The 132743-nt window shown below is 38.2% G+C and overlaps 6 protein-coding genes across 8 annotated transcripts; 2 read left to right on the top strand and 4 right to left on the bottom strand.

Moving 5' to 3' along the window:
- Nucleotides 1–76482: 76482 nt before the first annotated feature.
- LOC122034350 (uncharacterized WD repeat-containing protein C2A9.03-like) lies at nt 76483–85925 on the bottom strand. Of its 3 annotated transcripts, none has more exons than XM_042593560.1 (10): nt 85730–85925; nt 84679–84827; nt 84316–84483; nt 84128–84214; nt 83290–83424; nt 83028–83138; nt 77973–78064; nt 77797–77902; nt 77491–77577; nt 76483–77240 (listed from the first exon to the last, which is right to left on the bottom strand). In XM_042593560.1, the coding sequence occupies exons 2-10, from the start codon at nt 84817–84819 to the stop codon at nt 76785–76787; spliced, it is 1383 nt and encodes a 460-aa protein (XP_042449494.1). In that variant the 5' UTR covers nt 84820–84827; nt 85730–85925; the 3' UTR covers nt 76483–76784. The 3 variants fall into 3 exon arrangements, with proteins under 3 accessions (XP_042449494.1, XP_042449493.1, XP_042449495.1); XM_042593559.1 differs by having other exon boundaries at nt 85744–85925; XM_042593561.1 differs by lacking the exon at nt 85730–85925 and adding an exon at nt 85573–85689.
- Nucleotides 85926–86718: 793 nt separating this feature from the next.
- On the bottom strand, nt 86719–88760 carry LOC122034564 (GPI-anchored protein LLG1-like). Its single transcript, XM_042593866.1, has 3 exons — nt 88467–88760; nt 88290–88346; nt 86719–87228 (listed from the first exon to the last, which is right to left on the bottom strand). Exons 1-3 carry the CDS (start codon nt 88549–88551, stop codon nt 86867–86869), a joined length of 504 nt encoding a protein of 167 aa, XP_042449800.1. The 5' UTR covers nt 88552–88760; the 3' UTR covers nt 86719–86866.
- Nucleotides 88761–90269: 1509 nt separating this feature from the next.
- LOC122034991 (probable ribose-5-phosphate isomerase 1) lies at nt 90270–91179 on the top strand. The gene has a single exon (XM_042594351.1). The coding sequence runs from the start codon at nt 90296–90298 to the stop codon at nt 91079–91081; it is 786 nt and encodes a 261-aa protein (XP_042450285.1). The 5' UTR covers nt 90270–90295; the 3' UTR covers nt 91082–91179.
- Nucleotides 91180–92461: 1282 nt separating this feature from the next.
- On the bottom strand, nt 92462–104365 carry LOC122034574 (probable ADP-ribosylation factor GTPase-activating protein AGD13). Its single transcript, XM_042593878.1, has 9 exons — nt 104213–104365; nt 103617–103705; nt 95387–95471; nt 95010–95085; nt 94204–94367; nt 94006–94135; nt 93733–93849; nt 93540–93635; nt 92462–92984 (listed from the first exon to the last, which is right to left on the bottom strand). The coding sequence occupies exons 2-9, from the start codon at nt 103654–103656 to the stop codon at nt 92703–92705; spliced, it is 990 nt and encodes a 329-aa protein (XP_042449812.1). The 5' UTR covers nt 103657–103705; nt 104213–104365; the 3' UTR covers nt 92462–92702.
- Nucleotides 104366–115553: 11188 nt separating this feature from the next.
- LOC122034597 (NDR1/HIN1-like protein 13) lies at nt 115554–116779 on the top strand. Its single transcript, XM_042593912.1, has one exon. The coding sequence runs from the start codon at nt 115777–115779 to the stop codon at nt 116506–116508; it is 732 nt and encodes a 243-aa protein (XP_042449846.1). The 5' UTR covers nt 115554–115776; the 3' UTR covers nt 116509–116779.
- A 194-nt stretch (nt 116780–116973) lies between these two features.
- On the bottom strand, nt 116974–120588 carry LOC122034596 (LRR receptor-like serine/threonine-protein kinase RGI3). The gene is made up of 2 exons (XM_042593911.1): nt 117762–120588; nt 116974–117696 (listed from the first exon to the last, which is right to left on the bottom strand). Exons 1-2 carry the CDS (start codon nt 120565–120567, stop codon nt 117254–117256), a joined length of 3249 nt encoding a protein of 1082 aa, XP_042449845.1. The 5' UTR covers nt 120568–120588; the 3' UTR covers nt 116974–117253.
- Nucleotides 120589–132743: the final 12155 nt, after the last annotated feature.

Raw genomic sequence — 132743 nt, 5'->3', positions numbered from 1 at the left:
TTTTTTAGATGGAGTAAATCCTTCTATTTTTTATTTTTTATGTATATTTTTCAAAATCAAATTAGATGTTTAAAAAGCCTAACATACTACTTTGTATCGAATGCAAAACTCTTACTTGTTGCTCTTATCCTAAAGAGGAAGAAAAAAGAAAAGAGATCATCAGTAGGAGAGAAAAAGAATATCTTTTGAGAGTATCATCGATGAATAAAGATAAGCGCATTGAATTATCGAGTGAGAGAGAAAGAAGATATAAGAACATCGATGAGAGATGATAATAGTACAAGATCTTCAATAATTGTAAGAGGTTTTTAAGAGATCAATGCATAAAAAAAGAATCTATTAAATTTTAAAAATAAGATATATAATTAAAAAAATTAATAATAAATAAAATTAGAATAATTTAAAATTTAAAATTGATGTTTTTCAAATTAATCTAAAATTAAGAGTGAATATTTCCTTTTTTTAAAAAAATATAAATAATACTAAAACATAAAACCACTTTTATTAGCCATAGGCCGTAATAGCCTTAACAAATTATTTTGCAAGGCATAGGTCTTAGACAGACCATAAGTTGTTAAAGGTATTTTTTTAAAAATGATTACAATAAATATTTTGTAAATAAATAAATTACAATATGGATAAATTATCTTAAAATCTTCCATCATAATTTAAATTTTACATGAAATCTCTAAGTAAAAAAAAATTCTTTCTATTCACGGCATGCAAAGATCGTTACCTAGTTGTCCTTTATTTTTTAATACAAAAAGTCTAAAATGAGGTATAATTCTTGTAAGTATCCTGTGGTGATTTTGATATGGTCAACTAAATTAAATTAAGTCCTGTTTGTCTTTAATCCTTGTGTCTAAGTGTGCAAGAGCTTAGGAACACAAGAAGTCGAGTGAAAGATGTAGCTAGCGAGAAGGATGACACAGAAAAAGGAATCAATGGGCTCGGTGTATCTAAGGAACGAGATATTGTTGAAGAATACATCGGTAGATAAGAAGGACATGTGTGTCATTCGAGGGATGAAAAGTCGGGGAAGAAGCCTACTCTAAGAGAAGGCTGGAGTTGGGTTCAGGTGAGCTCAATTCTGGTTAGCCGGAGAGTCACCCATGCGAAGAGATCAGCTAAAGAGTTGATCTGCCTTATGGAAGGCACCTTCCATGGCTTGGAAGGTACCTACAACAAACAGTGCGAAGGCGCCTTCTACCTCATAAAAGGTGCCTTTCAGTGATGGTTAGCTAAGATAGAGTTTTATCTTTGACAGATAAAACTTATCTAATGGAAGGCGCTTTGGACCATCTTGGAGGCACCTTCCAACCTCAGATAGAGTTTTCTAGGGGCTATAAAAAGACCCCTAGAGTTAGGAAATAATTATAACTTGAACAACAAATTCTGTACTATTTCCTAGTCTTTCTTTTGAGCTGTCAATTTCTTTAAGAGACTTCTCTGCCTGCAACAAAGGAGAATTCTAGTGGAGCACTTTCAGAGTCTTGAATTAACAACTACCTAGGTTATAACCAAGTTAATTTTTAACCTTTTTATTTCTTTCTTTTAGTTGAAAAATTAATTGTGCTATCTAACTAAGTTGAAAAATTGAGAAAGGGGTGATTTTATTTTGCAAGCAATTCACCCTTCCTCTTATCGGCCCCGATGCTCTAACAAATGGTATTAGAGTCAAACCACTTCAGAAAGACTAGCTGCCAACTGAAGCACTGAGATGATGGCTGACCTAGCATCTATCCACCGAACTTCAAGGGAGAATTCGCCTTATCGAAAAAATGCATGGAGATATTTTTTAAAATCAATTTTGAAGTTTTATTAATAATTAAATATGATTTTATATCTCCAAAAGATCAAAAATGATGAACAAAAAGAAGAGTATATTTGGATATATAAAGAAAGAGCAAGCGGACTTTAGAGATATGGACAAGCCAAATTCTATCAACTAAGCATGCTGCCACCTCAAGAAATCAGCAGAATCGGCGCCTACGAATTAGCAAAGGAACTTTAGAAAAAGTTCCTAGAGTTACATGAAGGAACTTCTGAAGAAAAGCTCGCTAGATGAGACCTTCTCCATGTTAGAGTGTATACTGAAAGTCTAAGCTTTTGTAAACATTTATTTTGAATAAAGAATCACATTTGGTCAAATTATCTACATTTATTTGTAGTTGTTCAATTAATTTATATTGTAGATAACATAGTATGTGGTGTCCACATACAGAAGAAAATGTTATCAGTACCTTATAAATTATAAACAGTAGCTCACGACCAAGATGGAAAGGAACAAACCATTGGAAGGTCGTAGTGTAATTAGGTATTAGTTTATCTTAACTATATAATTACACTAGTACACTTAGAGTGTATTGAGTAGGACCATTAGAGGACGTTTCTTTTATACTGACTTTATAAAGGAAAAAAGACCTCAGTTATTATGGAAGTGTGTGCTCTTAATCCTAATATAATAACAAGCACATGTATTTGATATTTATTTTTTTAATTTATTAATGGGTGAGATTTAGTTTGATAAATCAATAAGCCCGATAAGTTGGGAAATGATATCACTTATAGTGTGTGTTGTTGATCATAAAAGGAAACTGTGTCTTAAAAATCTAGGTTGAGAATGTCCTCAAGAGGAGCTCATAAGGATTGTCATGTTAAACCCTACAGGTGGACTTAGTCCGACATGATGATAAGGTTGAGTGGTACTACTCTTGGACTAAGATATTAATTAAGTGAGTTGTCAGTAACTCATTTAATTAGTGGACATTCATTATCTTAAACACAGGGAGACTAACACACTCATAATAAGAAGGAGCCCAAAAATGTAATTTGGGATTGGTGTGGTAGTTCAATAATAGTTCTCTAGTGGAATGAATTATTATTGATAAAATTAAGTTGTGTGTTCGGGGTGAACACGGGATGCTTAATTTTATTAGGAGACCAAAACCAATTCCTTCTCTCGGTCCCTATCGTAGCCTCTTAATTATAGAGTACTATACCCACCTATACCCAACTTCGTACCCATCTAAAAGGGGCCGGCCAAGCCTTGCTTGGAGCCCAAGCAAGGGGCCGGCCAAACCATGTTTAGATGGGAATGATTGTGGCCGGCCCAAGCATGGGTTCAATCTATGTGTGGCCGGCCATTAAAAATAGAAAAGGAATTTTAATTTTAAATTTTTTATTATGTGGAATACATGATTTAAAAGAGAGTTTAAAAATTAAAATATTTTCTTTTATAAGATTCTACAAAAGATTAAGAGAAGAGTTAAATCTCTTTCCTTATTTGTAGATTAAAAGGTTGATTTTAATTTTGATAAAAACTTTCCTTATTTATAAATCATCCACATGTTGAAAAGATAAATTTTAAAATTATAGAAATTTCCTTTTATAACATCAACCATGAAGGGATTATTAAAGAGAAATTTTATTTTAAATTTTTTCCGGAAACAAATTAGGAAGCTTTAATTTTTCTAGCGAAAAAATTTCCTTATTTGCTTGTTTTGATGTGACCGGCCATATGCATTAAGAAAAGGATTTTAATTTTAATTAATTAAAATTTTCCTTTTTAATGGAAAAAGAATTAAGGAAGGTTTTATTAAATTTTCCTTATTTGCCAAGGCTAAGGATTATAAAAGAGGGGGTTTGGGTGCCTTCATGATACACAACCTCTATTCTATTTCTCCCTCTTTTCTTCCTTGGTGTGGCCGGCCCCTTCCTTTTCTCTTCTCTCCATCTTTGTGGCCAAACCCCCTCTTCCTCTTGGAGATCAAGTGGTGGCCGGATCCTAGCTTGGAGAAGAAGAAGAGGAAGCTTGCATCCCTTGGAGCTTGGTTGGCGGAAAAGGTTCTTCATCCTTAGGAGGTTTTGTGCTTGGCCGAAACTTGAAGGAAGAAGAAGAAGGTGCTAGGTGGTTCTCATCTCGGAAGATCGTTGCCCACACAATGTCCGAGATTAGAAGAGGAATACGGTAGAAGATCAAGAGGTCATTATCTACAAAGAAAAGTATAACTATAATAATTGTTTTCCGCATCATGTTAGTTTTGTTTCTTTGTAAAAATACCAAATACAAGAGGCATGCGATTCTAGTTTTTCGAATTAGTCTTCGATGTTGTGTTCTTTTATTTTTCTTTTCCTTGTGATTCAATTATTCTTAGTGGTTAACCTAGGGTTACTATGGGAAGGTTAAATATTTAATTTCCTTAAAAGGCTTTGTCTAGTCGGTGGTGATTGCTCCCATATCCAAGAAGGTCAAGTGCCTCGCCATGCAGTACTGGAAGCCGATTTTGGAAATAGATATTTAATTGTTTTCGCGACCTAGGTGATTTGGATCGAACGTGTTAAGTTCTGCAGGAGATCCAAGTCTAAACCTAAAAGAACAAATAAGTTAAACTTAGGATCAAACGTGTTAAGTTCCGTAGGCGATCCAAGTTTAATTTAAAAGAACACATGGTAGCTAGGAAAAAGTTCAGATCTTTGTACAAAATTTTTGTACAGTGGAACCGTTAGGCTTTTCGAGTAGCAACCAACACTCCAGAACCAACTTACGAACCTCCGGCTAAAAGAAGAAGAGTCAGTAGCACAACTGCACACCAAACTGAAGGAGCTGATCACCAAACTCACAAATCTCGAAGAAAAGGTAACAAGCCGTAATTCTCTAAGGTACACATTAAATGCTTTTCCAAGGACACCCGAATGGTCCTCTATAGTCAACTCCATTTATATTTCTAAAGATCTAGAGGTTAGTACATTAGAAAGTTTATTTTTTTACTTTAGAACTTCATGAATCTAGATGTGAAGAAGTAAAGGAACCAAGTCAGACGATTGACCTAAAGGCAAGAACAGATAATCCAAACTTTGAACTATCCATCGACGAAGAGGAAACATCATTATTAGTAAGAAAATTTAATAAGTTTATTAAATCTAATAAATTTAAGTCGCAGATGAAAAAGTACTTTCGGAATAAAAGGAATGTTTGATACTACAACTGTCAAGAATAAGGGCACATCAAGGATGACTACCTTAAACTGAAAAATAAGGAGAAAGACAAGAGCAAAAGACCAACAAGATCGAAGCACAAGAATTTGAAGGCAACGTGGGATAAATCTTCGTCCTCTAAGTCTGTGATCGAGGCCTATGCCGGACTAGTCCTGCTGGCAAACCGCTAGAGGAACGCTGAAAGTTCCTCAGAGATGAGTATCGACTAAGGGGGAGGATCCTCAGAGGAAAGCAGCGATAAAAGGGGAGGAATAAACCACGAGGTAAGTGAGGTATACACACTTTCTCCCAACTAATCTTTCAAATTTATTAAAATACTTTAAAAAAAATATAGTACAATTAGAAAAAGATAATGTTAGGTTAAAATTAAACTTAGCAAATTCATGTCCATTAGATATGTTTGATAAGTTAAAAATAAAAAATAAAAAATAAAAAAATTAAAAGTATAAATAGAAAAATTGAAAAATAACCATACATGCTCAAACAACTTTCAAAAATCAAAATTTAGAAAGTATGGTACAATTAATTAGTATAGTAGAAATTGTTGGATCGTGAGAGGGGGTGAATCACGATTTTTAAAATAGAGGGATTTTAAAAATAAAATTGCAGTAGAAAGATTAAAGCAAGTAACACACACGGAAAACTCAGTCGGTTTTACTTGGTTCGGAGCCTTCAGCGACTGTTACTCCAAGACCTAGGTCCCGCGAACCTATCAATGAGTAATCCACTAAATGTCTCTTTTAGAACTACTGAAAGAGGTAATCGAATACAAGATAGGGATAGTGTAACAACCTATACTTCAAAGCAACAGTAAAAAAGTTTGTAACATAATTAAAGTTACCAATAATTTGGACATACTCGTGTGTTGCTGTCGGTCTACCGGAGATAATTGGATGACTCTAAAAAGTAACTTGGTGACAGAATGACTTCTTTGAAGTAGTAGTAGGACGTTGAAGCAATCATAATGCCAATCAAATGTATAGAAGCTTGTAAACTAAGTTATGTTGAAGCCTTGGTCGAGATGCCCTTATTAAGGGTGTGGAAGGCGCCTTTCATAGCTTTAAAGGCGCCTCCAACCTGAGAAATCTGATCCTAAATAGTTCGATCCTTATCTATGACGAAGTCTAATTTTATCCTACTGAAGGCGTCTTCCATAGCACCGAAAACTCCTTCCATGAACAGTGCGAAGGCGCCCTCCACTGCTTGAAGGCACCTCAGGCATTGTTCACCTGAGGCCTTTTATGCTTCTTTTGCCTTGTAAAAAGTATTAGTCCAATAACTTGCAAGATAAGTGTTAGTATAATAATAATAATGAGTAGTAATTAGACCCTATCTTCTCGAGACCAAATCTAGTCAAAGTCTCAATTTAGGGATCTAAAATGGACCTAAATTGGACCAACACCTACTGTCCCTCAACTGGGACGCATTCTCACCGAATCACTCTCCTTCAGTGACTTACCTTTATTGATGCAGTTTGCACTAACAGTCTAACTCGAGTTTTGATAAATGACAAGTAAGTTAAGTTAGATATTGTTGTGATCTAACCATCTTACCAAGTGTGCAGGAGATTAACCAGATAGGTCAACAGGCTGACCGGATATCTGGTACGAGATCCAGATAGGTCAATGGGCTAACCAGATATCTGGCAAGAAGTTCAGCTAGGTTAACTGGCCGACCGGATAGCTGGTGTAAAGTTCATCTAGGTCGACAGACCAACCGGATAACTAGTGCAAAGTTCAGCTAGGTCGACAGGCCGACCAGATAGCTGGTGCGAGATCCAGATAGGTTGATGGACTGATTGGATATCTCGCAAGGAAGTCTAGTTGGGTCTGCGGACTGGACAACTGGCAAGTTGGTAAGTTAAGGTAAGTCACTAGAGGAGAGTGACCTTGTGAAGACACATCCCGATTGAGGGACAGTAGGCATCGATCTAGGTTAGGTCCATTTCAGATTCCTAATCTGAGACCTTGACTAGCTCCTGGTCTTGGGAGAACAGGAATTAATTCACACTTCTCATTATTATTGTGCTAACATTTGTCTTTCAGGTTATTATTTTGTTTATTGGACTAACGTGGTTTTGTAGGACAAGGGAGCAAAATCGCCTTCGGATGAACAGTATCCGAAGGCACCTTCAAGATTGATGGAAGGCGTCTTCGTAATATTCATAGAAGGCGCCTTCCATAGCTATGGAAGGCACCTTCCGCGGGATGAAATTTGGACTTTGTCGTGGATAAGTGCTAGGTTGTTTGGGATCGAGTTTTTTAGGTTGGAGGCGCCTTCAATGACTATGGAAGGCGCCTTCCATGCTCTTTATAAGCCTGCTCACTCAAAGCTTCAACACAGAACACACATACGAACTACTACGCATTCAATTGAGCATCTAACTGCTTCTGCTCCCTGTTGTTACTCTAGAAAGTCTGTTTGCCTTCGAGCTATGCTTCCGGGATGTCCAAATCATCTCCGGTAGACCGATAGCAACACATTGAGCTCTCCATTTTGTTGGTAACCTTTTTATTAGTGTTGCATTCTTAATTCTACTGCTTTAAAAGGAAAGTATAGAATGCTACACTGTCCCTATTCTTGTCTCGATTCCCTCTTCTGGAGGTACTGGAAGAGGCCTTTAGTGGATTACTCATCGATAGGTCCGCGGGACTTGGGTCTTGGAATAAGAATCGTCGAAGACTCTGAACTAAGTAAACCGCTTGTGTTCTCTCTGTTTCGCTTTTTGTTCGTCCATTTTCTTTTTCCACTGTGCGTACTCATGATTTTAAAACAAAGAAAATAAGTTTTTGAAAAACACATGATTCACTCCCTCTCACATGTGTCTCGATCCAACAACCTCCACTTACTAACTTGCAGTCGATTGACTAGCTTCTTAACCCACCAAGTTTTCATGCTAGTTGTCAGGCCCGCAAACTAGATTTCGGCCAGATGTAAGGCCCCACGGGCCCAGCTGGACTTCCTATCAGATATCAAGTTGGCCCTTTGACCTATCTAGTCTTCGTATCAACTATCGTGTCCTACTGACCTAGCTGGATTCATCCTGGTGTTGTTAGTATTAGCCCTGGTACCAATTATGAGATGATTGTAAAAGACTCATTTTATATCATATATCAGTATTAATAAAAGGTAAAGTTGGTTATTATATTTATTTCAGTTCAGTGACAATTGAATAAGTATAATAAGGTCCTTGGGTAGTAGATTCTTATCTACAACATATCAATTGGTTGAATTGATAGTGAGATATTGTAGATATACATGGAACACTACTCTTAACTATTCATAGTCAAGCATTAATATGTAAGGACAATGTTAATGCATTGAGACTAACATGTAGGTCAACAGATGACTTAATCTCACAAGTCATGGATATGAGATATCAGGTTGACACATGAGTATATATTAGAGAATATATACTGAATGACCCACCATGAGAATGTTTCATGGATCGTTATATGAGTATCATAAATATTTTCATATGACTATTGGTATGAATAGTCCTTAGACCTGAAGTCACTACAGTTCCCTACATAAGGAGTTGTGTACTTTGGTATCGGCAAACGTCACCTGTAACAAGGTGGACAATAAAGTCGATCACTGGGTATGCAATGAATTATGCGAAGGGATGTGAGTGATGTAGATGGGATCTATCCCTTCCATATAACGGAAGCGATATCTGTAGGCCCCTTGATTAGTAGGACACAAGAATGCATGACCATGCTCAAATGAGTCAATATGTGATATTGAGCTTATTTGATTGAGTGTGTCTACTTAGAGATCAAGAAATACAAAGATTGGTAAAAGGATGACACGTTCTATCCCTCATTGATCAATCTAGATATCAAGGATAGAAGCATTGAGTTATAAAAGATAATAGACATGGAAAGGTTAGGTCGGATTTCGACATTCTCATCACTTGGGTAGCAATGATGCATTGCTAGATGCCACTCATTGCTTATGTTTTTAAAATAATTTTTAGATACATTGCCAACATTATGAGAGCCTATTGGGTCACACACAAAAAACATGTTGATTTGGAGATGGATTATGGGGTTAAGTTTAATTCGAATTATACACATTGAGTTAGACTCGAATGAATTCGGATTAGACTTATTGAGTAATGGGTTAGACTCATTGGTTTATTGGGTTAATGACGTATTGGGTTAATGGTTCATCTAATATTCTAAATCCAACCCATTAAGATTAATGAATATTAATATAGATTAATAGATTATTAATCAAAAGGAAGATCAAGAGATAAAAATATTTTGTATTCATTGGATGAATATAAAAGCCATTTGTAAAAGTAACCTTTAGGTGAAGTAACCTTTTTGGTAAAGTAACCTTTTTGGTGAAGTAACATATTTGGTAAAGTAACCCTTTTGTGAAGTCACCTTATATAGATGAAGTGACCTTTTGGGTGGGTGTGCTCTTCTTGGGTTTTTGCTCTTCTTCCTTCTTCCACTCTTGGCCAAAACTTCCACAAGAGGTTGTTAGCACAACCTTTGGTTGTTTCTTTCTCCATTTCGTGAGTTCGTGAGACGGACGGAGAACGTATTCGTGTGGATACCATAGAGGTGTGGACGTGTTGATCGTGTTGAGATCTACATCCTAATGAAACGTGGCTGACAGGATTGCGAAGGGCACGCAACAAAGGTATAACTTTCTCATGTAGAATATTAGTACTTAGTATACAATTTTCTTTTGCATGGATCTTCTGGATATGAGCTTATTTTTCTGCTGCGCTTTTTGGCGTGTTTAGCACTATAATTCCTTACAGTAGTATCAGAGCCACTTGCAAAGGCATATACTAAGTCGTAGTAGATTTTATGTTATAAAATATTGTGAATGTTATGTGACATGGTGCATGGTTATGACCCTTTACCCCGATGTGATTGTATGTGTGTTGTAATTCATAATACAGCCTGCGTGTCGTGCCTCTCCTCTTTCACTCCTGTTGTAAATTTAGACTACCCTCGAATGTAACTCGAGGTTTCTTTAGGTTTTGTAATGTACAAATTAGAGAAGAACAAGTCTACTGGACGACGATGAAAAGGGAGAAGGACAACAACACATGACGACCGAGGAAGCATTTGAAGAGGATGCTTTGACCTAGGTTGACCTTACAATCTTCTCATTGGTTTGAGAAGATCATAGAAAATGGGGCCATAACCATGTCACATTTATTTTGTGCATATATGTGATGTATGTCATGATATGCTAATTTTGTATGCGATGCATGTGTAGTTTAATCATGATTAGGTCTTTTTAAATATGTCCACCAAAGTTTGATACTCATTACTACCTCGATCATTTGTAGTCAGGTTTGCTAAAGCAAAGTGACGACTCATTTTATCTTGGTAGAGTGCGATAGGACAATAATGATGTCCGACTATTGAACTTTGGGTGTGACTTAACTAAGTTGAGAACTTAGAGACATATCCCATACAATGTAATTCAATTATACTAGTCTTGGGCGATTAGCCAAAGCTAACTCAAGATGTGTTATAATATGGATTTCATAAGATGGGCAAATGAACAAATAGTCTTGTTCACCTAATGATACAAGAGTTATATAGGATGTAATTGGTAAACGTTGTCTACCTAAGTTATACAAATCTTGGGCGATTAGCCAAAGTTAGCTCAAGAAAAGGTATAATATGGATCTTGTCCAATTGGTACACGTTGTCTACCTAAGTTATACTAAGTCTTGGGTGATTAGCCAAAGCTAACTCAAGATGATGTATAATATGGATCTTGTCCCACATGAATGTTATTGCAATTAGATTTGAAGCTGGCAGTGTGGGTAAAACCACATCCATGACTTGCTTCTACCAAAGCTTTACAATTTAGTGGGTGAATCATTTAATTAAAGTCCTAGTTAAATGATCAAAATATGATACTTATTTCTGCATTTTATTGTTGTAGATCACTATATCATCAAATACGTCAAATACTCTCTCTCTGCAATCTGTCTTTGATAAGGACAAGCTCAATGAAGCTAACTTTCTGGACTGGTATAGAAACCTTAGAATAGTTCTCAAATAAGAAAGAAAACTGTACATCCTAGAGCAGCTTATTCCTGAAGCACCCCCCATGACTGCTACTAGATCTGATAAGGATACTTATAAGAAGCATCATGATGATGCATTAGATGTATCATGTCTTATGCTCGCCACCACGAACTCTAAGCTTCAGAAGCAACATGAGAACATGGATGCTTATGATATGGTTGAACATCTTAGACAACTATATCAAGGACAAGCAAGACATGAGAGATTTGAGATCTCTAAGGCTTTATTTCAATGCAAAATGCAAGAAGGAAGTCCCGAGGGCCTTATGTGCTCAAAATGATCGGGTATGTGGAGAACCTACAACGATTGGGATTTCCACTAGGCCAAGAATTGACCACTAACCTTATTTTTCAATCATTGCCTGAAAGCTATAGTCAATTTGTCATGAATTATAACATGAATGAAATTGACAAGCCATTGCCTGAGATGTTGAACATGTTGAGAACTGTTGAACTCAACCTTAAGAAGGTAAAGCCTAGTATCATTTTGATGGTGCCAAAGGGAAAAGGCAAGTGGAAGCCTAAAGGTAAGGGTAAGACCCAAGCCAAAGGCAAAGGTAAGACTCATGCACTGAAACCTAAAGGCGGGGTAGCTAAGGAAGGAACCTGCTTCCACTATGGTGAAAAAGGACACTGGAAGCGGAACTGCAAGTTGTACCTAGAGGAAGTGAAACGGAAGAAAAGTGAGACTTTTGCCTCAGATATAAATGTTATAGAAGTCAATCTATCTATTTCTTCTTCATGGGTATTAGATACCGGGTGTGCATCTCACATTTGTACTAATATACAGGGGCTGAGAAATAGTAGATCTTTGACAAAGGGTGAAGTGGACCTACGAGTAGGTAATGGTGCAAGAGTTGCTGCTATAGCTGTAAGAACATATTCCTTATCTTTGCCCACTGGGCTTGTTTTAGAACTTGAAGAGTGCTATTATATGCCTGCCTTAACTAAGACCATCATCTTTGTTTCTTGTTTAGACAAAAAAGGATTCTCATTTGTAATAAAGGACAAATCTTGTTCCGTTTATTTCAATGAAATGTTCTATTGTAGTACACATCTCGTGAATGGACTCTATGTTCTAGACTTTGACAACCCTATCTATAACATAAATACCAAACAGTTCAAGTCTAATGATTTGAACCAAACATATCTTTGGCATTGTCGCTTAGGTCACATAAATGAGAACTACATATCCCAACTCCATAAGGATGGACTTTTGGACTCATTTGATTTTGAATCATATGAAGTATACGAGTCTTGCCTTCAAGGCAAGATGACAAAAACTCCATTTAGTGGACATAGTGAAAGAGCTAATGACTTGTTAGGACTTATACATACTGATGTATGCGGCCCTTTCAGGATAGCAACTAGAGGAGGCTATCATTACTTTATTACTTTCATTGATGATATTAGTAGATATGGCTACGTGTATCTGATGAGACACAAGTCAGAATCCTTTGAAAAGTTCAAAGAATTTAAGAATGAAGTACAAAACTAACTTGGTAAGCGTATTAAGATACTTCGATTAGATCGAGGTGGGGAATACCTTAGCCAAGAATTTTATGACCATCTCGTTGAGTGTGGGATCATATCTCAACTTACTACACCTGACACACCACAATCGAATGGTGTATCAGAAATGAGAAATCGTACTTTATTAGATATGGTACGTTCGATGATGAGTCAAACAGAACTTCCTACTTCCTTTTGGGGATATGCTCTAGAGACAGCCGCTTTCACACTTAACCGCGTTCCATCTAAGGCTGTCATAAAGACACCATATACAATATGGACTGGGAAGAGTCCCAAGATGTCTTTCATGAAGATTTGGGGTTGTGAGGCTTACGTTCGACGGTAAGTCTCAGATAAACTAGGACCCAAATTAGAAAAGTGCTACTTTGTAGGATATTCCAAGGAAACAAAAGGATATTACTTCTATAATCCCACACAAGGCAAAGTGTTTATTACCAGAACTGGTGTCTTTTTAGAAAAGGAATTCATTTCTAGAAAAACTAGTGGGAGTCAAGTCGATCTTGAAGAAATTCAAGATACACAAACTAGCACCGTAGACTTAATGGAAACTGAACAGGTACCACAAGATATTGTGGATCATGATTTGATACACTATAAGAAATTATGGAGCAATAACCTGTTCAAGTAGTACAAGCTCTACGCAGATCTGATAGGGCCTGTCGTCAACCTGAGAGATATTTTTTTCTCTTGTCTGACAACGGTGATATAGTGCTAGTTGGTCTCAACGAGCCTACGTCTTATCAGGAAGCTGTACAGGGCCCAGATTCTGAGAAGTGGCTAAAGGCCATGAGATCTAAAATGGAATCCATGTACACTAACCAAGTATGGACTTTGGTTGATCCACCTGAAGGGATCAAACCCATTGGGTGTAAGTGGGTCTTCAAAGTGAAGACTGACATGGATGGACATATGCATACCTATAAAAGTAGATTGGTAGCTAAAGATTTCAAGCAAATTCATGGTATAGACTATGATGAAACTTTTTCACTAGTTGTGATGCTCAAGTCTATTCAGATTTTACTTGCTATTGCAGCTTACTATGATTACGAGATCTGGCAGATGGATGTCAAAACCGTATTTCTTAACGGAAATCTACTCGAGGATGTGTACATGACACAACCTAAGGGGTTTGTAGATCCAAAGAATGCTAGAAAGGTTTGTAAGCTGCAAAGATCCATTTATGGATTAAAGCAAACTTCTAGAAGCTGGAATCTTCAATTTGATGATGCAATCAAAACGTTTGGTTTCATTAAGAATGAAAATGAACCTTGTGTCTACAATAAGGTTAGTGGAAGCATAGTCATCTTTCTCATATTGTATGTAGATGACATACTTCTCACTAGAAATGATATCCCTACTCTTAAGTCAGTGAAGACTTGGCTTGGGAATTATTTTTCAATGAAAAACTTAGGCGAAGCAGCCTACATTTTAGGCCTTAAGATCTATAGAAATAGATCTAAAAGATTGCTTGGCATAAGCCAGAGTACATACATTGACAAGGTACTTAAACGTTTTGCCATGGAGAATTCCAAGAAGGGATTCTTGCCGATGTCACATAGTATGAGTCTTTCGAAGACTCAATGCCCCTATTCTAAGAAAGAAAGGGACCGTATGGATCAGATTTCTTATGCATCTACTATAGGGTCTATCATGTATGTCATGCTTTGTACTCGCCCAGATGTCTCGTATGCTTTAAGCATGATGAGCAGATACCAGTCAGATTCAGGTGAAGGTCACTAGACAACAGTCAAAAATATTCTTAAGTACTTGAGAAGGACTCAAAATTATTTCTTGATCTTTGGAGGTGATGAAGAGCTTGTTGTAAAGGGTTACACCGATGCTAGCTTCCAAACTGACAAGGATGATTACAGATCGCAGTCAGGGTATGTGTTTTGCTTAAATGGTGGTGTTGTGAGCTGGAAGAGTTCAAAGCAGGACACAATAACTGATTCTACAAAAGAGCCCGAGTACATTGTTGCTTCAGCTGCAGCAAAGGAGGTTGTTTGGATCAGGAAGTTCATCACAGAGCTTGGTATTGTTCCTAGTATAGCGAACCAAATTTACCTCTATTGTGATAACACTGGGGCTATTGCTCTCATCAGAGATCCAAACACAAACTACGACCATTCCATCTCATTCGAGAGATCATTGAAAGAGGAGATGTGAGGATATGCAGAGTCCCAACCGATGCTAACATTGCAGATCCTTTGACCAAGGCTTTGACACAGAGGAAGCATGATGGTCACACTAGGTTAATGGGTATTCGATATCTTAGTGATTGACACTAGTGCTAGTGGGAGATTGTTAGTATTAGCCCTAGTACCAATTATGAGATGATTGTAAAAGGCTCATTTTATATCATATATCATTATTAATAAAAGGTAAAGTTGGTTATTATATTTATTTCAGTTCAGTGCCAATTGAATAAGTATAATAATGTCCTTGGGTAGTAGGTTCTTATCTACAACATATCAATTGGTTGAATTGATAGTGAGATATTGTAGATATACATGGAATATTACTCTTAACTATTCCTAGTCAAGCATTAATATGCAAGGACAATATTAATGCGTTGATACTAGAATGTAGGTCAACAGATGACTTAATCTCACAAGTCATGGATATGAGATATCAGGTTGACACATGGGTATATATTAGAGAATATATACTGAATGACCCGCCATGAGAATGTTTCATGGATCGTTATATGAGTGTCATAAACATTCTCATGTGACTATTGGTATGAATAGTCCTTAGACCTGAAGTCATTACAGTTCCCTACATAAGGAGTTGTATAATTTGGTATCGGCAAACGTCACTTGTAACAAGGTAGACAATAAAGTCGATCACTGGGTATGCAATGAATTATGCGGAGGGATGTGAGTGATGTAGATGGGATCTATCCCTTCCATATGACGAAAGCGATATCTGTAGGCCCCTTGATTAGTAGGACACAAGAATGCATGACCATGCTCAAATGAGTCAATATGCGATATTGAGCTTATTTGATTGAGTGTGTCTACTTAGAGATCAAGAAACACAAAGATTGATAAGAAGATGACACGTTCTATGTCTCATTGATCAATCTAGATATCAAGGATAGAAGGATTGAGTTATAAAAGATAATAGACACAGAAAGATTAGGTTGGATCTTGACATTCTCATCATTTGGGTAGCAATGATGCATTGTTAGATGCCACTCATTGCTTATGTTTCTAAAATGATTTTTTGATACATTGCCAACGTTACGAGAGCCTATTGGGCCACACACAAAGAACATGTTGATTTGGAGATGGATTATGGGGTTAAGTTTAATTCGAATTATACACATTGAGTTAGACTCGAATGAATTCAGATTAGACTTATTGAGTAATGGGTTAGACTCATTGGTTTATTGGGTTAATGACTTATTGGGTTAATGGTTAATCCAATATTCTAAATCCAACCCATTAAGATTAATGAATATTAATAGAGATTAATATATTATTAATCAAAAGGAAGATCAAGAGATAAAAATATTTTGTATTCATTGGATGAATACAAAAGCCATTTGTAAAAGTAGCCTTTAGGTGAAGTAACCTTTTTGGTAAAGTAACTTTTTTGGTGAAGTAACCTATTTGGTAAAGTAACCTATTTGGTAAAGTAACCCTTTTGTGAAGTCACCTTATATAGATGAAGTGACCTTTTGGGTGCGTGTGCTCTTCTTGGTTTTTTGCTCTTCTTCCTTCTACTCTTGGCCAAAACTTCCACAAGAGGTTGCTAGCACAACCTTTGGTTGTTTCTTTCTCCATTTCGTGAGTTCGTGAGACGGACGGAGAACGTATTCGTGTGCATACCATAGAGGCGCGGACGTGTTGATCGCGCTGAGATCTACATCCTAAAGAAATGTTGCTGTCGGGATTGCGAAGGGCACACAACAAAGGTATAACTTTCTCATGTAGAAAATTAGTACTTAATATATAGTTTCCTTTTGCATAGATCTTCAAGATAGGAACTTATTTTTCCGCTGCACTTTTCGGCGTGTTTAGCACTATAGTTCCTTACAGGTGTTAGATTCTCCAGACCCATCCGTTATCTCCTGCACACTTAGTAAAGTAATTAAATCACAAAACACCTAACTTAACTCACTTATCATTCATCAAAATCTAAGTTAGACCGTTAGTGCAAATTGCACCAACAGAAATCACCGGGGATAGATTAAGAAAATTCCTAGGAATTATATACCACTAAAATTTTTAGTGAATGCAATAGGAAGAAACTTATATTGGATTCCAAAATTTGTTTTTGTAGGATCGAAAAGAATTTAGATATCTCCACAATAGCATGATATTGTCCACTTTGGGCCTAGACCCTCATGGCTTTGCTCTTGGGCTCTCCCCAAAAGGTCTCATGCCAATGAAGATATCTTTTCTCTTATAAACCCATGATCTTTCCCATGTGTTTCCAATATGGGACTATGTTTGCAACCTTGCAACCCCAACAATCCCCCCCTCAAACAAAGGACCATAGGCTTCTCACGTCCGATCCTCGACCCACCAGGTCTTCCTGCCCCTCGGTCCACCCGACCTACTAGGACTTCCTTGCCCAGTCGTAATTAGGACTTCCTGCCTGGTGTCTGGCCCTCTTGATCCGAACATAGGAGCCCCCACTTTCTTTGTTCGAGGTCAATATTGTACCCACATGGCTCAATCAGACCATAGTTCTTGTGCACAGTCGGCGGTTAAACCTTCTGGCAGTCCGGACTCTAATACAAATTGTAGGATCGAAAAGAATTTAGATATCTCCACAATAGCATGATATTGTCCACTTTGGGCCTAGACCCTCATGGCTTTGCTCTTGGACTCTCCCCAAAAGGCCTCATGTCAATGAAGATATCTTTTCTCTTATAAACCCATGATCTTTCCCATGTGTTTCCAATATGGGACTATGTTTGCAACCTTGCAACCCCAACAGTTTTAGATTAATATTTTTCGATAAAATAGAAAAATACTTGGGCTGATACATATCAAAAAGTGAGAGATTGTAAGTACCCCGTGGTGGTTTTGATATAGTCAACCAAGTTAAGTTAGGTCCTGATTATCTTTGATCTTTATATCTAAGTGTGCAGGAGATTAGAAATACAAGAAGTTGAGTGAAAGACATAGCTAGCGAGAATGATGATACGGAAAAAGGAGTTGACGAGCTCGGTGCATCCGAGGGACGAGATGTTGCGGAAGAGTACACCGGTGGACGAGAAGGATATGTGTGGCGTTCGAGGGATGAGAAGTCGGGGAGGAAACCTGCTCGAGGAAAAGGTCGAAGTTGGGTTCGGGTGAGTTCTTCTCTGGTTAGACGGAGCGTCACCCACGTGAAGAGATCAACTAAGGAGTTGATCTGGCTTATGGAAGGCGCCTTTCATGACTTGGAAGGTGCCTTTGATGAACAGTGTGAAGGCGCCTTTAACTCATAGAAGGCGTCTTCCAGTAACCGTTAGCGAAGATAGAGTTTTATCTTCGACGGATAAAACATAGTTGATAAAAGGCGCCTTGGACTATTTTGGAGACACCATCCAACCTCAGATAGAGTTTTCCAAGGACTATAAAAAGACCACTCGAGGTAGAAAACAATCATAACTTGAGCAACAAGTCCTGTACTATATTCTAGTCTTTTTTTTGAGCTATCAACTTCTATAAGAGGTTTCTCTACCTGCAACGAAAAAGAATTCTAGTGGAGCACTTTCAGAGTATTAGATTAATAACCACCTAGATTGTAACCAAATTATTTTTTGGCATTCTTAATTCTTTCTTTATGTTGTTCAATTTTTGTTATACATTCTTATTTTGTTTAAATTAACTGTGCTATCTAACCAAGTTGAAAGATTGAGAAAGGGGTGATTTTACTCTGCAGATAATTTAACCTCCTCTTGCCGATCCTGCTGCTCCAACAATTCCTTCTAAATTTAGCACATTTAAACTTGAATTAAGTATATTTTCTATCAAATTGAGCATGACTTTTTTTTCACTTAATATAATTCCTCCTAAATTTGTATCATTTAAAAAGAATTTGATATATTTTCCATCCAATTAAGTATCATTTAAAGAGAATCTAGTATATTTTTTTATCCAATTAAACATGACTCTTTTTCCGCCGACCAACCAATCGATTGGCTTAGGCTTAATTGATTTATGCTAAGTCAATCGATTGGTATGAGCTCTCAAGTTATTGAAAAAAGAATTATGCCTAATTTGATAGAAAATATACTAGATTTTAGTTTAATGTGTTGAATTTACGAGGAATTATACTTCATTTTAGATTTTTTGTACCTTAAAAAATAAGAAACAATTAGGTAAATTAATATCTATTATATTTTATTATATTTGATTAGAGAGTGAAAATATTTTTTTTAAGAGGATTACATATAAAATTTAAATTGTAATTGAAGAATTTAAGACTATTATACATGATTATTACAGTCATTCTTAATTGAAATATGAAAATTTTAAAATCATCCTTTTTTGGCACATATAATTATAATATTTGTTAATATATCATCTATTTGCTATATATGGCATGCATTCTCTTTTCATCTACTACAATTTTTTTTTAAAAAAAATACAATTTTACTGTGTTCTGTACAAGTTAATATTTTCTATATATATGCATTATTTGCACAAATTTATCTAACTAATTAAGTGATTAAATGTTTAAGAAATAACCGACAATATAAATTAGTTACAAGTATTAAATCCTTATATTATTTAAGAAATAAAAGACTATTAAATTTTATGAAATAAAATTTCTAATGATTTATTGCATATAAGCATTTAATTTAAAGAAAATTAGTTTGGTATCCACATTGTAAATTATTAGGGATGATTCGGGATTCGGTTTGGTATATCGATATTAAAATCATATACTATATACCATATTAAAAGAAAATTTATCCACATTGTAAATATTAAATTTTTAATATATCGAAATTTCAATATGATGTAACTTTCGAACCATTTATCTTAAAATCTCAGTATCGGTATAATATAAATACTCAATTCTATATAAATATTAATATAAAAAATTTAATACAGAATAATACTATATTAAAATTTTTAGTATATCGATAATATTAATATATTTTAGTATAATAATTATAATATACCAAAAATTTAATAATTTCTTTAACCCAGACCAACTGGCGGAGACACTGCCCCTCACAAAAGTAAGTTATTTAAAATATATAATATATATTTTAAAAAAAATAAATTTTGATTGAGTTTGACTGAAATATTTAACTAGGACAATTTTCTGAAGAAATATCTCTTAAATGAGTTTCTTGTATTTATTGTGGTAAAAAGACGCTTGCTCCCAACACCCCGCAACTGCGGGTCCCTTGTATTTATGAGGTATGCTTGGATAACAATGAGGAGTGATATTTGATGGATAGGCATGACAACAGCCACTGAACTTAGGAAAGTTACTTGTCTCTAACTTCCATTGTTATTCTTGTCAGCAATTTCATGGTTGGCTCTTAGTTTTATGATTATTTAGAAGTTCTCAATTATGACATGAATCTGGACATAACTCTAATTTATTTCAAATAAATAAATGTCCTATTTGATAGTTTTTTTTAATATCATAAAAAAAGAAAGTCATATTTATATTTTACTGCTTGATTACTTCACACTCTAGTAATTGAAATTGCATTTCTCAATCACATTTAAATATTTTTCCATTTCTCAATGACATTTTAATATTTTTTTCTATATGCGGAGAGCCGGAGAGAGGTACACTACTAGAAAATTAATCTTTTGAAATAAAATTTTTAAGACTGATAAAATTTGTTTTAAATATTAAATAATTAAGATAGTAATAATAGATATTTTAAAAGTTTACATGGAGATATTAAATTTAAGACATTATTAAATAAGATAAATAATAAAAATAATTAAAAATATAATTATATAAGACATTCAAATAAGACATTAAAAAAATAATTATCTTAAATATGGTTCATTTAAATGGTCACGGTAACCATCATAAACTCTACCGTTCTAATTCCAATATCATTTCACGGAACGGTCGCAATGCTAATAATAATAATAATAATAATAATAATAATAATAATAATAATAATAATAATATAGAAAAATATATTTACAAATTTAACTTAATGAAATTTATAATTTGTGTTTAGACTATTGATAATTTAAGAATTATAGAAATAAAATTTATAAATATTTAATGATGTAATGAGGATAGGCCTAAAACACTAAATAACATAATAATAATAATAAATAATAAATAATAAATTTATTATATATATATATATATATATATATATTAATTAAAACAAATTAAACTTTAATATAATTAAATTTATTTAGAAAAATAATAATAATATAATTAATATTTAATAAGAAAATAAATCTATATGATTATATAGAGTTTTTTTTAGATTTTTAAAAAATTTAAAATGAATTTATATTATATTATATTTAAAAATGATTATATTTTAGAAAATAAATTTTATTTATCAAAACTAAATTATAAATTTCTATTAACATCGTTTTCTCGTCTATCCATCTTCTCACGGGCCTAAATCCTAAACCATCGTCGTTATCATTGCCGTTGCCGTTGCCGTTGCCGTTGCCGTTGCCGCTACATGATATGCATAGAATATATGTATATATTTTGATACATGTTTAACACGTATTCACTTATTTTCTTTGCATATGTTCTATGAATTTTCACCTCTCTTTGTCATATTTTTAATACAATTATTCTCTTTGTCGGAGATCTACTTTTATATTATTTTCTACGGCAATTTACCAAATGACACATCTAGAAATCTTAATTGACCAAAAGACGTATGTTACTTTGGTATTTACCAAATGACACACTTTTTCAAGTGCACTTTCCTTTTTATCCTTATGACAAATTTAATTTTTTTTTGTCGTTTTTCTTTTCTCACTCTTCTCTTTCCTATCTCCTCTCTCATCTCTCCAATGCATGTTACTTCTTTTATTTTTTTTTTCTTTCCTTTTTTCCCTCTTTTTTATTTGCATGCATGCACAACATAGGTCTGATATACAAATCATATCAGTCCAATGACATTTAAGATTTAGTTAATTTTTTATAATATTTTAATACATTTAGAGAAGCTAAAATAAACCATGAATAACAAATTTGAACTCCTTGTAATATTATAAATCCACATGAATTGAAATAAGTGCAATTAGAGCTCTCTAGGTCCATCAGTGGGTTTCGATCAAAATTCACTAACGGACCTAGAGAGCTCCGATTGCACTTATTTCAGTTCCTATGGATTCCTGATATTGCAAAGAGTTCAAATATACTATCCATTATTTATTTTGACTTTTATAAGGTATTAAAATATAAAAAAAAAAAGAATCAGCAAAAAACCTCCACGTTAGGCATGATATGAATCATATCAGACCCATGTTAGGCCTGATATGGAACCATATTAGGCCTAACGTGGGCTTGATATGATTCTATATTAGGCCCAACGTGAGCCTGATATGATTTCATATCGGGTCCAATGTGGGTCTCACTCTATTAGGAATGTTCAACTGTTTTAGGAACTCTTCATTTCATAATGGATGTGTCTATGATTGTGCTAACACTATGTGGACAGAAAAAATTAGAGAACAAGAAACAAAATATGCTGAGAAAATGGAAAACAAATTTCTATGATTCACAAAGAAGCCAAAAAGAAGAGAGCAATGACTGAGGCTATGTGTCGTGAAGAGCTATTGAAGTCAGAAGAAAGTGCAGCCAAATATCACAACACAGGGCAGATGCCAAAGCAAGGTTGTAGCTGCTTCAGTTCATGAAAAATGGAGATAGTAACAAGATGTTATCTCATGCATGCTTTCTAGCTTATGGTGTGTTACTGAGGACTTCAACTTGTATCATTGTAAGAAAATAAGAGGTATTTAATTTACAAGTCCAATTCTTCTTGTCTTGTAATTCTTCATAAATACTGTATTTTGTCTCTGTAATTCATTATAATTTTTATGTTTGGGTCAGTAGTACATTCTTTCACTTGTACAATTACTACAAGCTAAACATAAGAATGCACGACAAAAAAATCATATCAGGCCTAACATGAGCCTGATATGATTCATATCAGGCTTAACGTGAATGTTTTTTGCTGATTATTTTTTCTTATATTTTAACACCTTCTAAAAGTCAAAATAAATAATGGATAGTATATTTGAACTCTTTGTAATATCAAGAATCCATAGGAACTGAAATAAGTGCAATCGGAGCTCTCTAGGTCCACCAATGGATTTTGACCGAAATCCACTAATGGACCTAGAGAGCTCTAATTACACTTATTTCAATTCCTGTGGATTTCTAAGATTATAAGGAGTTCAAAATGTTTTAAAAAATTAACTAAATCTTAAATGTCGTTGGACTGATATGATTTGTATATCAGGCCTATGCTATGCATGCATGCAAATAAAAAAGAGGAAAAAAAGGAAAGAAAAAAATAAAAGAAAAATGACAAAAAAAATTAGATATTGCAGAAGGATAAAAAGGGAAGTGTACTTGAAAAAGTGTGTCCTTTGGTAAATACCAAAGTAACATACACCTTTTGATCAATTAAGATTTCTAGATGCGTCATTTGGTAAATTACCATTTTTTCTATTGACAAGATACATTTTCGGAATGAAAAAGTGTTGAAATGTGCTTCAAAGAGACAAAAGAAGAAGAGCATAGCTCTGGTCGTGTGGTTTCATATGGTCATGATCCTTCACCCGTGAGCAAAGCAGCACACGGTCGTGCCACTCATCCAGAGAAGGGTAAAGCTTTGGCCGTGTGGTTTCACATGACCGTGCCACCTCACCAGAACCAGATCAAGCTTCGGTCATGCCAAAAGGCACGACCGTGCTATTTCCAGCCAAGCGGAGTCACAAGTAAGGTCATGTCACTCAAGCCAAGCAACTTCAACCTTAGGCCATGCTAAAGGGCATGGCTGTGACATGGGTTGTGCCCTAGGGCCGTGCCCTGCTCTATAAAGGGGAGTTCTCCACCTTTTCAAAGAGAGGAAAGTTCTCCCCTTTGGGAGATCCATCTTGGTCTAGATCTACACCCTCTCTATACTTCAATTGAAGATCCAAAGTTATTTTCATCATCTTCTTCGACTCTGGAAGTATAGGATTCGTTATAAAGATCACTCAACATCTTGGATAAGCTTCTTTCCCCATCTCTCTTTAGATTGGGTTTTAAGCTTATGATTTCAATGCCTTTGGATTCATTTCTTCTTATTATGGAGTAGATCTTATTGTTCTAGGATTAAGGGAGTAATTGTGATGTGTGATTGATGTATACTCATGAATTTGACAATTTTCTTTTTATATGACATTGCTTATGCTTTGTATTCATTTGATCTTATGTGTGTATGATGTGTTTGTACTTAAATCTCTTGTATGATTGAATGATTGTATGGTTTTGTTCATCCTATAGAGGGGATGCCCTAGATCGTATGACCGAGGGCTCTACCGACAAGGGTAACTCTTTAACTGGACATTTAGAGCATTACCTAAAAAGGGGGAGTAATTCTCTACAAGGAAGTGTAGAATTAGGCTTATTAGGTTATTTTTATATTCATGTTATCAAGTGTTTTGTGCATTCTTATGGATGTATGATCGCGGGCTCTAGTGACAAGAATATTCCTTGAACCGGACTTAATAGGAATCACTTCCATTATGTAGCATTGGATGTTAATAGAGATGACATTCTAGCATGACCACCGCAGGATAGTGTCGGTAATGAATTGATCTTCCTACACGTATATAGGGATAGAGGATGGTAATAGGTGATCCTTAGTACTGATTAACATCACAATGAAATCGAACTCTTAGAACGCTTCCTTCAACCAAGTTCCTCAACTAATCCTCAACTCTCTCTCTCTCCTCCCAATCTTACTTCTATCTATTTTAGTGCATAGATTCTTAATCATCGATCATTTATCTAATTTGCTGTGATTGATCTCTAGTGCCTATATCCAGTCCTTATAAATTCAATATCTTTTATTACTTAATGATAGCCGTGCACTTGATGACAACCACCGCCACTGCCGCCATTGTCATTGCTTCCGCCGTCGCCGTCACCTTCTTCTTCTTCTTCTCCTCGCCCTATCGTGCCTGCCCCGTGAGCTGCCCAATTAGGCCACATTAGAGCACCTCTGACGATGTTGTCTGATTCATCCATAGGTAATAATGGCTATGTTTATATAGGATATATGCCTCCAACCTCGAATTATGCCTCCAACGTCTTGTTTTTTTGGATTTTGATATAGGAAATTGGAGTAAAACTTGGAACAATGTTGGGAGATGAACCAACAAATCAATTTATATGGTATATCTCTTATTATCTTGGATTTGATTTTAGTATTTTGACTGAATGTGAGGGAGAGATAAGAAATTTGATTCCCCATCCTATTAAAATTCAGATGTTTGATAAAAGGTCAATATAGAAGAATTGAATTAAAATTAATTAATTTAATGGAAAGACGCGTGGCTAATTGTTAACTCATGTTCCTAATCATGTTGAACTTGATCAATGGAGGATTCTCATTGAGTACTGGAGTACATATAAATTTCAAGTAATTTCTTATCTCAAATAACATTGTTTATGATTTTTTTTATTATTATCATTATAACCTATTCAAAAAATCTCTATTTTTCTATCTTTAAGGAAATTGTAAAGAAAATTGCACTCAATATAGGACTTGTAGGGCCAATACATAGGACTGGAAGGACTTTGACGCCTAACTTCAAAATAAAAGTATGTATAATTATAATATACTATGTTTTTTTTTGAAACAAATGTATAAGGATTTGTCATTTTTATATAGTTGGCAGTTGATGGAAAGTCAACCGATCCATTAACAATGTACATTAAGGTTTGTTGCAAAAATGGAGTTCTAGCTAATGCTGAGGCTACAAATTTAATAGTAAGCACATTCATTTATAATTCTTATATTGTTAAGACATTATCATTCTATTTACTTGTGAAGGATCTATATTTTTTGATGTTAATAAACATCTAGGGTCAAATGCAAGAAAAGTTATCAGTGGTACTTGTTGAGGATCAAACACCTGAGTTGAGACAAAAGATTTTCAATAGCTTCATGGGAAATGGAAGTCATGGTTATGTTCGCACTATGGGTTTAGGTCTTAGTCCTTCATTGGATAACAAGAGGTGAATATGCATGTCAAAAGGATAATGAGAAAGTTAATTAAAATGGCTACGGAGAAAGTTATAGCAGAGTATATGAAAGTAGTGACTCCTATTCTAAATCAAATGAAATCTCAAATAAATGCACTTCAATCAAAGTTAGAGAATCATGAATCCCTATTGACTCATCTTCGCATGGAATCCAGTGAATTTATTAATCAAAAAGTATCTTAATTTTATTTAAATAACTGACTTTTATGATGAATTTTGATAATTTTGTGATACATAAATTATTTTTATTTAGATTGCAGATAATACTATTTCACATGTACAAGGATTGGGTAACCAACAGGTATATTGGTAGTTGTTTTCACAAGCATTTTTTTTTAGTTTTATTAATAATTTTGGTGATGTAGTGTATAATTTTTTTATGTTGTAGATAAATTTATTTTACAGGGCAACAATTTGAAAGGCACAAAGATATTGACAAACACATGAACCATCATTTTTTATTATGAGATGAAGAGGTTTATTTAACATGGGACTGTTTGTGTTGTTTATATATATAGTTGCAAAAAAGAGTGTTATGTATTAGATGATGAGATTTCTTATTGAAAAGTTCTGTTTAATAATTTTTCTGAACAGTATATATGTTTAGTCATGTAATCTCAACTTGGAGCTATTTATAGTGTTTAAAAATTAATTTAACTTGGGGCTCTTTGTGTTGTTTATATACATAGTTGCAAGAAAAAGAATTATATGTTAGATGATGAGATTTTTTTATTGAAAAATTCTATTTATTGATTTTTCTGAGCAATATATATTATAAATCATCTTTACCTCTAATAAGAGTTTTTTTTAATGTTCAGGATTCTGATGAAGAACGATTATAGAAGTTATCTCCAAATCATTAGAAGTTGTTTTTTAGGCTTTCTCTTGTGTACCTTTCATGGGAATAGTAGTTTTTTTCTTATCAAATTAATGATGGATATATAAATATTTCTATTATTGGATGAATATTGTCATGAAAACTACGTACTGACTTATAAGTTAAAAAATATTAGAATTTTATATTATGTATATCATTTTTAATTTATAAAGAGACTTTTTTCCTTTTGTTTTGAAATAGCAATTCAATAAATCTCATCAAGATTAATTTGTATAATAAATGTTCTTTTAATATTATTAATTTTTATCACAAATGATGCATCTAACATATTAAAACATTAGGGACAGTAATTTATTGTCTTTACTTCTATTTGAGATGACACATTACTATCTCAATTTAGTGTCTCTAGTTTTTTCACAGGATAAGATGTAACATTTTGAGAAAAAAATTGTCTTAAATACTTTTGAGACAATTAAACAACCATCTCATCACTGTCTTAGATAGCATTTGAGACAGTACAACTGTCTTAATATTTTTTTTGAGACGCCTATATTGGGAACAACTACATTACTATCTCATCACCGCCTCAAAAATATTTTGAGACACCAAATTTATAATTTAAGATATTTTTTTGTATCTGAAAAAGTATTTTTTCTAGTAGTGGTAGGAGTAGGATTAAGTCCACATGAGTGGACTAAATCTAATTAAGTTCACATGGATGGACTTAATTTATAAGGTAGACTTACACTTGATTAACATACACACGACTGATTATCATTAAGGAAACTAAATTCTAATTAAGTGATCTATTATTTTAATTTCATATAAAGGGGGATTTTGATTAAATCGATGTGGATTAAATGTGTAGATCTAATAACCCGGTTCATAACATTGATGGGTTGTTAATGAGGGATGAACTTTATGATTGATAGTCCACATAGGTTGGGCCCGGTATATAAAGGAAGATATTGGTTCAATTATGGTATGTTGAATTATGCTCTCTTCCTTTTGCTTCTTCTTCACCATTGAGAAGGACCTCTGGCTTGTCGGCTCAATTCCATGGAAGACTCCTGCTGCGCTTACAGGATCTCCGGTGACAAGTAAGAAACAATAGCCTTGCGATGGATTAAGGTTAGCTCTTTGTTAACTATTGTTTCAGTTTTAATATTGCTTTAGAGACTAATGATAGTCAGATCCTGATTTAGATGCATCGTTTAGTTCATTATTGATGTTTCACAATTCTAATAATTGGTATCAGAGCTTATGATTAGCTTATTATCAATTAAGGTGTAAGGATTATTTTTCAATAATTTGGCACATATACATCATTTTTTATATTTGATTCTATATGGATGAGCGAAATTGATATATATCCGTTGAATGTAGCATGGATAGGTTAGGATTTAACCTATGAATTGAGGTTTTCATATTATCCATGAAGAGCAAGATTGGCAATGCGGTTTTAAGGTTGTTTGGGTTGAAAAATCATGATAAAAAATCAGATTTTTCAGTTACCAATCGATTAGGTAATCGATTACCATAGGGGTTTAATCGATTAAGATACCTAAAATCATGAACAGAGAGTTCCCAAATCGATTGAGCTAATCAATTGATGTTTACCAATTGATTAGAATGAGGTCCAATCTATAAGTACCCTGTGTTGATTTTAATGTGATAAGCTAAGTCAAGTTAAGCTCTGCGTTATTTGATGCTTTGCATCTGAGTGTGCAGAGACTTAGGAAGGTAAGAAATTGAGCGAAAGATGCGACAGATGAGAAGGATGGCATGAGAATCGAGTCGATAGGCTTGGTGTATCCGAGGCACGAGAAGCTACGGAAGAGTACGCTTGTGGAGTGAGAAGGGCGTGCACGACGCTTCCTAGGGATGAGACGCCGGAGCGGAAGCTTGCTCCCGAAGTTGGATTCTGGAGAGCTCAACTCTGGAAGGCCAAAGTATCACCCAAGCGACTAGAGAAGAAGGCAGCGATCGAAAGAGGCGTCGGACGATCAGCATGAAACTAATTGATCCGGGCGCTCGGACCATCCGGGTGCCCAGACAAGATGGTTCAGGCGCTTGGACCACTTTGGTGCAAACCAGGGTGCTTCGTCGAGTGAATCATCACTGGGTCCATGTTAGCAGCTGTCCGGGCACCTGGACTCGCTCCAGGCGCCTAGGAGTGGATAAAAAGTTAACTTCTTACCGTTGCGACGTCATTGTATGGAGATAGAGTTTGCTACGCTTGGGGCTCCCGGATAGGGTTTAGGAGCCCGAATCGCGCCACGTCAGCAAATGGTCAGATTTGACCAGGGGCTATAAATAGAACCTTGGTCTTCTTTATTTGTACAACATCTTCTATATTCGAGTTATTTCACTTTGTTCTTCAAAGACTGAGTTGTCAATGTCCTGTACAAGGCTTCTCCGCCTCCAACTTGCATCGAACAAGGAGTTGTTTAATTGATCTTCATTTGCCTTGGATTAGCAATCTCCCCAGTTGCAAATCAAGTCAATCATTTGTGTCTTGTACTTATTTTATGCATTTCAGTTTCGTTTCTTAAAGTGTTTTTCTAATCTTAAGTCAAAAGTTTCAGAAAGGGTATATTCATTTTTTTTCAGGGCAATTCACTCTCCTCTTGTCAGTTGCATGAGACCAACACAATTGATTGGGTAGCCAAATCACAAAGAAGGTTCCCAAATCGATTGGGCTAATTGATTGGTGTTTACCAATCGATTGGGCTAATTGATTGGTGTTTACCAATCGATTAGCATGAGGGCCAATTGATTAGGATTACCAAATCGCGATAGGGTTCCAAATCAATTGGGTTGATCGATTAGTGTTCACCAATCGATTGAGCCAATCGATTACTTGAACTTGATTTATGAACAGAGAGTTTCCAAATAGATTGGGTGATCAATTGACATTCATCAATCGATTACCATGATAAACCAATCGATTACAAAATTTGAGGACACCCATAGAGAGTTTCTGAATCGATCGGCTGATCGATTAATTTTCACCAATCGATGGGACAACCGATTATGGTTATTTGGGTTGTCTACAGAGAGTAGGGATGACAATAGGGCGGGTTCGAGTCAAGTTTGACCAATCCCAAAACCCGCCCCGCCATCAAAAATGAACCCAAACCCAGACTTGCCCTGCCTAGTTTTTCAACTCGTCCCGCCCAAACCCTGCTTAAAACCTAGCAGGTCCAAAGAGGATTGGATCCGCCAACCCACTAAGCTTAAAGAAAAATTACAATTCAACAATAATTTATTATTATTGTATATTTTATATTATATAATATAAATATAAAACATTATATATATATATATATATATATATATATGCGGGGTGAGTTCATTAAACTCGTAACCCACCCTGAAACTATTTCTAAACCCGGTTAACGGGTTCAGACCCTCCCTGTATCCCGTTTGACCGGGTTTAAACTCACCCTGAATGGGGAGGGTTTAATACAGAGCTGGATTTAAAGCCGCCCCATTGTCATTCTTAACAGAGAGTTTTCGAATTGATCGGTTGATCAATTGATTTTCACCAATTGATTAGGCAATCGATTATGGTCATTTGGGTTGTCCACAGGCTGATCGATTAGTTTTCACCAATCGATTGGGAAATCAATTACAGTTCATTAAGTTATCCACAAAGGATTTCTGAATCGATTAGTGAATCGATTGGTGTTTGACAATCGATTAAGTCAATCAATTAGAGTGGATGAACTACAAATAGTGACCTTCAGAATCGATTAGGGGATATATTGCTGCGTAGGAATCGATTACCAATGTTGGGCAATTGATTAACACGCATTGATTCCCATCTATTCTAAATCAATTAAGAAGGATGTCAATCGATTGGTATCTAACACCAATTGATTGATAATTATATTTAGCTTAGCTTTCAATAATTTTTCCTGGATTATTCTTCGCTCTAGCTACTTAGTCAAATCTATACTATCGCCAAAGCGAGAGCTATCGGGGAAGCTAGGAGTATTAGTGTAGTGGGATGTATATCCATGCTAAGGGTGATTGACCCAAAGGAAAGTCATTCTTATGTCGGATATATGTTTAAGGAAGCTCACAAACTAAGTTTAACTTTTAAGTTATGTGCATAGTGTGTCGATCCAAAGGAAGGGACACTATGTGGCTGATTAGAAGTATTGTGAGTGTTAGTTGAAAACATAAGCTAACTAAGAAAGCTAATAAATAAAGTCGATGCGGGAAGCATTCGACGATCGAATCTGGGTTTTGATTATATCAAAGGGTCCAAAGTTAAGTTATCTTGTTATCTAACAAGGTTGATTGAGCATGCAGGAAAAGTCCTAAGTATTCTTAGGTAAAAGTCCTAGTGGATTCTAGGTAAGTGAAAAACCTTAGGGAGTGGTAATCCTAGGTCCTAGGGTGCGGTAACCTTAGGTGAGGAAAAGTCCTAGCTGCGATTAGGTAGGTGGAAAACCCTAGAGGGTGGTAACCCTAGGTAGAAAGTCTTGGCGGGTCGAGTGCTTCGGGCAAAATCCTAGAGTCGGGGACTTTAGGTTGAAATCATGGTGGTTGCATACTGGGTGGAAGTCTGGGCGGGTCATGGAGCGGACGTCTAGCATGAAGATCGGAAGCATCGGTCACTGAGCAAAAGTCTAGTGAATCTAGAGAATCGATTTGGCAATAAGTAACTTCTCCTGAGAGGAGTAGGTGAGGATGCGTTCCCTATTGAGGGAACAATAGGCGTCGGTTCGACCTAGAGTTTTCAGAGGAAATCTAAAGTCAGAACTGGATAGTCCAAAGACTGTCAAGTTAAATGATTTATATATTATCTACTATGTGCTAATTTTGTTTTGCAGGAAGATTAATGATTTTGCAGGTTGATGTTCGGCTTAGATTGGTCGACCGAATCTGGGGATCGGTCTACCGAACCTCCAAGCAAACATAGAAGAGTTCCAGCGAGTGGACCGGGTTCGATCGAGGGCTCAACCGACCGAACCTCGGGATCTGTCGATCGAACCTCGGGATTGGCCGACCGAACCATGGATAAGCGGTGACGTGGCCGAGCCGAGTTGATTAGACAAAATGTGCTGGGATCAGTCGACCGATCAACGACGAGTCAAACCTAATCCTGAGATCAGAGGATTTGGATCAGATCAAGCTCAGCTATAAAAGGAGGGCTCAACTAGGTGCTTCAACAATAATTCTTGAAGAATAACTTGAGCTCTTGTGCGCACTCCGAAAATGTCTAAACACTACTCCAAGGACGATCAAGCTAGAAGTTCTACTCCAAGTCGTTGGTAACAAGTTTAATTTTGAGCAATACTTGTAAGCTACATATTTGTACTTGTACTCAATTTTCGAATCTACAGTGATTGCCCAACAAAAGTGATCAACGATCGTGGGCCTTGGAGTAGGAGTCACCATAGACTCCGAACCAAGTAAAAGAAAGCGTGTTAGCATTGTTTGTCTTTTCATTCTTTTTTTCGCTGCGTATTCTGTGTATTTTCCGAAATGAGTGAAAAAGCAACGTGTGCTATTCACCCCCCTCTAGCACGTCTACGATCCTACAATTGGTATCAGAGTTAGGTACCTCTGATTTTGTGAAACCACCAATCGAGCACAGGGGGCTCTTTTTGAAAAACAAACTATATACCATTTTTTTTAAAAAAATTCTTACATCTTTCATTGTTTTCCCTCCAAAATTATTTTGAAAAAGTTATTCTCATCTTTTCACCATTAGTTAATATTAGAAAAATATTAAAGTTACCAAAATTTGTAATATTTTTATTAATATTTTATTATTTTTTCTCAAAATTAGTAAATTACTATTTTTTTCTTTCGCACTACTAATCCAAGACCAAGTCTTGGAATATTTATTATTATTTTTGTTGTGTGCGAGATTCTTGTTTTAATGGCCCACCAAGAAGGCTACAGCACAGCTCGTCTACCTCTTTATCCGGTGAAGACTTTGGCTATTGGAAGGGCATAATGGAGTACTATCTGAAGACAGAGGTAGAGATGTGGATCATCATTCAAACGGGCTTCTCCCTACCAGTTGATAGCACCGGAGCACTTGTCTCATGCGACAAATGGGACGCACCAACTCGCAAGAAGATTGAAGCCGATACAAGAGCAACACAAACTCTTCAATGCGACCTAACCAAAGAAGAGCTGATTCGGAAGGAATGAGAATCAGATGTATAACAGCGTTTATGACAATATAGTCTTTTAGTATAAGTGGAAGATTGTTAGAGTGTATACTAAAAGCCTAGCTTTTGTAAATATTTATTTTGAAATAAAGAATCACATTGGTCAAATGTCTACATTTATATGCTAAGTGTAGTTGTTCAATTAATTTATATTGTAGATAATATGGTGTGCGGTGTCACACACAGAAAATCATGTTATCAATTCCTTATAAATTATAAACAGTAGCTCACGACTAAGATGGATAGGAACAAACCATTGGAATAGTCGTAGTGTAATTTGGTATTAGTTTATCTTGACTATAAAATTACACTAGTGTACTCTGAGTGTGTTGAGCAAGACCATTTAAGGTAGTTTCTTTTTATACTGACTATATAAAAGAACAAGACCTTTGTTATTATGGAAGAGTGTGCTCTTAATCATGATATAATAACAAACACGTATACTTAATATTTATTTCTTTGATTTATCAAAGGGTGTGATTTAGTTCGATAAATCAATAGGCCTGATAAGTTGAGAAATTATATTATTTATATGGTGTCTTGTTGATTATAGAATAAACTGTGTCCTAGTAATCTAGGTTGATGATGTCCCCAAGAGGAGCTCATAAGGATTGTCATGTAAACCTTGCATGTGGACTTAGTCTGACATGACAATAAGGTTGAGTGGTACTACTCTTGGAGTTAGATATTAATTAAGTGAGTTGTCAGTAACTCATTTAATTAGTGGACATTTGATATCTTAAACATAGGGAGATTAACACACTCATGATAAGAAGGAGCCCATATAGTAATATGGGATTGATGCGGTAGTTCAATAATAACTCTTTGGTGGTATGAGTTATTATTAATGAACTTGAGTTGGGTGCTCAGGGTGAACACGGGATGCTCAAGTTCATCAGAAGACCAAAACCAATTCCTCCTCTCGGTCCCTGTCATAGCCTCTTATTTATAAAGTCTTATACCCACCTATACCCACATTCTTACCCATCCTTAGGTGGCCGGCCAAGCCAAGCTTGGAGCCCAAGCAAGGGCCGGCCAAACCAAGCCTTGGATGGGATTAAGATGTGGCCGGCCTAGCTTGGAGGCCAAGCTTAGGTGGCCGGCCACAATAAAAATAAAAGGATTTTATTTTTAAAAATCTTTTCTTATGTAGAAACCATGATTTTAAAAGAGAGTTTAAAATTTAAATCTTTCCTTTTATAGCTTTCTACAAAAAATTAAGAAAAGGTTTCATATCTTTCCTTATTTGTAGTTAAAAGGAAGATTTTAATTTTTGATAAAACTTTCCTTTTTTGTAACCATGCTTATGATTTAAAAGAGAGTTTTAAAAATTATAAATCTTTCCTTTTATAGTTTTCTACAAAAGATTAAAAGAAAGATTTGATATCTTTCCTTATTTGTAAATGAAAAGGAAGATTTTAATTTTGGAAAAAACTTTCCTTTTTGTAATCATCCACATATTTTAATAGAGAGATTTTAAAAATTTCCTTTTATAACCAACCATGAAGGGAATTTTTTAAAGAGAAATTTATTTTAAAATTTCTGAAAATAAATTAGGAAGTTTTAATTTTGTGTTTTAAACTTTCCTAATTTGGAGAACGTGTAGGGGCCAGCAATTAAAAGGTTAAGAGGAAATTTTAATTAAATTTTCCTTTCATTGGCAAGGAAAATAAGGAAGTTTTTATTAAAACTTTCCTTATTTGCCAAGACCAAGGAATATAAAAAAGAGGGTAGAGGTGCCTCACCTCACAACAACAACACATCTATTATTTCCTCTCCTCTCTTCCTTGGTGGTGGCCGGCCTTCATCCTTCCTCTCCTCCTTTTCTTCTTCTTTGGTGGCCGGTGGCATCAACTCTTGGGGAGTCATTAGTGGCCGGATTTTGCTTGGAGAAGAAGTAGAGAAAGGAGGCTTTGTTTCTTAGCATCCCTTGGAGCTTAGTTGGTGGCCGAAGTTCTTCATCTCTAGGAGATTGTTGGTGGTCGAAACTTGCAAGGAGAAGAAGCAGGCTTAGGTGGATTCTCGTCTTGGTAGATCGTCACCCACACGACGTCCGAGATAAGAAGAGGAATACGACAGAAGATCATGAGGTCTATAAGCTACGAAAGGTATAACTAGTTATTAGTTTCCGCATCATAACTAGTTCATCCTTTTGTTTAGATCTTAAAATACCAAACACAAGAGACTAATGATTATAGGCTATCGAATTTATGTTTCAATTTAGTGTTTCTTTTGTTTTTCGATCTTGTGATTTGATTGTTCTTATTGGTTAAACCTTGGGTTACTATAAGGAGATTAAATATTGAATTTCTTTGAAAGGCTTTGTCTAGGCAGTAGTGGATGATCTCATACCTAAGAAGGCCTAGCGTCTCGCCATGTTTGACCTGGAAGTCGATCTTTGAAATAAATATTTAATCAACTTTGTAGCGTGGGTAGATTTGGATTAATAATGTTAAGCATTGTTTGCGATCCAAGTCTGAACCTCTAAGAACAGATAAATTGAATTTGGAATCAATAATGTTAAGTTCTGTTTACAATTCCAAATTTAATTTCTAAAGAACACAATAGGTTATTAGGAAAGGTTCAGGACTTGTACAAAATTTTTGTACAGGGGAACCAGTACGATATTTCGAGTAGCAACCAATAATTCACCCCCCTCTAGCACATCTACGATCCTACATATTCTTCGCTCTAGCTACTTAGTCAAATCTATACTATCACCAAAGTGAGAGCTATCTAGGAAGCTAGGAGTATTAGTATAGTGGGATGCATATCCATACTAAGGGTAATTTACCCAAAGGAAAGTCATTCTTATGTCAGATATATGTTTAAGGAAGCTTGCAAATTAAGTTTAACTTTTAAGTCATGCGCATAGTGTCTCGACCCAAAGGAAGGGGCACTATGTGGACGATTAGAAGTATTGTGCGTGTTAGTTGAAAACATAAGCTAACTAAGAAAGCTAATAAATAAAGTATCATGCACATAATGCATTGATCCAAAGAAAGGCGAGTTATGTGACAGATAAAGGTAATTATGAGTTATTTGGCGAGTACCAATAGTAAGTTATAATTTAGTCCAAAGACTTAATATAATATTGCACTAGGTATCTCTATTAATGCCCATATAGTTGCATGTTTTTTGTTGCATTTTGTTATTGTACAACTATAAAGATACATGTCATGTTTGTTAAATTGAGTTATATTCTTTGCTTTTGTTTATGTAGTACTCTCAATGTCTACTAATTTGAACAACATCCCCATGCTTACTGGCATAAACTTTAGACAATGGAAAGAGAATATTACAGTTTTATTGGGCTATATGGATCTAGACTTTGCATTTAGGCATGATCGCTCTGCACCTTTAATTGATGATTCTACTATGGATCAAATGGTAAACTTTGACAAGTGGGAGTGATCAAATCGTATGAGTCTAATGATCATGAGGATGTCTATTTCGGAATCACTTAGGGGGTTCAATAACTGAGAATGAGGGTGCCAAAACCTTCCTTAAGGAATTAACGTACCAATTGACCTCAAACGGAAAGGTCTAGACTACTACACTTCTCTCAAAGTTAGTGTTTTTGCGATACAATGGAAAGGGTAACATTAGGGAATATATCATAGAGATGTCCAATTTGGTTACAAGGCTTAAGATACTAAATCTAGACATGTCTGAAAGTGTCCTTGTGAACCTTATCATAATCTCTCTGCCTAAACAGTTCACTCATTTTAAGATTAGCTATAATACTCAAAAAGAGAAATAATGGGCACTAAATGAGTTCATAACTCAGTGTGTATAGGAAAAAGAGAAATTGAGGGGTGACACATATCATAATGTTCACTATGCATCCTCATCTCAGTATTCGAACAAGAAGAAGAAAAAGAGTAAGGGTAAGAGTAAGGGTAAACAACTTGCAGTTACTGGGGATTCAATACATAAAGTGAAAAAGCAATAAAATTTGGACCCAACTTATTTTTTTGTAAAAAGAAAGGTTATATGAAGAAAGATTGCCCCAGATACATCAATTGGCATATCAAGAAAGGTATACTTCTCAACTTTATTAATTCAGAAGTCAACCTAGTTACTGTACCTAATAACACTTGGTAGATAGATACTAGTATAACTACTCACATAAGTGTAACTATAAATGGTTGCCTTAGGAGTCGAATGTCAATTAATGCTAAACGATTTATCTATATCGGAACTGGCAAGAAGGTAAAAATAGAGGCAATAAGTGTCTTTAGAGTTTGTTTGGAGAATAATGTAATTTTAAATTTAGAAAATACATTTGTAGTGCCATTTTTTAGGTGGAACTTAATTTCTATTTCATATTTGGACAAATCCGGATATATTTGTTAATTTGGAAATGAAAAATTTAGTATTTTTCAAAATTCTATCTTGTGTGATACGAGTTCCTTAATTGACAAACTATACAAATTAGACACTATAACCTATACAGATAATATTGTGATGCATAGTATAGGTGTCAAGCATGGTGTGACAAATGAAAATTCATCCATGTTGTGGCATATGCATTTAGGGCACATATCTAAACAATGCCTAGAAATCTTAATGTCACTAGGAATTCTCAATTCCCTCAATATGTCAGATTTTGGAATCTGCATTAGGTGTATCAATGGGAAATGACTAACTAAAGTAATAAGAGTTTAAGGCAAAGTAATGATTTATTAGAGCTTATATATACGAATATACGTGGATCATTCCCTAAGGCTTCTTGGAACAGTCAAACATACTTTAGCTTTATAGATAACTATTCCCGATACGGATACTTGTATCTTATTCATGAGAAGTCCAATCCTTGGACATGTTAAAAACCTTCAAAATCAATGTTAAAAATCAACTCGATAAGAAGATTAAGGTCGTGAGATCATACCGTGGTGGTGAATACTATGGTAGATTTGACAGATCAGGTGACCTATGCCATTTGTGGATTACCTTACTGAGTGCGATATCATGACATGATACACCATGCCTGGGACACCTCAGATGAATAGTATATCAGATGAATGGTATAGTAGATTGATAAAATTAGACCCTTAAGGACATGGTGAGAAGTGCAATTGCATTTTCTTCTCTACCGGAATCCTTGTGGGGTGAGACACTCAGAACTGTGATTTACCTACTCAACAAAGTTCCTAGTAAGGCAGTAACAAAAATCTCATACAAGTTATGGACAGGTAAAGTGCCTAGTCTTAGGCATCTATATGTCTGGGATTGTCCAACTGAAGTTAGGCCCTATATGTAGTATCCAAAACTAATTATTTTACTTAAGAACAGTTATGCAATTAATTCAGATTTAATTAGAAATTAATTAATTTAAATAAATATATTTAGTTATATTTAATTAATTTATCTTATATCTATGGAATTCAAATTTATTAATTTTATAAGTAAATTGTTAGATATAAAATTTACTAAAAATATAGGAAATCTAAATTATGTATAAAAATTTATATGACTTAACATGTATAAAAATTTATATAACTTAGCATGTATAAAAATTTAGTAATTACGGATGAAACATTCAAAGTATAGGTTAGACATGGCAAAACCTATATAATATATACCTTAGATTTTCACCGCCTCACAAAGCCTAATCCCTACCTTGAAACCCTAGACGACCCTAAGGTTCTTCCCCACCTTGGATTTTTCCATTGGCTCAAGCTCTAAGAGGAGGAGAAGAAGGAGAGGGTTGGTAGCAAGGAAATCAAAGGCATGTTCTATATCTCATATAATGTATTAATTAGTTCATATAAACTATGGATGTTTAGATACCATGGTAGATTAGATAAAATTCAGATTAGGACTAGTATGCTTATGCTTCTTCTTACTTCTTGTCATGATAACCTTACATGTTATAGGTTAAATTTGGACTTTATTGTAACATGTGTTCTTTATCTATTTGTGCACCTTAATGTCATTAGAAGACAACTACCATGTTTCTTTAATTTTTGGTTTCGGTTTGGACACCTATGACTTTCGGATTTTTGGTGTAACATATATAATACATCCATTTATGCACTTAAATGTATTTAGAAGATAACTACCATGTTCTTTTATATATGTTTCAGTGTGGACTCATAGGAAACCTTCAGATTTTTGGTGTAATATATGTGATACATCCATTTATGCACTTAAATGTATTTAGAAGTTAACTAGCATGTTCTTTAATGTAGGTTTCTGTTTAGACACCTATGGCTTTCGGATTTTTGGTGTAGCATAGATGATACATCCATTTATGCACTTAAATGTATTTAGAAGATAACTACCATGTTCTTTAATATAGGTTTATGTGCGGACTCATAGGGGACCTTCGGATTTTTGGTGCACCATATGTGATAAATCCATTTATGTACTTAAATGTATTTAGAAGATAACTACCATGTTCTTTAATGTAGGTTTAAGTTTGGATTCATAGGGGAGCTTAACAAGTTATGATCTAGGCAACTCCGGGGAGCTTAACAAGTTATGATCCAAGCAAGACCGGGGAGCTTACCAAGCTATGATCCGGGCAAGTCCGGGGAGCTTAACAAGTTATGATCCAGGTAAGTCCATGTAGGAACCCCAAGGTTATTTTGATGTGATCAAACAAGTTAAGTTAGGTCCTGTTGTGTTTAACCTATGTCTAAGTGTGCAGGAGCTTAGGAGCACAAGAAGTCGAGCGAAAGACGTAGCTAGTAAGAAGGACGTCACGGGAGAGAGCCGACGGGCTAGGTGCATCTAAGGGACAAGGTGCTGCGGAAGAGTACATTGGCAGACGAGAAGGGAGCATGCAATGTTTTCGAGGGACGAACGAGAAGCCGGAGCGGAAGATTGCTCGAGGAGCAAGAGACGCAGCTAGCGAGAAGGTCGACATGGGAGAGAGCCAACGAGCTTGGTGCGTCTGAGGGACGAAGAGCAGTGGATGAGTACACTGGCGGACGAGAAGGAAGCACGCGACGATTCTGAGGGACGAGAAGCCGGAGCGGAAGCCTGCTCGAGAAGGCCGGAAGTTGGATTCGGGTGAGCCCTATTTCGGATGGCTAAAATCACCCATGCGAGCGGAGTCAGAGCGGAAGATCTTGACCGAGGCGAGCAGAATTAGAGCAGAGGGTCCGGACTAGAAAAAGTCAACATTGTTGACTTTAAGGGTCAAGGTGCCCAGAATCAGTCCTGGCATCTGGAATGCGATATTATCCAGATCACATTTGACCATGATATATTGTGAAGGGGATAAAGTTTTATCCCCTTCCAGGTGCCTAGAACCCTTCCAGGTGCCCTGACCAAGGCTATAAATATAGCATTGGTCCAAGAAGCTAGATAGAACAAGCAATTACATATACAATACTTGTGTGCTTCTCTTTGTTAGTTTAACTTCTCATTTTCTATGCTTGAATGATGTAAGAGGATTCTCCATCTGAAGGAGATTTTTATTGTGCTTCAACTTTCTTGTATTAACAACCTCTCCGGTTGTAACCAAGTAAAACTTCGATGCCTCTGTATTTCAGTTTATTTCTTTTATTATTATTATGCAAATGTTTGTTTAAGTTATAAGTTCGAGAAAGGTTTGTTTCTTTTTAATTTTTGCAGGGCTATTCAACTCCCCTTCTAGCCGGCCAATGAGTACCAACAAGTGGTATCAGAGTCAGGATGCTTCAGGAGGACTAACTGTTGATCGAAGCAAAAACAAGATGGCCGAAGCTAACATCTATCCACCAACGTTCAAGAGGGAGTTCGCGTTTTGGAAGCAACGAATGGAGGTATTTCTTAAAACAAATTTCAGTATTTTACTAATAATGAAATATGGTTATGAAGCACCAAAGAATGCGAACGGAGAAGAAATTGAAAAATGCCTCTGGACCAAAAAGCAACGTGACGATTTTACGTCAAACGGTAAGGCTGAATATCATCTAGTAAGCGTACTACCGGTGGAGGATCTCAACAGAGTCATCAACTACCAAAGTGCGAAAGAACATTTGGAAAAGTTTTTGAAGCTCTATGAAGAACCAATTGAAGTTGAAATCAAGTCCTCAATGGACATCGAGTCGTCGTCAGAAGAATTCGAGATCGAGGAAATTATCGAGACAACTCTTATAGCCGAATTCTTTCCTGAGGACACAGACAACTCATCCCAGATGAGCATCGATGAAGGCAGAGAGTCTTTGGAAGGAAACAGCAGTTCAAGGGGAGCTACGGATAACGAGATCGACCAGGTAAGTCAGGTATGATCTCTTCCACCTGATCAGATGTTCAAATTTGTTAAATTATTATCAACAACCTATTGCATGCTAGAAAAAGAAAACAATGAATTGAAATTAATTTTAGATAAATCTTGTTTGTTAGAAGATTTTAAAAGATTAGAATTAGAAAATGATAAATTAAAATTAGAAAATGATAATTTGAAAATACAAGTAGATATTTTAAAAATCCATGCATGCTCAGATAATCAACATATTAGAATATTCTATGGATTAAATTGATACCTTAGATACCATAAGTGACAAATAAGAAGAATTCAAAGAAATATATTGCTAAGAAATTATTGGTTAATCCAGTATGAAGGAATCTATTTTGGATCCCAAAATCATGCATAACTTAATTTTTCTTTAACAAAATTTTAGACTTAGGGTTTTCCGAAAGAAAATTAAATATTTAATTTCTCTAAAAGGCTTTGTCTAGAAAATGGTTGTTGCTCTAATAACCAAGAAGGCCTAGTGCCTCGCCATAGCCTGGAAGCTGATTATTGAAAAGAATATTTAATTGACTAATTGATAAAGTATTAAATTGAAATTGGATAATGTTTTAAAAGGGTTACTAATTTTTTTGAAAATTCTCAAAAATATTTTTACTTGCAAATTACTTTTACTAGTAAAACTTAAACTCAAAAATATTTTTGCCATAAATAATTATTCAAACTTAGAAAACTTTTCTGCTTGAAATTTTTTCCTTAGAAATAATTTTTGTAAAACCTAAAGTTTCTAAACTTTTTACAAATTTTTCAGTAATATCAAAATAATTTTCAAACTTATTTTTAAAGTTTTCAAAAATTGATAAGTTTTTTCACAAAAATTTTACCCTTAGACTTGTTGTGATATCCCATTTTTTATGTGATCAAAGGGGGAGAAGGAAATATTAAGTCTAGGAGGAGGTAATTAAAATTTTAAATTTAAATCTTTTTACACTTTATTGCAGAATTTATTGTTTTAACTTTATATGTGTTTACCCTAACTTAACTTGGGTTGCTCACATCAAAAAAGGGGAGATTGTTGGAACTCCAAAGTTATTTTAATGTGATCAAACAAGTTAAGTTTGGTCCTGTTGTGTTTAATCCTGTGTCTAAGTATGCAGGAGCTTAGGAGCACAGGAAGTCAAGCGAAAGCCACATCTAGTGAGAAGGATGTCACGGGAGAGAGGTGAAGGGCTCGGTGCATCTGAGAGACGAGGCACTGCGGAAGAGTACATCGGTGGACGAGAAGGGAGCATTCGGTGTTTCCGAGGGACGAGAAGCCGGAGTGGAAGATTGCTCAAGGAGTAAGAGACGTAGTTAGCGAGAAGGTCGGCAGAGAGAGCCAATGGACTTGGTGCATCTAAGGGACGAAGAGTTGCGGATGAGTACGCTGGCGGACGAGAAGGAAGCATGCGACAATTCTGAGGGACGGGAAGCCAGAGCAGAAGCCTGCTCGAAAAGGCCGAAAGTTGGGTTCGGATGAGCCCTATTCCAGATGGCTAAAAATCACCCATGCGAGCATAGCCGGAGCGGAAGATCTGGACCGAGGAAAGCAAAACCGGAGCAGAGGGCTCAGACCGAAAAAATTCAACATTTTTTACTTTAAGGGTCTGGGCGCTCGGAATCAGTCCGAGCGCCCAAAATGTGATATTATCCAGATCACATTTGACCATGATCTATTGCGAAGGGGATAAAGTTTTATCCCCTACCAAGCACCTGGAACCCTTCCAGGCGCCCTGACCAAGGCTATAAATATAGCCTTGGTCCAAGAAGCTAGATAGAACAAGCAATTACATATACAACACTTGTGTGCTTCTCTTTGTTAGTTTAGCTTCTCATTTTCTGTGCTTGAATGTTGTAAGAGGCTTCTCTATCTAAAGGAGATTTTTATTGTGCTTCAACTTTCTTGGATTAACAACCTCCCTTGTTGTAACCAAGTAAAACTTCGGTGTCTCTGTCTTTCAGTTTATTTATTTTATTATTATTATACAAGTGTTTGTTTAAGTTATAAGTCTGAATGATTCATTTCTTTTTAATTTGTGCAGGACTATTTAGCCCCCCTTCTAGCCAGCCAACGAGTACCAACAGTCCAAGGAGCTTATCAAGTTATGATCCAGGGACCTAAGCCTGGGGAGCTCATCAAGTTGTGATCTGGGCAAGCCCAGGGAACTCACCAAGTTATGATCCGGTGACCTACACCCTGGGAGTTTACCAAGCTGCGATCTGGGTGCCCTTACCCGGGAAGCTTACAAGCCTCAATATGGGGACTCACGCCTAGGGAGCTTACATTATGGGTAAGACATGTCCCGGGGACCTACGCCAGGAAGCTTGCCAAAGATATTAGTATGTATGGGTAGGAGTCTCTACTTCAAGGTTCAGATTCCTACCAACTACGTTAAAAGACAATTACATGAAACTAAGCCCTAGGGTAGTTATGTTCATGTATATGTTCTGCAAGTAGTATGTTCATAATTATGCTTTGTGTGTACTATGCCCATGATTATGCCTTAGCCATGTGCATGTTCATGCTTTAGTTATGCTCATGAGGAATGCATTAGTTATGCTTCTATTTATGCTCTAGTTAGGTTTGAGAATAATGCTTTAGTCATGCTTATGATTATACTCTGGTATGCTCATATTATGCATTAATTATGAAATCATTTATGCTCTGTGAAATGTATGTTTACGTTTATGCTCTAGTTATGATATGCAATGTAAGAAGCTAAGGGTAAAATTAGTTAGTGTAGGTTTCCCCATCAGAACACATGGTTATAAAAATTAATTAATGTATATTATAATTTGAATATACTGAGTCTTTAGACTTATAATGCTGATTGTTGTAAGAGATGAGACACATGAGATAGGAGACTTTGATCAGTGAGCAGGCTCGAGACAAAAGCAATACAACCTGAAGATCTTCTAGCTCATGTTCCGCATTATTTAGATGTTTTCTTTAGGAAGTATAAATTATGGAACTTGGTGACCCGTACTTAATGTTTACAAGCAGATATAATTTTTTAGAACTATTTGAGTACTTTTAATAAATTCAAAATTTATGTATGGATTCAAGTGTTTCTATGTTTGGGTAAAAAAAAACATGACTCATTTAAGATAGTTTAGGGGACATTTCACTATAGGTCTAACGAAAGGAAATTAGACTCAAGAACCATTAGTTGCCATTTTATAGGATACTCTGAAAACTCAAGAGGTTTCATGTTTTCAACCCCTTGAGTAAATCCTTTTTCAGGACGGGAAATGCTAAATTTATTGAGGATGGTGGGAGTGATAAAGTTAGGAAAATATTATTTGAGAAGAACATTGATGATCTTAATATGGCAACTATCGATGCAGCTAATAGTGAAATGATTACCATTCCACATATATTTAAAGCTGTACAACTGGAAGGGGTAATTGTATTCCCATATCACCTCCAATTAAATTAGAAGGGACATCACCTTAAATTGAGGTATTCCCTCCAATGGTTGAGAATGACTCTCAACCACCTCAAGATCAAGTGCCACTAAGGAGATTCATTAGAGGAAGGAGATCCACGATATTTCATGATTTGTATATCTCCGAGAGCATGAGTTTGACATTGGGTTGGAAGATGATCTCACATCCTTCCAAGAAGTCAAACAATGCCCTCATCAAGAAAAATATATTAAAGTAATGAAGGAAGAGATGAAGTCTATGGCAGACAACAATGTTTGAGAACTTATTGAATTATCTAAAGGTGTGAAACATATTGGTTGTAAATGGATATTTAAAATCAAACAGGATTCACATGACAATGTCAAAAAGTATAAGACACACTTGTTGATACAAGAAACACTAGACGATCGAATCTGTGTTTTGATAATGGAAAAGGGTTTAAAAGTTAAGTTATCTTGTTATCTAACAAGTGTGAATAAGCTTGCAGGAAAGTCCTAAGTACTCTTAGGTAAAAGTCCTAGTGGATTCTAGGCAGGTGAAAAATCCTAGGGAGGTAACCCTTGTTGGTGCAGCAGAGACCGACAAGAGGGGGGTGAATTGCTTGCAAATAAAAACTTTACCCTCCTCAACCAGTTTAAACTCAAATAAATGCAATAGTTATAAATTTAATCAAAAACCAAAATATGAACAGAAACAGGGAACTCAGCTATTTACTTGGTTACAACCAAGAAAGTTGTTAATCCAAGGTAGTAAGAAAGTGCTATGAACGATCTCCTTCTCTAAAGGCAGAGAAGCCTTTTACACACTTGGAAGCACATAACTATCGCTAGAATGAAAGTACAGGAGTTGTAGTTCGATTCTTTTCGTTGTATCAAATAGCTACTCGAGACCCCCTTTATATAGGGGTTCTAAAGCTTATCAGCTAACCTGATCTTCGGGATCAGGTTTTGACTCGAGAGGGATCGGTCGACCGATCCCCAGGTTCGGTCGACTGAACCTGCTGAACATGCCCAGTCTTTCCATCCAGGTGCAGTCTCGCTAGATTGAGCTTAGGTTCGGTCGACCGATCCTTGCGTTCGATCGACCGATTGGCCAACGGTCTCTAGCTGAGTTGGCCCGATCAAAATGCTCGATTGAGTCTGTGGATTATCTTCGGTTCGGTCGACCGATCAGAGGGTTCGATCGACCGATCAGAGGGTTCGGTCGACCGATCAGCCATTGGTTGCTGACATGGCTGTTGATGTGTCTCCAACGGCTGGCTGCTGATGAAAAGGGGTTCGGTCGACCGAACACTTGTCAAGTCAACATCCCGGTTGACTTGCTCTGGTTCGGCTTGCTTGGATGATTTCGGCCATCCGGAATAGGGCTCACCCGAATCCAGTTCCCGGCCTTTTCCTCGAGCAGTCTTCCTACCCGACTTTACGTCCCTCGAACACCGCGCATGTTCTTCACGCCCACCGGGTGTACTCTTCCACAGCTCTCTCGTCCTTCGGATGCACTGAGCCCGTCGGCTCCCTTCCCGTGCTGTCCTTCTAGCTAGCTGCATCTTCCGCTCAACTTCCTGTGCTCCTAAGTTCCTGCACACTTAGACACATGGATTAAACAAACAGGACCTAACCTAAACTTGGTTGATCACATCAAAATAACCACGGGGTCCAACAATCTCCCCCTTTTTGATGTGCATCAACCCAAGTTTAAGTTAGGGTAAAAACAAACAAATAGTAATTTTAAGAAAATTACTAAACTAACATTTTAAACACAACAGAATAAAAATTTGCAACATTAGTTAGAAGGGAAAAATATTTTAAAATATAACTTTTTTTAACTCCCCTAACTCCCCCTAAACTTGTTACTAAACTTTCTATTAGAGTGTATAGTAAAAGCCTAATTTTTTGTAAACATTTATTTTTGAAATAAAGGAATCACATTTGGTCAATATCTACATTTATTTATTAAATGTAATTGTTTAATTAATTTATATAGTAGATAACATGGTGTGTGGTGTCACACACAGAAGATCATGTTGTCGGTTCTTTATAAATTATAAACAGTTGCTCACGACTAAGATGGTAAGGAACAAACCATCGGAACAGTCATAGTGTAATTAAGTATTAGTTTATCTTGATTAATAAATTATACCGGTACACTCTAAGTGTATTGAGTAGGACCATTTTAGGCAAGTTCTTTTTGTACTGACTAAATAAAAGAACTAGACCTTAGTTATTATGGAAGTGTGTGCTCTTAATCCTAATATAATAACAAGCACATATATTTAGTATTTATTTCTTTAACTTATCAAAGGGTGAGATTTAGCTCGATAAATCAATAGGCCCGATAAGTTGGGAAATGATACTACTTATAGTGTGTGTTGTTGATTATAGAAGGAATCTGTATCCTAGTTATCTAGGTTGAGAATGTCCCCAAGAGGAGCTCATAAGGATTGTCATGTTAAACCCTACAGGTGGACTTAGTCCGACATGACGATGAAGTTGAATGGTACTACTCTCGGATATAGATACTAATTAAGTGAGTTTTAAGTAACTTACTCAATTAGTGGACATTCGTAATCTTAAACACAGGGAGACTAACACACTCATAATAAGAAGGAGCCCATAATGTAATTTGGGATTGGTGCGGTAGTGCGATAATAACTCTCCAGTGGAATGAGTTATTATCGATGAACTTGAGTTGTGTGTTCGGGGCGAACATGGGATACTCAAGCTCATCGGAAGGTCAAAACCAATTTCTCCTCTAGGTCCCTGTCGTAGCCTCATTATAGCCTCAAGTCCATCCAAATGTAAGGCTCTTCTTGGTGACCAAGAAGTGGGCCGGTCCAATGCTTGGTGACCAAGCAAAGGCCGGCCACATCATCTTCTATAGGGGTCGGCCCTTTGCTTGGTGACCAAGCATGAAGGGGCCGACCACAATAATTCAAAAGGGGAGGGTTGTTTTGAATTTTTAAAATCTTCTCTTTGTAGAAAACTATAAGTTTTAAAAGAGAGATTTTAATTTTTAAAACTTTCCTTATTTGAATTAGGTCACATGCTTTAATAGAGAGTTTTAAAAGTTTTAAAACTTTCCTTTTTTAACCATCCTCATGGTTTAAGAAAAAAAAAGGAAGATAAGTTTTAAAATTAAAATTTTCTATCATCATGTTAAAAAAGGAAATTTTATAAGAGAAGTTTTAAATTTTAAAACATGGTTTTAATTTTTAAAACTTTCCTTTTTTAACTCCTACTTTAGGAAAGAGAGCTTATAGATTTTACAAGAGGATTTCTTCTTGTAAATTTTTTTAAAAATATATATATATTTCCTTTTCTCTTAATGAGGTGGCCGGCCACCTTGCTTGGTGCCCAAGCAAGGGGCCGACCATAATTAAAATAAAAAATCATCACAAAATTAATGTTGGTGATTGATTCAATCAAGAGGAAAGAAAAAGAAATATTAAAAGGGAAAAGGAAAAACCTTGAGAAAGATTTTAACTTTTGTAAAAAGTTTTTCCTTATTTGCCTTGGACAAGTAATATAAAAGAAGGGGTGAGGAGGCCTCATGAGACACAATTCTTATTCTCTTGCTTGGAGATCTCTTGGTGGTCGGCCCTCTCCTTTCTCCCTTTCCCTTTGCTCTCTTCTCCTTGGTGGTAGTGGTGGCCGGATTTTAGAAGAAGAGGAAGAAGCTTTTGGGTGGTATTCGTCTTGGAAGATCGTCGCCCACACGACGTTCAAGGCAAGGCGAGGAATACGGCAGAAGATCTCGAGGTCATTAGCTTACAAAGAGAAGGTATAGCTAGTAATTTTCTTCCGCATCATACTAGTTATTTTCTTTGTAAGAATTCTAAATACAAGAGGCAATTAGATCTAGTTTTTCGAATTAGTTTTTTCGAGTTTGTGTTTCTTCTTTTTCAAATTTGTGATTCGATTGTTCTTTTTGGTTAACCTAGAGTTATTTAAGGAAATTAAATATTAGCTTTCCTTAAAAGACTTTGTCTAGACGATGGTGGTTGCTCCCATATCTAAGAAGGTTATGTGCCTCACCCTACAGTCCTGGAAGCCAATTTTAGAAATTAATATTTAATGGAATTAATAACATAGGTGGATTTGAATCAATAGTGTTAAGTTTCGCTTGCGATTCAAATCTAAACCATTAAGAATAGATAAGTTAAATTTGGAATCAATGATGTTAAGTTCCGTCTGCGATTCCTAATTTAATTTCTAAAGAATACAAATAGGTTATTTAAGAAAAGGTTCGACACTTGTACAAAAATTTTTGTACAGTGGAACCAGTACGGTTTCCTAGGACTAACCAACACTCTCCCCCTTTGATCACAGCAAAAACGGGGTTTAAAACTAATTTTATTTTCTAAGTCATTTTGAAAATTTGCTAAGTAAACATTTAATATTATAAAAAAACTTTAGCTTAGATAATTTTAAGAGATCTAATTTCAAAGAAAAAATGAGAGTTTTTCTAAGTAAAAGATTAAAAAAAATTATTTTTGAAGAATTTCTAAGGAAATATTTAAAAACTTTTCAAAGCATTATTTAATTCTAATTTTAATATTTTTATCAGAAGGTTAATTAAACTCTTTATTTCTATATTTCGATTTCCAGGTCGTGGCGAGGCACTAGGCCTTCTTGGTTATTGGAGCAACAACCACTTCCTTAGACAAATCTTCCATAAAGAAACTCATTGTTTAATTTTCTCACTGTAAACTTTTAACTAAAAGGAAAATTTTTAAACTAGCAGAGATTTTGGAACCCAGTGAAGGTTCCTTTCTACAGGGTTAGTCAAAAACTTAGGGGGTACATATCCTTTAGGTATTCTTCTAAGTTGACCCTGATGTTTTCTTATATACCAATTTAATTTTCCATAAACATTAATTTTTGATTTTTGAAAAGCAGTAGTTTTTAAACATGCATTTTCAATTTTCAGTTTTTCAATTTCCAAATTTAATTTCTCATTTTCTAAATTCAAATTTTCTAACATTGTTTTTAAATTGACAATTTCTTTTTCTGATTTGACTAAGTCTTTAGTAAGCACTTTGATAAATTTAAAAGACTGAGAAGGAGTGAGATCACATACCTTACTTACCTCACTTGGTGATGCTCCCCCTTCATCGTAGCTTTCTTCTTCTGATTCTCCCCCTTGATCAATGCTCATCTCTGAGTCCGAGTCGCCTTCGAAGAGATGGTTGGCCACCAGTGCTAGTCCCGAGAAAGCTTCGGCTTTTGACTCGGAGGATGAAGAATCATCTCAAGTTGCCTTCAGGCTCTTACGTGCAGAGGACGTCGATTTTTGAGGCTTTTCTTTGTTCTTTTTCTTCAGTTTGGGGCAGTCATCCTTGATGTGCCCTTCCTCGTTGCAGTTGTAGCATCGTACCGTCCTTCTGTTGCGTTGAAGCTTCCTCGACTGCGATTTAAATTTGTTAGATTTAAGAAATTTATTAAAATGTCTTACCAGTAGTGTCGCTTCAGTATCGTCGATCGATGCTTCAGAGTCGAGATCGTCCTTTTCGGCTTGTAGGATAATGTTGAGGTTTGACTTCTCTACTGGTTTCTCTACAAGTCGAGACTCGTGAAGTTCAAAGGTAGAGAATAAGTTTTCTAAACTACTTGCCTCAAAGTCTTTAGAGATGTAGTATGCATCTACTAGGACGCCCAATCTGGTGTTCTGGGGAAGGCGTTGAGTGCATATCGGATGGAATCCCGATCCGTTACTTCTTCTCCAAGGTTGCTTAGTTGAGTTATTAGCTCCTTAATCCTTGCTTGGAGTTGCGCTACCTTCTCGTCATTGTTCATCCGGAGGTTCGTTAGTTGTGTCCGAAGGATGTCGCGCTTCGCTAGCTTTGCTTCCGAGGTACCTTCGTGGAGCTCTAGGAATTTCTCCCAGAGGTCTTTTGCGGAGTCGTAGTTTCCAATCCGATTTACCTCCTGGGGCGGAAGAACGCTGAGCAAGTGAAACTCAGCCTTTCCGTTAGCGACGAAATCAGCCTGCTCCTTCTTCGTCCATTGATTTTCTTCTTTATCTTTTGGAGCTGCAAAACCAGATTTCATTGTAATAAGAATGTCAAAATCCGTTTTAAAGAATACCTCCATTTTTCGCTTCCATGTAGCGAAGTCTCCGTCGAACTTCGGGAGATGAATGTTCGCACTGGCCATTGTTCAGATCTTTGTGCTTCAGATGGCGGATAGTCCTTCTGAGGCTATTGGGCTCTGATACCACTTGTTGGTGCAGCGGAGACCGGCAAGAGGGGGGGTGAATTGCCTGTAAATAAAAACTTTACCCTCCTCAACCAATTTAAACTCAAATAAATGCAATAGTTATAAATTTAAGCAAAAACCAAAATATGAACAGAAACAGGGAACTCAGCTATTTACTTGGTTACAACCAAGAACGTTGTTAATCCAAGGCAATAAGAAAACGCTATGAACGATCTCCTTCTCTGAAGGCGGAGAAGCCTTTTACACACTTGGAAGCACAGAACTATCGCTAGAATGAAAGTACAGGAGTTGTAGTTCGATTTTTTTTTGTTGTATCAAATAGCTACTCGAGACCCCCTCTATATAGGGGTTCTAAAGCTTATCAGCTAACCTGATCTTCGGGAGCAGGTTTTGACTCGAGAGGGATCGGTCGACCGATCCCCAGGTTCGGTCGACCGAACCTGCTGAACATGCCCAGTCTTTCCGTCCAGGTGTAGTTTCGCTGGATTGAGCTTAGGTTCGGTCGACCGATCCTTGCATTTGGTCGACCGATCGGCCAACGGTCTCCAGCTGAGTTGGCCCGATCAAAATGCTCAATTGAGACTGTGGATTATCTTCGGTTCGATCGACCGATCAGAGGATTTGGTCGACCGATCAACCATTGGTTGCTGACGTGGTTGTTGATGTGTCTCCAACGGCTGGCTGCTGATGAAAAGGGGTTCGATCGACCGATCAGAGGGTTCGGTCGACCGAACACTTGTCAAGTCAACATCCCGGTTGACTTGCTCTGGTTCAGCTTGCTTGGGTGATTTCGACCATCCGGAATAGGGCTCACCCGAACCCAGTTCCCGGCCTTCTCCTTGAGCAGTCTTCCTACCTGGCTTTACGTCCCTCGAACACCGTGCATGTTCTTCACGCCCACCGGGTGTACTCTTCCGCAGCTCTCTCGTCCTTCGGGCGCACCGAGCCCGTCGGCTCCCTTCCCGTGCCGTCCTTCTCGCTAGCTGTGTCTTCCGCTCGACTTCTTGTGCTCCTAAGTTCCTGCACACTTAGACACAGGGATTAAACAAACATGACCTAACCTAAACTTGGTTGATCATATCAAAACAACCACGGGTCCAACAACCCTAAGTCCTAGGGGGTGGTTGATTACGGCCCAATTTTGTCGCGAATTGGGCATCAAATGATGAAATACCAAACCCCTCCTACGCTAATGTAGCATAGGAATGACTCGGGTCGTCCGCCAACGAAAGCAACGATAGGATGGTAAACTTAGGATCGTATGTTATTTCTAGTTTTTTTTTGGGTTTTCAATATGGAAATGGGGTTTGGGTTTTAATTCTAAATTTAACAAATTAAAAGCAAGACAAGTAAGAAATTATGCTAATGCGGAACGAAATCTAACTAGGTGCAAATAATTAATCCATAACGCATTGTCACTCTACGCTATGAGTTAATTATCAACACGATTAATCTAGGGAATGAAATAGCAAAACATCAAATAAAATCTAACCTAAATAATGAAAGACAATACAAGTAATGAAACTAACCCTAATGAATAAAATACATTGCAAGTAAAGAAATCCCTATCTAACCATTGACGATTTTCTTACATCGCATTGTCACACTACGATACAAGATTATCTATCAATGGGCATAACATGAAGTAAAGCATTAATGAAACTAAGAATGCAATGAAACCTAAAGCATGTAATGAAAGTCTAAACTAATCTAACCTAATTGCATTAAATCAAAGCTAAAACCTAACAAAATTGAAAGTACAAGACAAAGCAAGAATTCAATAAACTAAAATGTATTAAATTGAACCTAACTATTGGTTGAAGCATTTCATCGAACACGTTGTGTGCGTGAAACTAATCAAGCATAGTAAGTGCAATTTAAACATGGAAATCTAGTTCAATACAAATATTCAATGAAACAAACTTCAACACAAGTAAATTAACACAATGCAGAATTAAACTAAGAAAACTAAACTAATCCAACCACAATTCACACTTCGCTTCCGATTACCAATGACTACCCTTGCCGTCACACAAGGACCCGGCTCCGGAACCCCCAAAAACCAGTGGACAGAAGCAATCTGCCGGTTGCTGCTAGCTTCAACGACGACGTAGATGAATGCAATCTTCACCGAGGAACCCCCTCGCTGGAAGTTGCTGGAAAATCTGGACTGCCGGACCTCCCTATGCTCTGCCGCCTTCTTCTTCCTCTGCCCGTCCGAACCCCAGAAAGCCAGAGAAGTCGGAAGGTGAAGGATCTCACCGGAGAACCCCTCCGATGAGGTGGATGGCCGGAATCGTCGCCGAAGTTCACTGCTCCCTGCTCAGAATGTTGCTGCAGCTTGCTGCTGGAATCGAGAAGCTGAGTGGACTGTAGTTGGCCGGCCGGCGGCGGGGAAGAGTGGAAGAGAGGAAGAGAGGCCGCCGGCCGGAGAAAAGGAAGAAGGAAGGAATGCGGTGTGGGAGGAGTCCGCGTGCCCTAGCTCGTGGGGAAGAAAACGCGAACTGGATGGGATCGGCACTGTGCATCCGCGTGAGAAGAAAAGGAAGAGGTAAGTTTCTTAATGGGTCGGGTTTGGGTTAAGGAAAAGGTATCCATTAGAGCTTAGATCCGAATCCAATAAGAAATTGAAATTGAGTTTTTGAAATTGGGCTTGAAGAGTGAGCTTTAAGAGTTGGGTTTGAAGAGTAGACTTTTGGATCAAATTTAAATTGGAGCTCCACTTTTTTAGATGAACCCTTGGATGCCTTAAGCTCTAGATCAACGGTCCAGATCGCTTTAAATCATGATGAAGGGCTGGATCATTTGATCTGACTGAAGGGGCAGGATTTCACTAGATCTTGATCAACGGTCCACATTAATTCAGCTTGATCTCCTCCGTTTGACCTCCAAATCAAGCCAAATTTGATCCGCCTCGACCCTAATCAATGACTCTTTATATTTCCTACAAAATCACATAAAAACATGAGATTAAATTCCATAATTGTAGGAAATTTACATTTAAGTCCAAAATGAATTCCTACTCACAAAATATAATATAAACACCAAATTAAGCATGTGAGAAGGTAAAAATGCTAAGTCTAAGAGCCAAAATAACCAATAAAAATGCTCATTATCAGTGGTAACCCTAGGTTATGGAAAACCCTAGGGGGAGGTAACCCTAGTCCTAAGAGCTGGTAACCCTAGGTCATCGAAGTCTTGGCAGATCATGCACTTTAGGCAAAATCCTAGAGTCGGGAACTCTAGATGAAAATCCTAGTGGTCGCAGACCAGGTGAAAGTCTGGACGGGTCGTAGAGCGGACGTTCAGTATGAAGACCTAAAGTCTCGAGCGCTAAGCAAAGGTCCAGTCAGTCTGGAGGACCAGTCCAGCAAAGGTAACTCTCCTAAGAGGAGTAGGTGAGGACGCATTCTCCGTTGAGGGAACAATAGGTGTCGGTTCGACCTAGGGTTTCAGAGGAAATTCAAAAGTCAGAACCGAACAGTCTGAAGGTTGCCAAAAGTTATATATTGCTTATTATTATTTGCTATTTGTCTAACTCTATTTTGTAGGGAAACTAACATTTTACAGGTTGAAGTTTTGGTCTTGATTGGTCGACCGAACCGGGAATCGGTCAACCAAACATCTAAGCAAGCATAGTAGATTTCCAGTCAGCTATTCCGGTTCGACCGAAGGATAGGTAGACTGAACCTGGGGTAGCAAGGTGACCGAGATTAGACCCTAGATAAGCTAGCAAGGATAGCGAGATCGGTCCATCGAATGGTGGGATCGGTCGACCGAATGAAGACTCATCCGAAGCTGAATCTGGACGGGAAGATAGACTGATTCAAGCAGGATCAGTCGAACAAATGGTGGGATCGGTCGACCGATTAACGACGAGTCAAACCTGATCCTGAGATTAGTGGATCTGGATCAAGTCTGGGTTAACTATTTAAGGAGGGCTCAATTAGTTGCTTCAACAACAATTTCAAGTTCAAGAACAAACAACTGCTGCTCTCTCCTATGCTACTCCAACAATCGACGAACGACTTTTATTTCTAGTATTGTCACTAACTTTATTATATTGCAATTGTACTTAATATATGTACTTATTTCTGAATGTATAGTGATTACCCAACGAAAGCGATCAACGATCGCAGGCCTTGGAGTAGGAGTCGTCACAGGCTCCAAACCAAATAAAACCAAAGTGTTAGCGCTTGCTTTTCATTTCTATCTTGTTTCTTTATTTCCGCTGCATATATCTCTAATCGAGTTTTCCGAAATAAGTGAAAAAGTCATCAGTGCTATTCACCCCCCCCCCCTCTAGCACCCATCGATCCTACAACACTTAGCCACCAAAGGATTCACTTAAAGGGAGGACATTGATTACAAGGAGACTTTTTTATCGGTTTCGACAAAAGAATCACTTAGGATAATTATGGCACTTGTAGCTCATTATGACCCAAAGCTACACTAAATGGATGTTAAGGCCGCTTTTCTTAATAGAAACATTGAAAAAACTAGATACATGGTGCAACCAAAATATTTTAAGTCGAGATATTCAAAGCACCTAATATGTAAACTAAGGAAGTCCATTTGTAATTTAAAATAGGCATCTCGTCAATGGTACCAGAAGTTTGATTAAGTGGATTCTTCATACAATTTTAAAGAGAATAAGTTGATCAATGTTTGTATATCATGTTTAGTGGGAACAAGTTTATCATACTTGTTCTCTATGTGGATGATATATTGCTTGCAAACAATGATGAGTATGCTGCTAGAAACCAAGTCATTTCTGTTGGTGCAATATCCCCTGGGTCAAGGTTGACCAGACTGACTAAGCTTGAGTTGGCTCAAGCTTGAGTCTTGATTTGTTTTTAATGTTTGACAATATATGGAGATTGCAAGAGCAATTGTCTGATTGGGTATATTGTTGGTGAAATTCCCCTTTGGTCAAGATTTAACTAGTTTGATATGAAGAAGAGTTAAGTAGGTCAAAGTTGACCGGATACTTGACTAGGAAAGTCCTAACTGGAAGTTAGGCAAGGGGAAGTCCTGGTGAGTAAAGTCAGGCAGTTGGAAATCTTGATGATTGAAGCCAGGTGAAAGACCTAATGAGTGAAGCTAGGAAGTTGGGAAATTCTGGTGAGTGAAGTCAGGTGAAAGACCTAGTGGGTGAAGCTAGGCAGGTGAAAGTCTTGATGAGTGAAGCCAGGCAGTGTAAAAATCCTAGTGAGTGAAGTTAGGTGAAAGTCCTGGTGAGTGAAGGAAGGTAGGTGAAAGTCCTGGTGAGTGAAGCCAAGCAGATGAAAAATCCTAGCGAGTGAAGCTAGGTGAAAGTCTTGGTGAGTGAAGCCAAGTAGATGGAAAGTCCTAGTGAGTGAAGCCAACCAGATGGAAAGTCCTAGTGAGTGAAGCTAGGCAGATGGAAATACCTGGTGAGTGAAGTCAGGCACGTGGAAATTCAGGTGGGTCAAAGTTGTCCGGACACCTGGTGTTGGAAAGTCCAAGTAGGTCAAAGGAGTGACCGGATACTTGGCACAAGAAAATCTGGATGGGTTAAGGGTGACCAGACATCTGGTGGAGAAAAGTTCAAGTGGGTCATGGAGGACCGAACACTTGGCACGAGACGGTAAGTCCAAGTGGGTCAAGGTTGACTGGTCACTTGGCACGAGGAGAAAAGTCCAAGTGAGTCAAAGGATTGACCGAATACTTGGTGAAGAAGTCCCAACAGGTCAAGGTTGACCAGATGCTAGGCATGAGAAGTTCTAACAGGTCACGGTTGATTGGATGTTGGATTTAGAAAAGTTAAGCAAGTCAAGGGTGGTCAATTGATCAGCCGATCGATTGAACCGAAGCCCAATCAATCAGCCGATGGATTGGGAGAGTGTTGCGATAAACAACAGCCCAATCGATCGACCGATCGATTGGGAGCCTGAATCACAAGCACAGAAGCATCCCCAATCGATCAACCAATCGATTGGGCACCGCCAATAGATCGGTCGATCGATTAGGGTTGGAATTCTCACGCAACGCGAGGAAGGATGAATCAATCAAGCGATCAATTCAGGCCTTTTCCAGCGAGAGCACAAAGGCACTCTGAATCGATCGCTCGATCATGACCGTTATGCAAGTAGCGAGCGATGGACGGCTGGAATGATGCTGATCTGACATGGCAATCGATTGGGAGTAAGCCCAATTTATTGGGAGCCCTAGAAGTGTCGAGTATAAAGTCGTGGCAAGCTATTTGCTAGTGCATGACCTTCTCCGCCTACTCTTCGTCGGTTCTTGAAAGCTCTTGGGGACAAGTGTTGTTGCACTTCCAAGGTTCAAGAGGCGACCTACATCGACAAGGTCAAGCAAGAAGAGGTTTTTTACTTTTGTATTATTGTATTTTCTTCTTGCGTGTGTTGTATCTTGTTGTGTGAGTTTGTACGAGGTTTCTCCACCTCTAATAGTTACCGAGGAGTATTTTTCATAGTTGAGAGTGTGTCGTGTGTGGATCCTTGGATTAATCACCTCTTCTTGAGGTGGATACTAAGTAAATCCTAGTGTTAGCGTTTGCTTGAGTGTCTTCCGCTGCAACAACATCATCATCAAGCGAATGGAGCTATTCACCCCCCTCTAACTACAAATCGACCATAACAAGTGGTATCAGAGTGAAGTTGCTCTTCACCAGAATCATCGCCGGAAAGGGCAATGAGCTAGAGGGAGAAAAAGTTGAAGCAAGTTCAACAAAGTCAAAGACTTCATCAAAGGCTCAACTTCAAATAGAATTCCAAGATGGAATTGGATACGACACAAGGGTGCCTCTGCCATTCACAATGACAAGCGTCGGTTCTTGGAAGCTCTTGGGGACAAGTGTTGTTGCACTTCCATGGTTCAAGAGGCGACCTACATCAACAAGGTCAAGCAAGAAGACGTTTTTTACTTTTGTATTATTGTATTTTCTTCTTGGGTGTGTTGTATCTTGTTGTGTGAGTTTGTACGAGGTTTCTCCACCTCTGGTAGTTACCGAGGAGTATTTTTCATAGTGGAGAGTGTGTCGTGTGTGGATCCTTGGATTAATCACCTCTTCTTGAGGTGGATACTAAGTAAATCCTGGTGTTAGCGTTTGCTTGAGTGTCTTCCGCTGCAACAACATCATCATCAAGTGAATGGAGCTATTCACCCCCCCCTAACTATAAATCGACCCTAACAAGTGGTATCAGAGCGAAGTTGCTCTTCACCAGAATCATCTCCGGAAAGGGCAACGAGCTAGAGGGAGAAAAAGTTGAAGCAAGTTCAACAAAGTCAAAGACTTCATCAAAGGCTCAACTTCAAATAGAATTCCAAGATGGAATTGGATACGACACAAGGGTGCCTCTGCCATTCACAATGACAAGCTTCGATTCTTGAAAATTAAGAATCAAAAATTTCTTTATGATGAAGATAGAGCAATGATTTGCTCTAATGGAAGGCTTTGAAGCTCCAAGAGATTCAAAAGGCAAAATTCTCAAGAAAAGCAAATGGAACAAGGAGAAAATTCAAAGATGCAAGGCGAATGACAAGATAACCAAATTATTGGTTAGTCTATTGCCAAGCACAATCATTTGCAAAATTGAAGAATACAAGGATGCAAATGAACTATGGAGCAAATTGGTCAAGTTTCATGAAGAACCCTCCACTGCACCAAATCAAGAGAAATCCAAAGAGGACGAGTCATTGGAGAAAGACCAAGAGGAAGAGGACTCCGAAGTTGAGAGATGCTCAACTCAAGAAGAGGAAGTCCAAGAAGTTTCATCCTCAATAAAGTACAACGAAAAGGGAAAAGATATTGGATCGAGACGCGCTAGAGGGGGGGTGAATAGCGCTCGTGGCTATTTTGTACGTATCAGAATCGAAAACAACGTTAGAGTAATTAAAGATGTAAAGCCCGAAAAATTCCCAAATTTATTTTAGAATTATTCTATGATTTTTCTGGAATTATTAGATATTTTTCCGGAATTTTCCGAATAGCGGAAGTAGCAAAAACAAATAGGTCGCAAACTAGCTTAGGCGGGAATCGAACCCGAGACCTATGGTGTAAGGGATAATGTTAGTAACCAGTTGAACCCAGCAGGGCCGTGCTGAAAGGAAGGAGAACCAAATATATTTATATTAGAGTTGGGTTCATTAAACCACTTAATATAAATAATAAACTTAAGTGGGGTTTGGTTTATTTTGGTTCGGCACCTCTTCACCTCACGCCACTTTCTCTTCCAAAACCTCACCGCCGCCTCTCCCTTCTTCTCCTCTTCCTCACGCACGGCACACCAAGGCAAGGGTCCATAGGATCATCTTCCGGCGACGACTCCAACACGAAAGGGGTTCTTCTCCGCGAGAACGCGAAGACGGAAGCGGTTCGTCGAGCGGACAGTTTTTCGGAAACACCTAGCGAATAGAATCGTAAGAAAACCTTACGATTGAGGTAAGAAACCCCTCACCTGCAGTATAATTGCTCTCGCTTGTTAGTTTTGGCGTTAGTTCAGTAATTTTATAGTTTTCAGTTTTAGGGCATGCTTTTAGTGCACACCAAGCATTCGGTAGAATGCCCAGTTCAGAAGGATGTACCAATAGGCGTCCTAACAGCATATAAAATGTAATAGAAACATTTTATTCAGTTATTATTAGTTATTACAGCTATATGGATCAGATATCCATTGGGTGGGCTCCCACAGTAGCCTCTAGGTTCAGATAACCTAGCTCTAGGTTTAGATAACCTAGAACAGCAAGATAAAATAAATCAGTTACTTTTATTCAGTTGGCATCGTGCTTGGATCAGATATCCATGGTCTGGACTCCCAGCTCTAGGTTCAGATAACCTAGTAACCCGCTAGATTGAATCGCAATCCGGTCTCGTAGGGATCTTGCGGCAGTTGGGCGGGCCCCAGCAGCATGTTTAGTATTTTCATCTATTATATGTATAGTTTTCAAATTTGAAACCAGTGATGAGAACACTAATTTAGCTTTTAGTTCAGTTCAGGTTCAGTTTACATGATTAGAGTTCTTGTACAGATTTAGACATATGCATGACTAGTTCAGTTTCATGCTCAGTTTATATGTTATGCCATGTTTCAGTTCCAGTTTATGCTTGGTTTGATATGCCATGCCATGCTTGCATGTTCAGTATGTTTTTCAAACAACATGATTTAAAATCATATTCGCATCGTATGCATGATTTAGTGAGGTAGATGGTTTCTTACTAAGCTTTAAGCTTACAGGTACTACTTTTCTTATACTGCAGATACAGGTAAAAGAAAAGTGGACTAGCGGAGGCTGGAGGGCGATGCTACGATGATGTGTGTGTGCAAGGGGTCTGGAATAAAGATCCTTGGGATCTACACGCTTTTATTTCAGTTTTAGTACTTAACATGTCTAGTTTTATGAATTAGTCTTGTTACAGCTTAGTAAACTATATCTTGTTTAGTCATCATGTTTAGAATATTAGTACTTACATGCTGGAATGTATTTCCATTGTTTTAGAACTGTTGTGTAATGTTTTGGCACGCCAAAGTGCTGAAATCAGAACTCTCGAGTGAAATCAGACACTGATCGGTCTCCAGACCGATCAGGGTCTGAGCTGCCCCACTGGATCGGTCGGCTGACCGATCCAGCGAGATACAGTATGCGGTCAGCCGACCGATCTAGTTCGATACAGTAGCCTCGGAGGAGATTTGCAGGTTCCTGGATCGGTCAGCCGACCGACCCAGGCACGAACAGAGAGTTGGCAAGGGTTATGGATCGGTCAGCCGACCGATCCAGAGGCGAACAGAAGCATAGAAAGTGTACTGATCGGTCTACTGACCGATCAGGGTACTCCTGGATCGGTCTGTAGACCGATCCAGCTGCGTACAGAACGCAGCAGAAGCACAGAGGCTCACCGATCGGTCTCCCGATCGATCAGGGTGTTCCTGGATCGGTCGGTAGACCGATCCAGTTGCGTACAGAAGCGAGGTAAGCTTGTGGATCGGTCAGCCGACCGATCCAGAAGGTGCCACCGTGCCAGTATCAGCTGGAACGATCTGTGAATCGTTCCGACGCCTCAATCGACTCACGGATCGGTTGAAATGTCCGATTACAGCTAGCAGGACATCCAAGAGGTATAGATTGTCTCTCCTAGCATGTGTACAACACTCAGGTACTCTTAGAATGTCAGGTTAAGACTTTACAGAATCAGTTAGTGAAATTTCAAATTTGCTCAGTTTTCCGCACAGTAGTTTCAGTAGTTAATGTAGCGATCTGGCTCACAGCCTAGTACCCAGGAGTTGGGTCGTTACAGAGTGGTATCAGAGCAGGGTTCCATACTTCCTACACACACATCAGCATTGTACCTGCAGCTTCCAAGTAAGAACATCTCTCACTCAGTTTTGTTTTCAGCTTTCATATCAGTTATATGTGCTTTCATGTTTGCTCGCATGTTGGTAGTTAATTAATTCATGTTTACAGTGATAGTATTTAACATGTTACCAGTAGTTAACTATAACATGATAGCCTAGTTATATATATATGTTCTTTGCTATTTAGAAAATGATACGAGGACGTCCGGCTAAGAAAGCGTGGTGAGCCATGAGGCGATTCGGTGCCTCCCGGACCTACAGATTAGTGGCTCACTACAATTAGTGAGCAATGAGCAGGAGATAGCCTCCTTAAAGGCTAACCGGCAGACTACTCCAGTCACTCCAAGACCGAACCTCACGACTCCGGTAATCACGAGGTAGTACCAACTCGGCTGCGATACGGTCCAGTAGCCCGAGTGGCGGGGGCTGAGAGAAGCTTACCTTATCGGTGGCGGAGAATTAAGCGAGAACTTCTCGGCACCGGTGAACCATGGGATGCTCGGCATGGTTTAAAACACTGGAGAGCACGATGGAGCTTCTAGATTGGCGAGCACGAAAAGGTGAAGTGTGCCTCATTCGTTTAACAGGAGACGCACGCATGTGGTGGGAGCGGATTAAACCGATGGCGATAAACCGGATGACATGGGCCAACTTTGAGAAAGAATTCTTGAGGAATTCTTTCACATGCAAGTCACGAACCGACACTATGACGAGTTTGAGTTTCGTCGGGCAACCTATCGATTCGGAGGCCGTGAAGAAATTCAACAGGTTGGCCGTCGTGTCCGAGAACTAGTCACCGGAGAAGGAACGAGCACGCTGATGTCGAAGATGCTCGGATCGAGATCGCAATGAATGTGGTGGTGGTGTTCATAGGCCACAAACCACGGAGGAGGTGAGTAGTGCTCGATCACCGAGCACTATCGACGACATCACCCAGACGGTTTCCACGAATCCAAGGGACAAGTGGCTCGGTACTCGTGAAACAACAAGGGCATAGCTCCAACTGGAAGGGGAAACCAAGGCAAGCGGTGACCCAAAAGGAGGACCACCGGAAAACATTCCAGACATCCCAAGTGTGCTACTTGTGGGAAACATCATCCAGGAGTTTAAGGGTACGCGAGGTTGTTTCGAATGTGGATGGGAAGGGCACATGGCTAGCGGTGCGAATAAAACGATCTTCCTCGGCCGATACAATATGGAGCTCAACCAGCCCAGCTACACCGATGTATGTTGTCTTAGATGGTCCACAGATCGATCGAGGCATTAGAAGCCCCACGCCTACCACGAATGCGAGGATTTTCTCACGACCGGAGAGGACGTAGCAAATGCCTCGGCAGTTGTCACAGTCGATCAGTATTTTTCAAAGATAATGCAACCTGTTGTCTTATTACATCGGGCAACCCACTCTTATGTATCCGGGCATTTGCCGAGAAACTAGCAACACCTCGAAGTACTTAATAGTCGGGTTCGACAACGCTACCCTCGGGAGACATTATGGCGTCTACGCCTGGCTCGAGCGCATCATTATAGTAGAGCGGGAGCTTTTGGTGATCCGATAGTGCTAGAAATGATCGACTACGATGTCATCTTTGGAATGGATTTTACGATCGATCTGGCGCTTCTATAGAGTCTAAAAAAGTCATATTCAACAAGAGTCAGTTTGAGTACGGGAAGCCAAAGAGGAAAGCGAAAGTTTCTCTCAAGATTGAAAGCACAACTATTGGATTCGGGATGCATGGGATTTTTAGCAAATGTAGTCAACACCGGCCAGGACAAGAACCAACGACTATCTGAGGTTCGAGTCGTTTCGACTACCCAAGTCTTCCACGAAGAGCTACCGGCTTAGCACCGGGGAGATCGAATTTGAGATAGAGCTCATTCCGGCACAAATCCAATTTCCAAGGCACCGTCGCATGGCTCCAGCAGAACTAAAGGAACTTCAGGAGCAATACAGGAGCTTCTTGACAAGGGTTTCATCGCCTAGTCACTCACCATGGGGAGCACTGTGTTGTTCGTGAAGAAGAAGGATGGAAGCATGCGCTTATGCATAGACTACCGTGCTTGAACCAGGTCACAATTAAAAACAGGTACCCTCTTCCCAGGATATCACCAGGTTAAAGTCAAGGAAGGTGATATACCTAAAACAGCCTTCAGGACTAGATACGGACATTATGAGTTCGTAGTCATGCCTTTCGGCGTGACAAATGCCCCAGCTACATTCATGGGACCTCATGAATAGAGTATTCAGAGAATACTTAGACAAGTTTGTCATCGTGTTCATCGATGACATTCTTATCTATTCGAGCACTCAGGAGGACCATGCAGAGCATCTGAAGACAGTTTTGCAGATCCTTCAGCTGTACGCCAAATTCACGAAATGTGAATTTTGGCTGGACAGTAGCCTTTCTAGGTCACATCATCTCCAAGGATGGTGTTATGGTAGATCCCAAGATAGAAGCGGTAAGTAGCTGGAAGAGACCCAGGCGTCGGTGAAATCGAAGCTCGGGATTGGCGGGCTACTGAGAAATTCGTGAGGACTTCTCCAGGATAGCCTCCCAGACTCTTACCAGGAAGAACAAGAAATTTCAAAGGAGAGGACTACAAATTGAACTAAAACGGAGATTGACGGTGCTCTATTTTAGCTATACGAAAACACATAACTTCGACATCTACAATGACGCCTCTAAATTGGGATTAGGAGCGATACTGATGCAGCAAGGCAAGGTGATCGCCTATGCCTCCAGACAACTCAAGGATTATGAGAGGAACTATCCTACTCACGACCTTGAGCTTACAGCAGTGGTGTTCGCTCTCAAGATTTGGAGACATTATCTGTACGGAGCTCAGTGTATACAGATCATCAAAGTCTGAAGTATTTCTTTACTCGAAGGATCCGAATATGCGACAGCGCGGATGGTTAGAACTGGTCAAAGATTATGACATAGATATCCTCTACCATCCAGGGAAAGCTAATAAGGTAGCAGACGCACTCAGCAGGAAGTCTAGTGCTACCTTATTATCTTTAGCAGCTATGTCACCACCCCTGAGGAAGGAGATTACAACTTTTAGTCTCGAAATTATAGTCGGGCAGCTTTCCACAATGTCCTTAGCATCTACCTTGCTTGATGATATCCAGACCGCAACAGGATCCCGAAATCCGGAAAATCAAGCAAGGGTTAGCGAGAATCGAGAAAGTGGAGAGTTGAGTGTCCGGTGGGGTAGTGTCTTGTGGTGAGACTTTGTGTTCCGGATCGGGAGGAACTACGGATTCTAGACGAGGCTCACAGGACTCTATGCGATGCATCTCGGTTCCACCAAATGTATCGGGATCTAAAGAAACGATTTTGGTGGCACGGGATGAAGCGAGATATCGCCAGATACGTCTGTCTAACCTATCAAAGGGTTAAGGCGGAACATCAGCGACAGGAGGAGTTCTGCAACCGATCCAGATTCCAGAATGGAAGTGGGAGGATATCTCTATGGACTTCATAGTGGGGTTACCCAGAACCACGAATGGTTTTGATGCCATTTGGGTAATAGTCGACAGGTTGACTAAATCAGCCCACTTCTTAGCTATCAGAATATCCTATTCCATGGAGCAACTAGCTCAGTTGTATCTCAAGGAGATAGTCAGGCTGCATGGAGTCCCACGAACCATTATATCAGACAGAGACAGCAGATTTACATCACACTTCTGGAAGTGTGTGCAGTCAGCTATGGGCACCCAGTTAAAATTCAGCACAGCCTTCCATCCTCAGACAGATGGCCAGACGGAGCGAGTGAATCAGGTACTCGAAGATATGCTCCGAGCTTGTGCCCTAGATTTTAAAGGAAGTTGGTGCAAATATCTGAGTCTAGCAGAATTTGCATACAACAACAGTTATCAGGCCACTATCGGCATGGCACCTTATGAGGCACTCTATGGGCGGAGGTGCAGATCACCAATCTGCTGGTATGAGAGTGGTGAACAGAAGGAGCTAGAGCTTCAGACAGATCTAGTAGTAGATACCACAGCCGCCATACAGCAGATTCGCCAGAGGATAGAGACAGCACAGAGCCGTCAGAAGAGCTATGCTGATACACGACGCAGACCCCTAGAGTTTTCAGTTGGGGATACAGTTTTCCTCAGAGTAGCTCCCATGAAGGGAGTCATGCGTTTCGGAAAGAAGGGCAAACTAGCTCCCAGATATGTGGGACCATACCTTATCACGAAGAGAGTGGGCAAGGTAGCATATGAGCTAGAGCTACCTCAGGAGATGTCAGCAGTCCACAACGTATTTCATGTTTCCATGCTGAAGAAGCATATTCCAGACGCCACCCAGGTGATTGAGCCCCAGTTGGTACAGGTCCGTGATGATCTCAGCTATGACATAATAGACCGAGCAGCAAAGAAATTACGGAACAAGGAAGTACCATTAGTTAAAGTCAGCTGGCAAAATCACACAGCAGCAGAGGCGACTTGGGAGACAGAGGCCAGCATGAGACAGAAGTACCCAGAATTGTTTTAAGTTCGGGGACGAACTTTTTATAAGGTATGGGGGATTGTAAAGCCCGAAAAATTCCCAAATTTATTTTAGAATTATTCTATGATTTTTCTGGAATTATTAGATATTTTTCCGGAATTTTCCGAGTAGCGGAAGTAGCAAAAACAAATAGGTCGCAAACTAGCTTAGGCGGGAATCGAACCCGAGACCTATGGTGTAAGGGATAATGTTAGTAACCAGTTGAACCCAGCAGGGCCGTGCTGAAAGGAAGGAGAACCAAATATATTTATATTAGAGTTGGGTTCATTAAACCACTTAATATAAATAATAAACTTAAGTGGGGTTTGGTTTATTTTGGTTCGGCACCTCTTCACCTCACGCCACTTTCTCTTCCAAAACCTCACCGCCGCCTCTCCCTTCTTCTCCTCTTCCTCACGCACGGCACACCAAGGCAAGGGTCCATAGGATCATCTTCCGGCGACGACTCCAACACGAAGGGAGAGGAACGCGAAGACGTAAGCAGTTCGTCGAGCGGACAGTTTTCCGGAAACACCTAGCGAATAGAATCGTAAGAAAACCTTACGATTGAGGTAAGAAACCCCTCACCTGCAGTATAATTGCTCTCGCTTGTTAGTTTTGGCGTTAGTTCAGTAATTTTATAGTTTTCAGTTTTAGGGCATGCTTTTAGTGCACGCCAAGCATTCGGTAGAATACCCAGTTCAGAAGGATGTACCAATAGGCGTCCTAACAGCATATAAAATGTAATAGAAACATTTTATTCAGTTATTATTAGTTATTACAGCTATATGGATCAGATATCCATTGGGTGGGCTCCCACAGTAGCCTCTAGGTTCAGATAACCTAGCTCTAGGTTCGATAACCTAGAAACGACAAAGTAAAATAAAAGCGATTATTGATTATTTTACTTTTATTCGGTTAACCTTGGGATCAGATATCCATGGTGGACTCCCATCGTCCCTAGGTTCGAGATAACCTAGTAACCCCTTGGATTCGGAACTTGCAATCCCGGGTCTCGTAGGGATGCGCGCACAGTAAGTACAGTTGTCAGGGCCCCAGCAGCATGTTTAGTATTTTCATCTATTATATGTATAGTTTTCAAATTTGAAACCAGTGATGAGAACACTAATTTAGCTTTCAGTTCAGTTCAGGTTCAGTTTACATGATTAGAGTTCTTGTACAGATTTAGACATATGCATGACTAGTTCAGTTTCATGCTCAGTTTATATGTTATGCCATGTTTCAGTTCCAGTTTATGCTTGGTTTGATATGCCATGCCATGCTTGCATGTGTTGATACAGTCTGACCTGGATGTTGTTTTGCTGTTGACACTGATTTAAGTTTGTATCAGATATTTAACTCAGATTAATTACTAATCTAGGTTGAACTAGGTTGACCTGATTGAGAAAGTCCTAACTGGGATGTTAGGCAGTTGGAAAGTCCTGGTGAGTGAAGCCAGGCAGATTGGAAATCCTGGTGAGTGAAGCCAGGTAAAAACCCTAGTGAGTGAAGCTAGGTGCAAGTCCTGGTGAGTGAAGCCAGGCAAGGGAAAATCCAGATGGATCAAGGGTGATCGGACATCTGGTGTTGAAAAGTCCAAGAAGGAAGCTTGGCATGCGAAGTCGGAGAGAGCTAGGGAGCTCGTTCCTCCGGACTAGGTCAGAGAGGGCACCGAATCGAGTCAAGAAGATGGATCGGTCGGCGAGACCGATCCAGGAAACTGCTGGACACCGGATCGGTGCGACCGATCCGGTGGCTACCTGATCGGTGCCGACCGATCAGAATGTCGATGGCTCGAGCGTTTGCGATCGATGCGGACCGATCGAAATCGATCGATAGCCCATCAGTTTCGATCGGTCGCGGACCGATCGAAATCAATCGCAGTCTCGAGATTTCACCGATCGGCCGGAGACCGATCAGAGGCTTTAAGCACCGACGGCGACATCTGATCGGTGCGGGACCGATCAGATTAGTTCTCGATCGGTCCGCGACCGATCGAATCTGCGCACTTGGAAGAAGCGGCTTCGATCGGTCCGGGACCGATCAGATTAGTTCTGATCGGTCCGCACCGATCGAGATGATCCAGAAACATGGATCGGTGCGCACCGATCCACAGTATGGCTTGTTTTGCATGCGCTTTCTCTTATTGTTTCTGATTCGCAATTGCTTTTACCTATTTCGTTTCTAACCATCTGCTGCAAGTTTTCTCAAAGTTTCAGGTTACAGATTACGATGTTGGGTGAATTCAAATTAAGGATCATTAGTAGAAGGCAACAAAAGGCTTTTGCTGTGTCTCGCTGCGGACAAACCAGTTTTGGTAGCAACGTCTCGTTTGCGATCTGCTGGCAGCCGTTTGGTCGAAATCAGCTTGACTTGTGCTGATAGGTTCAAGCTCAGAGGTACCAGTGGAAACGAGGATGCCATTGGTGGGAGCTGAGACAATCAGACAAGGAAGAAGTGTGATTGGCGACGTCGTGGACGGTTGCAGGGATTTGCAGGGATTTGCTGCAGGTTTGGCAGAGATCCGTTACAGAGCAGAGAGGCATATGAAGGTGAAGAGGAGAGGCTCTCGGGACAATGCTTTTTGTGCTCTTGCTGTGAAAAACTGTGGAGAAAAACTCTGAAGATTGAAGCAGTGTGCTTGTTCTTCGCTGATTGTTCTTCGCTGATTGTGGCTGTGAGCTTCCCTTGATCATTTTCACTTGAGCCACTACTGTAAGTCTTGTGCTTAAATTTATTACTGCTGTTAAAGACTTTGTGGAGAGGTTACTCCACCGAGAAGGAGAATCCTTTAGCCGGATAGCTTCCGGGGTGTGATCTACCGAAAGATCAAGAGGATTCGTCCACCTTACGGACACGCCGAGGAGTAGGGGCAAGTTATCCCCGAACCTCGTAAATCTCTGAGTTAGTGTGCTGTGTTTTCTTGTTTTAGTTTTCTAATTCCGCTGTGCTAACAAGTTCTTGAAGAAAGTGTTGTTTAGTGTTTTTCAAAGAGGCTATTCACCCCCCTCTAGCCATCTAAGGTCCCAACAGCATGTTCAGTATGTTTTTCAAACAACATGATTTAAAATCATATTCGCATCGTATGCATGATTTAGTGAGGTAGATGGTTTCTTACTAAGCTTTAAGCTTACAGGTACTACTTTTCTTATACTGCAGATACAGGTAAAAGAAAAGTGGACTAGCGGAGGCTGGAGGGCGATGCTACGATGATGTGTGTGTGCAAGGGGTCTGGAATAAAGATCCTTGGGATCTACACGCTTTTATTTCAGTTTTAGTACTTAACATGTCTAGTTTTATGAATTAGTCTTGTTACAGCTTAGTAAACTATATCTTGTTTAGTCATCATGTTTAGAATATTAGTACTTACATGCTGGAATGTATTTCCATTGTTTTAGAACTGTTGTGTAATGTTTTGGCACGCCAAAGTGCTGAAATCAGAACTCTCGAGTGAAATCAGACACTGATCGGTCTCCGATCGGTCAGCCGACCGATCCAGCGAGATACAGTATGCTACTGTATCCTCCTGGATCGGTCAGCCGACCGATCTAGTTCGATACAGTAGCCTCGGAGGAGATTTGCAGGTTCCTGGATCGGTCAGCCGACCGACCCAGGCACGAACAGAGAGTTGGCAAGGGTTATGGATCGGTCAGCCGACCGATCCAAAGGCGAACAGAAGTGTACTGATCGGTCTACTGACCGATCAGGGTACTCCTGGATCGGTCTGTAGACCGATCCAGCTGCGTACAGAACGCAGCAGAAGCACGGAGGCTCACTGATCGGTCTCCCGATCGATCAGGGTGTTCCTGGATCGGTCGGTAGACCGATCCAGCTGCGTACAGAAGCGAGGTAAGCTTGTGGATCGGTCAGCCGACCGATCCAGAAGGTGCCACCGTGCCAGTATCAGCTGGAACGATCTGTGAATCGTTCCGACGCCTCAATCGACTCACGGATCGGTTGAAATGTCTGATTACAGCTAGCAGGACATCCCAGAGGCATAGATTGTCTCTCCTAGCATGTGTACAACACTCAGGTGCTCTTAGAATGTCAGGTTAAGACTTTACAGTAATTAGTTTAGCAAATTTCAAATTTGCTCAGTTTTCCGCACAGTAGTTTCAGTAGTTAATGTAGCGATCTGGCTCACAGCCTAGTACCCAGGAGTTGGGTCGTTACAAAAGCAGCGGAATTAAAACAAACAAACACAAACAGAAGGACACAGAGATTTACTTCGTTCGGAGCCTGAGGCGACTCTTACTCGAAGGCCCGCGATCCTTGATCGCTTCCGGTGGGCAACAACTATAAGCTCGATAAGAATTACAAATTACAACTGTAACAGCAATTAGAATAACTTTGTACCGACAACTTAAAGAAGAGAAAAACGAAGCTCCGGGTCGTCGGAATGTTGCAGCAGCACTTCGGAATGACTTTGTTAGCAGCACGTTGAAGGAAGAAGGCCTGGAACTTGATTGATTGAAGTGCTGGTCGAAACCCCCTTATAAAGGGTGTTCAAGGCGCCTTGAAGGCTGTTCAAGGCGCCTCCATGCTGCCTGGTCTTCCGCGTAGATAACATCTGATCTGGTCGAACTTCATCCTCTCAAGGCGCCTTATAGCCCTCTCAAGGCGCCTTCCAAGGCGCCTTCTGCCTGCTTCAAGCTCAGCTTTTGCACCCGAGGCGCCTCCAAGCTCCATGGAGGCGCCTCAGACACTGTTCATCCGAGGCTTTAGGTTGCTCCTTTGCACCTGTAAGATACGTTAGTCCCAAACACTATCCTGCAACACAAAGTTAGCACAATAAACATGATAAATGAAGTATAGACAGTCTTCGGACTGTCCGAGTCTGACTTCGGGTTTCCAACCGGAAACCCTAGGTCGACCCGACGCCTACTGTTCCCTCTACGGGGAACGCGTCCTCACCTACTCCACTCAGGAGATTTACCTGTTGCCAGTGCGATCCTCCAGATCGACTGGACTTTTGCTCAGCACTCGATACTTCCGGACTTTCTGCTGGACATCCGCTTCCCGGCTAGTCCAGTCTTTCACCTGGTTCGCGACACCAGGACTTTCCACCTAGGGTTACCACCCCCTAGGACTTTTGCCTGAAGCCATCGACCTGCCAAGACTTTCCGCATAGGGTTACCACCCCCTATGACCTAGGGTTACCGCCCCCTAGGGTTTTTCCTTTGCCTAACCACAGCTAGGACTTTTCTCCACCTAAGGTTACCACCCCCTAGGACCTAGGGTTACCACCCCCTAGGACCTAGGGTTACCACCCCCTAGGACCTAGGGTTACCATCCCCTAGGATTTTCACCTGTCTAACCGCAGTTAGGACTTTCCTGAAACACTCATTCAACATGTTAGATAACAGAGAATCTTAACTTTGAATCTCTTTTCCATTATCAAAACTTAGGTTCGATCGTCGGATGCTTCCTGCACCAACAAAACAGAGAGCATACTCTTTGTTCAATGGGCAAGAGGATGAAGATGAAGAGGCCTCCACCTCTAGGATTGAGGGGGAGCGTCATTTACTAACATCGGAGCAAGAAGAAGCAACCACTTCCGGGTCAAATGAAGAGGAAGACGATGCCACCTCCACAAGTCAAGAAAAATCAAATAGAGGATCATGTGCCACCCCTACAAGTAAAGGTATAACAATTTCAATTGTTAACAATAAAATTCATATTATTTGCTTTGAGTGTAGGGAACATAGGCACTATAAGAGAAAGTGTCCCAAATTGACCAAGAAGAAAGGTCAAGCGGCACAAAAGGCTAAGGAGAAGGCCAAGGAGGTTGGTCCTGTGAAAAAGAAGAGCAAGAAGCACATTGTGTGTTTCTCTTGCAATCAAAGAGGACATTATAAGAGTCAATATCCTAAGGGGAAGAAATTGGCCAAAGTCAAAGGAGGAAGCTCATGTCAAGGGGGAGTTTCCAAGGTAAAATCCAATGTATCATTTATTGAATCAACTCCTTTGACACATGATAAAAAGCATGCTAGGTATAGTTTATATCATTTTAATGTCATTTATCATGAAAATAGGAAGCATGATAGAATTAAGGAAAAGCATGTAGCATATCATGCTAAGACTACCACACATAGGGTTAGAAAGGTAGATAAAAACTTGGGCAAGAACTCTAAGAATTTTGAATATAGGCCTAAAAACAAAAATGCTTATGGGACTCAAAAATAATCAAAATCTAAGGATTTAAAGATGAAAACCCAAGTCTTAAGGCCGAGGCTTGATAAATTGGAAAAAACCTTGAAAAGAATCAAAAATATTCTAAAAGGGCAAAATGAGTATTACCTAGGTCTAGGAACACAAAAGCCATCAAATTACCATAGGTTTGGGATACAAACCTAAGGCTAAGAAGGATGTGACTTCATATCATAGGGTTCCATATAGTTATGGAACCAACCCTAGGTTGAGGGGTCAAGTCAAAGATACAAGGGAAGTTATCCCTAGAAGTATTTTTGTCAAGACCAATATGACTAAGACTTCTAAGAAGTCAAAGAAAGTCATCAAGAAGGTCACAAGAGAAGCTATCCCTAGAGTTGACCTAAGTGAGTCAAGTGTGACCAAGGCTTCTAAGAAGTCTATAAGGGTGCGTTTGGTTCGGGGTTATTCTTGATAACCTTGGTTATCCATCCAAGGTTATCAACAAAAACCTTGTTTGGTTTAGGTATTCGATGATTTCCAAGTAATGTTTCATGCCCGACACGTCAGCAAAAGGGATGCAGCCCGGAATCGGAAAACCTCAGAAAACTAAGGTTTTTGTTGATTCCGGGGTTAACGAATTTTTTTTACCAAAAATATCCTCCGATAAGAAAAAACATGAAAAAAAAGAAAAAAAATGTAAAAAAAATATAAAAAAATGTAAAAAAAAAAAATGTTTTAAAAAATTTAAAAATTTATTTTTTAAAAAATAAATAATTTTAAAAAATAAAAAAATAAAAATTTAAAAAAAAATAAAAATTTTAAAATTGTTAAAAAAAATTTAAAAAATTAATTTTTTTAAAAAAAAATAATAAATAAATAAATAAATAAAAATTAAAATTTTAAAAATGTAAAAATGTAAAAAAATAAAAAAATATATAAATAATATAAAAAATAAAAAAACACATAAAAAAATAAAAAAATATACAAGAAAAAAAAAAGTAAAAAAACATTAAAAAAAATAATAATAATAATAATATTATTATTATTATGTATAGTTGGTTTTGTAACTGAGGGTAATATGATAAAATATTAAACTAGGGTATTCATTAAAACCTTCAAACAAACAAGTTTTTGTTGCATTATCTAAGTTTAACCAAACAACATTTTGTTATGTTTTATTCCCTATAACCTTGATTATGTGATTACCTGGTAATCACATAACCAAGGTTATACATGATGACTTGAACCAAACACACCCTAAAGGTTATTAGGAAGGTAACTAGGGAAGTCATCCCTAGTGAGCACCTAGAGCATCCAAGGAGCACTAATAGATTTTGGGTTCTTAGGAGCATATTATTTATACCCTAGATGGGTTTAGAGAATGTCAACTCTAAATGAGTAAGGGTGGTTAACCCAACCTTAATAAAGTTGACACTTGGAGGCATTTTTAAGATTTTTGTTAACCTTTGAAAATGAAAATGATTAATTGTTTACTCTTTGGAAGAGTAAAATGCTCCAAAATTTGAGGAATTGGATTTAATTTAAATTGGCACAAATGAGGAAAACCAAAAGAAATATTAAGTTGGGAGTTTGACATTTTCTTATGAAAATAGGGGCAACCTAGGATGATTTTATTAAGTTTAGCTAAGGTTTAAGAATACTTAAATAGATAATCTAGGTATACTTAGTAATGCTAAATTGGCATGATTGTTTACCCATCATATGTCATGATATCATATGTTGCATTTATAATTATTATGAAAAATAAACACAAATATCATGTCATGTCATACATATATCATGTAGTTATAGTATATTTTCTTTTGAAAATTACTTATTTTGATGTATGCCATAAAATCAACATGCAATAGTTTTAAATTCCTTATAATTAAGGACAATGACATTTACTAACAAGTGACATCCTAGGTGGATACTTATAAATTAAAATGCCTAGGTAGATATGCATAATCCCTAGTTTAGGGCAAAACCAAAATCTACATCTCACAAAGACTATAAGGTGACTTGTATGTGTTTTAGTGCACATTAGATACAAGTGAGATGTTAGGATGATGAATAAAACTCAAGATGTTGATTTAGTGCATCTTATTGAGTTTTGATTTCAACAAAACACATAGTTATGTGTCCTCAAATCATTGGGAAAACTAATGTACAAGTCATGTGCATTGAGCCCAAAAAATATGATTGGAAATTGGTTTTGAAATTTATTTTAAATATACTTTGGAAAACCTTGGTGAAGGCTATCTTTTGATAGTAATCATCATTGAAAAATTAGATACAAACTAAAAGAAAACATTGAAGTTTTCAAGAGTTTTCAAGTTTGTGACAATTTTTTAAAATAGGTGTATTTCTTAGAAAACTATTTTTCCATAATAGTATATACCCTAAATAATGTCTACAAGAAGTTTCATGATTTTTAGAATTTTGTAAAATTTTTAGGATATTTTTGAATCTTGGTTGAAATTCACTTTCAGGAAATCAAAGCTTCAATCGATCAGCCGATTGATTAGAGTGTCTTAATCGATCAACCGATCGATTGAGATGGGTTTCTCGTGAGCAAAAGATCACTAAATTGATCAGCCGATCGATTCATTCATGCCTAGATCGATCAGTGGATCAATTCAAAGGTATTTTTCGTCAACAGAAGCTCGTGGAATCGATCAATGGATCAATTGAAACAGATTCAATCGATTGAGTCCCAACCCTAATCGATTGAAAAGGCTAGATTTGGCTGTCGAAGTTTGATTTCAGTACTTTAAGCCATTTTTAGTCTCGTTAACCATTCCCAACCCCTTGTAATATATTTATATACATTTAAGGGTGATATTCTTGTTGAAACAAGAATGGTTTGGTTAAAAGTAGACTTAGTTGAAGTTTAGGTTGAGGTTTGCATTCAAATAATGATACTTGAACCTTAAAACTTCAAGTTTTGGGTTTCCTAAAGGTTTAGGGATTCTAAGTCATTGTTGGTGCAATGACAGAAGTTTGGAGTATGTCTTTAGGGGGAGCCACTCTTTAAGGACATGAAAATTTTTTTTAACATCTTGGAAGGTGGTTAACATTCGTTAGAGAAAATGCTCTAAGATGAGCATTGTAAAGTGGATTAATGCTCAAGAGTGGACATTGGATACAATGAAGGGTATGAGATCTTCATTGTTGGAATGATGAATATTCTAGGATGAGCATTGTTAAGTGGTTAATGCTCAAGGGTGAGCATTGAAGACAATGAAGGGTATGAGATCTTCATTATGGTGTTGTGAACAACATGAGAGGTTGTGAACAGCGTGTGAGTAACTCTTCAGGAGAAGAGTTTTTGATGTGTGCCAAAGGGGGGAATGTAGGGTTTAAGTTAGGTATTCATTACCTAAAGAGGGAGTTTGCCCTCTAGGAAAGGGAAAGAATGAAGGAAACCCTCATTCATATTTTGGCATGAAGGGAAGTTGAGGCTATGAGATTAGCCTAACTTAAAGGTATTTTCAAATATCAAAAAAGGAGAGATTGTTGGTGTAATATTCCCTGGGTTAAGGTTGACCAGGTTGACTAAACTTGAGTTGGCTCAAGATTAAGTCTTGATTTGGTTTCGATGTTTGACAATATATAGAGATTGCAGGAGCAATCGTTCAATTGGAGATATTGTTGGTGGAATTCCCTTTTGGTCAAGATTTGACCAGTTTGATGTGAAGAAGAGTCAACTAGGTTAAAGTTGACCAGATATTTGACTGAGAAAGTCCTAACTGGAGGTTAGGCAAGGGGAAGTCCTGGTGAGTGAAGTCAGGTGAAAGACTTAGTGAGTGAATCTAGGCAGTTGGGAAATCTTGGTGAATGAAGCCAAGTGAAAGACCTAGTGAGTGAAGCTAGGTAGGTGAAAGTCCTGGTGAGTGAAGCCAGACAGTGTGAAAATTCTAGTGAGTGAAGCTAGATGAAAGTCCTGGTGATAAAGTCAGGCAGATGGAAAATTCTAGTGAGTGAAGCTAGATGAAAGTCCTGGTGAGTGAAGCCAAGCAGATGGAAAATCCTAGTGAGTGAAGTCAGACAGATGGAAAGTCCTAGTGAGTGAAACTAGGCAGATGGAAATACCATATTTGACTTTAATTTTGTTGTATATACTATAGATTTTTTATGTGTATATGGCTTTAACTTTTTCTAACATATGAATATCATATTTACTGGCGATTTTACATTTGGTTGTAAATATGATGTGCACTCCATTTAGAGTCATAAAGTTAAATCGTGATTTACCATTGTAATTTAACATAACATTTTTAGTAAATATGATTTAAACCCAATTTAGATCATAAAGAGGACTTATTAAAAATGAACACTTATATATCACATTTCGTTATTCTGATATTACACATCCATAATTAATCTATATTATTAATGATATTAATACTGTGATTATTATTGACAAGTAAGAATAATAGTCTTGTGATGGATTCATATCAGCACTTTGTTAGCTATTATTTTGATTTTAATATTCTTTTAGAAATTAATGATAACTAGAACCTACTGTATAAGCATCTTTTTGTTCATTAGGGATGTATCACAATTCTATCAGTATGTTGTAGCTGCTAAGAAAATGCAAGATTTACAAAGTAAAAAAAGAACCATTTACATGAATTTGTGTATTTTTCTAAAGAGCAATAAGCTTATTTAACTCAGAATCAATATTTCACTGCCTATATTAGTGATGTATCGCAATTCTATCAGTGTGTTGTAGCTGCTAAGAAAATGCAAGATTTACAAAGTAAAAAAGAACCATTTACATGAATATGTGTATTTTTCTAAAGAGCAACAAGCTTATTTAACTCAGAATCAATATCTCACTGCTGTTATAAGCGAGGTACTGTTACCTAATAAGCTTAAAGCTTCGTAGGCATGGCTCCATTTGTCTAAACCCTCGAAGACTTCATACATTTGGAATAACAGTGCGAGGTAGCAGACTCTATACCCTTTTCCAGTTTAACCAACAAAGGGAAATTACAATTCCAGAAAAGAAAAGAACAAGAAAGGTAAGTATCAAATTGTTGCGGTGGAGCTTGCATCAGCAGCACTCTCCGATCCTGAGGGAAGAGCATTGTAAGTGTAGTTTCGTCCCCGGCCGTATTGTAGTAGGCTACCATAAGTCCTATCCCATACCCCAACAAATAGCACTTCTGTGTCGGGACTGAATGACATGCCTGAGATTTCACCAAAGAAGTCCAGCTCCTGTCGCTTGTTGTACCCACTTCCCACGTCGTAGATATGAACAAAATCAGCAGGTTCTGCCATTGCCAAAAATTGACCATCAGATGAAAAGCGAACCGATCTGATAGCGCCAAGATTGCCTCTCAATACGGCAACAGATTTTGATAGATTCCTGATGTCCCAAATCCGGCACGTTTTGTCCTGGTTACCGGTGGCAAACGTTTGGCCATCAGGATTCCATGACGATGCAAATGAGAAATCCAGATGACCTTGCAAGGTATGGACAGTCTGCAATAACCAGAGTTGCAAAAGTTGTTATTCGAGCTAGATTTCAAGTTTCGAAAGCCAAACCACGCAGCATTTAAACCACTATGGTGGAGTGTTGATAAGTCACTAAACTTTAACAAATTTTCCATTTACTACTTTAAAACTTAAAGATAAATCAGAATCATAGTGTATTTATTCTCTAATTGGATCTCTTAAGACCATTGTACTAATGTTTTACTCCTAACATTATTAGCATTTGAATACTACAAACCTTTCCCGTATGAGCATCAACCAACATGCTGTTAGGATCATCTCCCACAATGACAAGAACTTTTCCATCAGGACTACGTGATGTATGCTGCAAAAAAAAAAAAAAATGACACCGTCAGTTATATTAACAATCCAAATGTTAGCATGCAACACAAACAAAATAACTAACACAAAATTCAAACATGGAACAAAAAAAAAATTAAAAGATTCCCTTCACTGCTGGCTGAAGTAATAAGGTACGTGCATTAATATTACTAGGAATTTGGTTTAACCCATTCTGGATAATTTTACAAATTATTTGTCTTACATTCACGGGCCATGGAAAGCGAAAATGCTTGCAAAGCTGAAATTTCTCCATATCAAAGTCTCGTACTCCACAGTCATTATTTGAAGACATGAAACAAACAGCCCCACTGGATGTGTCATAATACAGTCAGGAAAAAAAATACACGCAAGAAAGTTAGTGACAGTAATGCATATTACCTCGAACTTTCATAAATCTCCAAAGCATTGGTGATAGCATTGTCATCATATGTCGTTCGGCAGCAAAAGCTAATTCCTTCCCGGTCTAAAAACTGTTTCAATTTCAAAGAAAAGAATATTGGATGACATTGATTTCACCATCAATCATATGTACACTGAAGCATGGTAATAACCTGTGGACATGCTCAACTAGAAAGAAACAAGCATACAGATACTTATTTTTCTCTAACAAATTCAGGGAAAATCCATTTATCAAGGCCAAAATTTGGACATATACATGAAGCAAGAATTCAACATAACAATACAACACTTGCATCAACAATAATCACAGTGCTTCAAAATGCGCATTAAAGAGAATTCTCAAGCACTTCTATTTAACAAGAATTATGATATATATATATATATACAACAATGCAACATTTGCATCAATAATAATCACAGTGCTTCAATATGCACATCAAAGAAACTTCTCAAGATCATCTTAGTAAAAGGATGTCAAGTTTTAACTCAAATTGGTTTCTCAATCAAGTTCTTCTAGTGGGAAAAATGATATCTAAAAATAAACACTATCATCAAACCAAATAATCACATCATGGGGTAATCAATAGGTAGCTATGGTAATCACTGATCATACATTGAACCAAAAAGATGAAGTGTAGCAACCAAATTATCCATGTCAGAGGATTCAGTGAGACAGGCTGATTGATCCAATCAAGGTTTAAAATCTCGACTAATGCCGAGGTTACCAGAACGATATGGTTTCGAAACTATATATATATATATAAGTTGTATATTATTTTTATGTAACTTGACAACATGCCTTTCTCAAAACTTCTGAAATAAAGGACAGATAATCTTAAGCATTTTCTAGGTGTAAAAATCAGACATTCATATCAACAAAAATAAGTATTTCATATGATTAGGAAGCAAGAATCTAAAAAGAGAGAGCTAGTATGTTAATCTTCATGATTCCAAATCTCAAAATGATTCTAAGATAAAAAAAAAAATTATCACCTATAATAATTATATAAATTAATCCTAATTTATATATAATAATTATATAAATTAACCCTAATTTATATATAATAATTATATAAATTATTTATTTATTTAATTATTAAGTTATATAATTATAGTTTATAAAAGGGCAGCCCGGTACACAAAGCTCCCGCTATGCGGGATCACAGGGAAGGATCCATTGTACACAGCCTTACCCTGCTTTTTACAAGAGACTGTTCCATTGCGCCAAGGCTCCCCTTCTAATTATAGTTTATAAATATTCTAAATATATATATATATATTAAATATTATAGTTTATATTGCATACTAAAATCAAATTTATATATTTTTTAAATTTTTTAGAATTATTTATAAAATTTTAATCTATTTTAAATTTATAAAAATAATTTAAAGTTTGATTTTAAACTTACTGTAAATTATATAACTATATATTATATAAATGATCTATTTTTATTTTATTTTATATTTTAAACAAAAAATTATATATTGTAATTATATTAATTAATTAACTGTTTATTTAATTAATTATTAATTTATATAATTATAATTTATATAATAATTAATTAGAAATTAGAAATTATATATATAATTTAACGGTTTTAATTAAAACTTTTAATAAAACCCTACTTTTTCTTTTTTCCTCGTGTATTCCTCGATTCTGCCTTCAATTCTTCCAACTCCTCCCCTTCTTTGCGATTTTTTCTTGTCTCGCCCGCCTCCCAGAGCTAATCTTTCGCCGATGCATCTAGGTAAGTCTTCATCCCCAAATTGATTCCTTCTTCCTTCTATTGCGTGCATGTCACGCACGCGATGACACAAGCGAAATTATTGCATGTTTTGTGCAGGTGTCGATCTCGTGAAAAAACCATTCGTTTCAAATGGCATGGCTCCAGATTTCATTCATTGGATTCAATTATAAATTAAAAATCTTATAATACATCATAGACAAGCAATCCCGATCTGATGGATGAATAGGAATGCTATTTTACGGGTAAGATCATGAACCGATTAAGGGACCAAATTGTATGAGCCACATTAATAATGAATTATCTGCTATATTAGATGTACCCGACAGCTTGAACTTTTCAAATATAATACATAAAGAAATCATACCGAAAATAGAAGGGAAACTAAGGCCTTTAGAGAAAAGGCACATACTTATGTATTCCAGCTTCCAAGTTTAACCAAAATAAACAAAAAACCAAAACGGCATCATAAAAATAGAAGTCTAGCACAGGTGCGCTAAAGTTAGCTACATAATAGATGTTTCGATTTTCATCACACCCTGATGAGTCTCATACATGGTTATGTTCAATGATTTGTCATAGGGTAACAGGTCCATCCACCAAAAATGATTGTCCCACCTGGATATAGTAGATCCTTGGACTAACTATCCTATGTAACATCTCATCATGATATGCGGCTAAGTGAGCATCCTAGCTCCCCTCCCAACCACACACCTTCTCAAGTTGACGAAGCCTGTAGTCTCTAGCCCATAATCCAACCCGCTCAGCCTCATAAACTCTGTGGGAAAAAGGGCCAGCATAATACCACATGTCATAGGGAAATCCATCAACCAACAAAATTAAGTATCCACTATCCCCCAATTCTATCAATCCATAAATCACCACCTCTCTTACCAATGTTGAACAAAAGGGAATGAAAATCATTAAGCATACAAAATAAACTTAAAAAAATTAGCACCAGATTTGTAAGTACAAACATGAAGAATGTATGAATAATCTTTGTTTCTTTATTATATAAGGTTAAGAAGAAAATAATTTACTAATTTGAATGGAATAAAACAAATATGTTATTTGCTGTTTCATTTAATTTGTGGATCTTGCTTATAACACACACCAATAATAATACACTAAAAAACTTCAGGTAGGAACAAGCTTTCTCCAGTTAAATGAAGAAGAAGGCCTTTGTTCACCCCAAAGAAAAGGGCGAACAGATGCGCTCAAGTGCACAACTTCTGTCAGGTCAAATGCCCATCATCTGCTCCGAAAGAAGATACGAAGCAGATGGAAAGGAAGGAAAAGTAGTGAATGCCATCCTCAGTTCGTGTCAGTCATTTCAATACTCAACTGGTAGGTGGCGGCGGTGATAACAAGATTGTCTGAGAGCAGAGTACTGATTGGTTTAAAAAAGGCTGTTAATAGAATTCAAATAGGTTATCTAAGAGATTAAAATGTTAAATAGATTGATAGGCAGTGGCCATGTCAAGCCACTGCTTGCAATGTAACTATTAGAACAAGAAAGACTAGCCATGAAACAAGAGAATCCCAATGTCAAATTCACAGTTGCAATTTTGCAAGTAATATGCACATGCCACAAAATCCACGGTCAATAAAAACAAGCACCAGACATCTTCATACCCCCAGAATCCCATTGGTGGCAAATGAAAGTGGTAACACTCCATAATTGGCAGGTGATTGTTGATTGGTTAAAATATGAGCATTACTAGAGTTCAGATAAGATTGCATATCCTAGCTAGCACAAGGTTTTCTACCAAGCCTTAACAAATCAAATTCCACAAACAACAAATACTCACAAAAGTGGGTCAAACCAGCCAACCTAACAACATCTTAGCAATTCTTATCAATTCTCGAATGACAAACAATTAGCTAATCTAGTCAAGCTAGCAGTGTTCCAGGAACGATGGTCTGACTAACAATTAGGCCAACAACTACAGTGAAAAATATACAAAAGCACAGTATAGTTTCAGTTTGCTTGGTCTCTACATACTGGTTAGCTGATAAACAAAACAGTAATATGCATAGTTGGAAGGAAGTAACAATTTAAATGATTTAGGTCAGATGGAGAGAATAGCCAAGGAAGGGGAGTGGATGCAAGTGTGTGTGATGCAACAAGAAAGTTCAAATTGTTAAAAAACAAGTGTGTTGCATGAATGCAGACTGCAGAGTCTATAAATGATTAGCTGACCTCTCTATGATTTCTCAAAATTGGTACAAATAAAATCAACACTGAAGATCAAACAATTAAATGAGGACCACTCAAAGGACACAAAAAGGCATAGTAGTAATAACTGGTACCTAAAATCTAGCCTAATTTAGCAATGGAGTTTGAGAGCTGCTTACAAGCAAAATAGATTTGCGAGACTGTCCAAAATGGAACCAAATAGAGATCAATCAGTTAGGAATTTTATTTATAAGGGCATGTTTCCTTCATGGAATCTTGAACTCCCAGAAAAGCTATGACAGTTATGCAATTACAGTGTCCAGTTTTGTACAACCAATTTTTTGAGATTCTCAGACCTCTTACATGCCCATGAGAATCACATTCACCCAATAAAGTGATGCCCACTATCTTATATTCCCTCTAATTGGAAATGTTAAACTAGTTCTTAGGATAAAATTACCCTCTGCTTTTATATAAAGTTGATGCTTAATGAAATATAATATATATTAATAAATATTCAACTCATGTTAATATTATAAATAGTCAAATGATATTTTTAAGATGAGTAATATTGGAAACTAAAGGATACTATTATCACATTCCTTTCAATGGATTTGTTCAAACTCACATTCTTGTCAATTTACAATGTGAACGATTGTCAGGTAATGCTTATTCTAATGGTGATCTCTGATTCCATGAACCAAAAAATCTCTAAAACAACATTCTTCAATTATTCCTGAAGGGGCAGTTCTTATGCACAAAATTTCTTGAAAGCATGTTAAAACACAAATTTCAATACAGGCTTTTCCATCAAATCATGAACATTGCCATGGAATAAAGATTAACTATAGAACAAACATTTTAGCACTCATGGAAATATCTACAAGAAACAAGTTCTCTGTATTTATTTAGTCAGCAATATTTATGGTAAAAAAATTGTTTAGACAAACAGGACTGGTCAACTAGTCAAAGTATAACACAACACATAGGTAGCTCAATCATTAACCCACCTCCAAGCTACAAGTATAGATTCTTTCAAACGTAGCAGACAAAACAATAACAATAAAAACCATGTAAAAAACATAAGCAACCCAAGATTCGGAAGATTACCTTACAGATAAGTTCACCTTGGAATCCTCCTGCTACAAGCAAGTTATCTTTCACAGCTAATGTACTAACTTGTGTTTGTGAAAATCCTTCCAACAAGCTACCAGGGTGTTTCTGTAGACAGATACTATTTTTGTAAACCTAACTTGAAATGCATTCCAGATATCAAAAATCATAACCTCAATTCTCAAAAACACCTTAAGTGGGACGAACACAGTTAAAATATACCAGCAACAATAAAGTAAAACTGATTCTATTAGCACACCTCACATGGAGCTATATGCCCTGAAACATTGATAACTTCATATTTTTCTCCATTTAAAGCGGACCAATGAAGCACAGAATAATGTGACATTAAGTAGACATCGTGCTTTGATGTAGCCCAAACCAAATTTCTCAGCTGCAAATTCAAAATGGAATAGGGGTCATCAATAAGAGTACTTGAGCTCATATAATGCTTTAAGCAACCTAGAAAACAGAGTTGAGAAGAAATAATTTACAGGCTTGACACAGATGCTCCTCAACATAACTGAGTAGTGAAAAATTAAGGTCATATTCAACTTGCCAGCAGCAATTGACTTGTTCACAAGAAATGCAAATCCAAAGAAACCTCTGAATTCTTCTACTATATGGATGGTTGATCAAAAGAGTAAGGACCGATACAAAGTACAAACAACAGGAAGTTGGCATAGGTGTGCAGTAGTGTAACACATGTGAAACCATCAAACAGTCATCATTCTTGTATTATGAGAAACTGATAGCTATATGAAAATTTACATATGTGATGAGAGAATGTCTGTCCTTAAGCACTATCCTACTGGAAAATAAATAGCTTGGATTATGGATCCAATAGAAATATACAATAAATTCCAACAGATTGCTAGCTAATGGGTTCCTTTCTACATCACTGATGAAGAAAACGTGTTCCATAATTTAAATTCAAACCACAAAAAATGTGAGCACGCCTTAAATTTGATTAATTTAATTGAAATGCAAACCCCTCCATGCCAATCTGATTAAGCAACTCATTTTGGCAAGATCATGAGATTGTAGAGAAGTGGAATTATTAGTTTCAAGCCAAAGGATGGAACAAATTAACTCACTTGGAAATGAAGAATAGTGGATTTGACAGATCTTGTATTTCGCTGGAACTCATAATACATGCCACCTTTCTCTGTTGGTTTGCATTCCTACACGATTAATGGGAAAAAAAGGAGCTGGATGGTCAGCAAAGATGTGTTCACTAGTAAATGCAACTGAGCTACTCATTCATCGAAGTTCATGTTCATGCCTTTTCAGATTCTTCTCCAGAATTTGGAACATTTTCATAGTTTTTGTACTGCTCCAGCCTGGTTTGTCTATACCTCTCACGTGTAATGCTTAGTGTACTCCATGGTATTCCTTGAATATCTTTTCCTTTCCTTGCTTGAGCAGAGGAAATATCATTTGCCCTTCCATTCTGAAATTACAAAGACACTAAGTTGTAAAAGACATAGAAATAAGAAAACATTGAAGAACAAATAGGAAAGCAATACAATAATGATGATGAGAAGTTTGTATTTTATTAAAGATAAACAAAAATGAGTGATAATATTACAAATGCCATCCTGTTAAATGGAGAAACTAAAAAGGAAAGAAGTAGATATAAGCATACCAAAGGGTCATATTCTTCATCATCAGAGTCTGAATAGCCCATTGCTCTACCTTGAAATTCTTCATACATGTCATCTTCTACATCGCCCATCTCATAATCTTCTGCCATTTCATCCATATCATCTAAGTGGTATCGTGGCATATATTCTCCTGCCAAAGATAAATAGATATTAATGTATTTTCAAGGATAAGAATAACCACATAAACATGACAGAAAATTTTCAGACAAAATCAATGAAAAAATAAATACAAACATTCAAAGAAATAACACCATCCAAAAGAGAAACAAGAGAATATGATTTTACAAAATATCAAAATAAAAAGGGCCATGCTCATTCATTGATGCACCATCCTAAAGATTCAGAAATCACAATTATAAATTATTAAGCAAGCGTCCAAAAAGGAAAAAAATTGCAAGAGGCCACAATCACACATATATATTTACTCATAACAAAAAGATTTCCTTCAATATCTCTGCACTATTGTACTCAAAACTCAAAAGCAACCAGTTATTCACAGAAATCATCACGAAGAATGGGGGAAAAAAATCATTTTTCAAAATGTCTGCACAACCTATGGAGAACGCCAACTGAATATGAGAAAAAGATAGAATATTTTAATCTAAGCTTACACAACATCAACACTAAGAGATATTAGTCTGATCAACTTAAATTGCCTAACTATAAAATGGGTCGCTTTTGCGCATAAGTTTACAACAAATCAAAATGTAACTAACAAGGACATGAATCAGTCCGAACCATAAAACCAAATAGACCACGTCCTTCACTAATTTATCCCAGACAACACAGGAAATCCAAAAGGAAGATAGATTTTATAAAGAACCCCTAAAACCTTAAATGAGATCTTTCAACTAAAGCGGCAACAGAAGCAACACCTGAACCTTAGCACTTAACTGACGACATGAGGACAACAAACAACCAATAGAGGCCGATGGCCTTTAAATCGATTGCAGATAACAAAGATCTTATCAGGTCAGGGAACGAATCGCAAAAAAAAAAAAAAAAAGATGGGTTTTCATAATTAGTATGCACCTCCAATAGGTTACCAGGACATGTCGAGCGATGATTAGCATCCACACGGTGTCCGAATCCAAAGCATCGGACGCCTTCCAAGCATAAACCGAAGAAATTCCCGAAAATAAAAAGGATAGGATTAGGGTCCCCCCCCCCCTTTTTTTTTTTTTTAATGCATTCCCTATGGATGAAGCAACAGCGAAAAGGATACGAATAACAAACTGAGTGATAATGGATAGGCATGAGTAACACTCACTGAACTTACTAAACAAATTTCTCTCTTCATTCTTTTCTAGTTAGTAATTTTATGACCGGATCTTAGTATTATTATTATTATTTAGAAGTTCTCAATTAACACAGAAGTTTGGAGATAACACTAATTTTTTTCAAATACTCCTATTACTTTTATGAGAAATTTAATAAAATCAATTTCAATTTATAAAGGTCTTATTTAACTAGGCAGGATACTAGAGGATGATCCATTGTCTTTGATTGATGGATTATGATGAATCTTACTTGTTTAATAGATAGGGTCTATCAAAATAGATCAATCTATATAATGGAACATCTTCTGATCTATCAATTATAGACAAGAGATCCGTCTTCTTAATTGACAGTACCTTTTTTTTTTAATTTAAAAAAGTCATGTTGGACTGATTCATCCGCAAGCTGTTCTTAATTTATATTTAAACCCTTTAATAAATTTGAAAGTATCAAAAGTGAGTAGTAAAGATCATTTTTTATTTTAAAATCATTTTCAGAACTAAACAAAAAAAATGCAAAAGATTTGATGTTCTCATGATAACACGGACAAACTTTACATTCAAATAAATGACACTAATATAAAACATCAGATCGATCAAACCTAAGTCACATTTTGCTACCCTGATTACTTCCGCATTCACAAGAAAAGAGCTTTTGAGCAATTGAAATTACATTTCTCAATCACAAAGTAAAAAAACCAGTACCAATGTGATGGTTAACATGAATATGTGTATTTTTCTAAAGAGCAAAAAGTTCATTGAATTCAGAAGCAATATTTCACTGCTGTTATACACACAATGATACACAGAGGCGAAGTAGTGGCACCTAACAAGCTTTATAGGCATGACTCAATTTTGTCTCAACTCTCAATCTATACATTTTTTTTCAGTTTCACCAACAAAGGGATATTATAATTCCTGAAAAAAGCAGAACAAGAGAAGTGAAGTATCGAATTGTTGTGGCGAAGCTTGCATCAGCAGCACTCTCCGATCCTGGGGGAAGAGCATCGCAAGCGAGGCCTTCCTTGCCTTCACGGCATTCACTGGCAAAAAGGCCTGGAGGATACTTTCCATAGAGGTTAATGTAACTGAACATGGTCGTGGCACAGTCATTTGCGGCATCATTCAACTGATCCACATAGGGGCATGCAAATTCCTTGAAGGCAGTACAACAGAAGTTAGCAGGGTATTGTGGACCCTTGCACTTGCTGGTGATGATCGTGTAGTTCAAGTTTTCAAAGTCGATGGGGCAACCTAACAATAAATTTCCAAAGAACAGATTCAGCACTTTCAGTTAAATGAAATAATGAACAGGCAGACTAACAAGTATCTGTGGTTTGAGGGCCACAATAATGATCTTCAGCTATTTACAAAGAAGATGTAGGTTCAATTGAGATTTGTTAAGTAGCAATGTCATTGCATTGTTCTTGAAACTATATAGCCATACCAGTGTCAGCATATCTGAACACCAAAATGGTGTGTTTTTTGTGATATAACAAGGAAATTAAGTCCCTGTATAGCCATACTTTCAACAGTCAAATATGTGAAGTTAAAAACAGTCAAACTTCAGAGTTCCCAAATTGCAAGTGGTATATTTTAAGAATGAAGACATCGACATAAGACTTATGAGAGACGCTGGTTCTTTGAATTTTCACATCTTAAAGTTTTATTTTCTTGAGATGTCAAAGCATAAGAGTGCAGCCTTCAAAAAACAAAAAATGAATGCAGCCTGATCTTTGAATCTTCACATCTTAAATTTTTATTTTCTTGAGATGGCAAAGCACAGGTTAAGAATGCAGCCTGACAAATCGACTGCCAAAAAATTGAAGAGGACTCTCTGAGATCAGAATAAAAAATCATTGTATTTGAAGTGAGGGGAAAAATTGTCACAGTAATTGCAAATCAACAAGATAAGTCAAATCATTTCTATTCTAAGGTTCTTTAAGACTGATAGTCATATAGAGGTCTCTTCAAGATTATGATATAGCAACGGTTAATACATGAAGTATGGATTCAGATTCCAGAATTAATACAAGAAATTGCATGAAGACCCAAACTTTCTGGGAACTAATTTGCACAGAAACAAAAAAACATTAGTTTTGGTTTAGTTTTTCATGCTGACAATTCAATCCTGCCCTTGAACGAAAAGGAAAAAAAATAAATAAATAGAAACATAAAATTTCGGAAATTAAATATCCTGCTAATCAAAATAAACAGAGAAAAAAATAACTTGAGCATATCGTCCATGAACTGGAAGATGGATTGTCAGATAAATGAAAACGAACAAGGAAATCAGTAAGTGCAAATTATCTTACTCGTTTGAGCCTGAAGCAAACTCCGCCCGGCAGATCCACGCGACCCGAGCACATTATCTATCCAAAGGTAACCAAGATCGTTCAATGCCCTAACTCGTCAGCTCGGGAAAGAGGGGAAAAGAAAACAAAATCATAGAGGAAATATCAACTGAAGATCGAATTTTTTCGGCATCCTACCTGAGATGAAGGTGGAATCGGCAACCGACACCGCTACGACGAGGAGAAGAACAGTGGGCAAGCGAATGTTGGGAATCAAATCCATCTCATCCTACCTCCTTCGATAGTGCAAACCGAACGAGAGAGGAAGAGACGCGGAGGAGAGAAGTGGAAGAACGGTATAGGAAGAGGAGGGGCGCTGCTTACACGGCCGCGGAAGTCGGGAAGAGAGGAGGACATGATCGAACGCGAAGCTGGAAGCCCGCCAGGGAACGGCAGTAGAATAATTTTTTACGAACGTTCACTTCACCCCACAGACATTCCGCTTATTTACAATCCCATCCCGCGTATTTTATTTTTGTTCCGATGTAAAATACTAAAATGAAGAGGCTTCAAACTAAAATTGCATTAAAAAAAAGATAAAATATCTTTAACCCTGTGTTCTATTTAGTAGTATTTTGCTATTTAAAAAATAACATTTATTTTTTTATAAAAAACAAATCAAATAAAAGATAATTATGTATTTAACAATAATAACTTTAAAAAGGGAAAAATATATTAAATTAACCATTATATTTTTCATAAAAACTATCACAAAATTTATGCATAAGTGAATCAGCATAAATAATAAAAAAAACAATAACTCCGAAATAGATAATTAACTAAAAACTCATTCTAACATCCTCACCAAAGAAAAAAAAATTCTAAATTGATAAATTAAAATTAAATAAAAATGGAACATAAGTTCCTCATTAAAAATATTATTAAATATGACAAACAATAAATAAAGGACAATGATGCTTTTTTTATCATTTTTTAATAATAACTTCAAGAGAAACAAATATTAAATTGACTATTATATCTCTCAATAAAAACCTTCACAAATTTATACATGCACCTATATAAATAATAGAAACTTTGCAACTTTAAAAGAGATAATTAACCAAAAATTTATTCCACCATCCTCATCAAATGAAAAAAAAAATCATAATTTTAAATTAATAAACTAAAAACTTATTCCATCATCCTCATCAAATGAAAAAAAAAATCAAAATTTTAAATTAATAAACCAAAATCACTATCACTATATTATATGCCACATTGATGATGATGAGGAGAATTTTAATAATGATCTTTGTTCATCTTCATTTAATTTTGATTCATCAATTTAGAATTTTAATTCTATTTTTTTGTTTGATAAGAGTGATAGAATAAATTTTTGATTACTTATCCTTTTCAGAGTTATTATTTTTCTGTTGTTTATGCTTAATATATATATGAATTTTATAAAAAAATTTACCAAAGATATAATAGTTAATTTAATATGTTTTTATTCTTTATTATTATTAGAAAATGATAAAAAAGAGAAATAATTATCTTTAATAAGATTTCTCGTACATGACTTTTGATTAAAGGAACATTAAATATTACTTTTTAAACACAAGGGTACAAAATACTACGGAATATAAAACATTAAGGGCATGTTTGGTTCGGGGTTATCTTTGATAACCTTGGTTATTCATCCAAGGTTATCCACCAAAACCTTGTTTGGTTTTGGTAATTGATGATTCCTAAGTTATGCTACATGCCTGACACATCAGCAAGTTGGGCATATAGCTCGGAATCAGAAAACCCCATAAAACTGGGGTTTTCTTTGATTCCCTGGTTAACCAAAATATTAAGACAATATTATCCTTCGTTATTTACCCTTTGAGACAAAAATAACCTTATAGATTTACCAAATTTCAATCTACCCCTCCAATATAATCAAACCTCTCGAGCGATCTTCCGATCCGGCAATGGGATCGCCATTCCTCCTCCAACCCTCTCGCTCGCTGACGGAAGAAGCTATGGCGGCTGCCGGCCAGTCCCAGGATGACCTGAAGCGCATCGCCGCCCTACGCGCCGTGGAGCTGGTGCGGTCCGGCATGGTCCTTGGCCTCGGCACCGGCTCCACCGCCGCCCACGCCCTCGACCGCATCTGCGACCTCCTGCGCGGCGGCGACCTCCGTGACATCGTCGGCATCCCCACTTCCGAATGGGCCGCCGCCCGCGCTGCGGCCGCCAACATCCCCCTCACCGATCTTGCCGCGCACCCGGTGGTCGACCTGTCCATCGACGGCGCGGACAAGGTCGACCCGGCGCTCAACCTTGTGAAGGGCCGCGGTGGCTCCCTCCTCCGGGAGAAGATGGTGGAGGGCGCCAGCCGCCGCTTCGTCGTCATCGTCGACGACTCCAAGCTCGTTTCGCGCCTCGGAGGCAGCGGCCTCGCCATCCCCGTGGAGGTCATCCCCTTCGGCTGGGCCCTCACTCTCCGCCGACTACAAAACCTCTTCGACGGCACGCCCGGCTTCAACCTCAAGCTCTGTACGGCTTCAATCAACACCAAAGCTAGCGCCTTTACCGAAAAAGAATCCGAAATTGAGCCATTTGTGACGGATAACAAGAACTACATTGTGGACCTGTTCTTCGAGGATGGAATCCACGGAGATCTACAGGCCATCAGCGATGACCTCCTGAGGATCATCGGCGTGGTCGAGCACGGAATGTTCCTCGGATTGGCGACGTCCGTGATCGTAGCCAGGAAGGATGGGGTGGTGTTGATGGACAAAGAGGCGAAGTCAAATGGTTTCTGAGAGGCATGTGATCGAGTTCAAAGATAAATTATGTGTTGTTTCAAACATCATAAAGAAACCAGTTTTGACAGTATGGAAACATCAACTGTCTCCATTAAGCTTCGACTGCTAATTCAATGATGGATAAACAATCAAGTTTCAGTAGATTTATTTTGGATTACAGCATTACAGATCTCTGTCTTGAACTGTCTTTTCTTTTCTTAGTTTTCTAAGTTGTGTATCAACTATCAAGTTTCAGAGATTGAAATGCAGTGGATAGCTATCAGGAAAATCTCAAAAAATAATAATCTCATTTAATCCTAGTAATATATCTAATCTGTGAAACACTTTCCTGTCTTTTTTACAAGTCCTCTGGTGTTTTATTTTTCAATCTTCTTCTGAAGAAGCAGCGTGAATTGGTTCTGGTTCCCTGATTCAAGTTGATTTTGCTCGAGATTTTGACAAAGTCAACCCTCAATTCCCAGAGTCTACAATTTCACGAGCCCTTCTTTTTGAGAATAATGCTACACTGTTCATCTGCAATGAAAAATCTATTCTCATGGAGTCAAATTAAATTATTAGGAGTAATCTGAAATTTAAAAAAAGGAAAATAAATATTCTTTCCAAAATCTCGTTGGTCTAAAAAAAAGTCAAAAATTCCGCACATCTATTAAGGGAGTGCATTGAAAACTTAGTAAAGACTTGTATTTTTAAAATATATAATAAATTAACAGGAGACCTTTAAATAAAATTTTAAATTTCAATATCAAACTTTACCTTTGAGTATAGGGGTATAAATAATTTCAAAAAATAAAAAAATAAAAAAAATAAATTTTAAAAATAAAATTTTTTAAAATGTTAAAAAAATTTTAAAATGTTAAAAATTTTAAAATGTTAAAAATTTTAAAAATTTTTTAAAAAAAATTTTAAAAAAATAAATAAATAAATCAATCAAAATTAAAATAAAAAAATAAAAAATATAAATATAAATAATATAAAAATATAAAAATATTAAAAAAATAAAAAAACACATAAAAAGTAAAAAAATATACAGGAAAAAGAAAAGTAAAAAATATTAATAAATAAATAAATAAATAATAATAATAATACTATGTAGAGTTAGTTTTGTAATTGAGGGTAATACGGTAAAATATTAAACCAGGGTATTCATTAAAACCTTCAAACAAACAAGTTTTTGTTGCATTACCTAGGTTGAACCAAACACCATTTGGTTATATTTTATTCCCCATAACCTTGGTTATGTGATTACCAACCAAGGTTATACATGATGACTTGAACCAAACGCACCCTAAAGGTATTTTACTCCTATTTATTACTCTCATCCTAAAATTTAAACTGTTATTATTTAACGAGGCATTAAATTCAATGACACAATCTCAATTAAATCCATTTAAAAATTGATAATTAGAATTAAATCAAAGTTGATACACGAAACATAGCTCCAACATGTACGGAAGATCTAAATACACTCAGTGAAGGATCTATCTTCAAATAAACATATGATACAAACTAATAACAAAGATCTATACCTTTTTACACAAAGATAATAATGACCCCTCTTTAACGCATGAACTGATAGAGCTAGCAAGTCAAAAAATTACCAACCACCAGCCGAGAAGGTTCATTCATCTACAGGAATCCATTCTAATTCTAGTTCAATCTCTCCACGCTCTACATTTTGTAGCTTTAGATGTACCTCTTGTTTTACCTTTCCATCCACAATGTTAATGAAGCTATCCTTAATGAGTGCATTGTCATTTGTTTTGAACCACCTTCCGATCTGCATGTTTCCGAGAAGCTCAGGATCCCCAAAAGCTAATGCAGCAGTGATCATAGGCTGGAGATCAACCTCAGCCTCGCCCATTATATCATCCGCAGAAAACATGTCGTGATCGTATACTTGCTGTTTGACGTAGGGCAACAAAAGTTCATATCAGAACAGATTTTTATACAGAAATTGAACTATTAAAATTGGTTTGTAACTGTTGGCTTGTATATTGCAACAAGATAAATGAGAAGTGCAGTGGCCGTGAAAGTGAAATTAATCAGAAGTGCTAAATGGAATTGTTGAAAGTGTACATTAGTCACTAAAGACTGAAGATTATTCTATAACATATTGTCCTTGAGAAAGGAATTTTTCATTAACTTGAGTACAATTCATCAACTCGAGTTCAAACAATGGATGGAAGTCTAACACAATAACATGCTGTTACAGAAGTATACATCTATGCTACAATGCAAACTATTCTTGATGTCCCTTATAACTTGAGAGCCCGGTTAGTTCATTTTTCATCTCTTATGGAAACTATAATCATACTAGTGTCAACAATGTTGGTATCAAATTATATTCTGCATCGGTACACTTATTTTTCACAATTTATTAGTTATATGAATCTACTTTCTAACCTTGGTTTTCATAAACATTTAGTTACAAGAAAAATGGTTCATCTGATTTTACCAGTTTCAATGCTCCATAACGTTGAGGTACTGTAAATTTGAACTCTTCATTCCATACTGGATTCAAATTGCTATTTTTAATTGTAGTTTGGGCTTTCTGCAACCATCAGATGACAGGTGGAAATTGGAAGGTAAAATTAGTATAATACACTAACCATTTTCCTTTGGATAATAATCAAAGTAAATCAACTCACCTGCCGCCCCAGATTCAAAATTACATATGGATCACTTGTAAGCAAATCTCTAACAGCTAATTTTATGCCTCTGATTACTTTGACCTTCAATTCACCAATAAATTCCCGTGCATCTTCCTGTAACATAAAAAGTACCTATCAGTTTTGATCACTATTTTGTGTTTACTAAAAGAGCAAAGCAGTGGAGTACCATAAAAAGCGAGTAACACATAACATAGTCATTGTGAACAACTTTATGAGCTCTAAAACAAAGAATGTTCAAAGACGACTTACTGTCTTCTTTGAACTGCAGGGTTGATGCTTGTGATCCAAATCCCTTGAAGATTCATATGCGTCGAAGGATATCTTTGAAGACACTATACGCAAACTTGGTTTCAGGAAATCTTGCAACTCATACTTTGACCTACAAAGACTGGGATCATTAACAAGCAGTTAATGAACCAATTTCAGGAGAAACAGTGAAATAATTACCTAATAAATTTGCTTCGTTCCTCATTATTTGAATCTGGTTTAGGTTTTCGATACCCTTTAGGAAGAAAAGCCTCATATATTGAGTTGGCATATGTATTCCCTCCCACTTCAATCATGGAATCAATGTCACTTTCACTCCATTCTTCCAATGTCAAAGGCAGCACCTGAACTTCAACAAGACCAGAGGTGAAAAAGCAAGCGAAATCAGAAATGACACAGTATTTAACACAAAATATCAGAATCTATCCAATTGGAATTTCGCAAAAGCACAGTCCCTTTAGCAGGATATGCAATTGGTTCCACAAGATTCTTCTACTAATATTTACCCTAGGAGCAGCTGTTTCGAACAAAACATACTAGCAGAGGAAAGCAATCTGAAAGACTACAAGTTTGAAAGACCTTTAGAGTCAAGTGAGATATTGGATATTTAAACAATTTCTGAATGGCATAAGCTGGAAACTGTGTGCACAGAAAGTTTCAAATTTCATTGATAAAAAAAAACTAGTAATACACCATCTAAAGTTTAATGCCATGTACACAAAAATAAAACAAATAAATGACACAAATGGCATTCAAAAGGTTATGCTAGTAACTGGGATCTTACTATCCAGCCAATTACTTGCACGAGAAGAATTGAAAAAGGCTATAAGGGAGAAATTTCATAGAGTTGATGCATGAAATGTTTTGCGATTAAAACAGGTTGTTGATTTGATGTTAATGTTGATGTCGACTTACAATGGAATGTCAAGTGTAAAGGCAATGGATTAAATATTCATATATAACATATTTGGCATCTCAAATAGTACCTTTGATATATCTGTACCAAGAGTCCTGTGAACATCACTACACTTTAAGCATATAAAAACACCAATATTCACTGACCTGCAAATTGCAATGACGAAATGTTCAGGTTAGACTACAAGACATCAGTACTGGACTGTTGGTTGAACTCATTTACTGTCTAATCAGTCTCATAAATTAACACTTTGCTAAGTCAGTAATTTTTTATTGGCTTGGAATATATAGACAATTGTGAAATGAAAAACTTCCTTAAAGAGGACAACTTCATAGCAATTAGCTACGGGAAAAAAGGTTTTTTACACTTCAATGTAAATATCAGTTTCAATTGTTCCAAATTATTCCCGTAATCTTATTCATTTCATGGCAGAATGCAAGTACTTACGCCCACTTTGGATCTGGAGCACTACAATCTGCACAGATGCGATTATCACCTTTGAGATTAAGCTCCTTCAGTTTTCTCATTTTACCTGTTACATAAAGGATCATATGGGTATTTTCTGATCTATGAGGAATATACAAAATTTCTAGATTTCGAATTTGTGATTACTAAGTAGAAATGAATATTAGATTCCATAAGTGGGGAAATATTTTTGTCCAAGCATCTACTAGGCTTATGTGATATTTTTAATTAAATCACCAGTATCTACTAGGCTTTAACCAAAGTACAGTGTTCCTGGAGCTAATGTATCCTAGATGTACTTCCAGCAAAGGAAAATTTCTGCATGTAACAACAGTGGCATTCCATAAAATATCTCTAGATTCCACAAAGCTGAAATTTTCTTGGATCTCATACTATCTGAATGTTATGGACATTTTTTTCCCAAAATCTTATCTTTTAAACAATAATTAATGTAAATAACTGTATATAAGACCCAAACATTACTTAGATCATAGTCTACTAGGACTCCCATGGTGGCAGTGCATGAATAGAAAGTTAAAAACAATCAGTTGCTGAACACCATAAAGAGCTTTGGTCGGCTAAACAGGAAAGAATAAGAGAAAAGCAGGGCAGAGAACGTGGAGACATGTCTATCAGAAATCAAGTGATCTACCTTATGCCAAACATTTATTAAAACAGAAACATTCAAGGAACGACAATTTACGAAAGGGCGCACGTAGGTTTCCGAATTGACTAAAAGGCACACACTACTTTGGTATTTACCAAAGGGCACATTCAATTATATGCTATTCCTGTTTTACCCCTCCTGACAAATCTAATTTTTTTCTCTTTCTCTTTTCTCTACCATTTTTTCTCTCTCTTCTCTTTCCTCTCTCCTATGCATGCAACCTCTCTTCTCTTTCCTCCTCTCTCTTCTCTTTCCTTTCTCTTTTTCATGGATGCATGAATAACGTGAGCCTGATATCATTTCAGGCCCACAACGTTTAAGGTTTAATTAATTTTTTCGATAACATTTTAACACCTTTGAAGAAGCCGAAATAATCAATAGAGGGCACCGTTGAACTCCTTGCAACCTCATAAATCTACGTAACCTAAAATGATTGCAATCTGATGTCTCTAGATCGATCAGTGAGTTTTGATCGAAACTCATTGATAGACCTAGACAGGTCCAATTGGACTCATTTCAGGTCCTGTGGATTATGAGGTTGCAAGGAGTCCAACGGTGCTCTCAATTGCTTATTTTGGCTTCTCTAAAGGTGCTAAAATATTATTAAAAAAATCAACCCAACATGGGCCTGATATGGTTGGGCCTAATGTGTATCATGCCCTATTAGGTAAAAGAAGCGATTAGGTCTGGGTCCTTCAATCCATAGACACATTCGTTCCATCTCCAACTAAAACCAATCAACTACTCAACTGATCTCATCTATCCCCATTAGAAAGCCATTGGAGTTCATTTACAAGAAATTGGTTTTGCTTTTCGTGCCATGTTAGCTTACACTTGATCCCCGCATCTTCCCTTTCCTTTATTAGTTTTCAAATTTCGTGTAGAAGCAAACTCTCCAAATTTATACCAACCTTTCCTTAAGTGATCTTAAACATGAGTTTTTCCATTGTAAATGAGTACGGAGCAATTAATGAATTCCATTGGACCTAATATGGGTTCCACATTAAGCCCACATTGGCTGATTATTTTGATAATATTTTAACACCACTGAAAAACTGAAATATGCAATGGAGGGCACTGTTGGACTCCTAATGACCTCAGAAATCCACAGAACCTGAAATGGATCCAATCGGACCTATCTAGGTCCATCAGTGGGTTTTACCCTAAACTCAAACTCACTGATGGACCTAAATGGATTCGATTTGACCCATTTCAGGTCATGTTGTAAAACCCACTGATGGACCGAGATAGGTCTGATTGGACCCATTTCAAATCTTGCGAATTTCTGAGGTCACAAGGAGTCCAACGGTGCCCTCCATTGCTTACTTCGGCTTCTTTAGAGGTATTAAAATATTATCGAAAAAATCAGTCCAACGTGGACCTGATATGAATCGTGGGTCTGATATGGTTCATATCAGGCTCACGTTGGGCCTGATATGGAACTATATCAGACCCTATTATGTAATAGAAGTGGGTTAGGTCTGGGGTCCTTCAATCTATAAACGCATTCATTCCATCTCCAACTGAAACTAACCAACTACTCGAACGATCTCATCTATCCACGTTAGAAAGTCGTCAGAGTTTATTTTAGAGAAATTGGTTTTTCTTTTTGTGCCTTATTAGCTTACACTTGACCCCTACATCTTCCCTTTCCTTTATTCGTTTTCGAATTTCGTGTAGAAGCAAACTCTCCAAATTTATACCAACCTTTCCTTAAGTGATCTTACAACAAATAGGAGTTTTTCCATTGTAAATGAGTACGGAGCAATCAACGAATTCTATTGGGCCTGATATGGTTTCATATCAAGCCCACATTGGGCTGATTCTTTTGATAATATTTTAACACCACTAGAAAAGCCAAAATATGCAATGGAGGACACTGTTGGACTCCTTGTGACCTCAGAAATTCACAGGACCTGAAATGAATCCAATCAGACCTATCTAGGTCCATTAGGTTCAACGTTGCCCTCCATTGCTTATTTCGGCTTCTCCAATGGTGTTAAAATATTATCAAAAGAATCAGCACAATATAGGCCTAATATGGAACCATACCAGGCCTAACAAAATTCGTTGATGCTCCGTACTCATTTACAATGGAAAAACTCATATTCATTGTAAGATCACTTAACGAAAGGTTGGTATAAATTTTGAGAATTTACTTCTACACGAAATTTGAAAACGAATAAAGGAACGGGAAGATGCGGGGGGGTCAAGTGTAAGCTAATATGGCACGAAAAGCAAAACCAATTTCTCTTAAATGAACTCCAATGGCTTTCTAACGGGGATAGAAGAGATCGTTTGAGTGGTTGGTTGGTTTCAGTTGGAGACAGAATGAACGTGTTTATGGATTAAGGACCCTAAACCTAACCCACTTCTTTTACCTAATAGGTCCAAGGACCCCAAACCTAACCCGCTTCTTTTACCTAATAGGGTTTGATATGGTTCTATATTAGGCCCACTTGATATGGTTCCTTATCAGGCCAACAATGTGTGTTTGATATGGTTGTGGGTCTGATATGAGCCATATCAGGTCCACATTGGACTAATGTTTTCAATAATATTTTAACACCTCTGGAGAAGCCGAAATAAGCAATGGAGGGTACCGTTGTACTCCTTGCAACCTTAGAAATCCGCAAGACCTAAAATGAGTCCAATCAGACATGTTTAAGTCCATCAGTGGGTTTCGATCAAATCCACTAATCGATCTAGAGACATCAGATTGCTACCATTTTAGATTCCGTGGATTTCTGAGGCTATAAGGAGTCCAACGGTGCCCTCCATTAATTATTCAAGGAACGACAATTTACCAAAGGGCACATGTAGGTTTCCGAATTGACTAAAAGGCACACACTACTTTGGTATTTACCAAAGGGCACATTCAATTATATGTTGTTTCCATTTTACCCCTCCTGACAAATCTAATTTTTTCTCTTTCTCTTGTCTCTACCATTTTTTCTCTCTCTTCTCTTTCCTCTCTCCTATGCATGCAACCTAGGGATGGCAATGGGGCGGGGCGGGGGCGGGTTTGCCATTCCCATCCCCGCCCCGTTCTCAATTTTTCGAGTTCGGGGATTCCCCGAACCTGAACTCACGGGGATCAAATCCCCATCCCCACCCCCATCCCCGCCTCATTCCCAAATTTACAACAACAACAACAACAACAACCAAGCATTTTCCCACTAGGTGGGGTCGGCTGTATGAATCATTTTACGCCATTGAGCTCTATCTCCTATTATATCATCATCTATATTTAAATAAATTTTATCTTGTTTTATTGTTGCTAACCAAGTCTTTTTTGGTCTTCCTCTTCCTCGTTTTATATGCATGTTTATCATAGTTTCACATCGCCTAACTGGAGCATTTATTGGTCGTCTAAGTACATGTCCGTACCATCTTAAACGTGTCTCTCTGAGTTTTTCCTCAATAGATGCAACTCCTACTTTCTCTCTAATGCTCTCATTTCTTATTTTGTCCATTCTCGTATGTCCACACATCCACCTTAACATCCTCATCTCTGCAACTCTCATCTTCTGCTCATGTGCTCGAGTCATAGCCCAACATTCAGCTCCAGTTTTATAGAATTTACCTTTAAGTTTAAGAGGTACTTTACGGTCACATAAAACACTCGACGCTCCCCTCCATTTCACCCATCCTGCCTGTATTCTATGTAAGACATCTCTCTCAATCCCTCCATCATTTTGTAAAAATGATCCTAAATATTTAAATCTCTCGGTTCCAGGCAACTCATCCTCTCCTATCTTAACAATTGTTTCATTACTTCTAATATTGCTAAACTTAAATTCCATATATTCCGTCTTTAATCTACTAAGCTTAAAACTTTTCCCTTCTAGTGTTTCCCTCCAAGATTCTAGCTTAGCATTTACTCCTTCACGTGTCTCATCTACTAAAATAATATCATCTGCAAACAACATGCACAGTGAGTTCATCCATAATTAATGTAAAAAGATAGGGACTTAGAGCTGATCCTTGATGTAACCCTATCTTTATTGGAAATGCTTCAGTTACTCCACCTGAAGTCTTTACTCTGGTCATTCCCAAATTTAATTTATATTATTATTATTATTTAATTATTATTATTAATGATAATATTAATATTAATATCAATATTAATAATATTATTATTAATAATATTTTCAAAAATTTTAATATTAATATTAACACTATTATTAATACCTTTTTAAAAAAATCATATTATTATTTATTAATATTAATAATAATAATATTCGGGACGGGTTCGGGGATGGGGATAGTATTCTCATACCCGCCCCATCCCTAAAAAATCGGGGATCCTCATCCCCATTTCGGGTTTTCCCCGCGGGGCCCCAAACCCACGGGGAAAATTGCCATCCCTAATGCAACCTCTCTTCTCTTTCCTCCTCTCTTCTCTTTCCTTTCTCTTTTTCATGGATGAATGAATAACGTGGGCCTCATATCATTTCAAGCCCACAACGTTTAAGGTTTAATAAATTTTTTCGATAACATTTTAACACCTTTAAAGAAGCCGAAATAATCAATGGAGGGCACCGTTGAACTCCTTGCAACCTCATAAATCTATGTAACCTGAAATAATTGCAATCTGATGTCTCTAGATCGATTTTTGATCGAAACCTATTGATGGACCTAGACAGGTCCAATTAGACTCATTTCAGGTCCTGTGGATTATGAGGTTGCAAGGAGTCCAATGGTGCTTTCCATTGCTTATTTTGGCTTCTCTAAAGGTGCTAAAATATTATTAAAAAAATCAACCCAACATGGGCCTGATATGGTTGGGCCTAATGTGTATCATGCCCTATTAGGTAAAAGAAGCGATTAGGTCTGGGTCCTTCAATCCATAGACACATTCGTTCCATCTCCAACTAAAACCAATCAACTACTCAACTGATCTCATCTATCCCCATTAGAAAGCCATTGGAGTTCATTTACAAGAAATTGGTTTTGCTTTTCGTGCCATGTTAGCTTACACTTGATCCCCGCATCTTCCCTTTCCTTTATTGGTTTTCAAATTTCGTGTAGAAGCAAACTCTCCAAATTTATACCAACCTTTCCTTAAGTGATCTTAAACATGAGTTTTTCCATTGTAAATGAGTACGGAGCAATTAATGAATTCCATTGGACCTGATATGGGTTCCACATGAAGCCCACATTGGTTGATTATTTTGATAATATTTTAACACCACTGAGAAACTGAAATATGCAATGGAGGGCAATGTTGGACTCCTTATGACCTCAGAAATCCACAGGACCTGAAATGGATCCAATCGGACCTATCTAGGTCCATCAGTGGGTTTTACTCTAAACTCAAAACCCACTGATGGACCTAGACAGATTCGATTGGACCCATTTCAGGTCATGTGGTAAAACCCACTGATGGGCCTAGATAGGTTCGATTGGACCCATTTCAGGTCTTGCGAATTTCTAAGGTCACAAGGAGTCCAACGGTGCCCTCCATTGCTTACTTCGGCTTCTTTAGAGGTATTAAAATATTATCGAAAAAATCAGTCCAACGTGGGTCTGGTATGAATCGTGGGTCTGATATGATTCATATCAGGCTCACGTTGGGCCTGATATAGAACCATATCAGACCCTATTATGTAAAAGAAGTGGGTTAGGTCTGGGGTCCTTCAATCTATAAACACATTCATTCCATCTCCAACTGAAACCAACCAACTACTCGAACGATCTCATCTATCCTCGTTAGAAAGTCGTCAAGAGTTTTTTTTAGAGAAATTGGTTTTTCTTTTTGTGCCTTATTAGCTTACAATTGACCCCCACATCTTCCCTTTCCTTTATTCGTTTTCAAATTTCGTGTAGAAGCAAACTCTCCAAATTTATACCAACCTTTCCTTAAGTGATCTTACAACAAATAGGAGTTTTTCCATTGTAAATGAGTACGGAGCAATCAACGAATTCTATTGGGCCTGATATGATTTCATATCAAGCTCACATTGGGCTGATTCTTTTGATAATATTTTAACACCACTGGAAAAACTAAAATATGCAATGGAAGACACTGTTGGACTCCTTTTGACCTCAGAAATCCACAGGATCTGAACTGAGTCCAATCAGACCTATCTAGGTCCATCAGATTCAACGTTGCCCTCCATTGCTTATTTCGGCTTCTCCAATGGTGTTAAAATATTATCAAAAGAATCAGCACAATGTGGGCCTGATATGGAACCATATCAGGCCTAACGAAATTCGTTGATTGCTCCGTACTCATTTACAATGGAAAAACTCCTATTCGTTGTAAGATCACTTAAGGAAAGGTTGGTATAAATTTTGAGAATTTACTTCTACACGAAATTTGAAAACGAATAAAGGGAAGATGCGGGGGGTCAAGTGTAAGCTAAATTTCTCTTAAATGAACTCCAATGGCTTTCTAACGGGGATAGATGATATCGTTCGAGTGGTTGGTTGGTTTCAGTTGGAGATAGAATGAACGTGTTTATGGATTAAGGACCCCAAACCTAACCCACTTCTTTTACCTAATAGGGCCAAGGACCCCAAACCTAACCCGCTTCTTTTACCTAATAGGGTCTGATATGGTTCCATATTAGGTCCACTTGATATGGTTCCTTATCAGGCCAACAATGTGGGTTTGATATGGTTGTGGGTCTGATATGAGCCATATCAGGCCCACATTGGACTAATGTTTTCAATAATAATTTAACACCTTTGGAGAAGCCGAAATAAGCAATGGAGGACACCGTTGTACTCCTTGCAACCTTAGAAATCCACAAGACCTAAAATGAGTCCAATCGGACCTATTTAAGTCCATCAGTGGGTTTCGATCAAATCCACTAATCGATCTAGAGACATCAGATTGCTACCATTTTAGATTCCGTGGATTTCTGAGGCTATAAGGAGTCCAACGGTGTCCTCCATTAATTATTTTGGTTTCTCTAAAGGTGTTAAAATGCCATTGAAAAAATCAACTAAACCCTAAACGTTGTGAGCCTGATATGATTTGCATATTAGACCGATGTTATGCATGCATGCAAAAAAGAAAGAAAAGAAAAGAGAGGGGAGGAAGAAGAAGAGAGGTTGCATGCTTAAGAGAGAGGAAAGAGAAGAGAGAAAAGACAGAGAAAAGAGAGAGAAAAAATTAGATTTGTCAGTAGAGGTAAAACGGGAAGAGCACATAATTGAATGCACCCTTTGGTAAATACCAAAGTAGTATGCATCTTTTGGTCAATTTGGAAACCTACGTGCGCCCTTTGGTAAATTGTCGTTCAAAGAATGCAAAAGAGTGGAGAATTTATGGAGGCTAATGTAGGCTTAATTAAATCACTCCACAACAATCTAAAGAGTGAAGCTAATTGTCATAGCAATTGCCCAATGTACTCGGATAGCTTGATTTATGGTGGTGTACCAGGCACTGAATAATTCATATAAAAAAATATTTACTCTCAAAATACAGCTTCCTTGAACTTTGCTTTATCCCAACCAAACAACAAATATTATCTGGTGTATAGTAAGCTGAAGATAAGGATGATGAATATGAAAGACTACACTAGTGCACACCCGAGGCAGGCTTCTCTGATCTGTAGTAGCGGATGCTCATGTCTACAAATTGATGATCTCGATATTCCACAGCCGGGCTAATCAGAAAACTGAAGATAAAAAAAAAGAAGATAATTTAGTCACTATTCAACATTAAGTAGATTTCTGAAGTTAATGGATATATTGATTAGTGAATCGTTCACATTGTGCAAGTTTACTTGCAGGTATAACCTTACGATGAAAAACCACTACAGGAAAAGGGATACGAGCCTAAAATAGGAACTCAACAAACAATAACAGGTTGCCGAACTACGGTAATATACAAGTCAAATAGTCCGCAAACTTCAGATCTCTGTATATATCAGGTAAAAATTATCAGCCAACAAAGTAGTCGGGAAATGTTACTTCAAACTCTTTTCAATCCATAAGAAAATCAAAGGCAAACAAAACCCCCCAAAAAACGAACTTTAAGCGTCTGAAACAAAGCCTCAGCAGCTTAATGCTTACCCAAAAAGAAAAACTAGGATCTTGAAGATGAAGAGGATCGACTACAGATTTCAAATCTTTCCCCAAAACACAAGAAAGTTGGAAGGGCAATCGCCGCAAATCGATCTTACCAGGCAACCTAAACGCGGTTTGATAGAAAAGCCTTCCGGAATGAATCGAGCTTCACGACGTCGCCGATGCTGGAACTTGCTCCTCTGGCTGACGAATACCCAGAAATAATTGACTAAAAAATAACAGTAATCTTACATCGTACGTGTCGCGGGCCGCGGTTTCCAATTCGTACAAAGACGACCACGCATCTAGAATCAAACCGGGCCGGTTTGAACCGAACCATTAATTCCACTTCTAATTTTATCCAAATTATGATGCAGTGACAGCGCATAGAGGAGGAAAATTATTTTGGGAAATTTAATTTCAATGCGCACGTTAAGTTTGACGGAGACATTGCACCGGGCGCCCCACACGGCTCATAATCATCGGTCAGCACGGTGGGACAGAGTTATACAAAGCTTTTATCGAGATTCTGTACCATTGCAACAATACTGACCAACTAAATTCGACAAGTTTGACGGATACATTGTTCAGATGTAATGAGAACATGGCTAACGCATCCAGAAGATTAGAAAATTATATTTAATATTAATTTAATTGGTCACGATGTCTTCCATCATCATGGGTAGATGTGTAATTTAACTTTTTTTTGATTTAGCAAGTTTTTGGATTGGATCCGGTAGAATCCGCTCCGATTAAAAAAAAAGTGCTCCGCAAGCTCCCAACTGTCCATGTTGCCCTCGAGGCCCACGTGGACATCATTAAGCGCGCGGCCTTCTTAATTCCGTGCCTCTTCCCCACCTTCAATGGTCTATCCCCGACGCCTTTTCAATGCCTCTGTAGTGGCCTGTGATCCCACCGCTTGTCACTGCCAGTGGCTCCATCCGGCCTCTGTTTGCTCAAGTCCCTAGTGGTGGTTGGTGCAATACGTGCCGCGTTGCGCGCTAATTGGCGGGGTGATGTGGAGGTTGAAGCGGGAGCGTGGCGAGGGGTCGGCGCTCACACGGTGCATGTAGTTGCTGATGAAGGATGTGACCTTCGACCTGGTCAAGGAGTCGCAAAGATTGAGGTAGGCGAAGAGCTTGAGCGCGAGCGTCAAGGTCAAGTGGCGACCTTGTCGGTATTTGCCTAGTCCACGTCACCTGAATCTTCTTCTTGGCCTCCCAGCTCGTCGGTAAATCTTTCTCTGTTTTCTCAAATGTGATGGTATGTGAGAAAAATTTATGATTAATGTGTTATATTTGAAAGGTATTTTAAGATAATTATCTTATATACATTTTATATGTATTTGATTGGATATTAAACTCATTTACTGAATATCCATAATATGATTTATAGTATGAGAGAGCTTGTGATTGGATCAAACTAATGGGCATCTCTACATATATAATTATGAATATATTAAAATCTTCTCTAGTCGACGAATTGATGTGTTCGAACATCATCGATTCTGTGAGGTTGGCACAACTTATACTTCTTGGTCTAACTATGCAGTTGTTTCTCACTGACTGAGATATTAGGATGTCGAGAGTTAAATGTGGGTGCTAGTTATGGTAACTATTTTATTGGAGTGACTTACTGTAAAACTTCATATAGTTCTCTACAAATATGGATATATCAATGAAGCTCTTACTGTAGCTTAAGTGTGAGTTTCCTTCGACTTGAGATATTCAAGTCATCTTGGCCATGGAGACATATTTTGACATCTTAAGCAAGCATTTCCGAAGAGGTGTGTATCCGGAATGATTAGGTATAAGCCGAAGTGTCCAAGAATGTTTGAATAGCTAACAAAGAATTCACCACTCCTTACAAGAAGATATATATCCTATAGTCACTTATTAGGATTGTTACTCAAAGTCTTTAGTCAAAGCATCACTTGTTAAAAGTATTATATTTTTTTTTATGAAAAGTAAATATATATCATCAAAATATGCACAACTATACAAAATAACCACAAAGGCCCTTATGTCATATCTTATGAACTGTTATATCTAGAAGGGGAGCCATGGTAGTGTACATCTGCTCACTCATGTACCATCTCTCGCTCTCTCTATGATATATGCTGGCTGCCTACTCATCCTCTATACAGGGTACCAAAGCTGAGGTATCAATCAACACCGCCTATGATCTCTGTCTATACTGCATGTATCTCATCCTCACCATTATCCATACTATGTCTTGCATCTTCTATCCTGGGTGTCGCCACATCCTCCATGTCATGGGCTCTATCATGTATCTGTGAACCACTGATGGCTCCAAGTCATCTCGATCAACCTCCTCCTGCGCCATGGGTCTAGGACCATCCGGTGTCACCTCTAAGTCCCATGAAATCACTTTTTGCAAGTGACCAGTCATCAATAAATTTGATGTGTTTTTACCATGAGTCATTTGCTATAGACTAAATAGGCCTTTGTGGTGGCCATATGCACCCCTCATGAGATTTTTGGCAAAGCTCTAGCTATAAACATATTTGTGATGTCCTTATCACGAGCATTTTGTTGCGAACTAGATAGATCTTTATGGTGGGCCTACTCACCACCTTGGGCTTTGTGGCAAAGCCTTAGCCATAAACGGATTTAAGGTGTCTTTACCACTAGCTATTTACTACAGACTAGATAGATCATTCTAAGATGGATCTATTCACCTGTTCATAACCATCACCTCATGTAATATCTCTTGCATACAATCCTCATGCTCTACTACATAACTCCTTGCGTTGTAGTCCCCTCTCTCATATATCACTCTCATCTCATACAGTCTTTCTCACATGCATTCCTCATACTCTACTATATGACTCCATCCACTATGGTCAACTCTCTCAGCTCTCCTCACTCCTCATTAGTCACACTACACTCACTCAATGGTAACATCTGATAAAGTTCCATCCATGACGTTGGAGTGCTCTATTAGGTGGCCTGCATCCCATCTAGCTATTGGTCCCGTGTGGGCCGACAATAAGGGGTAAATTACCTGAAATTATAAGTATACACTTCCTCAATCTTTTAACTTAAGTTACATAAACACTTAATAAATGAAAGCTGAAATGCATAAAAAGGAAATATGAGACAATCAGATTTACTTGGTTGGTAATCAAAAGATTGCTAATCTAAGGCAATGTCAACTCACTAAGATTTCTTTCTACGAGCGAATCCTTAGAGACGGAGAAACCTTGTACAAGCGTTGAAAGCACAATTATGAAAAATAAAATAATAAATTCAAAATATAGAAAGTGTTGTCATGAATCTTGAGCCCCAAGCCTCTTTTTATAGCTTTACTGGTCAAAGTGGTCGTTTGCTGACGTAGCAAATTCTAGGTGCCTAGACCCGATCTGAGCACCCCCAGCTGGTCGCCTCAATTCGCTTTGCAACGACTAAGTGATAAGTCATTTATCCATTCTTGGGCACTCGGATCAATCCATGCGCCTAGATCATTGTTGAAGTGTACACAAAAGTGATCCACAACAATGACTCTATGACAAGGTGCATGTTCGGCACCAAGGTGGTCCAGGTGCCTAGACTTGGTCCAGGTATTAGGACAAAGTCAACTCAAAGTTGACTTTATTCGTCTTAGACTCTAATCACTTGACTGATTCTTCGACCATCCAGAATTGAGCTCACCCGAATCCAACTCTGGTCTTCTCTCATCGAGCAATCTTTCGCTTCGATTTGTCATCCGTCAGAAGCGTCGTGCATGTCCTTCTCGTTTGTTGATATACTCTTTGACAGTACCTTGTCCCTCAAATTCACTGAGCTCACCGACTCACTTCCCGTGCTATCCTTTTCTTTAGCTGTATCTTCTGCTCGACTTCTTGTGTTCCTAAGTTCTTGCACACTTAAATACAAAGATCAAATACAACATGACCTAATTTAACTCGGTTGATCACATCAAAACTTACTCAGGCTACATACACCAGAATCTTGCTCTAGTAGCCCATCTGCATGTCTCCCCCAGTTAGCTGTGGAAGGGAGTATCTGTAACCAGAGTGTCCGCCTCTGGGTGGATCTAATAGGAAGCACCTCCTGCCTGAGTTTTGTATCTGTAGTAGGGAAATATGTATGATCGACAAACCTCAATGTATTATGCCAAAATGTCCCAAGATTGGCCGGTGGGTAGAGACCTCATCACTAACCCTATACAAGTGCAGAATGATGTCTCACTGCTCCCTAGTAGCTCCATCGACAGTCTATCTACATGTGTGGTGCCTATGACATCAAGATTCATGCTGTCGCTAGGTGTACAAGGATCCCTACACTTAAGCAGTAACAAAATGTATGCCCTCACCATGTTAATCTACATGTATGTTATAATGTATGCTCCCAAGTATGGTATCTCTATGCATATATGCTGAATGTGTAAATAGGTTAGTAACCAAAAATAGTATGAACTCAAAAGTATCACCTGTGTATAGGTACCCAACCCGAGAATCCACCAAACGCCCTAAAGACGTGTATCTATATATTCCTAAGAACCTGCTCGTCATCAAATCTCTTCCCCTCAAATATGTTATCATTCCTTGCCATCGAAATGTGATGAGCCATTGCTAACATGGCAAGGTGACAAGCCCTGGCTAAGGTGGAGGTCCCTCTATACTGCCCTCTGAAGGTTCACAATATGCATTGGTAAGTGGACATCTGTGACGACATCTATAGCCAAGCTTTGATTTGTCCCCATAGCTGTCGGACCAACTCATATTGAAAAAAGACATGGTCCAAAGTCTCCTCATCATGTCGATAGAAGGTGAGAAGTCCTCTATGTAGTCCTATCCAGCTAACACTGGTAGCCTCCCATTAGCCAAGAGTCACACTGTGAAAGCATGATTTGGCTGGAGGTCTTTCTGCCATATTGTCACTGCCCAAAGCTTCCTGGCTTTGGAGTCCCTAAAATGATCATAAGCTTTCCTGACACCTCCACTCTTCTCACTGAACTCGGAAGAAAGGGTCTTGTTGATCCCGGTGTGGCCGAAAAAAAGGGTGTGAATTGCCCTGAAATAAGAGTTAAAAATTTTCTTTTGCTTCTCGAAGTTAGCAAATATAACACAGGTTAGTTGAACAAGAATTAATTAACATAAAAGAAAAGAAGAGGCAAGATTTACATGGTTACAACTGGGGAGGTTGTTGTTGGATCGCGGCGGTCGGCTAGTAGGGGAATTGAATAGCCTAAAATATAAAAACAAAAACCAACCCTTCTCGAACTCTCAACAGAACACTTGCATAAATAAACTAAACAAATAAACTAAAAGTAAGAGACAAAAGAGATTTACTTGGTTACAACCAGGGAGGTTGTTAATCCAAGGAAGATGAAGTGCACTAGAATATCTCCTTCAGGCGGAGAAGCCTCTTACAGTGTTTAAGTACAGAAACAGAAGCTCAACTCTAAACTTAAAGCACACAAGCGTTGGAATTACAATTCTTGAGTTGTTGAAAAAGCTTCTGGACCAAGGCTATATTTATAGCCTTGGTAGGGCGCCGTGAGGGTTTCGGGCGCCTTGAGGGGGATAAAATTTATCCCCCAATGTTCAGATCGAGTCAAAACTCGATCCGATCAAAAAGTCAACTCCGGGCACCCGGAAGAGCCCCGGGCGCCCCAGAGGGAAAAGTCAACTCCATTGACTTTTTTCAGCTCCGGGTTTTCTGCTCCTCTTGAGTGATCTCTATCATCCGGAATAGGGCTCACCCGAACCAAACTTCTAGTCATCTCGAGCAGGCTTCCGCTCTGGCTTCTTGTCCCTCGGAATCGCCGCGTGCTTCTTTCTCGTCCGCCAGCGTACTCATCAGCAGTCTTCATCCCTCGGTCGCACCCCGTGCCGACCTTCTTGCTATCTGTGTCTCTTGCTCCTCGAGCAGTCTTCCGCTCCGACTTCTCGTCCCTCGGAACCACGGCACGCTTCCTTCTCGTCCGCTAGTGTACTCTTCCGCAGCGCCTCATCCCTCAGACGCACCGCGTGCTGTCCTTCTCGCTAGCTACGTCTTCCGCTCGACTACCTGTGCTCCTAAGTTCCTGCACATTTAGACACAAGGTTAAAAACACACAAGACCTAACTTAACTTGTTGATCATACCAAAACAACCTTGGGGTTCCAACAGTTGTTAGTCCAAGACTTTGAAATCTTCACTAAAAATCTCCTTCTGGTGGAGTAGCCTTTTATAACAATTAAGTACAGAAAATAGAAAGAAGTAAACAATAGAAGTAAGTGTTTCATTTTCGATTGTTGCGCTGAACTTATAGGATCATAGCTCTATTTATAGTCTACTGGTCAGATTTGACCATTGGCTAACATGGTAGCTCCGGACGCCTAAATTGGGTCCGAGCATCCCCAACGATGCACCTTATCTATTCCTCAATTGCTCTTCAATGGGCTGATAATAACTTTTTATCTTTGTCGAGGTGCTTGGATCGGTCCAGACGTTTGAAGTGTTGTTGACATGAACTCCAACAGTTATCCGTAGCAACATCTCGAAGTGGAGATGCCTAATTGGTACCAAGCTAGTTCGAGCGCCTAGAGTTCAGGCACTTGGACAAAGTCAACTTAGAGTTGACTTTGCATGGCTGCTGCTCCAGTCATTTGGGTGATTTTATGATCATCTAGAGTTAAGTTCACTCGAACCCAACTCCAGCCTTCTTATCAAGTAATCTTCCACTCCAGCTTCTCATCCCTCGGAAGTACTATGCACATCCTTCTCATTCGCCTATGTACTCTTCGGCAGCACCTCATCCCTCGGATGCACCGAACCCATCGACTCCCTTGTCGTGCCATTCTTTTCGCTACCTAAATCTTTCTTTCGACTTCTTGTATTCCTAAGTTTCTGCACACTTAGATATAAGGATTAAACATAATATGACCTAACTTATTTAGATTGACCATTAAAACTATCTCAAGGTATTTACATATCTATCCTACTACCTCCGAACTACCTACCATGTCGAGGATGTTGTCTCTAATGTGCACCAGGAGCTTGATAAGTGGGGAGTCTGTGTGTTTGGCTTGCCACCCCCACACCCGTACATGCTACTGTAAATATGTGTGGTGGACCTAACATATCAATAGTGTATCTTTCTTGTCATGTACGTGCCATAGAACCTTTGTCAGGAGAGTGTGGCTCCATGCTCATAAGTCGCTCTCAAGCCAAGACCACCTTCCGCCTTTAGGCGGACTATCTCTGACCATGTGATAGGGAGCTTTCTAGTTGTCCACATGAAAGATCTACTGATGTTGTAAATGCGGGCTATGATTCCCTGTAGGAGAGGTAAAATAGACATCCAATAACATTCTACTCCCTGCAGGACTAATGATACTAGTTGGGCTTTCCCAGCATAAGATAATGTGGATTTAGGCCATGAGTTGAACTTTTTTTTTTCAGCACGAGTCCTTCTCCTTCCTCTTCACTAACAAGCAAGAGGAACACGAGCAACAACCCCTCCCTTCCTCCTCTTTCTCTTCTTCAGTGATGACGAACGATAGATCCCTCCCCTTTCTTCCTCTCAAGCACAACAACCCCCTTTTCTTTTGACTTCTCTTCTCCTACAAGCAGTGGTAGCTGCTGTTCGCTTCCAACGTCAAGGGAAGTAATCTCCTCCTCGCTTCTGTTGTTGTTTTTCCAACTCATCATAGCCATCGGAGCCTTCGTCGGAGTTAGTCAAGGCCACCAGCAAAACGGAAAAGGGTTTCCTTCCTTTTTCTTTCAACATTTCAGCTATTTCACCCTTTGGTTTGTCTTGCTTTCTCTACCAACAATAGTAAGCTCTTGTTACTTTCATTCTCTCTTAGGCTTTTAGCGATGACCTCCTTTCTTGATTTCCATCAACAAACAAGAGCGATCAATTTTTCCTCAAGGTGAATCTGATATCATTTTGTTTTCTTTGTCTTGATAGCCTTTCCATAATGTTAATAGGATGAAGGCACTTAAACTTATTATGGGGAAAATATGCGAGATATATTTGATCCAAATCAATTTGGGGATGGGGAATATTACGAGGAAGTGAGATCAAAATGATCTTTCGACTTCGAGTTGTAGATAAAAATTTAGATGTTCATGTCATGATTCTTATTGGATAGTCTTTTGATTATTTGAGTTATGTTTGGTATTATGTTTATAGGCACGAGCTCGAGTGGAGTACGGTGACCTACCGACACTCGATGCTTTTGCTGTATATAAAGTGGGTACATCTCTCTTGACTCATATATTTATCTTTGTGCATGAATAAAGAAATAATGAAATTATATATATTTATATAATTATTTTTAAAAGGAAATTAAAATGATATTACAAGTAGTGAAATGAGTTAAAATAATAAAATTATGGAGGATAAATAATTGATATTATTTCTTATTTACATGTGAGTTCATACTGGGATTAATATGGGAAAGATTGTTTTAAAAATAAATAAATATTCTGAATTACTCTTCTGTTGATACCTGTCTTTTGACTTATTGACCTTCTATACTCCATGCTTTTTGATATTCTACCTGTTGATACTTGTAGCTTTTTATATGTGAACTCTAAGATGATAAATTAATCAACTTGATACGAAAATATTAACTTGATTGACCATTTGATATGAAAAGAGAATAATTATGATAAATAGATAACATGGAATCCTTAAAATGAAATAATAAAGATGATAAATGAAGAATATTAAAAAGTAAAGACTATGAGCCTAACTTATACCAAAGCTTTATATTAGAGTATTGGACGACCCACATGTTATTGTGGTAGCACAGCGGTAGTGGTCTAGAGTACCTGACCATACACTCGAGGCGTGGTGACATGATGTAGCCCTTGGCCAGTGTTCATTATGTCTTCCACCGGTGAGGGCTAATAGTCTGTACGTCAGATGACGTATACGATAGTTTTATACTTTAAGGAGGTTTTATCCTATACATATGACATTTCACTCTGATGATATTGACTCTAGTGATTCACTTTTTAGTTGATTTATTATATTTACCCCTGTTGATATTATATCATAGATGACATGTGCGATTGCTGATTAAATAAATAAGATTTAAGAATTGATCTTAATTGATGATAATATATGAAGATGAATTTTAATTTTAACAAATAAATATTAGATGATCATAAATATATAATTATGTATATTATTTGAGAACTCAGAGAAGAAATAAAAGTTGAAATAATAAATGATACCTCTTTGATTTCTTAAACAAGATTAAATTTATGCATATTTTTCCTGATTACCTACTTAGCTATTTGACTAACTTTCTACATTCCTTGGCCTCTAGTTTTGCAGGCACAAGGATCCTTTTGATATTGTAGTTGATTTTGGACTTCCATAGAGTTGCACAGAGATCTAGACGTGCTGATTTTCTAGTTTGTTTTACTTTGTTTCGTTGTATTTATATTTTGTAATTTTATTTCAGATATCATTTATCTGTATAGTCTTGTGGCCTATGAAAACTATGATATATATACAAATTGATAAATTTTCTGATTATTCTGTTTAGATGGTTCTTAGGGTTTCTTATACTATCGGGGTGTGACAAGTTTATCTTATAGACTTAAAACGAGTTTGAGAATTAGATTCTCAAATCAAGAGAGAGATAGAATTTGGTTAGATCAAATAGAAGGACAAATATGAAAAGATATTTGTTTGAATGGAAGCGCGCATAAGCCATGACTATTGTAGGAGATATGAATTCATAATATTTTGATAAGAAACCAAAAGAGGTTTGGTTTAGTTATGCAATAACTTGATTTAATAATAAATCAAAAGAGTTTGGTTTAATTATGAATCAAGATGGTTTGATTTTGAATTTTGAGTCAACAAATTTGGTATCCATGAATTCGGTGGCGATGAATTAAGTGTCGATGAATTTGGTGCCAACGAATTCAGTGCCGGCGATTTTGGTGCCAACGAATTCAATGTCGATGATTTTAGTGCCACGCCACCCACCAAATCGTGCAGTGGGAATTCTCTCGGATTGCTTCCTCTTCACACTTGGCTAGTACCAATCGGAGATGAATGACTCGTGGCTTTGTGAAGTCATTTCAATGACAACTCGACATGGATATGAGTAGAGTTAAACTCCGTTGGGTTTGTTAGTTGATGTCCTTTTCACTTCGCATCATCTCAGGCATACCTAAAGCAAAAGTTATTTTAGAAAATTTTATTTTATGATCATGTCTTACGGTATATCCTTGCATGTATATAATGAGTATAATATAATAATTAGAACTTATTATATTTTTATTTTATTAGGTGTATTTTCTAAAACGCCCAATAATGGTCTCTAAATCTTAGTTTCAATCCCAAATTTCCTGTATCCGGTTGAACTCATTTCTCCTTCTCTCACTTCCCGATAACGGGTGGGCGATGAAAATTTTCAGTAGGACCGAACCGATCAATCGAACTGAAATTATCATATTTGTCCTTCTCTCTTCGCTTCTCTTCCTTTTTTTGTCCAAGCAGCGGTGCCATTCTTCTTTCTTCTGCTTCCATGCAGTCTCTTCATATTCCTCAGCAACAGATTCCTTCTTCCAGTCTCGTTTTATTCCTCCAAGCAAAATGTCTCTTCTTCTTCTTCAAATTAGTACATCTTTTTCTTCCTCCAAGCATATCTGGTCCTTATTCCTCCAAACACCAGGTCTTTTGTTATTCCTCTCAGTATCTTTTTCTTCCTCCCAGCAACAAGTCTCTTCTTCCTCCAAATACTAGATCTCTTCTTTCTCCAAGCACTCTCTTTTCTTCCGCTAAGCAGTAATTGGTAAGTGTAAGAACCGCCCAAGTCCTCTTCGCAGATCGTTCCGAGACCATTCTTCCCACTGATCAACGCCAAATCGGATGACCGTCAGTGCCATCTTCCGGCGGCCACTGTTCCTCTCCCTCTTCTCTTTCTCCACCAGCGACGCCTTTATTCTCCCCCCGCCGCCACTCTTGAAACTAATACTATTCTGTCTCTCTTTTCGTACCCTTGCTAATACTATACTGCAACTGAGTTATTCAAGTACATGGTCTTCTATTCTCGAAACTTCGTCTCCCTTTTCTCTTTTCGACTTTCCTTTCTTCAGGAAATAAAGGTCATGTCATCTTAATTTCATCCGAGCAGCATTCCACCAGTTGAATTTTAACAGATTAATCAGAAAACTGACAAATCTCTTCTCTAAGTGGGCACTGCCCATTCAGAAATCAAATTGGATCATCGTAAGATCTCACTGCTCACATATATATTTCTGCTATGACACGTATCGTATTGCTTGCCATATGTTTGCTGCTCCTTTAACCTTCTTTTCAGACGTATTGCTAACCCCCAAGTACTTAGCGACCACCCATTCTCCCTCTATTCAATTGCCATACTCCTTTAAGTAGCATTTTGAGAAGAAGAAAAAACAAAAGACCCCGAGGATGAAACAGTTGCTTTTAATCTTTCTGAACAAATCAGGCCAAATTGTTCCTGATTTAACTGGTTGAATTGGTTAGTCGATCCTTCTAGTTTGGTTATAAAAGCATTGCCTTTTGGCCATGGCCCCATTCCATGATTCAAAAGCTTCTTTACTCTTTAGCCAACTTTCTTACTCCTTCCTCCTTAAGAAAACATCTGCTGTTCATCACCATTATTAATCTCGTTGCTTCATCCCAAGGTTTTTCTCCTCCACACTTCTCCTCAGATGCCCGCTCACAGTTGCACCACCCTTCCACAAGTGCCACCTCTTCATTCTCACCCTCCTCCTCCCCATTCCCAACCTCCTAAATCCACCACCATGCCACTGAACAAGCCGCCGGAATTATCGAACCCGTTGCACACGGGGAAGTCACAGCTCCTCCCTCCCGAACGTCGCACCGGCCCCCTCATCTGGTGCGCCGCCGTCGTCTGCGTCGTCCTCACTCTCCTCCTCATCCTCGCTGGCATCGTCACGCTCATCGTCTTCTTCGTCATCAGACCGCGCAGCCCTTCCATCGACCTCACCACCGCCAGCCTCAACAGCATCTACCTCGACTCGCCCACGTACCTCAACGGCGACGTCGCCTTCCTCGCCAATTTCTCCAACCCCAACCACAAGATCGACGTGGTGTTCAAGTCGCTGGGCTTGGAGCTCTACTTCCGTGACAGGCTCATCGCGGTGCAGGCGCTGCGACCGTTCGCGCTGCGGACGGGCGAGTCACGGCTGGAGGCGGTTCGCATGATCACCAGCGAGGTGCTGCTGCCGGCGGAGCTGGCGGAGGAGCTCCAGAAACAGGTGAGGGAGAACAGCGTGGTGTACAGCGTTAGAGGGAGCTTCAAGGTGAGGGCGAGATTTGGCGCCGGCCATTATTCGTACTGGATCTACAATCGCTGTGACGTCAAGATCACGGCGCCGCCCAACGGGGTGCTCGTGGCCCGGCGGTGCAGGAAAGATTAGCATATGCATTTCTTCATAAATCACAATTTTTTTCCCTCCCCTTTTTCTCGATCACGATAGATTTTTACTCGAAGTGAGCATTATTTCAGGATCACTTCTTAGTTGATAAACTTTTAAAAGAGTAATTACATTTTATAATATAAAATGTAATTTCTTTAATTTAATTACTAGATTTATTCTTTAATGCTTGATCTATAATTGATGGGTAGAACTTTGAACACCAACAACGATCTAAAATGTTCTGTTTGTTGAAACACAATGGAAGATACGAAGACTTCGTGAACTATCAATCCCAAGCTTGCTTGTGGGAATAAATCACCTCGCTTGCCACTAGTCGTCAGGTTAATATGATCTAAGAAACAAGGAATCAATTCGCATTTCTAACTATAAAAGGTGATCTAAGAAAACAATCTTCAATAACAATGAGATGGAAGCGAGCCAAGATTCACAATTCTGAGCCTTTCCTGTTCTTCAATCTTCATCTCTGTTCACCAAACAACATAAGTAGCAATTTTTACTGAGAAATCCTTAATGCTCTATTACTGATCTTCGTCTTCCGCATTAACATGTACAGCAGCCATTAGCAGAGGACAGAGCAGAGGTGGTTTCTACGAGCTGAATCCTTTCTAATTCTAGTGACCAAAGCATCTGCAATTTGAAAACTAATTTACAAGGGCAAAAATTAACCTTAATCTTTCACAAAACTGTTTCCCAAGATTAAAGCAGCTTCCGCCAGATGCTTTCTTCAACTACTGTACTCCGACATCGCAAACGAGCAATTCGAAGACCCCTGCAACTTCACATTGCGAACTGGGCAAGCGGCGGCGGAGGCAGTCGCCGGATCCTTCGTCTGCTCCTCGTTCGCCGGCCGCCTCACCGCCTCCAACAACGCCACCACATCCTTCATCGCCGGCCGGTCATCCGGCCGGTGGCCGACGCACAGAACCGAGATCGACAGCGCTTGCAGAATTTCTTGGAGCTGGTGCTCCGGCTGGCCGAGCAGCCTGCCGTCGAGGAGATGAACCGGGTCCAGCTTCCTCTGCAGGTGGACTCGAACCCACTGCACCAAATCCATCCCGCCGGGCAGCGACGGGTCCAGTGGATGCCTTCCCGTTATCACCTCTAGCAGAACCACTCCGTAGCTATACACGTCGCTCTTCTCCGTTATCCGTCGCATCGACGCGTGCTCTGCGCAAATCCAACAACATCATGAATCGAATTTTAGATAATTGTGATTGAAAGATAGAATTTACCTGGAGCCATGTAGCCGTACGAGCCGGCGATGCGAGGAGGGCATGAATTGGTGTCCAACTTATGAGCACGTTCGCCGTCGGCCATTACCCGGGCGAGGCCGAAGTCCGCCAAATACGGTTCAAATCTTGGGCCGAGGAGCACGTTCATGGCCTTGATGTCGCCATGGAGGATAGCCGGCACGCAGTCGTGGTGCAGGTAGGCGACGGCGCGCGCCAGCCCCACTGCGATCTCGTACCTAGTCTCCCACGACGCCGCCGCCTCCTTCACCCCCCGGTGGAGGAACCCGCTTAGGCTGCCGTTGGGTAAGTAGTTGTAGAACAGCAACTTGGCGCTCCGGTTGAGGCCCCACCCGAGGAGGCGCACGATGTTGCGGTGGCGTAACGTGCTCAGCGCGGCGATCTCGCTGCGGAATTCACCCGAGTCGTCGTCCGCTGGCGACCACATCTTCTTGACGGCCAGCGTCACTCCGCTTGGGATGGAGACCTTATAGACCACCCCGGAGCTCCCGGTCCCAACCACGTTAGCTGACGTCAGCTCGTGGAGGACGTCGTCGACCGAGAGGTCCAGCTTCTGGTAGAGCGTGATCTCCCACGCGTCGTCGGCGCCGCCGCCGCGAGGCTCGGCACGCGCACGAGCGAGGAGGAAGGCGGCCGTCAGGAGGAGCGCCGCGCTGACGATGATCAGGAACGTCATCGCGAGCTTCAGAGCTGAGACGGCTGCTCTTCTCTGTGTTTCTTGGGCCGAGGGACGGCCGTCGGCGATGATTAGGCCGTGGTTGCCTTCAAGGTCCGCGAGAGGGAGGTTCCTGAAGAAGGGGGTGTCAGGAAGTTCGCCTGAGAAGGCGTTGAAGGATACGTTCAGAGCAACCAGATTCTGTAGCGTGGCGACGACCCGGAGGTCTCCGTGGAGTTCGTTGTGCGAGATGTCGAGGCAACCGAGTTTCTCGAGGGATGAAAACTGCGGCGGGATCTCTCCGGAGAGACGGTTGCAGCTGAGATTGAGCGAGATCTCCAGCGCGGGAAGTTGGCCTAACTCGCCTGGTATCTCGCCGGAGAAGAAGTTGTCGCCGAGATCTAAAAGTTGCAACTTGCTGCATGACCCGAGCTGCGCAGGGATTCCGCCGGAGAGCTGATTCCTACCTAGCAAGAGCTTCGTCAGCTCCGGCAGCGATCCAACAACAGGACTTATTACTCCGGTCAGCCTATTTTGGGAGAAGTCAACAAACTGCAGGCTCCTTGGCAGCGACTCCGGCAGGCTGCCGCTCAGGCCATTGGAATGAAGGTCGAGGAATTCGAGGTTCTGGCACCCGGAGCTGGCCGCCGGAATCGGGCCGACGAGCCGGTTGTTGCTCATGTCAAGAAAATTAAGGTTCTCGAGATTGCCGATCTCTGCCGGAATAGTGCCTCCTAGGCGGTTGCCATTCAGCCGCAGCCGATAAAGATTCGTGCAATTGCCGATCTCCGGCGGCAGAAATCCGGTCAACTCATTAGACAGGAGAAGCAATTTGGTCAAATTCTGCAGCCCGAATAGCTCCTTAGGAATCGAGCCCGTCAAGTTGTTGTAAGAGAGGTCCAGCGATTGCAAATTCCGGCACTGAGCCAAGCTCGCCGGAATGCTCCCCGTGAGCCAATTCTGCCAAGCGTAGAACAGAGTAAGGTTCTCCAATCTCCTGAAGTCGATTCCTATCTCTCCAGAAAGACCATTGTTGTCCACCTCGATATCAGTCAGCGCCGTGCAGTTCGAGATCTCCGATGGGATAGCTCCGGTGAGCTGATTGGTACTCAGCTGCATCTGTTGAAGGTTCCGCAAGTTACCGAAGCTCTCGGGAATACTTCCAGTAAGCGAATTCGAGGACAAGTCCATGAGGATCAGTTGCTCGCACTGACCGAGCTCCGGTGGAATTGCTCCGACCAAGTTGTTCTGCCACAGGAATAGAGTCTTCAGGTTCCGAAGCCGGCCGAATTCCGGCGGAATCGGACCGGAGAAAGAATTCTGATACAGATAAAGATTGGTCAGCTGAGTGCAGTTGCCAATCTCTCCTGGGATTGGCCCCGACAGCTGAGAAGTGTAGATAGCAACGGTTTGAATTCTTTCGAGCAAACCGAAAGTGGAAGGAAGCCTCCCCGATAAGCCGGTCACTGCCAGGCCCAACATCACTAAGCTCCTACAATTGCCAATCTCGGCAGGCAAGGAGCCTCTCAGATTCCGGTTCCCACCGGCGCGGAAAACCTCGAGCCTCTCCAGCTTCCCGACGCTCGCTGGCAACTCGCCGCTGAGGTAGTTATCATAGAGCGTCAAGCACGTGAGGCCAGAGAGGTTTCCAATGTCTGCCGGAATGGCGCCTTGTAGAGAGTTGGAGTGCAGAGCCAAGGATCGGAGCTTGGTCAGCTTGCAAATTTCCTGCGGGATATCGCCCGATATTTGGTTCTTGCTAAGGTCGAGGAAGGCGAGCTCGCTGTACTCCCCGAACTCTACTGGAATTGGGCCAGTGAGGTTGATCGCTGAAAGCACTAGATTCTTCAAGGACTTGAGAGGTTGGAGATTGGAAGGCAATGGGCCTTGCAGATCGACTAGTTTGATCTTCAAGCTGGTGACTTCAAGCTTGGAGTTGCAGGCAACACCAAACCACTTGCACGGATTGGGATCTGAAGAATTCCAAGAGCTAAGTGCGTCAGTGGAGCTGCTTAGAGTCTGCTTCCAAGAAAGCAGAGCTTGGCCTTGCTCATCAATGGCCAGGCAACTGAAGAAGAAAGATAAGACGGTGAAGAAGATAATTGTACGTAAGTTTGGAGGCAACAATCCCATACTGGGATTGGGGAGGGAAGCGAGGAAGAGTGCAGAAGAGCAGGGTGTTGGGATATATCAGTGGAGAAACCCCATGTTTTGTTTATAATAGAAAAGCAAGAGATCTGGATCCAAATAGCATGTTAGCTTTTGTGTGTGTGTGTGTTTTTTATTCCTTTTGTAGAGCAAGACAGTTTTTTTAGTCATCAAGAGAAGATTACTTAGAGTTCATTCTCTGTTGAAAGCATAAGCTTCTTTTCACTATTTCTGCAATATTACAATCAAGAAACTCTAATCAATATTACAACAGTGATGGTGCAGTTGTTTCTGTATAGTGTCATACTAAGAGCAAAACGCATCTGTCAGGCTGGCTCTTGTTTGAATTGGAGTCCAAGGAGAGGGAAAGTGAAGAATCTCCAAGTGCACATGGAGGAAGGTTAGAGTTAATCCTAAAAAACTACTTAAAATTAAAGCCAGGAACAGATAGAACACATGTACGTGTCCTTAAGTGGAAGACTAAGCATGCTGGCTCTGCTAATTTTTTTTTAACCTTGGCCCATTGTCAATACCACATGCCATTGTTGATGCCCGAAGAAGTATTTTATTCAGCACTAGGGAGCATGTAGACCTCATTAACCTAAATAATCAGACCTTGTAGAAATCCACATTTAAGTATATAAAGTTATAACCTACTCTCTAAGATCTGAACTAGCTTTATGGTTTGTTTCCTGCAAGATATAATGTGGTCGCCACTAGTGTTCTTTTCATTTTAGACCTTCAAGAAATGGCAAGGAGTCTTGCCGATACAGATTTAATCTATGTGGAGATTAAACAAATCTTCTATTATGACAGTAGCACATTACTATGCTTCCACTTATTGGAAAAGAAGTTATTTTTATGAACAAAATTAAGACTGAAGACAAAGTAGATCACATAATGGAAATGAGAAGCACATATTGTGGTGAAAAATAAATTGCTGGTACAATCACCTTGTACCTCAGCCAAGGTGTAATGCATGTTCTCAAGTACATGTTCTTCAAGTTATTTATAGTGTGTTCTGACAACAGTGTATTATAGAACCTCCCCTAGCAGATCTGATCATTATAGAGCATGCCCAGCCTTTTTACAGTAGCTAGCAGTTGTAGAAGCTGCAAGTTGTAAGAGAATAAACACCCACTGACATGATCAGGAGATCAAATATGTACAGATGAAACGTTAAGTTTCATAGAATTTAAAGTAAAAAAAATCTCTTATTCTTTCACTCCTATTGTTCATGCATATCATTGTCATTCTGAAATAAGAATTTCTATTCCACTCAACTTGTCATATATCATTTGTCTAGATAATTTTACAATTTTTTCTAGAAAATAAAAATTGTAAAAAGTGCTATATTAGAGTCCTCTAGCAGTATTGTTGCAGTAATGTCAAATTTAGAATTATTTTCTGCATGATTGAGCTAGTAAAAAACATACCCAAGTTTATGCTTTCCTTGACTAGTATAATGATGAAGTCCTACAAGGGAATGCCAATGGTAAATGTAAAAAAAAAAAGAGAGAATCTGAAAAGAAATAGAAGGGAAGAAGTGGTTTGGCTTTAGTTCTTAAAGGGCAAAGTTTAAGCATTAATGAGTAAATAATATTTAAGTGGAAGTGTAGTACAAAAGAGCACATGCATGGATGATGGAGTTAGGCAGGATGCTTAGTTTTTATTAATTTGGCCATTATGTTGATGTTCTTGATCACATGCCATCCACCGTTCAACATGTGGCCATTATATGTGGCTAAAGAAAGCTCTAAAATTTAATTATGGAGTAAATAAAGAGGAGGTAAAGACACCTAATGAGCATATAAATTACTGCAGCTTGATGTTGAAACAGCCATTTCAGTCATTATAGTGCTCTTTGAACCCTTGAATTAAGCAAAGCCTCATGCATTGCCATTTCCATGGTTAGTCATGTTAATTGGATTTGACTCCCTACTTGTCAATAGCATAACTCAATTATTGGCTTTTCTCCTTATTTTATAGTAAAGATAAATCCACACAATGTCCCCATAGTCATAAATGATGATGAAGTTTATTTTTTTTATATATCATTTCATGCTTTCTTGATGATGGAATATGTCTCCACTCATCAAATTTTATAAATCATTCCAATTTCATGCTTTTTCTTCCAAAAATATCAAAGTTAATGTCTGAATAACAGCAGATTGAAGAACTAGAAATAATATATGATAGCAGTACTACTCTCCTCCCTTTGCTATGGATTTTGCCTGCGAAAGCATGCACTTTGGATTCAGAATGGGACCCAAAATACACATCTGCCTCTTCTTTTACAAACCTGTTTAGATTTCTTCAGTGTCCAAACCTGACTTTTCTTGGTGATCTATCTAGCTTTAGAATATATTAGAGGTTGCCGGCCGGCGATGGACGATGATATCTTCTTGTCCCTCGTGTCACATGCCAAAGTGGAGATGCATCATCATCCCTAATTCCAGGGTTTTGCTGTCTGACCACTCACCTCACCTGTAGACTGAAGAATGGGATAGTGATTGAGAGAGACATAATTCATTTAGATCAATCAAGCAAGATCTGGAGAATCCATCATTAAAGCTGATAATGTTCGAGCTCAGTCAATGAACTGAACTTATTTGTTTGTGCAGATGATTGATGAGGCACATCTAGTGAAGATCTTCTTGGTGGCATGATACTTTGGTTGTTGAAGTTCATTAAAGTATATGTTGGAGAGTGCATTTAGTTTGTCATTAGTGATATTGTTTGGATACGCTTGTCTGAGTTATAGGAGCCAAATTGATGTGCAATACAATACAACAAACTTGTATTTGTGATTTTTTTTTGTCCTTTGCCTTTTAGTATTTTGCATTTGACAGATGAATTTGAGGTCGAATTGATGGATTTAGAGCTTTGCATTAATTATTATGTTTAGGAGGTGATTTTGATGTAAATGGGCCCAATTAAGGTTTGATCCTTTGATTTGAGGTTTGTAATGCAGCGGATAACTATCGAATCCATTTATTCGAGTATAAATATTAGAAGTGACTATCAAATCCGTTGATACGTGTACGAATATCGGAAGAAATCTTTTAAACATGTTAATTCATGTACGAATATCAAGAAATATACATTCAAAAATTACTCAAAACTTTGGGAAAAATAATGTGGCTGAATTAGTATTAATGAAAAATTATCCTCAAAATATGAAATAGAATACTTATATAGACCCCATATCCTAAAACTGAAAGAAAAATAAGAATTCCTCATATATGAATTTTAATTCTTTTACCGAAAGAAAAGAAATCTTATAAAAAGAAATTTGTTAATAGAAATCTCAATTAGTAAAATAGGATGTTAACATGGATAAATCCTAACACATATATATTAATATATCAGAAATACCAAAATTATCTTAAATATCATAAAATAAAAATTAGCAAAAATATATTTGGAAGCTCGATTGAAGGCTTAAACGGTGGATTTTGAACACGAAACTTGACGGTTACAAGTTCCCCATAACAAACTTAGATCTTTGAATTCTGGACATGTGACTATCGATAGAGTTTGATTCCTAATCTCGAGTCAAAAGTTATAGTCTCTAAAAAATTACACTGTCAAACCTGCACCAGTTTATTACGCATTTTGAGTTTTGTATTAGGCTTGAGTGATGTTTAAGTCATGTTCAAATTGGATGGGAGTAAACTAAACCAAAGTTAATTTTATTGGGTGGGGAAATCAATTTGGTGGGTTGAGAATATAATTGTCAATTTGGGTTGGGTCTGTCGAGTTGACCTGCCCCGCCAAATAATTTAAGGAGATTGGGTTAAAATTTTATCAATCCATTTAAAGGTGTGGGTCTAGGTGGACCAACCTCTGGGGCCCATGTCCTGCTTGGATTGGCCCACAACAAGCTTGGATTGGTCCGCGGATTGAGGCAAAAAAAATTCTCCAAAACTTAAAATTAAAATGAAATATTCAAGAACTTCAAAGACAAGACTTTAACTTGAATCAGATCGGACTCCACCTTAAATCAAATATGGAATAATTGTCAAAATAAAGAAAAACAAATGCTCTAAAAGACAAACTATCTACACCCTTAATTGAACTTTAGATATGATTATACTTAACATCATATCTGTGTGCTAAATTATGGGGTTGCCCAATATAATTCATAACCAAATTTATTTATTATTTATATATGATTTTTTATTATTTTTTTATGAACCTGTAGGTTGCTCCTCCTAACCTGCAACCACCTTGAGTGAGGTTGGATTATATTGGGGAATTTCCAACCTGCCAAGGTAATGGGTTGGCTCGTCCCGTCCCATCAAATGATTATCTTGTTATAAATTAGCCTGTCCTGTTATGGATTGGTCCATCTGACCGTTCTAGTCGAGATAGAATTTTAATAATAAGGTTCCCTATATTGGAAAAAAAAAGCCAAAAAGATGAAAATGACAAAAAAAAATTTCTTTTTGTGTTTTTAAGGGGGCTGGACTCGATGTTAAAATGGACCGAACCCACACTTGTTATTTGATCTAAACATCACATGGAAATGGTAGCTCAAATTAATGGAATATCCTGAAGATGACCAGGCATTAATGGAATTCATTGCGCATAAGGAATAAAAGGTGGAAGATGGAGCCAAGCGTTTTGACCCAATCAATAAAGCAAGTTCAATTTAATTAGATTTCAAAGCGTTTAATTCGTTCGAATCAATAAAGCAGTTCTGATCCAAGTTTGAAGAGGTTTGAAGGACAGAAACAAAACTTACATTTTTTCCAAGAAAAAAAAGTCTCCTTAGTCTAAGATGGTGCTGTCTTATTCATTATCATTTAAGTGAACCTTAATCTATTTTAGTATCTGAAGTTCCATCCAGGTAAAGGAAAAGTGATCTTAATGTCTTAAGCAATTTGACATTAATTTTAATGCCATAAATGACACTAGATAGGTGGATTTGACTAATTGACCTAAATTTAGGTTCCGTATATAAAATAAGTGATAGGGACATCAATTTCCAGATCTAGCAATTCACTTAAATTGGAAATTTGAAGGAGTTTATTTCGTAGGAGAATAATAAGTTAAATGTAAGTCTAAGTTAATCAAAGTACACAGTAAAAAAATGAGAACAATAATAAAACATAATCGATTTTATTTTGTTCGAAATCTTTGGTGACTCCTACGCTAAGATCTAGGTCCTCGGACCTATCGATGAGCAATTTACTATCAATCGTTAAATCAAGTACAGAAAATTTGGAGAGTGTAACAACCATACATTTTCCTTTAAGGGTAATAAAGAATTGAGTGTAAATAAAATTTACCCAACACTTGTAATTTTTAGGATCGAGCTCGGTGTTGGATGACTTCTCAGTAGTAGTCGGGCCCAGTAGCGCAAAGTCTGAGTAACATCACACGATTGCGTAGAAGCTTGTAAGAGAGGTGTCTGGGCTGACACTGGGGGACCGCTAAGGTAGCAGATTTACCTTTTTTTTATAAGAGAGGTGTCTTTAATTGTATGGTCGAGTAGCCCTTTTAAAGGGGATGGAAGGCTCCTTTAACACCTTTGAAGGCGTTTTCAACTGCAACCTCTATCCCTTAAAAGTTGGCTCTTATCGTCGACGAAGCTTTCTGCCTTATCCGACCGAAGGCGCCTTCCAAGTCATCCAAGGCGCCTTCCATTGCCCAGTTCAAGGCACCTTTCTTCGCATGGAAGGTGCCTCGGGTACTGTTCACACGAGACATTTTGTGCAATTAGATCCTGCAAGTTCATGTTAGCCCAAAATAAATAATAACCTGCAAGACAGGGTTAGCACAATAAAAATAGTATTAATTAGATCCTGTCCTCTAGACCCGGATCTAGTCGTGGTTTCAGTTTATGTTTTTCAAAATGGACATAAATTGGACCGATGTCTACTGTCCCCTCAAACGAGACGTGTTCTCATTGAGCCACACTCCTTCAGTGACTTACCTCCACTTACCAAATGTCAAGTTACCTCATCGACGTTCAATCTAACCCATCAAGTCTTCCTGCCGAAATCGCACATCCGAATTTCACCAGTTGGGAATCAAACATCCCGATCTCCTACCGAAATCGCATATTCGAACTTTAATCCATCAAGAATCGAACATCTCGATCCCTTGCTAGAATCTCACATCTGGACTACACCAATTAGAATCGCATATCCCGACTGGACTTCCTGCCTGGTGTCTAGTCCTTTTGACCCATCAACTTAGTTAAACTTACACACTCGGTAACATGGACGGATCTAGGAATTCAAGTTAGGGGGGGGGCTTGAAATTAATGTAATAAATTATATATTATTATAAAAAAATAGATGTATAACAAAAAAAAAGTCATTACATTATTTTATTCAACAAAGTTGTGCTCTACAAGATTTTGAAACATAAAATTCATCTATAATAGAATCTACATCTATATCCTTAGCTAAATCTCGTTCACTATAAAGTGTCAAACAATCTTCAATAAATTCATCCTCTATTTTATTGCGAAGTGTTGTCTTCACATTCTTCATTGCTAAAAAGGCTCGCTCAGTAGTGGTAGTAGAAACAGGTAACATCAAAACTAGATGAATCAATCTAGTTAACATTACATAAGCCTTTGACCGTCCACTCTCAATCAATTGTTGACATAACTAACAAGTGTAGAAGCCTTCAAATTTTGTATCACATCAAGTTTATAATGTACCAATTCATACTTCAAAGCAATTATGTCTTGATTTGTGAAATCTTCAGGATAAAACTTCATTGCTAGCTTGCAAATATCATCAATGTTAATTGATTCAAATGAATTTTTAGGATCTAAAGCGGTACTAAGAGAAAGAAGTCCCACTGATGACTCATTAAATTGAGTATTTAACTCCATCAAGATGAAATCTATTGCTGCATTAAAACATCAAAGTGATAATGATGCTCAATTGTAGTTTGCTGATAGGAATGACCAATCTTATATAGACAATCAAGGTCAGGCACATCAATTTCAGTTCTTGTACAAAAAACTTTTACTTCATGAAGAAAATCTTCCCACTCGCATTCTCTAAGTTCTTGGAGGATAGTTTTGGTAGTAGAGACAAATGTAATAACAGACAAAATATCTTGAGATTTTCTTTGAAGGATTTGACAAAGAGTATCTGTTGTTCTTATAATTTTATGCATTAAATGCAAAATGAACACAAATTCAAAGCTTGCCATGTTTCTATAAATTCCCTGAACTTCAGCCTTAGCTCTTCCATTTGGAGAATGATCACTAAGAACTTCAAAAACTTTGCAAGTTGCAGCATACATACCTATCAAGCTTTTTACCGAGTCATAGTGAGAACTCCAACGAGTAGTTCCCGCTCGCTGCAAATTACCAATCTGATTAGCCCCACTTCTAGAATCACGTTCTCCAATTGCTAACATATGCTCGATTTCAATTCTTTGTGCAGTATGTAACTCAGCAATGTGTTTAGTAGAAGAAGTAACAATATTTACTATATTATCCAAATGAGAAAAGAACTCCCAAATAACACTGACATCCTTAGCTGCAGAAACCAATGTGAGTTATAATCGATGGGCAAAACAATGGACATAGTATGCATAGAGGCAATCTCTGAGAAATAATGCCTGAAGTCCATTCCATGCGCCACGCATATTGTTACTTGGCCTATGATTTTCTTAACTTGTAGGTCATGATGAACAAGAACATTTGATATTTCTTTTTTCAGGTTCAATGAGGTAGTATCGCTAATACTTTTGATGGCAAAAAATCTTTCTGTCAAAACCCCATAATTATTCACAAACCTCAAGATAATTGTCATTTGCTCTCGTTTAGATATATCTTCTGCTTCATCAACAAGAATACATAAATATTTATCACCAACTTCTTCACGAACCATCTTTCATACTCTTAGCCATAATATGTAAAATCTCTTTCTAAATTTCTGGAGCGATATATTGAGCATTTTTTGGAGTATTCTTAAGTATAAGTTCATGAATTTCTGTACTCATTTTTGCAAAAGCCTTTACTAATTCAAGAAAATTCCCACGATTAGATGAAGACAGAGATTTATCATTACCTCTAAAGACACACCCTTGAAGTGCTAGCCAGCGAACAATGACAATTGAGGTCCTCAAACACAAACGATTTTTTTCTTTTTCCTCTTTAGATTGGACATGCATGGCATTATTAATATGTTGCGAGGGTCTCATCAAATTTTCAACCTTTCTCTCGCACATAGTATGAGGCGAAGAAGTTTCAGAACCAATATAGGCAAGAAATGCACATGTTTTTCCTTGATTTATCCCTTTCCAATTGTCAAATCCTTCATTGACCAATGCCGAGATATTAGACGAATTAACATCATTCAGGAAAAGAAAACAATAAAAGCAATATGCCTTATTTGTTGAAGGCGAATACTCCAACCAATGAAATTTCTGGAACCATTTTTTTTTAAACCGACGATTTTGACTTCCAAATTTTGTAGCCGGATAATCCAACATATCTGGTTGATAAGACCCCATCTTTAGATATGAACGTCTTATCTCATCTCGTACATTAATATGATATTCACATATCTGTTTTCTTTTTCCTGGATCTCGTTCAATTCAACTAGAGGATAACTGATGATCGTCACTAGAAGAGGAACTTGAAGGAATTTGGACACTAAGAATTGGAAGACTTTCACTAGATTGATGTTGCATTATAGGGATGGTGGGAATTGAAGTGCTTTCACTAGTTTGACAATCTCTTTTCTTAAAATACGAGGCTATTGTCTTTCCTTTCTTTGTAGCAGATTGATGTTCCATTTTAAAATAGTTCAAGTTATATCCCTAAATAAATAATGAAATAACAATAGAATAAATAAACAAGTAAAAGAAACAATGACATGCTATGGACTCAGAAATAAAATAGACAAAATCAAAATCAAGTGATTAACCACAAAAAACCAAGACGATAGTAGCGGCCACAACGCCAGATGTTGTTAATTAGTTTTTGGTTTGCTATTTGGCCTTTACAGTTGAAGGTAACAAAAATTAAATATTTTTTTAAAAAAATATCATATATGTAATATCAGTTATCTTTAACAAACTAAATTCTATGAATTAGTTAAACAATGTTTCATATCACATTCTAAGAGTGTTATTTATCGAAGAAGAAAACATTCAAGGAATTATAACACTTATAGAAGATGTCACGCCCCTAAAAGGAGTACTTACCGAAAAATTTCGGCAGCATCTCCCCTGTATGGGTGACAATCTGAGGCATACATACATACAATATACATCAGCCACATACGGCTAGAATATATCTACACAACCACGCAGTTATATAAGCAACCCACTCGGCTGGAACAGAAATAAACACAACCACACAGTTATATAAATATATGAATCAACCCACACAGCTGTACTAAATCAACACAGCGGAAATCACAAACAATGATCACAAAACATAAAGTAACTAACTGCAAGCCGGCTCGGCTTGACACAATAATATCAAACCAAATACAAGAGAATACAAATACATAAACAAGTACAAAACCCAAAATATAAATAACGTAAGAAATACCGAAATCATAAGGTCGTCCTCGAATGTGACGTGGAACTGGCGGACAGGATCTCCAGGCGACTTCATAAATCCTTTACCTGCTACATGGTGAAATTACCAATATACGGGGTGGTGAGTATAAAGACTCAGCAGGTAATAGACTGATAGTGCATGAGTAAAGTAAAGAACTAGAGATGCAAAGATATACAGTCTCGTATGGAAATAGCAGATACTACAGTGATATCATAATAAGTGTCCATACCTGAAACCATATCCTAGGCTAGTAGTAAAAGGTAAAGTGTAGCACAGTCCTGCTACAGTACTGCTCATAACTACATGGTATCGTGTGAGGTATATACACGTCAACAGTAAGTAAGTCAGTGTCTAAACACATATCACAGGTATAAATCTCAACCTATGTAAGCATAACAGCATAAATAAACAACAACAGCATAAGCTAGTAACAACAGCATAGATAAGCAACAACAGCATAAATAAACAACCAGCAGATATAATAACAACAGCGTATGTACGGATGGTCACCCCGCCCACCTCTCTGCACCACGACTCCTGTATGGTCGAGAGGCCGGATCGATGACAAACTGTACCACCCAAAGGCCGCCACTACTCTCGAGTGACCGGATGGACAGGTGCATAGTAGATGAATAGCTACGTCTGCGACGGGGGTCCCTGCTGCCGCGACTCCAGCCGCCACTACCCATGAGTGGCCGTGTGTGGCATGACAGGACAAGCGGCACGCTCCAGCTACCACCACCCATGAGTGGCCGAGCGTGCGGCCCTGGCCAACAACCGCCTCAACCACAAGGGAGACAGGATCGTCGGCAATGCATGTAATGACATGATGCGAACAATGCAACAGTCATCATATATATATAAACAGAAACAGGTGTGCTACATGAAGCCAGCATGCTCAGTAGGTGTGTAAATAAACAACAACCAAAGCATGTAAACATGGTATCAGGTGTCTATATATCCAATACCTAATATATAATGTCTGGCATCTGGTATCTGATACCTAGTGATATAGTATCTGCTAAATATCATCGATAGCAACGAGAGACTGTATAGATACAGAAACGAGTAGCTCAAAGATTGAGTGGAAGTATCAAACGCAGAAAAAATAAGAGTGGAGTCAAGATAGATACAGCAACTATCTGAACATAAAGCTCATGCACTAGGATCAAAATACTAAAGAGGTAAAGCAAGAAGTACCCGCCTTTATCTGTAGATCGAATCCGACGTCAATCTCGTCACGTCAACCGCCTTGATCAAAGACCTGCGTCAACGTATCGATTTTAACCATATACGTATAGAACCAAATAGTTAAGCCAATACTCCAAAACAGGCATGCTAATCTGGGTTCCTTCCTTATCTAATTAAACCCCACACTGATCTACTCCAAAACGATTCCCAAACCCTAATTTGAGCCCTCAGCTCCCCCAACTCCTAGTAAATCACTACTACCATAACAATTACCTCTTCATAAATGTGTTCCATATAAACTGATACAATCCAAAATTATCACATTCTTTAGCAAAACCCTACAACTATCACTATCTAAGCATCAATCAAACAAACATCTCAATTATTTCCACACTTCCAATTTCTAACGGAATAATATACCTTACCTAAACTCCCCACTGCTGACTCACTGTCGAGAGATGAAATCACCGGCTCTAGCTCACCGGTACCGCCCGCTGTCGTAGATCCACATATCAGAGCTCCTACAAGGCTACAAATCATTGCAATCACACAATTCAGCACACATCCTACTTAAATTCAACACCTAGGTCTGCAGATTTCACATCTGTAGTTGTAGAAGCCTTACCTACTGCTTCCCGGATGAAGAATCGCTGCTGGAGGTTGTGGCCGAACTCCTCACAGTGAGCCACTGCCAAGAAGAAACCCTCAGTTAACCCAATTTTTCCCTACTGACCTCATTCCACTCCAATTACAAATCAAAGCATAATACCAAAATTCCAAACTCCTCTATTTGTTACCTCCTGGCACAGGACAGTAGTGAATCTAAGCCGGAGTTGAAGAAATGTAGAGATACACTGGCAATAAGCTTTGAGGTGATAGTGAGATCCAATCTTCGACGATCGTTCTATGCCGGCAAGGAAAAGGAACAGAAATTCCATGAAGAGTAGAAGACATTGGACCTCCCTGACGGAACACTGCTGCTTTGCTCGAAACCGCAAGAGATAAGAGAGGATTGCCCTAATCCCCTCTTCGATTTCTCCTCCTCCCAACGACGACGATGAGAAGGAGAAGAAGGAAAATTGAGATTAGGGAAAGAAGGAATCGGGAGGCTAGGGCACAAAGATTGCCGACCTCAGATTGGTGGTCAGCTGGAGTGATCGGCCATGGAGGGAGATCTGCAGCTCTTGCGACAGTAGCCAGTGTCGCCAACTGGTCGCGCAAATAGACGGTGGCAGCGATCGTCGGCGGCTAGCTATGGTACTCGTCCTCACAGCTTGGCGTCGAGCTCGATGGTTGTCGGCGATGGCGGATCGAGAGGAGATGGAGACTGTCGGCGCTGGATTGGGTGAGGAAGAGGGGATCGGGAATGAGGAAGAGGGGTAATCGGTGGAGGAGAAGGAAGGGATAAATAAAA

Source organism: Zingiber officinale, chromosome 11B, assembly GCF_018446385.1.
Source record: "Zingiber officinale cultivar Zhangliang chromosome 11B, Zo_v1.1, whole genome shotgun sequence".
Classification (NCBI taxonomy): Eukaryota; Viridiplantae; Streptophyta; class Magnoliopsida; order Zingiberales; family Zingiberaceae; genus Zingiber; species Zingiber officinale.
The sequence above is the reverse complement of the archived record's forward strand: the minus strand, read 5'-3'. Positions and strand labels throughout refer to the sequence as shown.

Excerpts from the sequence above, each read along its gene's own strand:
- LOC122034350 (XM_042593560.1), bottom strand. The coding sequence starts at position 84,819 with ATGCCACGATACCACTTAGATGATATGGATGAAATGGCAGAAGATTAT. Across the intron at positions 83,425-84,127 it reads CCACTATTCTTCATTTCCAA|CTGAGAAATTTGGTTTGGGC; the intron begins GTGAGTTAATTT and ends TTGAATTTGCAG. Across the intron at positions 78,065-83,027 it reads AAGGTGAACTTATCTGTAAG|TTTTTAGACCGGGAAGGAAT; the intron begins GTAATCTTCCGA and ends AAATTGAAACAG.
- LOC122034564 (XM_042593866.1), bottom strand. The coding sequence starts at position 88,551 with ATGGATTTGATTCCCAACATTCGCTTGCCCACTGTTCTTCTCCTCGTC. Across the intron at positions 88,347-88,466 it reads CGATTCCACCTTCATCTCAG|ATAATGTGCTCGGGTCGCGT; the intron begins GTAGGATGCCGA and ends ACCTTTGGATAG. Across the intron at positions 87,229-88,289 it reads TTTGCTTCAGGCTCAAACGA|GTTGCCCCATCGACTTTGAA; the intron begins GTAAGATAATTT and ends ATTTATTGTTAG.
- LOC122034991 (XM_042594351.1), top strand. The coding sequence starts at position 90,296 with ATGGCGGCTGCCGGCCAGTCCCAGGATGACCTGAAGCGCATCGCCGCC.
- LOC122034574 (XM_042593878.1), bottom strand. The coding sequence starts at position 103,656 with ATGAGCATCCGCTACTACAGATCAGAGAAGCCTGCCTCGG. Across the intron at positions 93,850-94,005 it reads CCTGCAGTTCAAAGAAGACA|GAAGATGCACGGGAATTTAT; the intron begins GTAAGTCGTCTT and ends TTTATGTTACAG. Across the intron at positions 92,985-93,539 it reads GTTATGGAGCATTGAAACTG|CAAGTATACGATCACGACAT; the intron begins GTAAAATCAGAT and ends TACGTCAAACAG.
- LOC122034597 (XM_042593912.1), top strand. The coding sequence starts at position 115,777 with ATGCCCGCTCACAGTTGCACCACCCTTCCACAAGTGCCACCTCTTCAT.
- LOC122034596 (XM_042593911.1), bottom strand. The coding sequence starts at position 120,567 with ATGGGATTGTTGCCTCCAAACTTACGTACAATTATCTTCTTCACCGTC. Across the intron at positions 117,697-117,761 it reads GTACGGCTACATGGCTCCAG|AGCACGCGTCGATGCGACGG; the intron begins GTAAATTCTATC and ends GGATTTGCGCAG.